At 42.2% G+C, this 144,179-nt stretch overlaps 3 protein-coding genes across 7 annotated transcripts; 2 read left to right on the forward strand and 1 right to left on the reverse strand.

Annotated features, from left to right (window-relative positions):
• The first annotated feature begins 14,889 nt into the window (after positions 1-14,889).
• Positions 14,890-41,189, forward strand: ddhd1a (DDHD domain containing 1a). Of its 2 annotated transcripts, XM_034111091.1 has the most exons (14): positions 14,890-16,155; positions 18,052-18,228; positions 23,091-23,192; positions 26,170-26,298; positions 28,093-28,240; positions 30,719-30,828; positions 31,405-31,511; positions 31,602-31,864; positions 34,344-34,419; positions 34,866-35,015; positions 36,385-36,449; positions 36,551-36,723; positions 37,627-37,824; positions 37,908-41,189. In XM_034111091.1, the coding sequence occupies exons 1-14, from the start codon at positions 15,375-15,377 to the stop codon at positions 38,093-38,095; spliced, it is 2,667 nt and encodes an 888-aa protein (XP_033966982.1). In that variant the 5' UTR covers positions 14,890-15,374; the 3' UTR covers positions 38,096-41,189. The 2 variants fall into 2 exon arrangements, with proteins under 2 accessions (XP_033966982.1, XP_033966983.1); XM_034111092.1 differs by lacking the exon at positions 23,091-23,192.
• A 3,065-nt stretch (positions 41,190-44,254) lies between these two features.
• fermt2 (FERM domain containing kindlin 2) lies at positions 44,255-86,881 on the forward strand. 4 transcript variants are annotated; one of them, XM_034110882.2, is made up of 17 exons: positions 44,255-44,534; positions 46,075-46,232; positions 62,512-62,745; positions 69,917-70,045; positions 72,406-72,438; positions 74,085-74,310; positions 74,449-74,551; positions 74,820-74,927; positions 77,462-77,596; positions 78,188-78,237; positions 78,804-78,928; positions 79,033-79,139; positions 79,229-79,447; positions 82,030-82,050; positions 83,430-83,554; positions 83,675-83,816; positions 84,552-86,881. In XM_034110882.2, exons 2-17 carry the CDS (start codon positions 46,076-46,078, stop codon positions 84,723-84,725), a joined length of 2,088 nt encoding a protein of 695 aa, XP_033966773.1. In that variant the 5' UTR covers positions 44,255-44,534; position 46,075; the 3' UTR covers positions 84,726-86,881. The 4 variants fall into 4 exon arrangements, with proteins under 4 accessions (XP_033966773.1, XP_033966774.1, XP_033966775.1 ...); XM_034110883.2 differs by lacking the exon at positions 82,030-82,050; XM_034110884.2 differs by lacking the exon at positions 72,406-72,438 and having other exon boundaries at positions 44,256-44,534.
• Positions 86,882-99,350: 12,469 nt separating this feature from the next.
• Positions 99,351-100,518, reverse strand: LOC117467998 (zygote arrest protein 1.S-like). The gene has a single exon (XM_034111948.2). The coding sequence runs from the start codon at positions 100,516-100,518 to the stop codon at positions 99,367-99,369; it is 1,152 nt and encodes a 383-aa protein (XP_033967839.1). The 3' UTR covers positions 99,351-99,366.
• Positions 100,519-144,179: the final 43,661 nt, after the last annotated feature.

Below are 144,179 nucleotides of genomic sequence, written 5' to 3' on the forward strand. Positions count from 1 at the left end.
TTTTTTTGTCTTTCTTCTTCTCTTTTCTTCCTCTCCTCCCTCCTCCTCACACCCTTCTTCCAAGACAAAAGCAGCTGTGAGAGAGGTCGAACTTGTGGAGGTTGGAGAGTGCAGCTCTTGCAGTTAATCCTGCTGTGAATATGGCCATGAGGACGGCATTCCTTCCTCTTTCTCCACTACTGCCAGACCACTCTTATTAAACCTTTAGTATTAACATCCATAGAAGTCTATGCAGAGACCTGATCTACAGCGGCTTCCTGTGGCTTCTGCTAGAAATGAAGAGGGGGTCCCACATGCTGAGCACTGGTGGAACGGGGTGTCTGAGAATTCACTCCCAAATGCACACCTGTAACACCTGCAAAAAGACTCATGGACATATGAGCCAACATGAAAACACAGACATAGTTTGTATTCCCAAAGTGAAAGTCAGCATCCTGTAGGTATCATGCTCCTGATGGGGTCCTCGCAAATCTTCCTCATCACCCGCCTACAGACAACTGCCCTCCGTTGCTACTGTCAGCTGTGATGGAGAGAGACAACATCGTCTGCAGGTGTGAGGCCGTTAAAACCAGACCAAAGAAGTTCCCAACAACGACATAAAATGCACGTGGAGGCGGAGGGGTTTTAAAAAGGAGGTTTTGCTGTGGTCCTGGGGGAGAGAAATGAGCAGCACAGTGTGTGAGTGGGGCAGCAGGGAGGAGAACATGAGCTAAACAAGGTGGATGGAGAAAGAGAGGGCAGGCTGTGAGCTGCACAAGATAAAAGGAGGAAAAGTGGCAGAAAAATAGGGTGAAAGGAGGGGAAGGGGAAGCAGGGCGAGCTACTACGCAGGGAGGGAGAGAGAGAGGAGGGCCTCTTTGTGGATCATTGACAGATAATGGGCTCATTAGGCCAAACGTAGCTTAAAAAGGCTGTGGCTCTCTAAACAAACAGAACAGGCGCTGAGGAGACGGACTTAAGGGCCCGACATGGATAGAGATATAATGAGGCCCTCCGCCCCCGCCCGGCAGAGCAAAGGGAACCAACTGCCCGCCCGCTCAAATTCCCCAACCATCAGCCAACCTGCCTCAACCCCAGTTGCCCTCAGCTCCCTCACAAATGAACCTCTATGATTCTCTGTTACGCTTTTTCTCTATGCCTCTAGTTTTTTTCTTATTCTTTTTATTCATGACAATTAGAGTAAGTAGAAATATTTTCTTTCAAGTAAACATTTAAAAAATGCAAACTTTTGTCTCACAGTTTGGCACTCTTTCCACATTTAGCTTTTGAAATATCTCCAAAGTAAATCTTTGCGAAAACGCACCCTTGCTCTCGTGGTTTGGGTAAGGCCTTTGGTTCGTTTAGAGTTGCATTGCAGAGATAACTGGTTAAGCACCACAGAAAATACCTTGTCGGTTTTAGAGTAAAATGTAGCCTCAAGGAAGAGGAATACAGAAATCTATTGGGAAAACATATTTTACATTTTTAACTCCACTCTTGTGTCATCAATTATTCTACACTTGAATATGCCTCTGTATTTGTGATTAATAGCTTCACAATAATAGAGCTTTGATGCGATTTTATCAAAGCAGTGCACAAAATACTTTTCACCTGCTTAACAGCTATTGAGCCGCATCCAACATACTCTTTTTTTTACACCAAATAAATTATTCAAGTGGAACAAAATCAACCTTTTTTACCCGTTGTTTTTGATATTGGGGTGGATTTTCCATATAACCTGGAAACACTATTGTGGATTTGAGTTTGTTTTGACACACAAAATATGTTTTTGGGTAAAGCCTGCTCAGTGTGGACAACGTCATGATCTCACACAAACAAAACTACACTTCTCAACTCCCCTTGCTCCACTTAATGGGCTTGCCCACACATCAGCCACCCAAGTCTTACTCACTGCGAGCAAGCTTGTTTGTTGACTGCAGTGGGATACTCATTTTGACTCATGCATTAGATGGGTCCTTCTTTAGAAAACACCTGGCGTTGTTTATTTTCCATCACCTTGTAAAAAGCAGCAGTCAACATCATACAGTTTGCCATTGTGCTGTATTATTCACTCATTAGTCTAAGCAACCCAGCACTGTCCTCATCCCCAGCTCTCCCAGAGGAGCAATATTGCAGGGAAAGCCTCTCAGCTCATGCAAAGAAAATGTTACTGTGAAGGCAGAAGAAATGTGAGCCGCAGTATTAAACGCTTGTGGTAAAAGGATGCTGCTCCAACAAAGAAGTTTGTGGGAAACTTGAATTCCCATTAAGCAATTTGGATGTGATTTGCCAAGCCAGAAGGGAATTGGCCTTCAGTTGTGTTCACTCAGAAGCCATTACTGTAAAGAATAATCTCTACGCAGCAATAGTTTTGGTGAATAACAAATTCCTTTAGAGATCCAAATTGATATTGTATGACAGCGCATGCGATTGAAGTGCTCGACTGTAGCATACTATAAGGTATGATGACTGTAAGCAATAACAGAGCCGCTTGCCTTGAACTCCTTTGTAATCAACTCAGGGAAACGTTAACACAGTGCATGGTCATCCAACCATTGAAACTGCCACGAGATTTATAGTGAGAAAAAGTTAAGAGGCTGCAGTCTCCAGGAAACAAAAACATCTTCCTCTCTTCTCCCATTACAGAATGTTTGCCTTGGTTTCCCTTTATTAATACGAATATATTACACTGGGAAAAGCAGGAGAGCATTACTTAAAAAGGACAGAAGGAAAAAATGGAGGTATTGTAAAGGAGGCCGGGGCCGTTTCTGTTAATCTCCAGCTGCTTCCCTGCTCATCACGCTGAGAACTAACATGAAACACACTCACGCTACGGCCTCCTCTCACACACATCTGACATCCATTAAGGATACTGATGGAGGACCAAGCCTCTGAGGGGACTTGCGGTCCCATCTCCCAGCTCCTCTCCTAGAAAATAAATGATAGGGAGAGGAAAGAGATTGAAAAAGGGGATATATCTATACATTGATCCAAATAGGCTATATAAATCATTTTTTTTTCAATTGTTCTGGAAACCAGAATGTTCAGAAGTATATATGAGCATACACTTTCCATGCAAAACACCACATTTTACCATGAGTACATCCATTTGTGTTTGACTCCCAGGGAGATTGAAGGAATACTATCACAGTCAATCAATTTAACAAAACACAGCTAAGTGTCCACTACACAGGAGGAAGCATTACCAGGAAAGGTTGTGAAAAAGAAATATGTACAGATGGGGCCCTAGAAGAGCAACATAAAATGACTTAAGTGCCACAGGGTTTTGTGGTATGTCTTTCTTCTTTACCAGCCATTACGGTATATAACCAAACACCACCGAGGCCCCTACTCTACTTGGGAAAAAAAGTTAAAAATATGAAATGGTCATTAAAACAAATAGATTCATAGAAAATAAAAAGTAATTGCAATTCCGACAGTACTTACACAACAGACAAGAAGATATGAATATGTCTTGCTCTACTTACCACAGAGGCAGTTTTGCAGAGTATACCCGTCTTTAAGGGTCCCCGCGCTGTTCTGTAAAAACATTCCAAAGCTGTCTGTGGGATAAGTCTATTCCCTGGGAACTTTTCCCCACTCAGATAAGTCAACCCTGACAGTGTGAAACATCATCTGAAAACATTGAGAATTGGCCGAACACATGTAGGTCTCCATGCAGGGCCACAGGGGTCCTGAGGGCAGAACACTCACCTTGTAAATGACAGGCAGATCTAAAAGAGAAGAAGTTCTCAGGGACAATGGAATAGACATTATCCTTCTGCTTATATAGGGATTATAAATCTGTACTAGAAGAAAGGCTAAAAGGCAGAAGTTCTGAAAGCAGTGCAGCAAACACTTTCTTGCAAGAGAGAATGGAAAACAATGTTTGTTTTTTTGCTGATCTGTCTGTTAAATTACTTGACTTACTGGAAGCAGTTAGCCAGTAACCAAACCCACATACAATCTCTAAAGCTCATCGATTAACATCTCATCTCATTTGCTTAATCCCTACCAGTCCCTATCTTCAGACAGATCCATGCTAGTGTTCCCCTGATTCCAAGTGTTATGCTAAGCTAAACTACCAGCCTATTTTCTGTAGCCCTTCCATTAATAGACATATTATAGGCTATACAGTATGTGAGATTGGCCTCTCATCAAGAAAGCAAAGTTCTGCTGGGAAAAACGAATGATGAATACCAAGTGTGTACATTAAAGTGGCTAGCATTGGGATAAAATGAGCTGGAGAAGGTGTCTGTCCAAACAAGCCAACACTAGCTCCCTGTTTGATGTGTATAGAGCTGAGTGAGAGGAACGTCACCTTGCTGTCTACTTTACTTGTTTACCTCAGCATGTTACCCAATCGGGCCACCCCACATGGACCCCCACACATGGACCCACAGCCCACACAGGCAAACAGAGGGATAAAGAGAGGGATGGTGTGAAAGAGAGGAAAGACACACCTCATTAATCTTCCTGGGTCTTTCCACTCCACGGCTGTCTGTTTCCCCAGCAAGTTTACTTTTACATGGAGGTGAAAGTGACTGATACCCGAACAGCCGACTTAAAAGGCTAAATGTTCAACGTCACCCACAAGTCATCATTTACACAGTCTGTCATTTGAACGCTGTGCTATTTTCTGAACTCGTTCATGCTTTCTGCACTGCTCATCTCTTAACATGGAATTCCAAAATATGTTTTGACAAATACTTTCTTCTCCTGCCTGGCATGTTAAGAAGTGGGGCTGCTCTATTATGACAGGTCGAAGAGAGCACATCAAAACTTACATGTACAGTTAATGAGTTCTCCTGATAAGGTTTATGGTCTAAAGATGGCCCTCGTGAAGTGCTCTGATTCACTCACACCAAGTTTTTTTACTCAAGTGAAAGACTTCTGCCTGCCGACAGAAACCAGGCAGGCAGACTTGTCCACCTTTTGAAACATTGCAGCATCCTTTTGTTCTATTAAAGCAGTCAACAATACATTTATCACGGAAGCAGTGCAGGTAAGACGAGAAGTTCACAGTGACCCTTTCTTGTCTTCACTGTGAGGCCGAGGTAACCATCGGAAACTGCAGGAAATCACTGTTTCTGGCCAACAAATACTCTGGAACCTAACACTGAAACCAAAATATGTAATTTTCAAACTTTGTTTTTTCAATGGAATGAATGATGAAAATGCAGCATGATAGCGAAGTTTAAAGGTGAAGTGGACTTGGAAAAGCCAAGCTAGCTGTTTCCATTAGTTGCAAGTCTTAATGCTAAGCTAAGCTAATGATCTCCTGGACCCAACTTCAAATTAAATACTCAAATTTGACAGTGGTATCAATCCTCTCATTTAAATGTACAAAAATGCAAATACAGGTATTTTCCAAAATGTCCCACTATTTATTAAGGTTACTTGAATGCTTGAACTGTAACCTGTTTGAGATTAACCTTTTTTAGTTTTTCAGGTCAAAAAGCAAAAGAGACAGCAACACACACAACCCTAACCCCAATAACAAACAATAGACTCCATTATTAGGTCTCACCCATTGTAATGAAAAACCACCACATATAAAGACTTGTTATTGTTGTCAAACTCAAATTCTCTCACACAAACAAACATGGGGAAAGCAGTCAGGCAGCCCATCCCAGGCCAGGCTCCAGCGCGGAGGGACACTTGTGAATTAGAGCAGGGAGTCTGAATGACAATGGGTCTGGGAGCCCTGGAGGAGATCGTTACGGGCAACAGGACCAGGCAGCTGAAGTCAACAGCCCCAATCACCCACCTGGAACCTGGAGCCCAGACAGCCGGGGGGAGGTGGAGCCGCTGGCCTGACCCCGGCTACAGGCTGCAGGGACAGAGGAGCCCCAGCCCAGACTGATCAACCACGACTGTGACGTCTCTCTGCTCTTAGTCCCGCCCTGTTGGTGACCTGCATGCGCCCCTCCCTTCCATTATGTTTGCCCAAAACCAGCCTTGTTAAATTCCCCTCCATTTCCCTACCTCTTCTATGACCACACCCAGCTATCCCCACCTAAAACTGCTGTGCTACAGTTTAATCACCTCTGGATGTGGGTGGAGGTGGCTGGTGGGGGCTTTGGGGGGGTGGAGGCGAAAACCACACATTACATCATGTATTTACTTATCCAGGGTTGCTAGCAAGTGACATGGAGAGTGGAGCTGGGGGTGAAAGGTGAAGGATTCGGGAGTAAATGAGTCATGACCAAAACCAAAGGGTCGGATCCTGAGGGCAAGGTTGCTTAAACACCAAAAGGTACACAACACCTCCACAAAGACACTCACATATCTGTGGTTGGAGCGTAAAAGTCCTTAAACCTTCACATGAACACCTGGGGTTCGTGTGATTGCTACAGACAAATGTCCAACCTAATCCTCAGAGGCTTCCCAGATGTACATGTCTTGAACATAACACCATAATGTTTCCCAGCATACCGAGTAAGCACTTTGAGATTATTTGCTATTGATGAAAAACAATTAGGGGCTCAGGCTTTTGGTAGCCTGCCAACTACTGTTTCAACAATTTTCCTTCCTTGAAAGTGGAATTTGAACTCCCTAAATTGCTTCCCTTTAGTAACAATGCCGTAAACACCCTCCAATCCCCTCTCAAGCATCTGCCCATGGTCAACATCACCTCGGTAACTGCTAGTGACATGTGCCGCAGATCGGCCTTGTAGTGCGTCCAACCACCCAACCTTAGCGAGGTGGTGCAGCTCAGAGAGACCAAACAGACCCAGGGAAGTCAATCAGCAGACTGTTCCATTTACTGTGAGTGTGGGATTTCTTTATTTCAATTCAGGGATCCTCCACCCTGAGAAAATGGACCACTGAGAGGGTGAAACAGAGGTAAAAAGCATGATAGAGGAGGTAAGGAAGAAAAGGAAAGCAAAAGAAAACAGAATAAGGGTGTTGGATGGACTTCCACTAATTCATCTCCCGTCCCAGAAACCCCTTGCCTGTCTGTTGGAGCGGCAATGGCCCGCGCGGAGACATCAAGCGCATTCCAAGAGTCGGCCCAATTACGGGCAGATGAGGGGCAGTTCTCTTTGTTTAAGAACAAAGCCAGAAGTGACACAACTGGTCTTTAAAGGGAGCTCTCACAGCCGTGGCTGAGGAGAGGGGGGCCCAGTGGGTGGGGGAGGTGACCAGCTGGTTATAAATATCTATTTGGTCAGTTACTGGAAGGAAAATGTGCAGTTTGTTTGTCATCCACTCATCCAGGTGGTGGGCCTATTGGTTGCAAAACATCAGAGCAGAGAGAGAGAAGCCAACCTGTTTCAGTTTGACTGCCAGAGATGAGGAATTTGACTAATTCTTATATGAAAGCCACATGTCATTCTCCTGTGTAAACCTGCAGTGAGAGAAAGCTCCCATTGCATTTAACCCAGTAATTATTCTGGCCATTCAAATGAGATATTACAGCAATATGAATTAGTCTTGAACTCATAATTATGCAACGCTTCAGCATGTTTGAATGACATCTGGAAAATACCAATATTGGAACGTCTGTGTTGAGTTGAGTGGGATTGCGGAACACTCTTGGTTAGGCAATTTATAACTAATCAGGGAAAAACAAGTGCTGCTTCTTTTTTTCAGGTTTTGTCTTCAGTGTTTTGTACTAAAACTATGACATGCTGTTATAGGACTCTGTCTGCTATGGACACAGGCAGATTGTCTCAATATGTCCTGTTCTAATCATTGAACATTACAAACTAAATCCCCATTGGCTAGAAAGGTGCCTGTAAAAAGTTTCTATGTTGATGATGGTTGTTTTCAAAAGTATTCAAGGATGGCAAAAACTCAGAAGCTGTGTTTTACTACAACCTTCAAAGCCAATAGGGGTGTGAATTTCATACTAAAAAGCCTTATCTTTGATGGGGAAACACTTTGATTATGCACATTGTGCAAGTGGTTGTTTATGGCCAGGAGCATGCAGGACTGGACTGCAGAGGGGCGGGATTAGTTTAAAGTTTAATTCCCACTCTTCAGTAAATTAGAACACAGCAGGGTAATGTCTGTTTATCCCAAATACAGCTGCCTGGGCCTCTCTGCTATCCCTCTCCTTCTCTCCCCACAGACCACACCACGGCCCCAGGATCACCTGGACAGGCAGAACACACACAAATGGCGCTACACAAAACACACATTATGCAAACATATGCACTTGCATAAACAAACAAACCAGCACATGCATGCATGCACACAGATACAAACACAGGCTCACACTGTACTCATGCAAGCACACACAGAGATGTAAACATGTTGGTGCTCTATAACAGATACATTACAAATAGATTTTGGAGTTCAATGACACCAGTGGCTAGTGGACTGAACCTTATTACTTTGTGACTACATGCCTTTTTATTTTGATTATTGATTTGAATTTGAAATGTTGTGGCTGCTGCAAAGTTTGCAGTGATTTTATTTTGTACAACCACGTCATTGCAAACCCGACAAACGTGGTAGTTTATAATTATGTTTAAAGGGAGTCAAATGCACTGTAATCCTTCCAAAAGTGCAGGACTGATGCGATTTGCTTTATTATGAGTAGGTATTTGCTTCTCTCTAGTGGAAGGTTAAGTCATTGCATGTTGTAAGCCATACATTCAGACTAAACAAACATTACTGGGCGTTTGTCTCCATCTAGTGGGCCATTTTTAATATTGCATGTCGTGAAAAAGGATAACAAGAGTTATATTGGTAGCATATTAAATTAGTTGTGTCTTTAAGTTTTCCATCCATCAAAAAATTGAAAAGGATATTAGCAGGATAAATGGGGCACTGGTAGAAATATAAAATTAAAATTAAAATGTAGGGTTCTCTGGCCAATTGTCCCTCGAAGTCCACAATAAAATCATTATTAAATGGGTAAAATAGTTGTTTAAGTATATTATAGAGAAACAGCTTAGGCATTGGTGTGGTAACTTGTCACCTCATAAGACCCTGAAAGCAAAGGAGTGGGACTAAATATGTGTCCCCGGTGTGTCGGGGAGCTCACACAGCGTCAGAAAATAAAACCCTCTCTCTTTTCCTCCGTACCCAAATCTCTAAAAACGGGGCTACAACGGAGCTGATCCAGATTTGTGTCCGATATGACGTAATATCGGAAATGTAGTCTGGCTTTACACCCACGGCCCTATCAGAAACGTTGCGATCAGAAACAATGCCAGACTGTTTTGGACGTAATATGGTCAGTGCATGTTTACATTAGCATCGCTAACACTTAGAGCTAACCTGTACTGGAGAGCATGTGTGTGAAGAAGCAGGAAATAAAAAGGAACTCACCTTGTGGTATAACCGGCAAGAGAGAAAGCCTTTGAGCTCCATACTGTTTCAGAAATAATCCTTGATAATCCATGATATGGCGTTTCATCACCGCAGTATCTGCCGGTAGAATCTCCCGCATGAGCTCAACCCCCTTTCTTTTGAAAATTATGTATTGAAGTCAATGGAGAGAGAAAACGTATCTTTCGATCCCGTTTGAATTGTGCCGTGAATTACACATATGATGTTTGTGACTTTTTTGACTTGGAAATGATTTTTTTAAGATTGACAGTTTGTCTTAAAACTGTTGAAATAAAATGCGCCACGCTGCGACCTCCTCCTGCGACCTAACACACCAGGTGCGTTTCAAAACGTTGCGGAAGCGGAGGGTCGTGTGTGCAGCCTCGCAGTTGTTGTTGATTTTGGAATATTTCCTGGACATTTGTACTTCTACAAGTAGTAGGCTACGTAGTTAAATGGTTTATGTTTGTGTCTGTTTAAATCGTGTTTATTGTTGTTATTTCCTATGTTGTTGTGTTGTAGACTACAGACACAGTTAATAATAATTGTAATATTCCAGTTATAAACGACATGAATCAAAGATGTGTTGCTGTATTTTAGTGGTAAAAAAATATGCATTCATCATCATAATTTTTGTATATATATATAATTTACAGTGCCTGTAAACCGGAGGAGAACGCTGGCATGTATTCTCCTACTTGAAAGACGGTGGTGGGGGGGAGGAGAAGGAGCCGGTTTTGGGTGCACCCCCTCAACCAGCAAAGCAGACAACAAGGTTATTTTCATCACTTCCTGCCTGCGCCGCGCTGCGCCGCGTCAAAAATAGGATTCATCCTATATTTTAGAAATTCCTTGCGGCGAGGAGCTTCTGGGACGCTTCGAGCCGCGGCGCGGCGGAATAGCACCCATTGACTATAGAGTGGCCGCGATCTTTGCGAACGCCGCGGCCGTAACGCAGCGCAGACACTCCTGGTGCGTTTAGGGGGTTGTGTATTTTGCTCCGCTCAACGGTCCGTCACAGTGGACAGAGCTGTGATCATGCAGAGCTGCTTGTTCTCCTCAGCAGCAGCTGATCTGCGCTCTCTCTCTCTCTCTCTCTCTCTCTCTCTCTCTCTCTCTCTCTCTCTCTCTCTCTCTCTCTCTCTCTCTCTCTCTCTCTCTCTCTCTCTCTCTCTCTCTCTCTCTCTCTCTCTCTCTCTCTCTCTCTCTCTCTCTCTCTCTCTGCGCTGATCAAGGGGTACTTGGCTGAATTTTTTTTCAAAGGGGGTACATTATTGAAAAAAGTTTGAGAACCACTGCTTTAGAGAATCCGAATGCACTTTATCCGACGTGTTTATGATGGCGCCAGCGGACGTCATGAATGTGCGTCTGCTGCTGTGGGGAAACTATGGAAACTACAGTTTTCTATACAGCGGACTACAACATGGATGTATATAAGAACGAGGGACTACTGTAAACTCATCTAGAGACTCTGCACCGTGCTCTGATGCTGTTGTTTTATGAACGTGGACAACAGAGAAACATATTCTTCATTACCAAAGTTGGAATTGAAATAAAAAGGAAAGTGAAACTTATGCTCTTCACCCTCTCCCTCTGGTCCACATTAATACAAATGATCCCAATACGTATTATTGTAGATCTTAAAATCAATACAAATGTATTTATTATAAACGTTAGTCCTTAACATCTATCACAGTGGATATCACCATTCAAACATCTTTTAAAAGTTGAACAAACCCCACACAGCTCAGTAAACACTGTGAAATGCTGACTTTATTTGATCATTTCAGTCAAAACTAACGTTCATATTTCTCTTTTTGATTATAATACTGATGAACGTTCAGAACAAAGCACTTTGGCAACTTACCACATACGTTTATGCTTAATAAGCCTCGTAACTTTCATGATATAATTTCTCGGTCATAATCGGTTGTTTCCGTGAACGGCCGACTGTTGAGTGACGGCAAATGCTGCGGCTACAATGCATTGTGGGCCAGCATTTTCTCCTCTCCTTTCGTCAAGGGAGGTCCAGTGGTTCCTAAGCTAAAGGAGGTTATAAAGGAAGTTTGAAACCTCCTTTCCTTTCATTTAGAGAATTGGAACGGCACTTAACATGGCTGCCACTGACATACTTCCGGGTCATTTCACTTGGTTAGGAAGGTTCCTAAGCTAAATGGACTATTGGAACGCAACCCTGGTGTGGGTCTCCGCATATTTGAGTAGAGGGCAACAGCCGCGTAGCTGTGGGTGGGCCCGGGTGGGCCTGGGCCCACCCACATGCACGTCTGGCCCACCCACAGCCAATCAGCGCTTCATAGCGCAGAACCGGGAAGCCCAGAAGGAAGTGCCACAAACTGCAGTTCATCTAGTGGCCGACAGGGGATGGATGCAAAAAGGAGCAATTCCCATAGACCCCCATGTTAAAATGCCCAACTTTACAGCAGAAATAAACATGTTTCTAGCCTGGATCCAATAAAACTTATTCTGGATATAGTTAGATTCCACCTTCATGACAATGGAATAGGGAGTGCATTTTTTTACCGTGACTTTTTATAGTAAGTAAAGTAACTTTTGCCGTGAGTGAATGAAAGTATTATTTCTTCTTGAGGTCTGCAGTTTAGCGTGTACACATTTGCTGAATATGAAAACACTCAGTGTGTGCCCACTGTGCGACTGTCAAGGATAAACAACCTGTGCCCCCGATATATGTTGTATGTATTATTGCTACAAACATTACATTGCAGTTTAAGTGTCGCCAACTCCGTTTAAGAGATCTATCCCCCGTCTGTGTGCGAGGGGGCGGGGCAGTTTACACACACGCAGCTGCTACATGCAGCAACACACACACACGGAGGAGATGGCAGAGAGAACGCGCTCCGAGGTGTGGTTAAACTATAGCCGTGTCGATGTGGACAATACTCGTTACCAAAAGTGGAATAAGAGTTTAGCATGTGAGGGCGGTAACACGAGCAATGTGTCTAAACATTTAGCCAAAGTGCTCCACATCCAGACGGAGGAATGCACCGGGTTGGACTGTCTTTCTAGCAGCTCTGTAGCTCCATCCACGACTTCCAGTCTTTGGCGTTGCAGTCTCTCGACCAGATGGAGATGCCGCTGGTCAGCACGCTCTCTATGGTTCCTCTGTAGAACGTGGTGAGGATGGGAGGGGGGAGCTGTGCAGGAAGTGTAGGCGCTGCTGTGCCTTCTTAAATAGTGATGTAGTGTGAGTGGACCAGGGGCCTATACTACGAACCTGGTTCAACCTAACCTGGATATGTTTGAGTTAGCCGGTTGGCCTAATCCAAAACATACGCGCTCTCGCTAAACTGTACTACGACGCTGGTTATCAAGTGGATCGCTCAAGCCAGCCGTGTCCTATCTAGTTAGGTGCGCGTTCACATGAAAGGGGTGGTATTTGGAGCATTCGACCAATCACAAACATGGAGAAGCGTACTGACAGCACAGCGTCATACTTCCTGAATGAAAAGTGAACTTTAATACTAGTCAAAAATGAAGAAGTTAAACTTTAAACATCCATGACTTTATCCAGGATAAAAGCCACATAGCTGCACCTGCAAGGTGAATACAGCTGGCAAAAGAAAAAGTGTTTGAATGTGTACATTAACAGGTTTATGATATCACTGCCCCTTCTAAAACACGATCTGACTTCAATTACATTTGTCTCGAGTGTTTCGTCAACTTAATGTGTTGCTTAAAATAATACTTCTGCATACAGTATGTGACACTGTGAGTGTTGCACGGCCAGATACGGCTCAGCTGACTCAGATAAGGAGATATATGATACCTTATGAAGTGATATGCCGCGGACTGTAGGCTAATGTACTCTGATCCGGTTACTTATGTTGTGGCCGATATTTAAGTAAGCTTTCTTAACGCTAATGTTATAATAGTCAGATTGCTCTGAAAATGGGAGGTGATATTCTATTGATGTTCACGTTCACACAGTCGGTGATTTTTGCCGGCCGTCTTTCCTGCGACGGCAGTTTTTCTGTATTTCCTTTCTCCTGTAATATGACTTGATCGCTTTAAACTCCGCACACTGAGCTCTGATTGGTCAGCAGGCGGTGCTTTCACTGAGTTGAGCTCTTAGCCTGCAACCTAACCTGGTCCCGACCAGGTTAGCTGCTTAGCATATATTACCATGGAGATCTAGCCTGCTAAAAAGAGAACCAGCTTCGGATGACCGGAAAGCCGGAGTTTTCCCTGAATTTAGCCGGCTAAGCGAAAATCCTGCTTCGCAGTATACCCCCCTGGTTAGCTGCTTAGCATATATTACCATGGAGATCTAGCCTGCTAAAAAGAGAACCAGCTTCGGATGACCGGAAAGCCGGAGTTTTCCCTGAATTTAGCCGGCTAAGCGAAAATCCTGCTTTGCAGTATACCCCCCAGGTCAGACTGCTTGTGATGTGCACCCCCAGGAACTTGGTGCTGGCTGTAGTCTTCACTGCTGTGCCGTTGATGTGGAGTGGTGGGTGACAGTGCTTTTTGTTCCTGAAGTCGACAATAATCTCTTTTGTTGTATCGACATTCAGCATCAGGTTGTTGGTGTTACACCAGTCTGTCAGATGTTTCACCTCCTCCCTGTAGGCCTGTTCGTTGTTGTCCCTGATGAGTCCCACCACTGCTGTATCGTCAGCGTACTTTATGATGTGGTTGGTACTGAACCTGGAGCATAAGCATAAGCGCCATCGATAAAAGTAGTAGTACCGTTAAAGCCTTAACGATACCCATCCCTATGTGGATGTCAGTTCTACACACATTCTGAGGCCGCCGTGCCTATGTTTTTTGTTTTCACTGCTAATGTATGCTTATGTTCTATTAGTGCATTAAAAAAAATCATTAATGAAGTTTCAGCTCAGACCCCATGCTTAATATGTCTCCCCCTGGCCCACCTACATTTCTCCAGGCCCACCCACACAATAATTCCTGGCTACGCCACTGGAGGGCAATAACGGTCCCTGGTGGGGCGGCTAAGGGCATAATGCAGGTTAGTGCAGAGGACCAGGTCCCATTTAGCTGGAGGTAGGGTTGCAGCATTATCACTGAAGGACTGAGTGATCAATAGCAGGATGCAGACAGATGAGGAAGAGTGTTGCAAACCACTCAACCATCAGTGAACCTTGCATTAGGGAACACCCATGAGATAAAATGCACTTTATTTGAGTGGGAGATGACAATTGTGAACCTGGAGTCTGTACAATATGTCCCCAAACATTTAGCACTATATAGCAATGCAGTGGAAGAGATTATTAGGCTATATTCATAGTTCTATGAAGTAGACAAGTAACCTAAGTAAACACACTGGGACTAAATAGGCTACATGTTTACCTTAGATCACTACTTGGCGACTAGATGTCTCACCAAAAAAAAGCGAGAGCTAGGAGAATACTAACATTCTTCAATAGCACATTATTTAAATCGCAAGCCATAATGTCAGAGGATAAAAACGGCAAGTTTTTTTCGAAGCCAATAGGAGGCAACATTGCACCGAAATCAAAATGGGCCAGAGAGGAGAAGAAGAAGAAGAAAGATGTCGTCATGTTCGCGCAGCTTCTACGTGCGCGTTCACGATGGAATCCTGTGATCTATGCGTCAGCTGTCAAGCTATACGCACGCATACTACAGTTCTGTCTCTATGCAAGGTTTGTTTGGACAACGAATGAATCAGAAATACCACAGAGACGGGAACACACTCAAAGTACGGTGACTGCACTATTCCGCCTATCAAGTTGGACTAAAACGACCCGTTGACAGGAAAGTGGTTTCATAGGGGATTATTTTAGTTACGAGGAGGAGAAAAAGAGTGAACAGGTTTTCCGGTTGCAACGTTGCAGGCATGCTAATAAGCTAGCATCGGAGTTCTAAAACCGGCTTCTTTAGCTTAGCTTGCTAATTTAGCAGGCTAAAGCTTCGGGGCATTCAGGGAAATGCGTCGAGAGCTTGTCTGGAGGTCTTTGGTTTTGTTTCGAAATGTAATTGTAACACTGTCCAGTATGACATATTGCGATAGCTGTTGTCAAGTAAAAGTGAGAGCTTCGTTGGTGTGAAGTGGCAGACTGGGGGGTAGTTTGGTTGCTCAGGTAGTTATGAGCAGTTTTAACATTACAACCAAAACATCCGCTTTTAGCTCCGACGGTAAGGGCTTGCCGGGCAGCGTCGACCCCACCAACAACAACAACAACAAGGAGTGGGATTTGGGGAGCGATGTGTTTTCGTACTGTCATGCGATGAGTCCCATGGGCGACACGATGCAGGCGGGGATGTCTTCAGTGCAGTCGGGACTGGACGGACACCTGCCGCTCCTGCACGCCAGGCACCACGGCTCCCAGGACCGGTTGTTGTTGGACCTGAGCTCCCCGACAGCCTTCCTCGACACCAGCTCTCTGGACTACAGCGACAACGATGGGAGCAACGTGGGTCCGTTGTTCGAGAGGAGGAAGAGGTCTCGGTCCAACAGCTCCAGACACCGCTTCAATGAGGTGGTCACGGAGCTCGGTCCCGAGGAGGTGCGCTGGTTTTACAAGGAGGACAAGAAAACGTGGAAGCCCTTTGTCGGGCATGACTCGCTTAACATTGAGTTAAGGTATCGGAAGTACTGTGAACTGAACCCCGTTGCTGCATGCTCCCAGGGCAGCGGTGGGGAGGAAGAGTGCGGGAATAACGGTGTGGAGAGCAGGGGACTGAACGGTGCTGTAACGGGGGAGACGAGGACCAGCAGTGTGCACTTAGGCCGGGTGTCCCTGGACACATCCACCGTGTCCTCTGAGGAGAGGGACCCTGTCAGCAATGAATTCAACGTCTGTGTCCGGGGAGGGCTCTATGAGGTGGATGTTAAGGAGAGGGAATGCAATCCAGTTTATTGGAAGCGTGAGTATCATAACAAATCATCCCTGATAAAACTGTAACATCATATTTTTGCATCAGACCCACAATGTAGTATTTTCTGGCGGCAGGTTTTTCAAACGCATCACTGATTGCATCTCTATAGGCACTAATTCATGTTGTGTTCCTATACCTCATATATACTTGATATATTCTGCAGTATACTGGCTGACAACTTGAAGATTAACGACTCACATCCACTCATAAGTCTGATGCTTATCAGAGACACATTGCAGCATCCATTGCTGCTCCTTTTAAAAGACACAAACTAGCATTTGATCATCCATTCATTTTAGTTACCGAGTCCTGCATTGTTGTGCCGTTCTCTTTTCACTGTGCTCAGTAATTACTAAGCCCTGTTGGGACAGTTGAGCAACTCAGGAAGGAAGTCAGTCTATGCTAACTAATTCATGGATATTTCCAGGAAAAGGCGGTAACTGTAAAGCCTCTGCAAAACTGACCCCAATGAAAGGGTTCATGGGTAGCTGGTTCTTTTTGAAGGTTTACTCCAAGTGACTTTTAGAGAATCAGTTATTTTTGCTCAATGTTCATGCTGTGGTCCTTTTGTACTTATCTCAGATTCTCGCTGTGCGTGTTCAGCTTGTCCTGGCCATACACCACTGCAAACACAGTGTCATGTTAACATTAAAGCACCCCGTGCACTACATGTGAGATGGATGTAAGAGGGGATTATTTAAGAAGTGATCAAAAGCTTATGAGTTAGGTTAAGAGACCACAGGTCATGTAATCAGACGTTGAGAAAAGGGGAAGTTCATCTAATGTAATCCAATAAATAAAACCTCCAGAAAATAATTAAGACTTTTGCAATAGTTTGTTCCATCAAGGTCACTTAAATGGAAGCCTCAAGTTATGTGAGGCGTGAAGTCTTATCTTATCTAACCAGACATAAACCACCTTAACATATAAGTGAAAATGTATACTGATAAAGGCTCTCTACTATGAGCCTCAGTATGTATTTTTGTAGTCAGTACATTTGAGTATGCTCACTTGTTTTTAAATGTGTCCACATTAGCAGTCTATCTCTGTACAGATATGCTCCTTTCTATTGCTAAGAAGCCTACATTCAGAACTTTGTTTACAGTCTTATTCACCACCAGAGGATTCGTTAATAATGTCACTGTAGACTGTAATCAAAACTGGCCTCGCTCCACACGCCACTGAGACTTGGCCCTCCTGGATTTCGCCAGACTTGTTGAGTGAAATGGAAATCAGTTTACGTCATCCAAAACACCCACTGTCATGCACACAGTTACTTAAAAGAGACTATGGTTAGGTATTTTAAACCAGTGTTGTTTGCAGTTCTGCTTACTCTATTGCAGTTGTCCTCCTCCCTGCCTTTGTAGACACAATCACCTTTAGATTAGCACCTGTGATTTATAGTGCGAAACCTTTGGCAGTAGGGCTGCTCGATTATGGCAAAAATCATAATCTCGATTATTTGGGTCAATAATTGTAATTGCGATTATTAAATGCGATTATTCATTGACTTTGAAAACATCCATTTATTGGAGAAAAAAAATGTGAACAGTATGTTTTTAACAGTTTATTACCCTGAACTTTAAGTATAACTCAACTGAAAAACCCAAAAAAAAAAAGAAAGAAGAAAGAAAGAAAAAGTAATAATAATAAAAAATAATCGTTTTATTTTGATTACGTTGTTTTCGTAATTGTTGCAAGCCATAATCGTAATCGCGATTAAAATATGATTAATTGAGCAGCCCTAGCAGGAGGTGTCATTCACACACGGCGCCATAAAAAGCAAAACAAAATGTTAAAAGATTTGTTAACAGATTTGCTGGCTCCCAAATGTCTATCCCTTTCTTTTGTCTCTAAATCCACGCTATATTTACTGTCCTACAGAGCAAGATCATATTCCAGTCATGAGAGGTCAGTGGTTTATTGATGGCACCTGGTTACCGTTGGAGGAAGAGGAAAGTGATCTCATGGAACACGAGCACCTGAACCATTTCCGCGGGCAACAAATGCAGGACACCTTCGAGACGGACTTGGTGGTCAGGACCGTCGACAGCAAAGATGGTGAGCGAACAGGAGGGTGTATAGTAGAAGAATAATGATAATGTTGTATGATTTAAGGAATATGTGGGAGAGGCCCCTACATCTAAAAAGCTTCTTTTCTTTTTGCACTGAATCATCCTTTCTGGTAATGAAAGTCTGAATGAAATGGAGCTAGATTTGAGAGAGAATGCTGTAGAGAGTCAGCATGTGGTTTGGGAGTAGCAACATAAGGTCAAAACACATTATTGCTCACTCACCATTACTCTGCTGCTGCATTCACCAACCCTGCAGTATTTTGTATTCCAGGCAGGCAGGTAGGCAGGCAGTATCTCATACAAAAACCTATGTAGAGCTTAGTTGAGGACAGTGAATTAATGTAATGCTATCTTAAGAAAAAGTCATCCTTTTTACCAATAAAACCAGCATAAAAGCATTGTGAGTCATCCATAGTGAGTGATGTGACAGGCCTGCTGTAGCATTGTCTCACAGTCAGGAGAACTGAATGGAGCTAGTGCTTCCATTGAAGGGAGTGTAGGTCTAGTCATGTCACACTCCCAATGCAAATCAGGTGCAGCTCAAACTTTCTGGCACGTCTCTCCTCCCTGACTGAGGAGTGCTTTAGCTGCGAGAGGCAATAAGAAAGAGGTTCTTTGATTCAGCAGTCTCCTTACGGCAGCCAGATCTACAGGACCCTCACTGGTGATTAATGCGGGGGTGTGTGAATGTGGCCGATAAATAGAGAGAAGCAGACAGAGCAAAACTGCAGCCACTATTAAAGCGAGAGTGAACATGTTAAATGTGCAGCATTAAAACTGTGTGAGACATCACAAATGTAATCTGGGATATTAATGCTAATCCTTTACCCTCAACTAATTAATAGCAGTTAATCATCAAATGACCCCTTATTTCCTGTAACCTTGCTTATATTTGAATAACAACTGCATAATGACTCTGTGAAATTGCAATTAATCATGCAAAACCTCAGTAATTTATTCTTGGCTTTTTTGTTTCTTACCCACTGCACTGCACTGGAGCTGGCCTGTCGAGATATTGTCACTCTCCCCTACTCAGAATACATTAAGGGCTATAAATAAAGATATCAACCGAGCAGAAGAAAGTGACTTCAATAGGTCGCCCGCCGTTTTGCACAGTCACTCTTCGTGACTGACTTCGTGCTCGTAGCAACTCGTAGCAACTCGTAGCAACTGGCACAATCCTGAGCTGAATCACAGACGTTTTTTAATCAGAACTAGAAGGTCACTCCTGGTCCACAACTATTCGTACAAACCGACACTAACAGATCTGTACGAGGAAACCGGCATATCAGATTATCAGCAAGCCAGGTGTGTGAAATATAAAGGAAGGGCACACTCGTCATTGCACATCACGCAGATCATATGACCTTAGCTTATCTAGTGGGTGATCTACTGCAAGGGTGAACGAGGCAGTACAACTATAATCACCTTTTAATATAGTGTAAAAATAACTACACACCGTTATAGAATTAATGTTGTTAAACTCAATGCTGGCTGTTTTCCTACATGTTATATCATTTCACAGTGAGCATCTGTTTGAAACCCCCCTGCTGCCTTTGTTGGCAGATTGTGTCCCACTCCTATATTTAGCTGAGTGTGAAAGCAAAGTGAGTGATGGATAATTCACCTGTTTGGGTCTTTATTACAGGGAGCCTTTACAGTACAGTCTTCCATCTAGAAACTAATAATCTCAAGCACTTGGAGTCGTAAGCGGGCTACCTTGAACTGCAGTGCAATTGATAAATGGACCATAAAGCCAGAGAGCGGACATAACTGCAGCACATACATTCCCCCGGCTATCTCTCGCCTCCCTGTCTCCACTCTCTCTTCCCTTCTTTGGTCTCTCTGTGTCTGAGTCGCTAGCTGAGACTAAAGGTTAGTAAAGCAGAAGAGATATGGTAGACATACCAGCGTGCGATGCTGGCATAACATCATAATGTGTGCAGGGCTACTGCTAGGTACAAACAGTGCTTGAATGTCCTGAGCCCACATGATATAAATGTACTTTCCCCTGCTTCATGGGTAAAGGAGGAAGACAGAATCAGAGACAGAATCAGAGACAGAATCAGAGACAGAATCAGAGACAGCGCTGTCTGAGTGCAGAGAGAAGCGGACAGTTGACTGAAAATGGCAACAAGGGTATTACAGTTGATGGATTCTTTTAATGTTCGATTTCCATTGGCTAACTTTGATGACCATCTTTTCAATGTTATTTTACTAACCTTATTTAGCTAAATGTTATTTGTGTTTGCCAGAGAACTGAATATAAACCGAATGACGATAAAGAAAATATTGAATTAGAACAGGATCCCATCCATTAGCTTGAAGCTATATGGGTGTAGAGGAAGAGTTATCTATTGTGGAAACTACAGGGTGTGTCCCAGTCTGTCGGGCCTCTCCGACGTCAAAGGGCTGAGCATAATGCTTCTGCTATGTTTAAGGAAAGAACAGCCCACACGTCCATTGTGTTCACCACATATCAGCTACTGTAGCACACGCCACAAGATAGCTGACAGACACATGCTTAACATATTTGGAACTTGCTCATGTAATAACAAGCACCTGGGCATTATAAAATGTTTTATCTATTTACGTATTATTGGAAGTCGGTTTAGATTTGGTCTTCATTTGTGTTTAAATATGTTTGAAATCATCAGTTGGCAACTGTTCTTTTTCCTTTTAATGAAAAAGGAGTTAATCTACAGTGCCTTTTACCCAAAAGGAATATAGTGTGGTATACATCTAAAGGACAAACACTGCAAACTACCACAGAATTCAAATGTTCTTATTGCATCCATATGAGGATTCCACATATAGTAGATATTCCTGTCTTTAGGAAACACCTTATTATTGATGGATCCATCAGTGCTGTAATGCCCACATGGACTTCACTGATCGCTTTTACAGCAAACTAGCTTCCTGTGCACTCAGCAGGTCTCTCCTCTTCCTCCTCAGCCTTTCACCTCTGTACAGGGAGACACTGCTGACATGTGCAAGTCTAATGTCTGTGTTATCACGGGAGGACCGATTTAGTCAGATGTGACTTTCGTAGACATGCTGATTTGATTAACAAATGCAGAGAAGGTCTTTTTTAAATGTCAGATCACGAAATCTGATTACAAGCAATTCCGGGATGAATGAACACAGAGCAGCAGTACCATCCACTCTTACAGATCTATTTGTATGTATGTTATCAGTATGAATTCAACATCAATTCCTTAAAAATGCAACATATTCAATATTAACATACTATTTGTTGTCCTAAGTGGAAAACTCAGTACTCCCAGAGTCCTGTACTACGAAGCCGGTTCAACCTAACCTGGATATGTTTGAATTACCCGGCTTACCTAATCCAAAACAAACGCGCTCTCGCTAAACTGTCCTACAATGCTGGTTATCAACTCGTTAACGCAAGCCAGCTTTGCCCTATTTAGGTGCACGTTCACATAAAAGGGGGTGGTATTTGGAGCATTCGACCAATCACAAACATGGACAAGCGTACTGACAGCGCAGCGTGTCATACTTCCTGAATGAAAAGTCAACTATAATTAGACAAATATGAAGACGTTAAACTTTAAACATCCATGACTTAAACACTTTATCCAGGATCAAAGCCACATAGCTGCACCTACAAGGTGAATACAGCTGGAAAAAGAAAGTGTTTGAATGCGTACATTAACAGGTTTATGATATCACGGCCTGTCTAAGACACGATCTGACTTTAATTACATTTGTCTCGAGTGTTTCGTCAACTTAATGTGTTGCTTAAAATAATACTTCTGCATACAGTATGTGACACTGAGTGTTGCACGGCCAGATACGGCTCAAGAAGCTGACTCAGGAAATATGATACATTATGATGTGATATGAATGATAATGGGACACACACATCGACGTCTGCACTCACTGTGCCGCGGACTGTACGTTACTCTGATCCGGTTACTTATGTTGTGGCAGATATTTAAGTAAGCTATCTGAACGCTTATATTAGTCAGATTGCTCTGAAGATGGGAGGTGATATTCTATTAATGTTCACGTTCACACAGTCAGTTGATTTTTGCCGGCCGTCTTTCCTGCAATGGCAGTTTTTCTGTATTTCCTTTCTCCTGTAATATGACTTGATCACTTTAAACTCCGCACACTGAGCTCTGATTGGTCAGCAGGCAGTGCTTTCACTGAGTTGATTTCTTATCCTGGAACCTAACCTGCTCTGGACCAGGCTAGCCGTTCAGCATAAGTTGCCATGGAGATCTAGCCCGCTAAGAAGTGAACCAGCGTCGTGGGACCGGAAACCCAGAGTTTTCCCTGAAGTTATTCCGCTAAGCGAAAATCCGGCTTCGTAGTACAGGCCTCAGGTGCTGTCTGGAACATTTAATGATTTGTGTTTATTTTTTGTGTTTCCCTACTTTGCAAAAAAGGTCTTGAAATGTTATCTAATTTGTGGTCATTGTGCAGTTAATATACAATATAGTTGTTTTAGTCATGTTTTGTTTACATAAGGAACTCCACATATTATGTTAAAAACGTTTTCCATTAAACTGCCTTTTTTAGTCAAGTAGCTGTGTCATACACTACACAAAAGTATTTGTAACCTTAATGACATGTCGATGACAGTGAAGGCAGCAGGTGGTCTGTATTGAGTGTAAAACAGATACTACCTCAGTCATCTTGGCCAGTATGTCAAACAGCGCTGCTACCACTATTACTAAGGCTCAATGTCCAGGGCCTTAAGGTGCTAACCTGATAGCAGCGCTCCTTGATAGATTGGCCTGTTAAAGAGTGATGACGGCTGTAGCCTGTGACTGACACCAGGGTAACGGCCATTATTCACTCTCTTTTGGTTGTTAGTTTTCTCCCACCTGCCCCCTTTCTACCTCCCTTTTCTGTTCAAATGGAGTGGATATCAGACGAGTGCTAAAACTACATGTCACAAGCGCAAACGCTGCCAAGGTACTGTAACATGCCAAGTTCTTTTTGTTTTTGTTACCTCTGCTGTGTTAGATCTGCTAGCTTGTTTCCTCTCTCCTAGTCAATCCTAGGACCTAGTTTCTCATTTATGTTGTGGTTCAGACCTGTTTAATCAAATTGTTAGAACTAGACCTAGGCTCAGTTATAAATGGTTGTTTTAAAATGGACTTTTGCTGCTCTCATAGTTCTCCATTGCAGCCTTAACTGGGCCTAGTTGCTAGAACTTCTCCCTTTGTGCTGTGACCCAACGTTTGGTAGCACTGCTGTTGCTGCTTTTTGAGGAACCTTTTGTATCTGTCCCTCAGCTTATTGCTTTGATAGTAAGTAGGCAGCATGGTTCACTCAACTGCTAGGGCAAGTCCCCTTAAACCAGTGGATGTTAAATAAATGATCTGGTCCTCAAAAAGCCACCCTTCTTTACCCTTCTTTATCTCTCCAGCCCCTCTCCCCATTCTCATCACTTTCCTGCTCTCATCCCTTCTGGCAGTGAAACTGTCATTAATGAACCACCAGCTCTCGCTCTGAGAGCAAAGGACACACAAGTGATGAGCTGAACAGTGCCATTGTGGCTCTTTACTATAGACCCTCTTAGAGGTCCATCCCTGTCCTAGGTCTGGGTGTATTGACCCTCAAAAAAATGCTTAACAGGGGTTTGGGGGTCTGACTCCTCATTTTGTAGTAATTCTAAGTGACCATTGACCTGCGATTTGACAACATAACTCCTCCTAGGATGAGAGGTTATTAAAGCACTGCAGTAAGTAAATGTTTTACTAACATTAAATACATATTCTTTAACAATAAATGGTCTATACAAGAGGTGATAAAACCTCATTGGGTGAAAGTAGCTAGAAGAAAAGTTGCAACTGATATATTCCCACGATGTCCCAGTCCAGCATCATAGTATATTTTACAAGTGATTAGTTTGAGAAGCATTCCCGAACAGTGTGCTTCCTGCAGATTTCACAAACTCTCCCTTACAAAATGTCCCTGTCTCTTTTATTTCAACACTTTACCCAGTTCCTCACATTCTCTGGCCCTCATTTCTTCCGTTTGAACCTCCCCCCCCATCCTGTGTCCCTCAGTAACTCCCCTCAGCAGCGTTGGAGAACTCCCTCAATTAACCCTTTTAACCTTTCTTGGTTGACCGACAGTTTCTCTGAACACGTTGATCCCCTGCCTTTCCATTCCTTTCGCAATACATAACCTTTCCTTGTAAAACAGGATGTAACGTTGTACAACCCCAAAGTAAATGTTTTGAATTGATAGTCACTTAGCTGGAGAAGGTTACTATACAGTAATTTATATGATATAGACTAATACCTCCTGTTTTACAGTGGACTCAGCTGCCAATACTGCTTAACGGTCTGGAGTGGCTTGACCCACCCTAACCGTGTGTAGGTCTCATGACAACTGCCCCGTCCTTTTTCTATGTTGACCTAGCTTATGTGTCCATGAGGTAAATAAGGGAAGAAAGCCACTCTAAATTGTTTGGGATGAAGCCAAGCCAAATGGTGAAACGTTCTCTATACTGCTGCTGCCATAGAGTGGTTTAGCTATCTTCTGTGTGGGGGTGCAGGTTAAGCTTTGCTGTTGAGTGGTTTTATTTGACAATTTGCAAAGATAAATGGAAACGTGTGACAGAGGAAACTGTATTTCTCGCCTCTGGTTCCTTAGGACATGAGTTTTATAGTTGTATCTGGCTAGGAAAAGCAATTACCTATCTTTTTGTTATTATACATGTCATAGCGTCAACACTTCTGTTGCTTGTGGTAAACTCCTTTTTTATTCCTTTCTTGTCCTTCTCCCTTAGAGGCAGCCATTCCTTTTAACACTGTTTGCCCTCAGAGTAAACAACAAAGGTGCAATAACTGTTTGGCCTTGCATTACCCACCAGTCCCCACCAGTCATGCTTGTCCAATGAAGAAATTAGCCTTCCTGGCTACTGAGGCCTAGCTTTACTCCATCATGAGACTCACAAACACATAGGCTCTGTTTATATACAGTGTATCTTGTTGCTTGTCACATGATCATATTTAACCATTCCTGGGCAAGGAATTATGAATAAATATGGAATGATTGAGAAAGAAAACACTATGGAAAGGCTACTCAGATCTGAAACATGGCCAAGTCATTTTTTTGGTCATTTTCTTACTTGAATGGTAAAAGACATCCAGTTAGTTTTCAGTGTGCTTCTTGAAACTTCATATCATTATAACTTGTGGGACTATACTGTTAAAAGTGTGTTAGTACTTTACCACTTCCTTAATGGTTTCAATCCTCAGATTGACTTCTGTACAAAGAGCCACGACTCTGCACTGGACTTACGCCAAACTATTCCACCAATTTCATCCAGATGAACTTGACTTCTCAGGACATTTAAAGGACATGCTGCAGAGACATAAATAACTCAAGTCAACCAATTTCATTTATAGCTCTGAGCTTCTCTAGCAAATGGTGTCTCCTCCCGAGCCATACCTCTGCTCTTACTTGCACTTGTCACTGCATTACAGTTTGAAGCATCAACACGGAGAGGAATTAAAATCAACTGAAATTAAATTCGATATTTCATCAAAAATATATCATATCATATCTTCAGTCTGATGACGCTAAAGCAGGACAGTCAAGCAAGAGCTGGAGTATGCAATCATGGTGTGTGGTAGTTTGATGTGTTTTTATTTCCTGCATTTGATTGAGCTGTGTGATTAGATCAATCCTAGACTTCTGCTTGTTGTAACTGCATTTAAGAAAATTGCAACTTGGGGGAAGTTCTTACAATGTCTTCAATCTCTGTCCCTTGAAATCTGTAATCACAATCCTTTGTGTCGGTGAACCTTTTTTCCTGCACCCTTCTGCCCTGATTTTTGCCTATACGCTTTGCCCAATTTACCACACCATAAACCAATATGTTTCTCTCTGTCCATTCATTTACTCACTCGTCTCTCACTGCCCCCCCCTACAGCCATCCACAGCCTGCAGCTGAGTCGGACACATGTGGATTGGCACAGCGTAGATGAGGTTTACCTCTACAGCGATGCCACTACTTCCAAAATTGCACGCACCGTCACCCAGAAACTGGGCTTCTCAAAAGGTCTGTATTGTACACTCTTTATATCTCCATATAATAATGTATAGAAACGATTCCCTATCTGTCCATACTTATATTTTTACTCAATTGATTTGAACCCCCCTGTTAATGAACCATTACCTACCGAAGCTAGCCACTATATATTAGATGTAAGTAGATCATAGCAATATTTACACATATGACCTAAAAAATATAGATGATGCAACCTGAAATAGTACATTATATAATACAAAATGACGGAGTATTAAAGAAAAAAAGATTGGACCAAATTCCTGCCACACATTTGGAAATATAAACTGTGTATTTGTCTTTCTATAATGTTGACAAAGGCTGTGTTCCAAATCAAATACTTCATTTTTAAATGTAGTATACACTCATAGCTGCATTCACACTGCTGCCATTTTCTATTATTCAACAGCTGTTAATACATGGCTGGGTACAGTTCAGTCTCTTAACTGGATTAGCCCAGAAAATCTCGCAGTGTCCATCTGCTAATCCCAGGGGCTCGGTTTGATCAAATGGCCCAAGTGTCACTGAAAAGAGGGCAACTGCTGTTTGACCCTTTGTCCGCTGTTTGATCTGGTTGCACGAATGTAATCTGATCTACAGTTCTCTCAGCTCTACGGTGCATTTCATCTCCTGATGGCAGATAATGAAAGCAGGAGTTGGCTCTGGTCATGTCAATCTCCTCTGACACGCAAATGCTCAGTAATGACAAATCTCCTTAGTGCTATCTAGATAGCAGGAAATTCCATTGGCTTTGCCGCACCGCACATGACTGGAGTACACTCTAGGATTTAACTGAGAACACACACTCTACGCGCTTTACACACGCTGGCACAGAGTCTTGGGCCACTGTCACAGCAGACTTTTGTGTCTCACCTACTGGCCTCTCTGAGCTCAGGAAGCACGACTTAATTACCATCACTATGATATTTATAGCCTCTGTACACAGTTGCATGGGAATGTTTGTGTTTAGCAATAGTGGTGCAGGGATGACGTATTTACCCGGAAGTAAACTGCGCATGGGTTCCCTCAACAACAAAGCAATGGGATTTCTCCATAGGATTTGGAAAATAGCTCGAAATAAGGTCTGTGGAAAACGAACCTGTTTGATGAATGCAAGTTTTGTTCAGCCGGATAGTATCCACATGTCTGCCCTACTTTTATAATTTTCTAATCATAAATCTAACTGCCAGAAGCAAAAGGCCAACGTTATGCTATAAAGGAACTACTGCCAAGGACAGCAGAGTCGCACGACTTCGAAGTCACGCGAACTTAAGATCCATATTCAAAAATACTGATTCAAAATTGTACAAGTTGAAGTGTTTGTTTGAACAGTTTGCAGGAGGCAGGTACTTGCTTTTCAAGCAGAACAGGGGCAAACAATCTTAGTGGGAGTGTTTACATGTTCGGCGTCATGACGTACAGCGTCCTTGACGACTTCTGTAGTCGTATTCAGCCACTTGTTAACAACCATCATTTTTCAGACATGTCAACTCTTCAAAAATCACCAGTGATGGATTTAATGTCGTACAACAAAACGTGATCCGTGTCTTAAATGTGTGTTAACCACAGACATTATTTCCAGCTATTTTCACAAATCCTATGGAGAAATCCCATTGGCTCTGAGACGAGGGAACCGGTAGTGGTAAAATGCTAACTCACTTCTGGGTTTTAGGACTCGTCACTGCACCACTCTCTACAGAACAGAAAATACTGTAGAAATGTTTTGCTTTTCTCAAGTGTACTAAAATCAAAAGCAATCAATAATAGTCCGTCTCTGTCCTCATCCAGCCTCCAGCAGCGGCACACGGCTGCATCGGGGTTGGGTTGAGGAGGCGTCACCTGAGGACAGACCCCCCCAGACTACACACATTGTCTTTGTGGTTCATGGGATTGGACAGAAGATGGACCAGGGACGCATTATTAAAAACACTGGGATGTGAGTGATTACAAACATAATTCTATTACGTTTTTTCTTATGCACATGTTGATTAATGTCAGATTCTCAAACTGTAGCCAAATGTATTTGCACACAAATCAAATCCAGTTAAAAAAAAAAGGTTGATGTTTTTATTGCTGTTCCCTTTGTCTTCTTTGTCTATCCCTTAAACTTCTCTTACTGTCATCGATTAACACATCTCACTTCTTCTTTCTTTAAACTTTGCATCTCTGTGCGTGAGGAATTATTAACTATTAACTGATGAAGAACCTGTCTGGCAGGTTCATGTGACATCAGATCACTTTTGTGTATAGATTGCACAACAGAAAAATGTGTGCACTGCTCATGAGATGTTGAGAGCTGTTGTTTAAGCATTTGAAAAAAAGTGGTATAACTATTGCAACTAGACTCAATTATATTGGAGAGGCCATACTTACATGCAATTTTCGGCTTACAGAATATATTATGATATATATATATTATAACTGTTACATACCACCGCCACCACCATAGGTTCTCCAAAAGTCTTAACAATTTACATATCCCAATCAAACGAGAACATTGATTCAGTGTTAACCTACATGTTTACATTTATCACTGCACATCAATAATAACAATTTCTTCACTCTGCTGATAAATGTTGGTTAAAAAAATTACCAAAAATATGTGCTATAGTTAGGGGGCCAGAGGGGGGTCTAGGCTTAATATAACAGGGGCAATGACCCCCTCCTTGGAACCATTGTCTGCTTTGTTAATCCATGGCCACCCTTAGTGGGAGTTATTTCAAGCATTTCCTTTTGATAACACAGCAGCAGCAGCAGCTTGTGTTATTGGTCCCCCCACTCTTCTCATCTGTTTCACCCCCTTTGTCTTTTTCTGCTGTTCTCAAACTTTGTGCCTAGTATTCCAAGAGTGCCTTTGGAACTGTGGCCAAGAAAGCACAATGCATCGGAACTGGAGAAAATACAAAGGAGCAGGGAAAGATTTTAGACAATGCATGTCATGAGGCTCTGCAGCAAGATACAGAAGCAGCCAACACAACAATAGAGACATATTTGATGGGAAACATAATGTTTGTTCACATCTTAATTTTGTGCAAAAATCTAAATAAATTGTATGTATAATCCGGGGACTAAATGATATTAAAATGATGTTCATGCTTAGGGCATCATATATTCAATTTCTTTCCATGTTATTGGTGTTCTGGGAAAATATGGATATCCTACAACCTTTGCTCTTTGAACCAAAATGATCAGAATGGCCTGACACTGCTAGATCATCCAGAAAACCGGCCTACAGGGTTCTTTCCTCTTTCAAATGCATAATGTTTAAATGAGGAATTCTGTAGACAGTAGATATGTGCGTAGAGGCCACTGTGTGGAAGTTACAATAATGACTTTAGCCTCAGGAGACCTGATGGAGGAAATGATAGCTGTGTTTTTCCTTTTTAAGTGTCTTCTGCAGCTCATTAGCATATAGGCTCTTGATCAGTTTTGAAAAGCTCACTTAAGTTAGCTACAACCCTGTGTCTTTGTGTGATGAACTGTACAAGGACACATCTCTGCCCCTAAACTATGAGCATTACAGGCAGTAGTACAGAATGTGTTGACTAGAGCAATGTGTGTCTCTGTGCCGCTAAGTTACGCTGGGCCCCTGGCTGCAGCTTAGGCCAGGTAAGCAGGTAAGTAGACCAAGTCAAGCTGCAGAGCACTCTAAGCTTCATTCCCAGCTCCCTGTGGATTACAGCATACACACTTTCCTCACCCAAGAGGAAAGATCAACCCGACACATCTTGCCAGTTCTTTTTTATTTTTCAAACTAAACTAATTTCAGCTCTGTGCCTCTGAGTGTCATCGGCAGAAGTGAATTTAGGGTATTATTATGTTCTAAAACTGTATTTCAAATCTATTTTAGATTAAAAGGACTCTGTCAAATCTCACTGTCCAATCTAAAAGCTAGGGAGTCATTGTGGGTGCAGCTCGGTAATGCAGTGCTGTGCTTTTAAGATCCCCTGCAGACGGTCCTGTCAAAACCTGCATTAGGTTCACAGAGCAGTCACGTAATAGCCTCTCTCAGACTCCATTAACCCATGCAAACAACTTACCTCACCCTTTTTCTCCATCTCTGTGTATTTAGAGCTTCCTGTGAGCTAATGTTGCCCCATATAGGACTAGGAGCATTGCAGCCATTGTTTGTGTGTGCTGTATCAGGGAGAAGCAAAATGAGCCTCTTTCTTCGCTTGCCGACATTCATTAAAGTCGAGAACAAGTGCAAACACAGACTCCATCTTCAGTCTGTCGCAGGGCCAGATATACATTGCTGCCACCGTGACAATCTGATCATCACTTTTTTCAAGCAATCTTCTGCTTTTTGTATTTGAAAAAAACACTCCACACAATCCCAAATGCAATGACTACAGATCTCAGTGTGCGATGTCCTCATGTGCCCTATGCTCTTTGTTGTAATGTCTCTATTCAGGCTGAGGGAGGGGGTGAGGAAGATGGAGGAGAAGCACTTTTCAGACCAAAATGACGAGCATGTGGAGTTCTTGCCTGTCGAGTGGCGCTCTAAACTTGCACTGGATGGAGGTTTGTGTGTGTTTTGAGACTGTGCATGCCTGTATGCATATGTTTGTGTATTCTGGTAGTGTGAGCGGTTTAACTGTGTTTTTGTTAACTCTTGGTGTATTTTACTGGTACATTTGTTGTATCCTAATGAGAAAGGGTTATGAAGCAAAGCTGTACTCATCCCTTAAGTGTTTTGACAGCAGGACACATTCACCATTACTGCTATAACCATTGTCCCTGTGCAAATGCAGGCTGTATGTTGCATACTTTACTTAATGGGTATGAAGGAGGGTGCTGAGATCAGATAACATGAGCACTTACCTGAATAAATAAAAAGTTTTTTTTTTAATTGTATTGTATTCTCCAGATACACTCAGTAGTCACGTAATTGATTTAATGTAGTCCAGTAAAACACAAGCTAAAACCTCTATAACAAACATATACTATAGTTGACTTAATACCCCTCTGACCGAAAACATCATTATCTTTCTGAAGGCAGAATTGATGGATGAGCTGATGTATACGATAGCATTAGCGTGCATGAATTCAGGCTCCATTGTGTTGCATTAAAGCCAATATAATGGTTATTTTCTGTAGATACGGTAGACTCGATCACACCAGACAAAGTGAGAGGACTGAGAGACCTTCTCAACAGCAGTGCCATGGACATCATGTACTACAACAGCCCCCTTTACCGGGATGAGGTGAGAGTCGCACACATCCAGAAGCGTAAATCACAAGTCTCTTTGACCTAGTGTTTCTACTCCAAACTTCTCCCCTCCGTGTTTCTCCAGATTACAAAGGGCCTAACACAGGAGCTAAACAGACTGTACACTCTTTTCTGCTCCCGGAACCCTGAGTTTGAGGAGCGGGGGGGCAAAGTGTCCATTGTGTCGCACTCCCTCGGCTGCGTCATCACCTACGACATCATGACGGGGTGGGATCCTGTGCGCTTCTGTCAGCAGGAGCATCACGGCGTGGAGGAGGAGCTGGACCTGCGCTGGATCTCCTGCGAGGAGAAGCATGTTGTGGAGCAGCTACGGCTCACCAGGAACAGGTACAGCTTGATAATGTAGATAATTGCATGGGTCGTGGATCTGTTACCTTAACACCAAGAACAATAGAATATAACACAGTAGAAACACAGACACACTGGTGATTTAATTTAAAGATTATGATGTATGATTATAAGAGACGCCATACTTGCGTAAAGTCAGTATGTTTCGGAAAGCTGAGTATGTGTTTAAAGACTTAGAGCAGCGGTTCCCAACCTGTGGGCCGCGGCCCGAACTCATTGCAAGTGGGCCGCCAAATAATTTGCATAATATTCTGATATGTGTGGAAACATTTCATTATTAAGATTTATTTTTTATTTTTAACCTCTTTTCCTTTCTCCGTCTTGATCCTCCTTAGCAACGGTCATTACAGTCCTTGACAGCCGTCTGTTCTACTGGATTAACAACGTGTCACATTCTAAGTGGACCAATCAGAACTTTATTTAGCCTCCGTATTGTTTATGGTTGAATGTGGGGCGTGACATTTTATTTGATTGAATGAGTTGAAAAATGTTGGGAACCGCTGCCTTAGAGAATATTACAGGTTTTATATATATATATATACACTCTTACACAAAGTACACATTCACATTTGGCACTGGACATTTGGACCATCAATGGTTACATTTTTTAATGATTAATTTAGCCTTTATTTATACAGGTGTAACATCTTTAGAGGCAACACTAAAATACAACACGTAAAAAAGTAGTCATTGAAATCCATATACAGTAGTCAGATATAGCAGGTGCAAACACCCACAGATGATTTATCCAGCTTTTTTTAAATTAGTTTAAAATCCGTGATGGGTATCAAACTGGTCAGCTTAAGTTCCTGCTGAAGTGTGTTCCAGGTCGAGGGGGGAGAGTATGATATGGCTTTTTTCCCAAGCACCGTGCGTACTGAGGGGACGGACAGAGTGATGTGTACAGCTGTACTGTTTGTGTGATATGTAAGTGGACAGAGGGGCAGCAGTCCAAGCATAGCGGTATAGATGAGTTTGTGCAGTGTGCGAGGGGTTTGCAGTTGGTTATGAACCTCAGAGCCCCATGGTAGACGGCGTCCAGCAGATGAAGGGAGTGAGCTGAGGCGTTCATGTACACAACATCCCCGTAGTCCAAGAGCGGCAAACATGTGGCAGCTACAAGCCGTTTCCTCGCACTTGTGGAGAAGCAGGCCTTATTTCTAAAAATGAATCCCAGTTTTAATTTCAATTTCCTTCAGAGATTGTCAATATGTGGTTTGAAGCAGAGATGTTCATCTATAGTGATGCCTAAGTATCTATAGGTGTTAATAGCTTCAATGGGGTTATGCTGTGCAGACATGATGCAGGGAAGATCAGTTGGTAACTTTTTCTTATTGGAAAACAACATCTTATCTGAATTTAACACCACCCTAAGGTGGAACAGATGTGACTGAAAAGTGTCAAAAGCAGACGTTCAAATGCAAGGGCAACAGTGCTAGCACAACAGTACACAACAGTATCATCTGCATATAGATGTACACAGGCATCAACACTTTGACCCACATCATTTATATAAATAGTAAAAAGGGTAGGTCCCAAGACCGAACCTTGAGGAACGCCTCTGGGCACGTTAAGAAAGCTTGAGGAGAGACCGCTGAATTTTACACATTGCTTGCGATTTGAAAGATAGTTTGCAAACCAACCAACAGCTTGGTCAGACAGGCCTATATGAGATAACTTCTGGCATAGAATGCCATGGTCCACACTCCACAGTATCACGTCATTCTTCTGTGTAAATGTACTAAATGCTGCTCATGTGTGGTCAAGTTGGTGAAGATATTTGCATGTTTTGGCTCATTTATGTGTTTTCATAATCCTTTAGGGAAGTATTAAATGCTTAGCAGCAAAATCCCAAACAATTAACAACTTGGAGGTGTAGCTTGGACTTTATTCTGAAAATTATTTCTAATTTATCTTCAGCTCCCTAATTATTACAACACAAACTATTCATTGCAGGTCTCCCTTGAAAAAGAGATCTATGATCTCAATGGGACCAATCTGGTTAAATAAAGGTTTGAAATTAAATCTCTTTCAAACCATTCTTTACTCCAAATTCAATATCCAATCTAGCATTTGTCTTTTAGTGTGCTGCTCATCAAATCTCCTTCTTCAGTGGCATGTTGTTGTTTCTTGTTGTTGTTCGTGCAGCAGCAGGGTATTGTGACAACTCATGATCAAATGGAAGGGAAGAGGCTTTTAATATATCTGCTCTGCACCACCATCGCCCTGTGTGTACAATGTCAGTTAGAGTGCGCACCATTACCTCAGTGAAACGAGAAGCCTCTGGGAAATAATGTTGCTTTTTGGGAGAATCAGTATGTGTGTGCCAGGGTAGCTCGAGGTGATAATAATGCACACATGGATCTAAGGAGTGTATTGAGAGTGATTTCAAGCGACAGAAACATGTCTTGTTTATCTTCTGGTTTATGACAATGTGTCACTTTTCTGTTTCCAACAGGTTAGAAGAGCTGGAGAATCAACTCTTCACACTGGAGGCATCAAAACCCCCAGCCCGTCCTTCTCTCAAATTTAATGTAAAATATGAATTTATTATTTGTACGCTTTAAAAACATGATTGCTATTACAGACTAATAATACAACTAATGTTATTATTTGTAAAACCTTTTGAATGCATGTCATTTAAGACAAACCTAAAATCATCATATCAGCAGCATTGAACAATTGCTATTTGTGTAAATACCAGAGACTTCCTTTTTTAAATGTATTATTTATTCTACGATTTCAACACTTTAGATAGTTTATACATCTAAAACACAAACAAAATTAGTAGAAGCAGGAGGGCAGAAAGCATAGCTCATACAGAAGTAGCCCTCCCGTTAGTCATCCTGTTGCACGGTAAAGTAAATAAAAGATAATTCTGTAATTAAATACTCACACAGATAAACAGAATTCTATATATATGTACACATATACATACCTTCATTACATTGATAACATCTCTGCACCTTTTGTCTCTCAGGTGGAGAACTTCTTCTGCATGGGCTCTCCTCTGGCGGTGTTCTTGGCTCTGAGGGGGATCCGCCCTGGGACCAGCTGCCACCAGGACCACATCCTGCCCACCTCCATCTGCAGCCGGCTCTTCAACGTCTTCCATCCCACAGACCCTGTGGTCAGTTTCCATGGAATCCCCAACCTAATACACACACACTCTCTCTCTCTCTCTCTCTCTCTCTCTCTCTCAACAAACCCTGATTAAGAGAGAGAGCGTCTGTATATGAGTGTGTATATATATATATATATATATATATATGGAGTCAATATTTCCGTTTCTTCATTATTTTTGACTCCACCCACACACATTTATGGCGTGATTAAGTATTAGTTTAGTTTATTTGTTTATAGTCCCCTTTGATCAACTGTCACACAAAACAGTAAATGGGGCAGCTTTAGCCAACATTGTTAATTTCCAGCTGTTGTCCCCGGCCAGATGATAATGGACACTGTTACGTCCCAACTAGGGGAAGAGGAATGCAACACACACCAGTATGTAATTGGTAATAATTATAAATGGTTGTATTATAACAGGGTGAAACAAAATGGCAGGCAGGCAGCCTGAAACAAACAAAGTGGCCAAAAAGGCACAGGTTGACAAATAACCTAACAAAAGGAGGACTCTAAAAAAGGAGTCTAGTGGCATACAGAAGAAATAAATACTAATATATAAAGAACGAAACAAAACCTCACTTTAAAAAGTGGTACAACTAAATAAAGGAAGCTGTAAAAAAAATACAGCTGAGGCAAAGTACAACAATCACAAACTAACCAAACAATACTAACCTAATCGAGACACAACTACTCACAATAACACTGTTCCACACGGACCACACAAGTTAACCACTGGTTACACATTTGCACACAAACGAGAGCAACAAGCGAGAGGCCTCTGCTCACACAGCAGAGCCTCCAGAGTGATGATTGTCCCCCAGGCTCCAGTAGGAGTGCGTCGGGCCCGGCGTGCTCCAATCGCAATCTTCAGGGGCGGACCAGAAGATGGCAGCCAATGACGAGAGGGCAACCGCACAGCTCATTTACATAGAACACACACGCACAACAGAATTAATAGCACCAGGAAAACAGCAGCCGTAACAGACACCCTTAAAATCACAATACATCAACAGCATTAGTTATAAAGAAAGGCTGAAAGACAATGCTCAGACAACGCTCAGGACTGTGAAGACTGGGTGATGAGTCTTTAATTTAAAAAGTAAGACTAGGACAGCACTTAATAGCCAGGATGCACGTTGTAGAACGGTGTTTTGCCCATAAGGTCCCTGTGGCAATATTAAAAAGCCAAATTAGAGTATGTCCTTGTTATTACTTTTGTGTGACTCATAACTAATATTTGCTGTGTTTTTTTGATTGGTTTTCAAGGTCTGTTTTACTCTACTCGCAACACTAAAACCAACATTTTACAACTTGAAATAGTTACGGCGTTTCTCTGTACTTCAAGCTAACTGAAGTTGTGTTTCTCTGTTCAGGCCTACAGACTGGAGCCTCTCATCCTAAAACATTTCAGCAACGTTTCACCTGTTCAGATACACTGGTAAGAGCTTTAGTCATGTATCTTATATCACTCCTTATTCCTTGTCTAACACAGGATGTTTCCAGTACGTATCTTCTGAGTTTTTGTATTTTCTTTTTTAGGTGCAGTGCCATTAGTCCCACACACTATGATGGGATCAGGCCAACCTACTTGAATCCAGTGAAAGACCCGGCGTCTGACACTGAGAGCCTCCCCAGCCCGAGCACCTCACCTGTTCTCGCCCGCAGACACTACGGAGAGTCCATCACCAACCTGGGCAAGGCCAGCATACTGGGTAAGACACTACCCTCGCTTCAAATTCTGCTCTAAAATGAGTTCTGATCACTTAAATTAAATCCTAAAAGGAGCATTTGTATATCAGGTACTCATCCTACATTACCTTGAATTCTTGAAACCACATTCCTCCACTTTGAACAAACAATCAAAAAACAGAAAGGTCTTGAAAGTAAATATAAGCCACGTTTTAAAAAATAGCAAAACTATATCAAAACATCTGTTTACAAACTTTCACCAACCTGTGCAATATAACCCAAGGCTGGTGTGCTCACTACTTCCCAAAAACATGAATTTACTCCAAATAAAACATCACATTTTAAGTTTTCTTCAAGAATTGAAAAGTAAATAAATAATACGCAAATAGTAACTTTGGTGGGTGAAGTATTATTTTAAAACAACCTTATGTAAAGGAAATCAGCTCTTAATATAATTAAGTTTGTTATCTAGATGATTAATGCCATATACTAAGCCAGAAGAGATGTAAAATGGTTGAATAAGACTACAATAAAACCATATTCAACTACTTAAATGTCTGAGGAGAGACAACTAGGAGCAAGCGCTCTGGGTGGAGAATAAAGAACAAACCATTTTTCTACAACTGGAATTAATAAATAATTTGAGTTCTGACAACACATTTAAATCCAGAGAAAAGTTGAGCAATTTAAATACAACATTTGAGGTTGACTACTTGTGTAATGTGAAAGGCTCAATGACTACATCAACAGTGCCATCTTGTGGGGAGATTGAGAATGTCTTAATAGACAAGGATTCCTCTATACTTCAAAATAAATTGAATTATAAGGAAGTAAGGCCTCACTACTATTATTTTCGTCTCGATCTAAACCACATTCCAACATGCATCTCTCTTTTTGTTTCTCTCTTTCTTCCATACATAACATAGGTGCGGCGAGCATAGGGAAGGGCATCGGAGGAATCCTCTTCTCACGTTTCTCCCGCTCCAACAGCCAGCCCTCGGTGTCTCTGGGACTGGAGGGGGGGGCGAACACTGAGGAAGAGGAGCAGAAGAGAACGGAAAGCCATTCGGCATACGGCCTCTCCACCTTGATCCGGCCCACCTCCCCCATTACTGACACATCATGTTAGTTCACAAACACACATAATATTTGTGTCTGGGTTGGGAAGGTTCAAATCCGTCCTAAAGTCTCTGTTTGTGTCTTTCAGTGGAGCTGGAGCGGCGCATCGACTTTGAGCTCCGGGAGGGCCTGGTGGAGAGTCGCTATTGGTCAGCGGTGACCTCACACACAGGTTACTGGTGCTCACATGACATAGCACTGTTCATGCTGACCTTCATATACAAGCAGAAGATAGCCCCCCCTGACCCAGCGGATGATAATCTGGAGCCAGACTGACACACGCACACATTATTGGTGTCTTATAACTCTGCAGGGGGTGTGTCACCTTCTCAACAAGGCATACAAATAAACCTCATTCTTTTATTTTTCATGCACACAAACTGCTCGATACACTAATTGTTCCTCTATCTCCGTCTGATCCAGCTCTGTAACACATTGGAGTCATTGCTGACGAACAGACTCTACTCCACGCTGTGCATTTTTGTCTCGTTTTGCGTAGTTTGTACACATTTGCGCACCCTACGGGTGACCATGTTGGACTAGGAACCCCCAAGGAGGTGCACCCTTTGCCAGTATGACCACGAGTTACATTAAACATGGAATAAGAGTCTAAGGAGATTGTTTTACTAAGAGGAAGAGAGTTCTTTCTTTTCTCACATCTTTAACCTTAAACAGCTGCAGTCTGTTGATAAAGTGTCCATATGTTTCCTGTCAATCAAAGCTTAAGTCCCGCCTCTGTCCCGCACTCATTCTCCAGCCTTGTCACAGACTTGCCTGACCCTCGGTCCCTTTGTGTTCTCCGTCTGTCCCTTTTTACCTTTTTTTTTGTTTACACCAAGATAAATATAATTTTCAAAAAATGTTTAGTTTTATCTTTGAAATAAACCTTTAGCTTCCTTCATCTCAAAAACGAAATGCCTTTCAAAATTAGCCAAATAATACTACTCGTGTAGAACAATATTGTTGAATTTTTCCTAATTTAACCTTAGGACACTATCCCTTTAAGAATGTTTTTAAAATATTAAGAAAGACATAACAATAATTATATATTGAAATGTTCCTTTATCTGATATCTTTTTTATGTTTTGCTTCTTTTAAAAAAATGTTGACTTTTGAAATCGATATGCACCAAAAAAACATAAACAAAGCGCCACTTTTTATAAAATCACACAAATAATAATTATCTTGTATGTTTTGTTTTCTGCAACAGTTGGAGTACTAGGGACAACATGTTACTTAACACAACAGATACAGCTGAACCTCGTGCAGGACGTCAGTAGATCCCATGTGCTGCACATATGGAGGTTTACAACCAATTGAGGCTTGTTTCATGGCATGAGTATCCATGCTCTTAAACAATGTATCATTATTTTCTTAAACTGAGTTTATTTTTCAAAATATCTCAATACAAAAGTCCAAAAACTCTCACAGCCATTCAAACCAATGCGTCTTTATGAATAAGTTATGAAGAGAAAAGTCAGAGGTATATCTTTATATTTAAATCCAGTGGCACTAGATGTATTTTTTCGTAAAAAATAAATATTTTTCCTAGTCATTTTCAGGCTCTCATCAAAATAGAATTCAAACTTATGGCCAAATAACATTACGTGTCTAGTGTGTTAGCCGCTTGGCGTTAGGAACTGTAAGGCATACTCATTGAAAACTGGCCTAGATTAAAAATAACTTATATTTTAGCTCAAGGCTTTTGTGATGAATTACAAACAAAAGTTAATTTTGCCTTTTTCTTGACCAATCTACACATTACTCTTCATCAATGGATTTGTCAGTTTGTCCTTTTATTTGTGTGAAAGAAGGATTTATTTAGCCTAAAAATGTTTGTCATTCACTAACTGACGATACAAAATGTAATTCAAGAAAATATAAAATGTGGACGCCTGGAAACTTCTGGTTTTCTAAAAACGACTTTTTCTACTTATCGTTACTCTTGCCTTAGGTTTGTCAGAGCAGCTTTGAAAAAAATGTCCCCATTAATGTTGGATCTGTCGAATGTGGTCCTTTGAAGAACACGCCCAATAATGATCATGCCGAAGTTCAAAAACATACTTACTTTGCATGGTGTCATGTTAATAGTTATTGGATGCTGGAAAAAGACAGTGCCAACACACATCTAACAAACTACATTGCATTCTTTAATAAGTAGAAAACAACTCATGATTGTTAATGGTCTTGTAATTAAATCATTTATAAGACATTTTCAATGGATGAAGAAATGGAATAACACTCAGATTGGAATTAGTGGTATGTGACAGACTTGATTATTGTCTCTCAAATGTTTAATTTGCTATGGTACAAGCTGCTGATTTACTGTTCCACACAATCAAGGGCTGACTGGTCCACCATTGAATGGCATTTTATTTGTTGGTTTTTAATGTCTGTTATTTATGCAAAGGCCTACTGACTGAAACCAGGCTGCCTCTCGTGACCAGTTCAGTAACAGAGAAGTAGTATAGAAGTAGAGACAAATAAGGGAGAGCGAAAGTGTCGAAAGTGTTTCTATATTTAATGAATTGCACAGAAATTATGTAGAAAAACAGCCTGTCGTTGTTTATTTTTTCCCTCGGCATGTGTTACATTGCAGCAGTGGTTGCAGAAAGCGATGTTAACACGTTACTCTGACAATAGGCTTCGATCACCTTGGAGACCTTAGACAGGTAACAAAAAACGAAGTCATTTCTATTGTTGCCTCTGTATCTGTAGGTCAGATTGTGGACTGGCCATCGTAAAAATGACGACAATGTTCCTGTCAGTGTTTCAAAGATGTTTGTGAACTTTGCACATTCTAGCAATTTCTGAATCAAGCACAGATTTTTAACTTTGTTCACACTACTTGCAAAAAGAAAAAGCATCCAAGCATTAGGAAAAAGCTATTTTGGAGGTACATTGACAATATGAGCATTTAATGCAGCATTTTGAATGTTCACAGCATTTGATTTTCTTGTTAAAGGCACCAAGCATCAGGGAAATGTCTACTGTTACATGTTTTGTCGATTCAACACTGCTGTTGACACCTGTTTGAAGCCATTATTAAGTACAACAATGAAGAGTGTTCACAGATGTGTTGTCTTTAAAATGTTCAGAGATAAAGAAGAAAGGGCCTGCACCATATGTAAACAGTCAGTGGGAGTGAAAGAGAAAAAAACACATTGGTATTTCTTGTTGGTAATCTGACTGAAATGTTTTAAATGTGTGTCGGCTACCACTGTCACTCTAACTTTGAACGGATGTCCTGAAAGTGTGTTTGTCTTTCCTTAGAGCTGTGCAATAACCCATGCCTGTAATGGATTCTAACTGCCATCCAAAGCACTGTATTTATTTCCTTTTATTAAAGCATTCCTTTTTTGGATACAAAGACTTCGTCTTCTCAATCTGTTATATCCCACAGATGATGGCACAGAAAACATTTTGCGTAGGAGGAGGAAGATGGTCGCTCATTTCCAGACGGACAATAGATCTGTTTGTTGGCCTGAAACTCAGATCAGATTCTTTCCAAGGCGACCCATGGTGTGAGTAACAAAGCTGACTGATCGTGAATGGGCTGCTTTGTATTTCACGAGCAGTCCTGGCTTCCACATGGGTTAATGCCGTTTAGAAACATCTGCAAAGGCTCACAGATGGGACTGTTTAGCAGAGATGATTCTCATAAATAATGCATGTGGCCCTGCTGTTCTGAGTTTGGCCAGAAGAGGTCAGTCATCTATAGGTAATACTGGAACAAAGACCGCCATTGACCATCTGTTGTCCAGCGACCCTTCTCCGTATACTTCAATGTATTGTCCTTAAATAATTGAGCTATTTCATCTGTTGTTAATGGTCTCAATATTGATTTTGTGGCTAAATAAATTACATCTTTAGGTTGGTAGGATGAAAATGTTGCATTGGCATACAATAAACACAAAGTTGTATCTACGGGAAATATCAATTAAAAATGTAAAGGCTATATTGATTTGTGCACAATAGCTAAAGGGCAATATTTGGCAATGTCAATTCGAATTCTCAGACTCCTGACCTTCAACAATGCAACACTATATCCATAATTAAAAAAAGAACAAGAGGCATCATGATGCAAAAAAAATTCAGGAATAAGAAAAGCATATACATACAAAATTAAACATAAGAAACCAAATGTAATATATAAATGTGGATCTGTAAATTAAACATGTCTAAGTCAAGATACTTTATCATTAACTACATCCAAATGCTTTGAAACCGTCATTGTTTTCCCCCCAACTGATGCAGAGAGTACACTTTTTGAAGCCCTCCCCTCACATCCCCTGCCTCTCCTTCCTCCTCGTCCTCACCTCCTCATCCACATCAGCCAAGCCATCTCTCCTCTCCATCTGACTCCCCTGCTCTGCATCGGACTGACTCAAATGTTTACTCTGCAATTAAAACACAGCCTATAAAAGGCAATGGGTCTGCTGCCAGACACTGACGAGGGGGTCCGAGCTGCAGGGAGAGACGTTATAAATCGCTTTGATGCAGACCGGGGTCTGAAGACCCAGATTCCTGAGCTGCAGGGCTGGAGCTGAGCGAGTTCACCGGGACGCCGAGCCAGAAACGATGATGATTCATGAGTGTTCACTGCAGACCACTTGGAGAGCGTGCGCTGGAGAGTGCATTGTGCTTTGGAAAGAAATGAGACGGGAGCCTTTCTGTATCCTCAATCCCCAGCTGATCATTTGCACTCATAAAACGCCATTATTCATCCGCTGCAGTTTATACGTGAGCAACAACATGCAGATGATCTTCAGTATTTGGCTTTTTAGGAAAGCTACACACTGATATGCTATTGTATTCTTTTGCAATAATCCCCATGATGACTTTACTCTTTTTAATTTGGTGCATAGGGAAAAGGAAACATTTAACATGTGATGTTGACCTGCATGCAAGATTATATTCTCATAGTAACAGGGCTATATTTGGGAGACTGCAGTTGGTTTTAGGTGTCTACAGTCTAGTAGCAAATCAAAAATAAACTCTTATAACATTTCAGTAATGTAATAACTTCCTAATACACTGTGATGACTCACCTTGTGTGAAAGTGAAATATGCAGGACACAAATAAACTGATATCAGGGGAAGTAACTTTATTTATAATAGAGTATACTAATGTACCTTCTATCTTTCAATTTTCTCATATCTTTCTGCTGTTGTATGTTCTTATTTCGCTCCAGAATAAACATTTGTGTTAGATTAAATAATGAATTGGGAACATATTTCTTTACCTTAACCGAAAGAGTTTAAGTAGTTTGACAGACCTCCACATGCCAGCTACTTAATGCTGATAATGTGTCAGGAATAAAAGCAGATATCTGTATGTCTTGGCTTATTTCTACACTTCACAGTCTTCCACTGCGGCTTTTAGTTTCAATAAATGAGTCCCTACTGGAAACCAACATTGAGAAACACTTAAAGAGAGACCTCGGAGAAACGTTTTAGTTATTAAAACTCTTAAAGGGACAAAGTCAACATGCCTTGTGTTGTGCTGTTACTCCCTGGGCTAAAGACCCAAAGGTCCCTGGATGCTGCTGCAGGCTCAGCAGCATTATTGCCATAAAAGGCAGCTTGAGGTCTTCACTGCATGTCCATTATCCACGCAGCGTTGAATGTTGTACTGCAGAGGGCTGCAGTTTGACAGAATATGTAAAAACAAAATACAAACACAAACCTGACTTATTCTGTTCACATTAACATACTGTATTGCTGATATTTATTTTATTTGTATTTTGAAAGACACTCTTTGTGTGATATTGATACTAAAACTCACATGAATACTTGATTTTTGGCAGATAGTTTCAAAAGTATGCCATTATTATATGTCAAAAGTGAAATATTGTTTGTATTACTTGCCAGCACCTGTAGCCTATAACACCAGTTAAGGGGAAGAATATTCACAGATTAAAGATAAATATTAACTTCAATTATGAAATATTAATGGTTCCTTTCTTTAATAGTTCAAACCCTTCTTCAGCAAGTGAAGTACAAGAACAGGAAAGTGCATTTAAATGACATAAAGAAATAGTAATTCAATTCACATGATTTTTTCCCCAGTGAATTAGTTTACTGAAGGGGAACATTATGTCAGATTTTGCTTGACTGTTATAACATGTGTAAAAGGTGAATATCAGACCAAACTGATGGTCAAACATTATCATACAAAGCATGACTTGTATTTCTACAAAGTGTGAACAAAAGTAACCCACATTACACACTCACGGGTCCTGTACAATTCCTGTGTGTGTGTGTGTGTGTGTGTGTGTGTGTGTGTGTGTGTGTGTGTGTGTGTGTGTGTGTGTGTGTGTGTGTGTGTGTGTGTGTGTGTGTGTGTGTGTGTGTGTGTGTGTGTGTGTGTGTGTGTGTGTGTGTGTGTGTGTGTGTGTGTGTGTGTGAGAGAGAGGTGACAGGGGGCCAGTAGGCGACCAGGACAGCTCCCAGTATGAAAGGAAAAGTGGGATTGGAGCAGTGACGTTATCCGCTGCTGGAAAGAGGGAGGGGAAAGAGGGACGGCTGGACTCCATTAAGCCGAAGCCTGCAGGAAAACTGTTTGGGATACTTCACTTCTCCAGCGACTTCTTCGGGGATTCTTTCTGTTTTTATTGTCTTAAAAACCCTCCATACATGATTTAAAGAGGGGGAACTTGTTTTGCACCGTTTAGTCGACTGTTTTAGTCTCTTTTTTTCCGTCTTTGTGAAGGTGAGTGCCCAGATTTAATGTTCGTCCTCAAAGCTCTGCTCGTTGCCGCTATGAAATATGTTTTTTCGTTGACGTGGTTTACCGCTTATGTTACACTACTGCGCTTCAAGTAATAACTCTTTTGCTAATGTTAGCACTTTGTATGCGTTAAAACACACTTTCTTCTTAATTTACTGCCTTAAAACCAGCCTGACTGACTCAGTAAGTGTGCATGTAGCCGCGGAGCTGTGGTAGGCTACAGACTGTGCTTACATAATTACCCTCTGCTATTTGAGAGAGCCTTTACCGTTATTTTTAACAGGTGAACCGCCACTTTTGCGGGGATAATAGCTGCTAAAGGTCCTTATTGAACTTGTAGCTGCGGGTCTTTAGCCTTTGTTCTGCGGTGTATATCGATTAGACGGCTGTTTTGATCGCCAGGCCACTCTCTACTGGACAACCTCACATCAAAGAATGATAGATAGGCTATAATATTACTTTCTGGCAGTGACTTCATACAACAGGGCGAGTCTGATCTCAGTGATGATTTGTTCACCTTCATCACTTTCTAATTCATCCTGTAGGCTCAAATGAGTGTGAGCTAAAATACCTGCTATCATTATAGTTTTTCTTATTCTAACGTTGGGAGAAGATACTTTATGAAGTGTGTATAAATATAAGTATTCAATGGTTTACTGAACTATAGAAAGTTAAAGTGCTCAAAATGAAGATGAACCCTGTTAGAGGAGGGTTATATGAAAGCCTATATCACAGACAGTATATGCAAATTAATATTCTGATTTGTATCTATATCAATTTAAAAGCAATTGAAACACTTTATTTAAAAAGGTATTAAGATGAAAATGTCTGATTCTTAAATCCAATGTTTTGCATTCTGACAAATCGAGAAATGTTATAATTTTGATGAAACAATGACTATTAACAATAGCCTACCATTTTTAGTTTTGTACTTTGTCTGAGAAATGCTTACATTCTTCCAATTCCAATTTCCAGTGTGGATCGTAGGCTTTTTATTATAAATCTGTAATCCCAGTTCAAGATGACATACTGTACAGAAACCCTGATGACATCACTATGACTTCATCAGGGAAACTTTTTCCAGACTTAATACAACTGTTGTTAATGGATGAGTAGTGCCAAGCTAGATATCACTGGAGGCCCCTTTTTAAAAAAAATTGCCTATCATGCTATAATATTATGGTATGTCAACATCTCCAATGGTATACACATTTTGTCCACCCTTAGACCCTGTCATAGTGTTGGAAAGTGTTGTTGCTGTTCCGAGTTAACGATAATTGAATGGCAAAGAAAGTCCAGGTGATAGCCAATAAGTAACATGCTACTGCACAAGTGCACATACTCAGAAATATCAGCCTTGTATGTTTGAACATATCTAGCAGGGAAAGGTTATTTCTCAAGACCTTTTTATGTATGGGCTTTGCACCAGATTTACTCCTCTCCAAAGGGTCAAAAGGTTTATTTTCCCTCCAGTGTGACAGAACCTTAGCTGGATCTTCTCCCTTGCTTGTTTGTTTGGCAGGATGGCGCTGGACGGGATCCGGATGCCCGATGGCCACTACGCCGACGGGACGTGGGAACTGAAGATGCATGTCACCGACCTCAAGAGGGACGTGTCGCTAAGGGTGACTGGAGAAATCCACATCGGCGGAGTCATGCTCAAACTCGTGGAGAAACTAGGTATGCACGCTGCTGTCATGCAGGGCAGTTTACTGTGGCTTTCCAAAGCAGTTTTTCTAAAGTGTAATCAACAGGCTTAAGCTTAGTTTCAATTGACTCCATTTGACATGATAAAAATGATTAAATGATAAAATGACAGTGTATATTGTTGGTGGTTCTGAACGCCCTTTCTTTTCTCCTCTGACCCTGTACCAACATGCCAAAGCAAAACCTCTGTTTGCGTCTATGGCTGACTTCTTATTTGTTGGGCAATAAATACCTCATCTTTTAAAAATAGTTGCCATTCGGAGAATTGAGATTCTACTTGGTGAACCCTAATGTTCTATACAAATTGTTTCTCAATACTGGCCAAAGATAAAAACTGAAATTTTCCAACAAGACTGGGAACTTAAACGTATGCTTTCTGCCAATAACTCTGAGATGAAATCTGAAGTTGGGAACAAGCTACACTATTGTATTTGTAGATAAAACTGAACTTTTTGTTTGAAAAAAAATCTTATTGTGCTGGCTATTTTTTAGGGATGCACGATATAGATTTTTTGAAACCGATACCGATAACTTCCTGCTTCTCAAGACCGATACCGATAACCGATAATAATATAATATATATATATTAAATGTACCTGTAGTTTTTGCACACCTAGTGGTAAAAAAAAGACTAGTAGTGAGCAAATGACATGAGCATTACTACTATGAACAAAACTAACCCTGGGGTCGTCTCTGGCAAACTTCTTGCCTTTTTCAAAAGCCTCGTCGATAGGTAAAAGCCCCGGTGCCTTTGCAGCTGGCTTTGGATTCGCTGCTAGTTTAGCAGCGCAGGTGTCTTCGTACGCTTTTAACACACCATCGTAGCGATGGCGATGTTTCAGGTGACTAATCAGGTTGGAAGTATTATAGTTGCCTTTTTCCCTCCTCGTGGAACTTCTTCATTGCATTTGTTAATACAAATAGCAAGCGAACTATCTAACTCTGAAACTTTGAAATAGTCCCATACTACCGACGACATGTTTGTTTACTGTCCTGGCTTCACGGCCGCACACCATTTACGTCACAGCCAGGCATGAGTTAGGGAGCGCTGGATTTGTGAAAAACTCCCCTCTTCCTAAACCACTAATACCACAGTACTGGCAAAACGGGAGGAGCCGAGGGAAAAACAAGCGCCCCTCATCCCAATCCACCCACACCGCAGGATTTTTTTCTTTTTTTTACCCAAAAAATATATTGTATATTATCGGGGCTATTAATACTTTTATCGGGTTTATCGGGATGACGTCATAATTCCTATTATCGTACCGATAATTATCGGCCCGATAATTATCGGTACGATATTAGGAATTATGACGTCACCACTAGTATTTTTGCATAGTGTATGGAGATGTATCTGTCTTTGACCTTTTGTTGGATGAAGTTCAAATGCCTCTTTCAAGATAGTGAACGTGCCTTTCATGGGTTAATATTCCTCTTTGTCACCCCGCTTTATATATGGGTCAGTAACCCAAGGTATAAAGAAACCATACAGAGCTTTCCTCCCCCAGCTGTATCATGCACTGTTCTGTAACTGCAGTCACGCACAAGTTTGGGTGTAAGTAAGCATAAGAGTCCTCTGTTCCAGACACTTGAACACTGCCCTGTTTCATGCCGGCTGGAGAAAGTTCAGTGACGGTGGCAGCAGGGTTTGGGAGTGACAGTGTGTTGTGTGTTGATGGGGCTCGAACGCTCAGCATTCCTGCAGCACTCCAAGGTTTTTTACTCCCTGCCTATGGTCCCATTTTTAGCTCTCCTGTTAGAGCTCCACATAATTGAGGTCTTTGTTCTCTGTGGTCGTCTGTTCTAAGCAGCATCTATGCTAGGCGAGTGCAGTGTGGCTGCTGCGTGTGGGACGACATGAATTCATTGGTCCGCCACTCAAGTCCCGGCATTATCCGTTGTTTGAGTTGTGTTTGCACTTTTTGTCAAGGTCAGGGTGAAGGGTAGTATGACCTTACTCAATGTGACAGCTTTCTGAAGTGTTGTGTGGGGAAGGTCCCACACAACACTTTGTAATAGATATTGTAATAGATATTCTGTCTTTCCTTTTTTAAAGGATATAGCTATTTCACTGTCCTATTTGTATCTGTTGAGGATACTGGTGGTTGAAGACCTTGAGCTCTAGAGTTGACAATAGTTTTGATTTGTTGACTTTTGATTTGGTTGGTTATTGGTTGATGGTGAGCCTGTAAAATAATAGAAGGTGGGATTGCATCGCTGTTCGACTGTCTTATAACAAAAGTACCATCTTTCCAGCTATGGTTACTTTTCTCAAACATCCCCTTCATATTATTCTACTATTACAACCATTACTGCAGTTAAAAAAGCTTACTGTAGTTTGCTTAAAGGTAATATACCCTCTTTCAGTATCACTGAAAATGTACTGCTGTGTGTTTCGGTCTATTTGTACTCCTCGACTGGTTTCACAAAGTGAGTTTGGGGACATTTGATTTGGCTACTATCTCCCTCCTACCCTGAGTCAACAGGTTGTTTTCCATTGTAATCATTAACCTGCCAACCACATGGTTTTCCACATGGCCACACACTGCAGGAAACTGAGTACTATTTATGTTTGGAACAGGCAATGTAGCTACGCTTTGGTATCCATGAAAATATACATTGTCTTAATGATCATTTGGGGCAGTTTGTACATGTTCTTGATTTAAAAAGGTTCTTAAATTTGAGTGGAGTGGAAACAATCGGTGCAAGTTAATAAGTAATGAAATCAAGGAATTAGTAAGCAAAATGTTATTCTGTGACATCCGACTGTGGGAAAGATCTTCAGGTCTTTCTTTTGTCACCAACCTACCTCAGTGCTGCACAGTCTTTACTGAACACCTCTGAAGTGCTGCCACATACCCACTTTTGGATTTGATGATTGCTTGGTTGTGGTGGTTAAACATAGACACTGTACATGTGAACATGCACATACGCCTAGCCTGACTCGTAGATAGCACATCACTTTGGCAGCTATTGCATCACTCTTACATTGCAAGGACATCTTAGTCCAATGACAAATCCCTCTGTCCTTCCCTGCTCTTGCTCAGTCTCTCTCTCTGACAATCCAAAATAAAGGACATCTTGTGATTCTGTAATTGCTGACCATCCTGCTCTGGTTTATTTTTCACCGCAAACATTTGTAATGCAAAAATGTCACGTCAGCTATCTTCTGTATCAGTGGTTCCCAACCTGGGGGGCGCGCCCCCCTTGGATCGCAGGGGGGGCGCCAGGCCTCAGATGATTTGAGGCCAAATATCATATTTATACTTTTTATTTATTTATTTTTTTAATTTTTTTACATATAATTGTAAAGCAATACATGATTGTCACTAAAAGCCTTGTCTCTACATTACAATAAAATATAAAAAATAATTGATTGATTAATTAATTTCAATAACAATTCAAGTTAGTAGCTAAAGGTATAAAAAGACAGAAATGTATAATTCTTTCTTTAATAGAAATGTTTCTTCTGCGCGTAAAGTGTCCAAACCAGGCTTTTCTGGATAAGCGCATTTTTAAAGCATAGTCATTGTCCATGCCGGTTTCAGTTGGATTATTTGTCACAGTTGCTCCGATCAGATCGGTCTCCTCCATTTTGTAGATTATTTACGACTTTTGAATCCACATAAACACATCGGCAAAATCCGGCTTACTTTGAGCATGTGTTTTAAACAGTTTAATCCCTTTTTGTGAATTGTTTCCACTTCCGCGCCGTCCTTTAATTTCTTCATACAGCGGGAATCCAAATGAATCCTGAGTCCAATAACCATCAACGTCACTCCAATAGTGCTCCTTAATTACGCTTTCATCCTCCTTTAACAAACTACTTCACATTCATCTAGTTTGTGACAGTAGTTGTAGCATTTTTGAGACTTTTAAACTTTAATTACCACTGTTGCGCCCCCCCCCCCTGTGTGTGTGTGTGTGTGTGTGTGTGTGGGGGGGGCGCAACTTCCAACAGGAGTCATTTGGGGGGGCTCTTGGGGAAAAAAGGTTGGGAACCACTGTTCTGTATGATGGCCAGTGTTCTCATTAGTAGTATTTGTGCGGGGTTATTCCACACGGGAGCAGGATTGCGGGGGTGTGTCTCGCTCACATGTATCCTGCATCCATCTATCACCCACTGTGAGCTGAGGGTCTTATGCCACATGGCTCAAATGGCCTTCGATAATGGATTAAATAGACAAATGCCAGGAAGGCACTTAGCTATTGATCACAGTAGCACAACGCTGCTTCCATTTCCCCTGCAGCCCTCCAGGACAGCAGTATTTAAAGCCAGCTGATTCACCACCCCCTGGTCCCCCCCCACTACAAATCCTTTCATCCCCCCCTTGCTTACCATCACCGCTGCTTTCTCCGACTTTGTTGATGTTCTCCAAAAGTGGAGCCCTCCTCTCTAAAAGCTAATATTGCAATTTAGAGAGGAAAGCAAACATCACACAAACAACATTAGCAGGCGGCAGATGTATTGGATTTAAAGGGATTGTTCCCCAGATACATTGCTTTCAACCCTTAAAAAACGTACAGTAAGTGCTTAAGCTATCAGTGTTTTACACAAATGCATTGCTGTTTTGCACAGGCTTGAGGTGGAAAGGCTATTTTCTTGTGATAATGGTTCTTCCTTGTCTCTCGAGTCAGACAGTTGAGTTTGCTGTTATAAAAGAAAGACACATTTAAGCTTTGTCATGCAAACTCTTGAAAAATAAAGTATTGGAATGAGCAGCTTGAGTAGCTAGCAAATGATTTGTTAGAATGTTGTTGCACTCTTAGATGTTACCAGTTGCATTTGCTCTGCTTAGCCTCACAAAAGACAGCTGAGGGTAGAGGATTCGAAGGAAAAGAAAATGGGAGGGAAGAAGGGAGTGAGCTTTTTCTCTCTCCCTCTGGCTCTCCTTCTCGTTGTGACGTTAGCCATGCTGCTAGAATTCCATAAAAGTCTTCGATGAAGCAGGAAATGACTCCCGGAGTTTGGCATGTTGTTCTCTGGTCGCTGCCGTCATTTCTAGATTCTCTTCTGTCTTCTTCATCCTGCCTACTTCAAGATTTCCCTTCTTTCTGTTTCACACCCCCCCCCCCCCCCCCCCCTCTGTAACTCCCTTTTTCATCCAAATATAATCTGTGGAAAATATTTGTATTATATCATCTTACTTTTTTAAAAGTATTGGCATCCACTTCTTGACTTCTGACACCACCCACTCCTCCAGCCACGTAGCAAGGCTTTGAGAGAAGAGAAGAACCCATTGAAGCACACATTGTTCACTTTCTAATGGTTCATGTACGCTGAGTGTTCAAAGTTCCATAAATAGAACTTGAACAAACTAATTGGTGTAGTGTGACTCCGATAGTGCTGTCGTTGTTTCCAGTGAGAGGCCTGCAGTTTTTTCCGGCTGCTGAGCCAGCAAACTTCCCGGGTGTCAAAGAAAATGTGTGTTTTGTATTTGCCGTGACCTACATTCACATCAATAGGGAATTGGGGAAATGTCGTCATCCCACATTCGCTAGAAAGTCATCTACCCCTCTATTTGGATTATACAGTTCAATTAGAATTGACTTAGAAGTATGAACAACTTTTAATCTTTGAGTTGCTCAGCTGTTTGAGTTGTGTGTCCTTTCTGTGATAATGCAGGCTGTGGTGACCAGAGGGAGATGGCTTCGGTTTGACAATGGGCTGCAGGTTTCATTAGGAAACAGACGTGATTTAACACAGGATGCTGAACTTCCTCTGGGCTTTTTTTGTGCTCCTTCTCCCACGTGCCTTCCTTGCATTCCTGCCTTTTCTGCCCTCTCATTTTTTTTGAGGATTGGGTAAGGGGAAATAAGGGATCCTGCGAAGGGTGAGATGAAGTGTTTGGATACCATAGTCATATCTCTCCTGATGATTAGAGCTGTGAATACGTCTTTACATTTGATATTGCACACCAGGAGAGTGGGAGATTTCTTTGAGAGATGGCTACAACCACTCTCCCTCTCCTCGTATCAGCTTGCCGTGACACCGGTTCAGATATATCACTATGTGTAATGAGACTTATTGAATGCGATGTTGGAGCCATCCTAAACGTCTGGCGTTACGAAGTGAGAAATGGCCTGGCAGCCTGTGGGATCATCCTGCTCTCTAATCTCTCTGACAGGAAGTAGTTAGCCTAAGTAGCGGTCCTGCCCAGGCCAGAGCTTTCCTGTTTCACCAGCAAGATGCTACAGTGATTGTGCTGTTCTGTGCTCAGACTTGGGCATGTGCTCACACATCTGGCCTATTGTATACACACGTTTTCCATATTTAGATTACTATTAGCAGGACACACGGAGTATAACGATTTAAAAAAAAAAAAAAAAAAATTGTTATTATTATCTCTTGTCAATTTACGCTTGGCAGTGCAGAGAGGAATGAAGGTTAAATCATGTGCTACCCTGTGAATTGGGAAAAATGACTCGCCCTATGAGCAGTCCTTGACTAATGCTTTCCTTATATGATAGAGGACTTAAATGACCAAACAAGCTGTAGTAAACATGGGCTATTTATTCAAGATTCAAAGGTTGTTATTTTCATATGCACAAAGCTATAGTGTGGAAATGGCAATGTAATTCTTCTGACCCGGGCTCCTCCAACAATGCAACAAGACCGTACCAGCAAAGGTTTCCGATAAGAGTGATAAACTTAACCTAAAGAAATGTGACTTTGACAGCTGTTAGGTTTGATGAAGTCTCTTGACGAAAGGTCATGTGGAAACAGTATCAGCGGCTTAATGTTCCAAATATCACACGATGCATTAATTTGAACACAATCCACTTTTCAACTCAATTGGCCGTATTAAATATCAATTGTTTTATGATCATTCTTTGTTTACGGCCATGGAAGGACTGCTGTGCTTGTTAAGGATGATCTAATTAGTTATGTTTGGAATCTCAAACATGCAGCTGAACAGCCTTTCATGGTTCCTCTGGGAATCTGAAGCCTGTTGCTTTTTGTCCCTCTCACCTTCCTGTAGAGGCAGTAGATCAACTGGAAGGAAATGTTAGAGTGGCACATTGTTGTTGTAACACCACCCACCTGTGTGTGAATAGAGTAAACCGATATGGAGGTTTTGTCCTGGTTCTCAGACCACATTTCATTCAATTAAACCTGTTCCCGCCTCACAGGCTGCTCTCTCCCTTTTACAGAGAAAAAGATAGAGGTGTTTGCTTTAATAACTAGGGCATGAGGCTTTATTCAAGTAATTATGACGGAGCACAATTCTTTTTAAATTATTTACTACTATAGTTTATACATGAATAACATGGCAGCTAATTGTCAAGTCGAACCCCTTTCTTTTCTTATTTGCTCCACAGCAGGTGCTTTTGCTTGAAAAAAAACATTAAAAAAGTAAGCATTCAGGTTGATTATGTTGCCTTACCAACAGTCACACACTAAATATACAATGCATGATCAAATAAAAGGGGAAAAGGCATACATTTCACAATTTAATAGCTGTACCTAGAATCATTTTTGTATTTGTACTAGAAAGGGATTAATTTATTATCAGAGTAGGCTGTTCTTTAATGAACACATCAGCTTTTGTTTTAGTGCCCTTGTGGATATTTTACAAATATTCAACCGGGAAACAATTGTGGTTGGCAGCCTGAAGTATTCACAGGCGGTACTTCAATATTTTAGTTCTCCTCAGAGCCGAGGGAGCTTCATGTTCATCTGAGCTCACATGGGCATCAGTGGGGGGGGGGGGCTCATCCCCGTCCTGAGGGGCCGTCTGGCAGGATGCATAAATGGATAGGACAGATGAATATTGCATATTAACTGCTGCATTGATCTTTGTCCCAGTTTCTTTGTAATGTTATTATTCCACCGGGTCCCTGGACATCTAATTGTATAAAGCTGTGTCAGGGCGGGGGGGGGAGTGGGGGGAGTAACCCCACTGTTTTGTTGTGTTTGTATTATGACACAAATGGATACAAACTATCTGTCTCTAAGGAGGTTTCCTCTAATAGCCATTCGGCCTCTCCTAATGCATCAAAGCCAATTCTGTTGCACTCTCTTCTTATTCTCACTGGTTGGACGCTCCCAGATTTCCTGTTAAGATTTTGGGCTCACGACATTCACTTTTACGGAGTGTTGGCGCTGGGTTTGTCCTCCTCCACTTCACCTGGAGACCTCAGTTCTAGCAAATCAGCTTACTCTCATCTTCTGGAGATGTCTGAGACCTGAACCGTGATGCACCGAAGGTTGGTTACCATCCAATCTAAGATGGAAAGCATTACTGTTCCCAGCGCTTGGCAGGGCTCCTCCTGAAGCATAGCCATGGTTTATCCTGTATCCTTTAGGCCCCAAAGCTATAGAGCGGGGGTGTCCAAACTACGGCCCGGAGGCCAAATGGGGCCCGCGGACCATTTTGAATCGGCCCTCAGCAAATGAAAAAAGTATAATGGAATATGGCCCACAAATGAAACTTGTGCTTGTCTTATATTGTACTTCTTAAATAAAAATGTATTACGCAGTATAGTATTCATGTGTTAATAAGACCACTTTTCAAATAAATGCAGTCAATTAAAGTTGGAAACATTTTCTAACATATCTTAGTTGATAAGAAAAGCCCAATGACTTATTTACGTAACAAGCTTGAAATACACCTACATTTTGTTTGATTTAGCTAATTTATAACTGAATGTATGGGGCAATATACCTCTAGTAAGTGGCCCAGGCCCTTTGTATATCTTTCTGTATGTAGCCCTCAGTGAAAAAAGTTTGGACACCCCTGCTATAGAGAGATGAGCACGTTTTGGATTGTTGTGTGCCTGTTGTCTATTTCTAGTTATCCACATTTTGACCGGTGTGTATGTGATGAAGCAGTAGTGGCAGTACAACACTATGTAATCAATATCTGCCACTGTGTCTCCTGTCTGCATTTAGGCAGCCATAACCTTGAAGGATCTCTCACTTGTGAGCTGACTATCACTGACACAGGGCCCAAAATCGATGAACTCTTTGTTTTTTATTTCTGCAGCCTAAAAAGCTTTAATGGCACCACTAAGTGTTCCCTGTCTCAATGCTTTGTCAGGTGAACTTTGACAGTTTGAAAGGTTTTAGGCATGTTTTGCATATTTAATGACTTTGATAAATGGCTTGCATTGGCAGGAGGCTGAGCTGTATTTTAAGAACGGTCTGAAATAAGCTGCAGCTAAACTGGTTGAACTCAGGTTGTCAATGGAAAGCGCTTAAGTTTCTCTGCTATTGATTATTGAATACCCAAAGGACACAGCTTGAATAGATCCAAATAGTAACCACCAGCGATGTCACCTTGCCGGTGTCAGAGTAATGATGTGTTGCCAATATACACACACTCTTGGTTGTGTACCAGATAGAACAGATGCATCAAGAGTAAGGTTTCTGGGTTCACCTTACTCTCTGTTAGAGATGATCCGATCACGTGATCGGGGATCGGAGACGATCACGTGATTTTCAAAAGATTGGAATCGGGAGAAAAAAATCGGGGATCGGGAATTATAATTTTCTTTAATATAAAATATTTTTATTATTTTATTTAATGTTGCAAAACAAAAATGACCATGTTCACGTCTTAAAGTCATCCTGAGGCCTTAGTTTTGGTTTAAAATTACACAACATTATGTATGTGTTGCTTCTTTTGTGCTTGTTTTCATAGACCTGTTATTTCTCTCAAATCTGGCAACAAAGTGGGCGCAGTGTCTAATAGTAGCAGTAAGCTAACAAGAGGCTACGTTCAGCTGGTGACTCGGGAGTCGGGACAGAGAAAATGTCAGGAGTTTGGAAGTATTACAAAATTGAAAGCGAAGGCAGTGTAACAGCCAGGTGCAATGCGGAGGTTCCGCGTGGTGGAAAGAACAGAGCTACGTTCAACACGACCAATCTAACACGCCACCTGAGAAACAAACACCAACAACAACGTAACGGCACTGAAAACAACCGACACTTTCAGAGACTTTTAAAAGGAAAGAGAAACTGCCCCAGAACAGTGAAAAGGCTAAAAAAATAACAGCCAAGATGGCTGAATTCATCGCGTTGGATCACCAGCCGTTATCTGTTACCTTTTTCTCTTAATGCATTGCATAAAGATCGGATCGGGAAAAAACGGTATCGGCAGATTGTCAAAATCAAATGATCGGAATCGGATCGAGAGCAAAAAAAGGTGATCGGGACATCCCTCTGTTGATCGTTCGTCACAAATCCAGAAACACGTTTGTCTGCTCGTCTGTCTCTGACGCATGCTGATAATCTGCTGTTGTTCTCCCGTGTGACGCCTGTCTACTCTCATGTCTGCCATACATATATATTGTCACCACCTGTCTCTATCAACCTTGTTGTATACATGTTGGGTATCTAATGTTGATACTATCTTGCACAAGCGAGTGAGTGCCGAAAGGTCATTTACAGCCGATCTAATTCAAGGACAGCGCTGGACAGCTGCTTCCTGTATCTTTGCTTGTCAATACCGACCTTCACCCTGCCTCAGATGTGGAATATCTTTAGAAGGAGAGTGGCTTTTACATTGTAAAAGGGGATAAAGTGTGTAGGAGAGAGACTGTGTCTTTGTTGTGTATAGAAACAAGTTGTCTCCTCATCCACTGCCGCAGCGGCGTCAGTGAGGAGTCGCCAAGGAGACGGCATGACCTGCCTCGCACAGTGTGGCCATGGTTATTACTGATGGCTTACTGCTCGGCACTGACGGATAGAAATGAGCCTGCATTTTCATTAGGCGTCAACCTGCTCTGTTTTGCTAGTAGGAGCAAAAGACAAAGTAAATATGAGTTAATATGCAACAGCAAGGATATTTTGTTTTCTTTCTCTAAAGCCCAGTGTCAAACAGAGTCTTAACTAAATAACATTCATTATAAGTGTTTAAATGAATTGGAATCAACCCACAAGTTAGTGGGTTAGTGGGTATGGTACCCAATTGTGTTTAGTTACACATTATCATCTAATGAAAAGCAAAATAAATGTATAAAAGATAATCAACTGGCAAAATAAAATAAACCATCAAATATAAACAAGTATAGTTTAAAGAACCATAAACCTACAATTCTATGTAATAGCTGTACATGCATAGTGTGTTGGCAACAAGTAAATGCAGTAGTGTTACAATTTCATTCATTATGTTGGAGATGCAATTTGCATGTTAAGCAGTTCCGACTCTTAAACTTTAATTGTGACTTTTCTCTTGTCCTCACATTTGCTCTGTCTGATAATGCTGTGTCCCCACGTAGAGCTCCTCCCTTGTCCTCTGCTCATCCGCCCCATCTCTCCTTCTCATGCCCTTTCTACTGTTGCTTCTTTCTCATCCTCTCCCCCCCCCCCCCCCCCCCCTCCATAAACATAGCTCCCCCTTAATGTAAACACTACATATACTCTGACTAGCAGAGGACGGATGGGAAGGAGGGAATAGTGTCCTGTATCATTCTGATAAAAGCCCTTGCCAATATGTATATGTATATTGCAATATCCGTCTATATATATTGCAATATATATATATATATATTGCAATATCCGTCTTTGCTCGTTGCATTATTCCTGAATTGCTTTGTAGAACACTTACTGTATCTTTAAATCTCACTTTGGTATCTGGGGCACAGAGGAAGTGCTCTCGTTTTGGAGCTGCTGTGGTGAGGATGGTGAATGAAAATAAATCAGTTTGACATAATTTATGGATTAATTTAGCTTGTTAATGCACACACATGCACCAACACGCAGAGCTAATGTAGTTAATGGATGGATAAGAACACACGCCCCCCCCTTTTGACAAAAAAGACATGCGCATACACGCAATCTGTATCATCTTTCACATCCTGCAGAGGTCATAAAACATGGTTTTCTCATTTGGTTTCTCCTTGTCTTTCAAGCCCTCCTTGTACACACACACACACACACGCACACACACATCACTCTACGGAGGGGTTGTGGGTCCACATTGAATGCACCCAATTACTTAGGCCCCCGCTCCTCTGGCTGCTGCATTACGTCAGGCTTGGCAGGCTGTATTTTTAGCTTGGAGATGCCATTGGCCCTCCCTCCCTCTCTCTCAGTGGATTGAGTTACCACCTTGTTGCTGAAAGAACCCAATGGACGCTTGTGGGAGCTGCCCTCGTCCAATCACAACACATCGAACCACTGCGTAATGACACAAGCGAGCAGAAGGAAAAGCTATGTCCATTAAAGTTTTGGCTGTGGGCGGGGACAAGGAAACAGTGGAGCAGGGGCCATTGAGGGAAAGTGAGCCCAGCAGCCACCGTGCAGGTGGGCACGCACGCTGAGTCTGAAGACGTTTCTATAGAACATGGGCCCCGTCTCAGGTCGGTTAAATGAAATCCTTGCTTCCCTCACTTGCGTCGTTTCCCTGCATCTAGTCCCTCCCACCAGGGAAGCATGGAGGGACGCAAGGAAACCACAAGAAGCAGGGAAATGAGTTTTAAGAGCAATGGGACGTCCTGTCCTCCGGAGCGTCACGTGAAGCGACGTCCGTTTGTGATGACGCCGCACATCTGTTCGTCTGACAGCAGCTCTGTCCCCGTTATTTTCACAAAATAAAATAAAATAAGAACTCATTCTCAAAAAAGATAAACGCCATTCTTAAAATATATAAACGAACAATAGTTTGATTAATTGGAGTGCACAATAGAAATTAAAATAATTGAGAGAAGAAAAAGAGATGTTATCTATCAAAACCCAGTTAGATTAACATTCATTGGATTGCACACTTTGTGTGTTTGTGTGGATATGTTGCACATTAACATTTTAATAGCACTTAATGACTGAATGGAAATTACAATAAATGAAAATGTAAAACGAAAAAAGCGATCATGAAATTTTTTCCAATAAATGAATGTTCAGATATATCACATATTTGTAACTAAATGATACATTAATTGAAACAAAACAGTTTAAACTGAGGAGTGACTCCCGTGAGTTTCATTTATTTTCTTCACTCCGCTGGGAAACTGCTCTCATGTCAAGAAGCATGAGATCAGTGCATGCACTGCATCGTCCAATCAGTGAGCGATACACACTAAGGGGGCGAGTGTCTGAGGATTTCATCGGAGGATGGTCTGGTGGTTCCTCCATTATCGCTCCTCCATTATCGCTCCTCGATCCTTGGTCCTCCGGCAGAAATAAGAGCCATGGGACGCTACTCAAGATGGTGCAGACAAATCAACTTCCGGTGAGACCGAGACCGAGGAGCGAGGAAATGAAAATAGTCGACCTGAGACAGGGCCATGGTCTGTGGTGCAGGCCTGAGAGCCAAATGTTAATGCTAGCAGTTTTGCATTTCTCCCAGACACCAGAAATGACCGGGTTGTAAGAGGAAAATCTGTGTGCAGAGTTATGAAAATATATTCCGGTCTATTTTCAATGTTCCTCTCCTCGCTCCCTCTCATTATTTCGGCCTTTAATAGCTGCAGAGCACTTAAGGGAGCCGTTTCTCTGATGGTAGCAATGAAGCTGTGTACTGCACAGCTGAGGCATCAGAAGGCAGCGATGACAGCTAGACCCCCCCCCCCCCCCCGCTGCCCACACAGGGTCTCAGAAAGAAATCTTGGAATGTTTTCTCTCAAGTACCAAGTGTTGTTTATCCCCCAACACTTGGGGGATAAACAGTAAAAAAAAACAACAGCTTGACAAACAACTCCTCCCGAATCAATTCACGCACTCCTGGGCCTCCACAATGGCATCTGCATTAAGATGCTGGGGGCCTCTCTTCTCCTTTAAACTTCCCCCCGTCCTAATCACCAGTGTAATCTCTTCCTCATCCCAGTTTGCTTTCCTCACATCACAGCAGTCTTGTTTCCTGGTTCCAAGCAACCAATCTCATCCACTAATCCCTTCATTCAGTTTGAGACGGGATCAGCGGGAGAGTGTCAACAATGCACATGGAGCCCCTAAGCAAAGATAAGGTCAGGGAAAACAATGGCAGCACAAAAAAAAACGAAAACCGGAGGGTCACTCAAGCTTTAGGTTACCATGGTGCCAAGCTGGTTGACAGATGGAGGAGGTCCACGTTGGCTTTTACGTTTTTTGACATTGTTACCATCAGAATGAGAAGAAGCAATATGCATCAACCGCCATGTTGGTGTTGCATTCCTATAACAGCCGTGTATCAGAAAGTGATTGTTGTCCATTAGTTGCTTTGACCATGCTCGCTCATGTGACCCATGAATGTAATGTGTCGGAGGTGCATTTAGATAATGTGCAAAGTAGATTTGTTTTTAATGAGACCCTTGGCCTGTGTTAAACCTCAGCAACGCTCGGCATACATTTAAACTTAATCAATTATTTGTAGCCCTAAGCCATGGATATTTCTGTCATAAATTGGAAGATTGCCAAAAAGTTTGATAAATCGAGTACGGTAATTATTTATTGTATTATCTGGTTTAAGCCGCTCAAACATGAATGCTGTTTTCTCAGTTTGTCACAGTATATGAAATATTTTTAGGTTTTGGATGGTTGGTCAATATTGTCTTGTCATTTTGAGTGCTCAAAACATGTGATGGGTGTATTGCACTAATTCCTTTTCTAGCCCGACAGCAAAGTCCTAGGGTTGTTGACCTAATGCATTTGAAGTATGAAGTCATGCCGAGATATAGCATTGAACTACTCAATACAGGCACATGTATACAACTTGCCTAAAGTTTGTAGTGGCTAACCCAGAAATATCATGTGCTACAGTATATATGGCATACAATGCGTTAAGTACATACAGTGTATATATACTATTATTGTCATTAGCTCAATGCTAATGTTAACCTTTTATTCTAAATCAGATGAAATGCCTTTAAAGACTCGTGCTGACACGGCAAAATACACGTAGGTTGAAACAGTTCAGATCGAGTGCTTTTGTCTAAAGAATGACCGAGCAAACTGACATCTGGGCGCAGCGAGAGACCCAGATTGAGACGGAGGGCAGGCTGGAGAAGCGATGAAGGGGTATGTGGGAGGAGGAAATGAGACACCGCTTTGGGAAGTGCCTTCCGAGACTAATGCCGGAGTAAGGACGTCACTGCTCAGGGGGGCATCTGAAAGTATAATGGGCTAATAACTCAACTATTATAGACTGCCAATGCCCATTACAATTGTAAACAGTATGGGGTTACAACAACAAGATTTATATTCCTAACACAATCTCAAAAATCAAGAGTCAAGTCTTTCAGCTGCTATTCATTTTGACCTGATTCAATATTTGGCTAGTTTTGAAATGTATGATACAGTACATACATAAGAAGTACGTGCTAAGGACATCTCTCTTAAGTGTGTGAGATGCTCCCTTTAAACTTTTGCTTTTGAAGGTATTGGCTTCTCTGCATTGCTCTTGTGATCTGGTGATCTGCAGAAACAGCTGCTTCTTGTTCCCTTAAATCCCTGTGGTTTTCACCTTCCCCTTGAAGTCAGACACACACACCATGAGACCACAGGTCCGTCCCCATTGTTTCTGAGCCCTGTGGGTCGAGAGCCTTGGAGCTATGTGGGGTTTTGGGTGGCTTGTGTCTGCTTTAGAGGGATCACAGTAAGACTTTTGAACAAAGAGGGAGGTATGAACCTGATATCCCCAGAGTGTCACACAAACAGCCACGTCTTTCACACACACTGTCGTCTCCTCCCGCTCACTTTGACTTCACCGCCCCTGTGCAAACCTTTTTTGTCCCTCCCTAGCACCCCTTCACCCCAAATGTGACCCTTTGCCCTAGAGGGACAGGTTTAGTGACCTCAGGTCAGTACAGTGTGATGGATACAGACTGAGTGCTCGAGTTACATTGGCCACAATATCTTCACCTTGCTGTAAATAGATACAGATTGTTACTAATATGGCAAAGGTTTAAAGGCGTTGTCATATGCACAGTAACTACAATGTAGTCCCAGGTTCTTCCAATAATGCCACACGAATATATATGACATAAAAACAATAAAACTAAATGTAAAAACAATAAAAGTAGTGCAAGAGAGAATAATAAAATGTTGCAAGACCATTTTGCAAGTTATGCAGAAGTAATAAACTGTATACATGTCAAAAAAGCTATGATAAGCTGAATGTTGTCAGTGACCAAGTAAATGCAGTATATACATGTAAATATAATAAGATCAACAAGAACATAATGAACTACTGTACAGTCAAATGAAATACTGTTGCTAATGTAGTTATCCAATATAATGTAAGTAAAACACTGCTTTGTTATTTTCTGTCTTTCTATTTGAGACTTTGCATTTCCATACTCATCCGCTCCACTCTTTTCTTCCCCTGTGTAGACGTGAAGAAGGACTGGTCAGACCATGCTTTGTGGTGGGAGAAGAAGAAGACATGGCTGTTGAAAACCCACTGGACGTTGGACAAGTACGGCATCCAGGCCGACGCCAGGCTGCTTTTCACGCCGCAGCACAAGCTTCTGCGCCTCCAGCTGCCCAACATGAAGCACATGAAGGTCAAGGTCAACTTCTCCGACCGCGTCTTCAAGGCCGTGTCCGACATCTGCAAAACCTTCAGTAAGTGGAACGACTGACACATTCACAGGACATCTGGCGAGTAACTTTAATAACTTTAGCTGAGATGTGGAAAACAGTCATGAAGTCAATGAGAGATGAGGTGTGACGGACTGGCAAAAGGTTATGGGAAAGAGTGTAGAATAAGTGTTCAGTTTACTAGGCGCTACTGAAGGTGCCCACCCTGCTCAACCAAAAACATCTCCTGCAAGACTACTTTTGGAAATGTTCTCCATCAAACATGGCTAATCATGTCCTTCCCCTCACTTTGTTTTTATCCCTGGCAATTTGCTGTTTATTAAACACTGAGCTCAGCAGGCTGGAGTCACGTCTCCTGGCTGGCAGTCCTCTGTTAGGAGTCGTGTTCTTTGGACCTGGGCTCCATCAGTCTTACAGTAGTGTTTAGTAAACAGAGATTATCAATCTGTCTCAGATTTACAACAAAAGCAGACTCCAAAATACAACTTGATGTGTATGTAAATAATATGGGCTATCTTCACAATGCAAGCCCTAGTTCTCAATTCTATCTATTGCTTGGATCCAAACAGAACCTGAACTGACCCTCCTGTGCAAAACGGCAATAACACAGATGCCACAGCCACGCTACCCTTTGGATTGTCAGTGCTTACGGTTTCAGTTGTATTTGATGTGCAGTAGAAGTCAGTGTATTTGTGAGCAGATGTTGACAAGGATGAGGAAAAAGTGCCTTTTTTGTAAGGGACCGTGTGGATACAGAGTCAGAGCCAGGATTGGTTGGACCTTACTTATTCAGGATGTCAAGGGCTACTCTTACTGCATTGGTCTGTGTCTCACAGAGGTGGCGCTAGACTTTTACGCTGTCCGTCCTTTTGACGGACAGGATCGTAACATTTCCGTCAAAATCCATTATTACCCGTTGGTCTGTACACAACTCTGACGGGGGCTTGTGAACTGTCAACGGAGAGAGGGGGGGTGCACACGCTCGTGAACTGTTAGCGCCGTGTTATGCATGCCCACTGCACCTCGCGGGAGCCCGCACAGCGTAAAGCAAAAACTCAGACATTTCAATGATTCGTACGGGAAAGTACGGTTTGGAAACGATATAATTTCCTTTTTGGCGGGCATGCATAACACGGCATAACACCGGAGCCTCGCTGCGGGGAAACTTTGGCGCTGTTCCGAGTTTGTTCTAATCTGTCAAAATGAAGGACTGCTTTCAGATTTTTCCGTCACTGTTCGGTTAACGCGACCACTGGTGCCTTATCACAAGAGACTCCCGCCAGCAGTCAACAATTGTAACAGATCTTGAGTTAAAATACATAAAAGTAACATTAATTCCAACATGACTGGTCAAACTGAGGTTGCATTGCAAAAAATGTAACCTGTATCTGATTTAAATCATTTGAAAATATCAGATTTACACATCATGCTGCGTTTTTTGGCTAACTTTTGCCTGCAGGCTCTACATAGTTATACTCTTTGCTCAGTGTCTTGCTTACCCAGCATCTCTCCACTAATAACACGTCCAAATGTAACTGTCCCCTAATGTGTAAGTAGGGTGACATACACACCATCGATACCTACCATCACTGGCACCACGAAGCCCAGTCGACGTGTCAGGTCACACACCGTGACCTCTGAACTCTTCCTCTGCTCAGACTGTGACCCTTGCCCTGCCTTCACTGTCTCCAGTAGAGTTGGCAGATTTGGAGAAGCGACACCAATATAAATCCCTGCAGGGTCATAGCACACCTGTTGTCTTTTTCACTGGTCTGGGTTCAGCAGGCAGGACCAGAAGCTCCAGTGGTTTTCATTTCTCCAAAAGACTAAATTATATGAAATAAAAAGAACAAATAGCACATTTAATTTAGTATAAATATACAAAGAGACTGTTTTTGAAATCTAAGACGGGGAGGTGAGGGAGAAATTGGCATGCAGTCTTTCATTCCTTGTTAGGAATGTGTCTGATTCTTCTGGAATAAATCAATTTTTAATCTTTGTAGAAATTCAGGACAAATTGCTTTTAGCTGACATGGCACGTGCACAGAAGTTGTGAGATGTACGGTGGCAGTAAATGACCCATTAGTTTGACATGCTTTAACTGTTGTGTTTATATCACTGTGCACTAATGCATGCCTAAAGCAGAACTGGAAAGTTCTTTACTGTAACTGTTCGTATGACAGCTGACATATAGCCGCTCTGGCATGGAAGCATTCATCGTTATCTGGGAAACTTTGAGTTGTACAATTGCCTGTGCATTTTTCTTCTGCCGAATCCCTGAGAGCTGCACTGCATAGAAAATCAGACGGGACAGGAAGAGACGAGGCCTGTCACCCTGGCCTTTGCTACAGACAGCAGAAAGGGATGGGCGGAGATACTGAGAGATAGGAACAGAAAGAGAATGTCAGTGGCCATATTGTTTTTGTTTTTAGTGACGTGCAACTCACCTTTGGCCCAGTCTTTTTCCCATACTAATTTATTTGGATGTATTTTTAATTTTGCTGTGGCGTGTCCGGTCTGATAGTAACACAGAAGCTATTTCCTGTTCCAAGTTTAGTTCTCATTATAGTTTATAGCTGTCTTTGTCCTCACCCCTGCATAGATAAGAATGATAGCCTTTAAACATCTCTCTGCTCTTTTTTATATTACAGTATGCTTTTCCTTTTCTACTTTGTCTGCTTTTCTGTCTCTTTAGCACAACTCCAACCCTTGACAGTACATACAGTACAGTGGAAAAGCATAGAAAATTAACATAACACCCCAAGTTAAAAGTATAAAACCGATTATCTCCGCTGTACTTCTCCCATGTCCACGGCAGCTGTGTCCTGACACAGACTCAGTCCATCAGGCTGGGAACCGAGAGGACTCAGCAAAAGGCCGTTGTACTGAATGGAAATCACTCAGTTTCACTCCTGTTATGACCCTTGAGTACATTTGGCAGCTCATACATCCTGTGCTGCACTGCTCATTTGATAGTGAAGCAAAAGCATTTGGGATTTTTCCACTTTTAGTTGCAAGAAAACCTTTTTAACTGCGTCAACAACTCTCTGAACACCAGTATTGTAGTTCCTTTCTTTGTGTTAAGGATGTATCAACTATAGTGACGAAATGTGTTTTGTAGTGAAGCGGCAATTAACAACACAGTTTTTTCGCAGTATGCTTTAGGGCTACAAGTGATTATTTTCCTTTTAACGATTAGGCTTTGTCAGAAAATTATGAAAAATGCCTGTTAAATGATCTTTTAATGGCTGGCTATCCAACCGACAGTTGAAAGCCCAAATAAATTAAGTTCCAGACATAAGCTTGTCCCGTCTAGACAACCTGGACTCACTTCCAACACATTAAACACACTCGAACACCTCCTCCCTCTGTTTCTGTTTTACTCTTCTTGCAAAGCCAGCACACAAAATGTACTTTTCACAAGTGACTAACACATGATCGTGGGACTGGGGGCCTGAGGTGGGACAAAAAGTAGGATGCAGCACTTCAGGGTAACCAGAGTCAGGCTGAGCCACTGTGGTTTTTTTAGTAAGCACTCCTTTGCTACCATGTGTGGGAGTCCAACATTCTCTGGAATATGCAGCAATGTAACTGTTGCCATTTGTTAGCACCGAAAACCTAGAATGAGTGGAATACATAACTAATGCCCAGACAGGAAAGGAAAGTGGCTGAGAGGATGTATGTCAATAAGGCGGGACATAAGTAAGTACAACTTTATTTATAGCACCCTTCTCAACACGGATGTACAAAGTGCTTTACAGTACAGTACACAATTCAAAGTACAACTATACAATGTAGAATAAAAGGCATAAAACAGCAGCAGGTAATACATAGGATAAAACATACGATAAAACACCAATAAAAGACACCTCCCCCGACAACCCAAAGGCCTGTCGGAAAAGGTGGGTCTTTAACTGCCCCTAAAAATCTCTATTGAGGCAGAGGTTTTTATTATCTGGGGGAGTTTGTTCTAAAACCTTGGGGCCACCACCTCAAAGGCACGGTCCCCCTTAGTCTTTAGCCTGGTTCCGGGCACCCTTAGGAGGCCTTGCTCAGAGGACCTCAGGGCCCGGTTTGTGATGTGAATCAGGTCATCGATGTAGGCTTGGCCATGGACAGCTCTATATGTGAAGACCAATACTTTGAATTGGGTTCTGAGATGGACAGGGAGCCAGTGCAGAAAGAATCAGAGTGATGTGGCATGTTTCTTTGGACCGAGTGAGTAATCTGGCTGCAGCATTTTGGACCTGTTGTAACCGGTTTATTGATGTTTTGTTGAGGCAGGAGAACAGAGCATTACAATAATCAAGCCGGGATGAAATAAAGGCATGGATAGCCATCTCCATTTCTGCGTTGGATAGAACCCCCTTGAGCTTGGCAATATACACACAGAACTCAGGGGTTTGCTGACGGTTGAGAAAGCCTATCGCAGAGACATGTTTTGTCTTTGTTCTCGAGAACGATTTTCCGATTTGTGTGGGACTGTTTCTTCATCATTTTGGTCCAGCAGAGTTATGGCACATCAACCTGTGGTCTGCCTGGCTGGCCCCGAGTGAGCTGGCCCCTGTTGTCATAACACATGAGGAGTCTCTGCCTCAGCGCCAACCCTTCAATTGAAGCACAACTTTTACCTTTTTGACTATCTACTTTTTTGAAGGCAACAAATCAAACTCATCTCTCAAATAAAATGTCATAAAGCGCAAAATATCCACACCATGTACTCCACTTGATGAAACACAGATATAACTGTTTTTAAATGTTTGTTTTACTTTTATGTATGCACCACAACATCAAGTCAGATTCCTCGTACCTGGTAATGAACCTGTTATTATTATTATTTGTTTCCCATCAGACTGAGAGTGAGTTACCGCTTGTTTTAATTAGTCCGAACAAGCACTTGATTTATTGCTCTTGACTATTGATCCGTCTGCCTCACTAGGGCTATTCATCACATTTAAGAAAAATGCAGCGGGACACTGAAGGTGAAATCCTTCATCTTTCATTTGTTTTGTCCATGTAGGGTCTCAAAGTGTTTGTACGGTGAACTTTAGCGCTGTAAAATTAGACTGTGACGGTGTTTGTGATTCTTCTGCGGCTGGCCTTACTCACTGCAGTGAATCATGTGTTCCAAGGAGTGGATCTGGAGCCCAGCTGGCTCCCAGTCAACACCTCTCCTCTGGCTCCGCTCCTGGATCCTGCCACATGTCTGCAGGATGGAGGATTGGGGTCTTTTTGTCTAAGGTGTCATTTATAATGAAAATAAACCAGGATTGTGTAAGCACTCCATCCATCACTCACCCTTCCTCCTCCCCCTCCCCCCTGACACCGGCCACAAGTATGTGGTGAGTGGAGGAGCAGTCCCTCCCACCAGATCATGATTCTCAAATGATCACCATAAACATCCACTTCAACACTCAATTCAAGCATGTTAGTATAAATTGACTTTAACACTTTTCCATCTGAAAAATACTGGTGGAGCATTTTTTTTTGTATTTCCCCTTAGCCTGATTTCTTCACACTTATCTCAATATGTTTGCTGGTATTCATACTTTAGCAGACATGGAATCTCTATCATATTGACTACACCTCTACTCCCTTCATAGGAATGATACAAAACACATATCAGTCAACTCATTAAAGCCACCAGCCCTTTTCCCACGCCTCTGCTTTCCAGGCAATTCAGTAGAGGAAAAAATGCTACCTTTTTAACGAGAAAAATTCCCTCTAATGTATCAGAACGTAGCTTTTTACCTTATTGAATTGTGGTGTCATGGAGATTTTGTGACAAACCATTGTCTTTTGCGCCAAAAGGGTTTTATACATTATTCGTAGATATTGAAGCAGAAAAGTGCCTTTTGTAGTTAAGCGCCACATGCCTCTACAATACTTCACCCAAAGGCACAGTGTGACAGTTTGATACTCACTCTCTGTGTGTATTGGCCTCCTCTCGCAGCTCAGTGGGGTTAACGCTCGGCAGCACGCCTGCTACTCACATGGCTGTATAAGGGCACAGGGATTGCGCCTCACCGCTGCAGCAGAGCGAGAACGAAGTAAAACGGAGGCAGGCAGAGGGAGAGTGAAGGAGAGAGGGTGAGCTCCCATCTGGTAGTTCTTAAAACTCCTGGAATGCTTTTGCTTTAGTTACACAAACCAAACAAGCTTTCTCACCAAGCGAGTACGTTCTCCCCCCCCCCCCCGAGAGTGCTTGTGCTCCCCTCAACACCATCAGCTACCTCTTCAATCAGTCTGCAACACCTTTCATATCCTTCATCTTTAAAATGATTTAATGCAGGGGATATGAATAAATGAAAAAAGTAATGTCAGCAGATGTGCTCGAAACAAAGTGAGATTAATATATAAAAAAAAAGGCCTTCAAATATAATTTAGCTTAATTGATTTATGTAGAATCTGCATAGCTGGATTGAAAACCGTATCCAGCTGAGGATCCAGATGTGCTTCCAGACCGATCCCATCCATTGTGCTCCCGTCCGACACATCCTGGCCGTCTCACCGCTACGTCAGAACCATCCCAAGCCCATCTTAAAACATCAGTGCTGCCGAGTGATGGTTCCCTGGCCTCCGAGCCCCAGGGATGGAGGGGAGAGAGCCGCTCTGCTTTACTCATTATATCCACTGTACTGTATCTTACTGTCTGATTGGGACCTTGCTCACGGCACACACAATGTTAGGGAGTGGTTCTTTATTTCATTTACAGTAGCATTATCTTCACTTTTGGTGTTTTTGTGAGAGCTGTGCAATCCTAATGCGCGCCAGAAGCAGCTGAAAAGTGTTTTTATGTGGGAGAGGAATGGTAGGAGGGAGGCGGGTGAGATGGAGATAGAGGTAATGTCTGCCCTGTCTCGGTTTGGGATTACAGTTAAAGCAAGATTTGTTGGGGCCCTGAGAAAAGGGATCTGCAATGTTCCACCACTCGTGTGCACAGCTGTCTACAATTCATTTCTGACACATCTCCTCAGTCCATTTGCTTTTCCTCCCCCTTTTCCATGAAGTCACTTTATCGGCTTATATTCTACGCATCATCTGTGAGGTTTTATTGGAATTCTATAGTTGAAACGACACAAATTACTGTATGTTTTCGGTGTGTTAGTGTTGTCCTTAGCGGCTTGGCTTTGTTGTGAGGCAAGCTTATGTTTATCTGACATCAAACAAACCTTCTTGCTCTCCTTCCCTCCAGATATCCGCCACCCAGAGGAGCTATCTCTACTGCGTAAGCCCCGTGATCCCAAGAAGAAGAAGAAAAAGTTGGAGGAGGCAGAGGAGGACGATCTGGAGCTGGAGGGTCCGCTGTTAACCCCTGGATCAGGTGAGCAGTGACTCTTACATGGTCTCATAATCTTTGTTGAAATATAAAAGATTTAACCAAGGAGTTGAAATTCTGCAAACTAAAGTCAGTTCCTTTTAGGTTAAAGGTGAACTTTGGAGTAGCTATGGAGCACTGGGTTTTATTTGTATACATTGTCAAAAGCAATAATTTAGTTTCCCTCAAGCAGCAGGTTGACAACAGGTTCTTCTGGCTGCTATGGAGCGTCCTCCAGTCTTTTTTCTTCATGTCTAATTGCGCCGGTGGTTTAGAAAAACCCACTAGGATAACTCCAGTTTGCTGCACCCTGCCTGAAGTGACCAAATATGAATGTGTGAGTTTACACGCCTGCTTGGGATCCACAGCCCTGGCTTCCAATTCCTTGGCAGGGAGGACGAAGAATGGTTGAGATTCCACACATAGTTGGTCACGCTGCCATTTCAAACCCAAACCAGGCAACACGACTACAGTTAGAGCAGCCCTCCTCCCTCCTCTCTCCCCCACAGATGGGAGAGCCATGTGAGCAGGGAGGAACAGAACAGGCTGTGCTCCTGTCACACAGTTAGCATTACCCAAAAACTGCTAACGCGAAGAGACGGGGTGAATGGGACCCATTGTGTGGATCGAGTCTCTTCTGCCCCGGCCTCTGTCTGTCCGTCCACTGGCTCCTTAGACTCCGGTCAACATGCGTATACACACTGATGTGAGTGGAAAGAAAGCAGAACATCGTTGTGAAGCGTTCTCACAACAAAGAAAGTGTAAATCTGCTCATTTGCTTCACTGTGTATCTAACATCAGATGATGTATTCGCCGTATTTGTCGTGACAAACACACCCAAAGTTGCATCATCACATTTCAAGGGCGTGCCACATTACCGCCTCCCGTACAGATGTGTTTTGTATTCAGCGGGTCACACTGTTGTGCAGAGAAACGGTTTCAACAGGAATGTGCAGAATCTGTTGACTGTCACCAGTCTCTCGTGTGTCTCCCTTGTGAGTAAGTGCACGCACACACACTTACTTCCTGTATCCTCCCTATCGGATCAGATCACATGCTACAGTCAGAGAGGATACTTCATGGCCAAGCTGTAAGACGTTATTCCGTCCCATGTGGGGAAGGGCTGCTGGGTCATCTCTCCTGATAGGAATCACAAGGTTTTCAGAGAGGAAGCGATGCAATCAGAATCAAAGCGTTCTCATGTGCAGCTAACTGAGAGGGGAGGAGTCACTACATCTCACCATGGTCTAATGAGTTATTTTGATAATTGTTGAGGTTACTTTTATAAGCACATATTGGCCAAACTTTTCCCGAATCGAGATTTTCAAATGAGAATAAGATTCAACACCTTTAGTGTGATAGTAAACTCAATCTCAGTTGTTGGTGAGATTAGTGATTTGAAAACATCCGCTTAGATATTACAATCCGCTAATATTGTATTGAGTATATAGTTAGTAGATTATTCCATCAGGAAAAGAATAGTCAGCGGTTTACCTCAGCTTTTAAGGGGCCTTTTGCATTTGCGACACCATCTTTGGAATAACTTTTGTAATTGATAATACTTTTAAAATACATTTAAAACGTATTCCTTGTATAGTAGCTTAGACACACGCAGTATGTATTCTCTACTGTCAGGTCCACACTGACCTCAGAAGCAAATAACATGGCGAACACCAAGGTTATACGAGTACATGACGACCAATTATTTTTATTTAAAGGCTGACAATCTTTTTCCAAAACCTCAACCTCTATCTTTAAATATATCATTTAGGAAACTCCACGTCCCCTGTCTGTCGGGACATATATGAAAAGTGCCTCACAAAGTTGCTCATTTAATCCTTTACTGCTGTCATGACAAGCCATGGTGATGCCAGTCCACGAGTCCCCTCGGGGCCCGCCACAAGTTGAAGTGCATGCTGTATCTAATTATGCGTCCTGTCCACGTGGAGAACATACCTCAGAGAGCCAGTACTTTAAGATATGTGCTGCAGACTATACATGCATGGCTGGGTCACGTTGACCCGCGCCTTGCCTGGGTTTTCAATCAGTCATGCTGTGTCAGAAGGCTATGAATAGGATGGAAACGACTGAACCTCGCTAGTCATTTCAGGGTGATCCACTCTGCAAAGAGGGTAAACTGAGTCATCCGCTCTGTGGCTAACAGCTGGCAGTAACCATGGAAATGCCCCGGATCTCCCCAGTTTTGAATATCTTTACTTTTGTCTTTTCTTTTCTGTTTCCTCCTGTCCTTGTTTGGTTTTAACTATCTTAAATCTGTCCACTTTATGTTGTTTGTTCCCATTCCACTTCTTCCCTCTACCTCTTTCCTGTCTTTCTTCCTCTTACTATTTTTCTTTTCATCCTAGCCTCTGAGGTAATATACATCGGACCTGTCAAAGGTAAGCTTTCCTCTTCCTCTGTCCTTTACTCTTCAGCACCGCTCAAACTCACCCTCGCCTTCCACTTCCTCTTTACCCCCCACGGCTGGAGTGTTGAGGCCACATGAGATCTGTAACCTTTTGAACCAGCAACCAAGTCACCTGACTGCTCTTCCAGAGGGAGTCAGCTGATTTGTGCAGTCACATGATCAAGGCTTTGCCTCATTAGAAATTAGCTCAAAGCTCACTTTTTATTTCAGCTTCCCCAGGCCTGCTCACACTGTGTCTGCCGACTGTTTTTAATAGCAGTATTGCTGATCACTTTTAGCTCTTTAATGAGATAGTCATGAGTTATATAATATGATATTATTTGTAGTGTTTTTTTGTTCTTTTTCAAAATCAGAACAGTGATGATTATTGGTCAATGATAAAACATACATGCCACAACCTACAGCCCACACAGAAACTTTGTGTAAGTATCAAATCCACAAGAGACATTTTTATTTATTGACAAACCTCTTTTGGTCTACTTCAAGTCTTAACAGCCCATGGTGGTCCAGCTCCATCTATATAAGCCCTATGAATCCCTGGTGTGGGAGCATTAGGGAGTACAGCCATGTTAACATTCGTCGTGCCTTTCCGCCTGCGTTGGAGAGTCCGTAAACAGGATGGAGGAGACCTAGCTGTATTTTTAATGGGATGCCAGCTTTCACCTTATACATGGTCTCTCTGGATATTTGGGATTCCTCTGGAGACCCCTTGGGAGACGGAAGTACTCTCTCTGACCTGATGCACTCTGCATTATGGAAAAACCTTGAAAGAAGCCCTGAATAACCCCCTCCCCCACAAGGGATGCATGGCCATAGCCTGCACTCTGTTCTCATGACCTCAGCTCGCAAACACAAACATTCACGCGCACACTCACACACTTCCTGATTTCAGACGGGATTTAGTGGTTTAGCCAGTGTTGCTTCTTGACCTAGGCCCCACAGAAGGAGAGAGGGAATGCGAGGGTAAGGGGCCAAACATACTCCCACAAGGCCAGCTAACAGGAAATGCAAACAGCTTCACTCTGGAGCCAAAACTCAGACTAATTAAAGACTAATAGGAAAAATCCAAAATATACAAATATATTAACATTTCAATAATTGAGAGTGGAAAAGAAACAATGATGTGGCTCATTATTTTACAATCTTACATGTTTTTGTTATTATCCATGTATCCTCCCATATCTTAGCTTCCCCCTCTCCTCTCTGTGGTCAGTTGTGTAGTAGTTTGCTGTGTGCAGTGCATTCCTGCAAGTTTTTAAACTGTGAGTAAGTGGGTGACCCTGAACAAGTTCTGCGTCATCTGCATGCTGGTCCACATCAACCATCAATCAGCAGGAGAACATGGTTGAAGCCACTCATCTGCAGAGTGTGGGCTGGTAGTCACATGGTGTGTTGACCGCTAGCTGGCCTCGTTAGGCTGCAAGTGTGTGTGCTTTTTGAAAAGTGTTCACTCCTTTTCCATCTGATGCTTTTGTTGTTGATGTACAGTATTTGTGAATGTGCAATTTGTGCTTTGACATGGGAGTGTTCATTAGTGTCGGTGTGAGACAACAGTTTTATTAGATATATTTGACTGAAAATGTGCTATAAGGGACTAACTGATGACTGTGTTTTCAGGGAGCATCTACTCCAGCCCAGGCCTGTACAGTAAGACGATGACCCCCACCTATGACTCCAGAGACGGCAGCCCGCTGTCGCCCACCACCGCCTGGTTTGGGGACAGCCCCCTCTCTGAGGGAAACCCCAGCATCCTCGCTGTGAGCCAGCCCATCTCCTCACCAGACATCCTGGCCAAACTCTACAAGCACCAGTCTCTGCTGGACAAAGCCAAAATCAACCAGGGGTGAGAGGACTGTCTGTAGTGGTTGGGGGGCTTGGTTACATTTAATATAGTCAGAACTGCTATGTCGGCTCATGCAAATAGTCCAAAGCTGCTGCAGAGAGGGTTTTTGTCTAAAACAACATGTTTCACTCTGTATAGGTGGTTGGACTCATCCAGGTCTCTGATGGAGCAGGATGTAAAGGAGAATGAGGTGCTGCTGCTGAGGTTTAAATACCACAGTTTCTTTGACCTCAACCCTAAGGTACGTCCCAAAGACAATGAAGTACAATTTTACCTTATTGACAGAATCCCTGAGGACATTTAAAAAGGGCATGGTGTGCCAGAAAGATGATATCTTGTCTTGAGTGGAAAGCAGACATGTTCCCATTTACCACATACATTTTCTCTTTGGTTGGTTCACAAAAGTCCTGTTGTGTCCTGTGTGTATCAGAGAGTGAAAGAGCTTGCGAGTGTGTTTCCCTACTCTTAGTTTATATGCATGTTAACCTCTGTGACAAACCTCTCCACAGTATGATGCCATCCGAGTGAACCAGCTCTATGAACAGTCTAAGTGGGCCATCCTGCTGGAGGAAATTGAGTGCACAGAGGAGGAAATGATGATGTTTGCTGCCCTGCAGGTAAATAGGCTGTTTGTTTACATGTGTGTGTTTCTGTGTGTGTGCCTCATTTACATTTTCCCCGTTTCAGCATTTGTTGGAAAGGGTCTGAAATCTGAAGACCTGCAGTCCTCTTTTCATTGGGCAATGGGCACATTGCCTACTCAACCGCACGCTAATGAATTGCATGGGCTTCCACCCAAAGCTGAGACATATGGCTACCAGTTCTGCTGCACGCACACAAACACAGAATGAGTTCATGGGGGCCGTATCTTCACACATATTCCCACTGCGCTTCTCTGTATGCCTCAACAATACTAATTAATTCCCTTTATCAATGACTCATAGTTCATAAAGAACATTTAATTATTAGGCTTTGAACCCTCCTGTTGACCGGGAACACCAAAGTAAGGGGGGCAAAACAAACGCAACAGGAGGGTTGAACTAAAAAAATCTCTCGTGATAGGAAACTATAATTAACTTGAAAGACCTTAATGCATAACCCTTGCTTGACTTAACAGAATGAAATGGCACCTAGAAACAAGGTCAGGTGAGGAATGAAACAAAATGTGATTTTTAAATATCATATTTCTTTTTTTTTCAATGTTCATAAATGTTCTTGTCAATAAACAATCACCTAATGAAGCCCCACAAATATATTCTTCCAACACTGAATCTTCTCTCTCATACTAAGGGATTTCAAGCGTGTTTGTATTCTGGGCCAGCTTTATGTGACTGAGTAACTTCTGCAGACCTTGAGGCCACTTGCTGCAGCCTCTCACACAGAGCTATCGTGGCCTGGACTTTGGAGCCTCTGAAAGCCTCAGACTCACACTTATCACTCTTTTAAACGTGGATCAAGAGGAGGATAAATGTGGATCAGTGGGAGTGATATACAGATGTGAGCGTCCGGTATCCCCTGTAGTCTGGGGGTGGTGGCCCTGCTATTTCTGACCCTCATAAACTGTGTGTGCCGAGACCTGAGGACGCCACCCTGTCCTCACCCCCAGGGTAATTATAGAGCATCTTGGGCCACAGGACCCAGGCCCAGACCACCCACCCCCAGCAAGACACCACCTCATAGACCTGCTCACATTCCTCTAAACTCCGTGTTACACTGTGAGGTGTTAGGTGTGTCATCAGAACGGATATAATTACACTTAACTGGTTTCTTGTTACTCTTCCCGACAGAGATGCTAATCCGAGTTGGGTGTTTAGACTGGAAGCTCCTCTGTCGCTACCTGTCTGTTAGCACTACTATGTTTAAGCTGGGCAGCATGAGCTCAGGGCTTTTGGCTATGGTTTCACCGGGGAGAGTGGATAGACAGGGTCTAAAAAAGAGCAATGATTGTCCACATCCAGTATGTGACTGGCTTGTGTTAGCATGCCATCACCTGGACGTTTTGCTTTGGCCGTACTTAGAAATGACATCATCAGGAGTCAAGAACGGTAACAAACTTCAGAGTCACCAAATTTGGGCACAGGTTGTATTTTTTCCCTCAGCAGATAAACACGTACACTCGTCACACAAACCCGAAACAAGCTCCAAAGCGAAGCAGATTTTTAAAAAGGATGTCGGTGCGAAAGAGGAGAAGAAACAGAGTGTCATGGTGAGCACATTCTGTAACCTTAGCTCAGCTAAAGCCTCACATATCTCTCCCAAACTCTGCCTCTGTATCACCCACTCTCTCTGCAGCTGTTCATTCATATATTGGTGGGGGGTTGGTGATGGGTTGACATTATAAATACCATTTGTCAACAAGTTGTATTTAGTGTCTCTGACTCACACTGAGAGGTAAACATAGTCTGGTTTTCAGTAATGGCCCCATCCTGAAGAATTGGTGTTCCCAATGTTCTTTTGTCTTTATCGTCTCACATATGTTTCCTGTAAAACATTTGATTTGGCCAGTTTGCAGTTCAAAGACAGACTCAGAAACTATTGTACCAGCACAATAACCATTGTTTCTCTCAGTGACAAATCATCACGAACCACTTCATCTGTTTCTCATCCTGAAACTAGTCCCTTCATTTTCAACATGTTCAAAGAGAAAAGTCATTGTTTCATCCCCGGTGAACTCAATGGTGCATGCTGGCAGCACTTGCTAACATAAATGCCCGAGACTTCTTATAAAGAATGTATGTGGCTATTATCACAGTCCAATTCAATTTTATTAGACACAGTTGGAGGGTTTGTACACCAGTAGCACAACTGACGACGAAGTTGTTGGAGATAAACTTTGTAGGTGTTTGTTAATTCTTTATTTGACTTTATCTCTGTACTAGCTTTTGTTGACCGAAACTGCTGGGAAAGTCCATATCGTAAATGTGGGCCTAAAAGGAGGATGTCAATAAAAACATTTCTGCGCGAGGAAATCTAGGACAGTATTTGCTTATTTATAGACCCTGAAAGGTCTGAAGTTGAAGTTGGATATTAAAGGTCTGGATATATCATGTAAACTCCAATTATAAAATGCTTAGAAACCTTGGTTAACCCAGAAAATGAAGTGCTCCAAATGATTTTAAAAATGGTTCTACTTTCCCTGTCTTTTCCTCAGTACCACATCAACAAGCTGTCAATCCTGTCTTCAGACAACCACATGAATAACAGTGAGAAGGAGGTGGACGAGGTGGACGCAGCCCTGTCAGACCTGGAAATCACCTTGGAAGGAGGGAAGACGTCCAACATACTGGTATGACGACACTCTCACATCTTCACATTCGTTACAGGAAATGGCTTTTGTTTGTGGATTCCGTGTACTGGGCTTCAAACTCATTATGTGGATTTATTTTTCCAATTACAGAAGCTTGGCTCTGTGTTTGGTTTTGTCCTTTGTTTCTCTACTGTATTCTGAAAAAAGTGTCAGCCCTGTTAAACCGGAGCGGAACCCTACATCCAGTAGACTCTGCACACTGGCTGGGGGACGGGAAATGACAATTAATTTGACTGGAAGGGCTACATTTGGCAGTTTTTTTTATGAGCTCTGCTACTGAAAGATTTTACACTTGAACAAACCCAACAAAGGGTGTGTGTTAAATGGATATGAAACAAATATGTGTCTATTATTACAGCAGCCCTGCCTCAAGAATGTGTTACGTTTTTACAGCTTATCAGAGGAAACTGAACTTTGAGATGTTACATAAGAATCTACAGCATACTGTACCGAGCAATGACATTGGAACTGTACAAAGTTGAGCTTGAGGTCATTCTTTTGTTTACACATAATATTAAAATCTTCCAAGTTTATACTAACAATGTTTTTTCTTTTTTTACTTCTTCCTAGGGTGACATCACATCTATTCCTGAGCTAGCAGACTATGTCAAAGTCTTCAAGTAAGTACATATACAGAGCTGCCTGATCCCATAAGAACTCCTGCACTGTCACAAAATAAAATGGTGTATGAGTGGGTGCAGTGTCTCAGAGTGCCAGGAAATAACATTTTCTGGATAAATGAGAAAGCTGTTGTCTGTTTCCAATCAGCGTAATTGGTTGCATTGTTTGCCAAAGGACATTTACAAGCTGAGCTTTCAGTTTAGCTTTTCAAAGTGACTGCAGTTTGACCAAGCATACTTTTGAACCATATTCTCTTTTGGTTTTGAGCCTTTGCTGACAAGCAGGTGGCCCCTGGGATGCTTGTCTCATAAAATGTATAAACTATAAAGGGTGGGGTTTGGGGGAAGGGTGGGGATATCAAGAGGCATTTCTTCTTCTAATGGTTTTCCATTAATGCTCATGTCCAATGCTGGCTGTTTCCTATTCTTCCTGCTGACTTTGCCTTTTTTCCTCCTCTCTTTTTTGTACTCATTGTGTCCTCTCCTCCCCCACCCTGTTTCTTGAATAATAATAATAATAATAATAATAATAATAATAAATAAAATGGGTGTTTTTTATTTTCCAGGCCCAAGAAACTGACACTGAAGGGCTATAAGCAGTACTGGTGCACATTCAAGGATATCACCATTTCCTGTTACAAGAGTAAAGAGGAGTCACATGGGACACCTGCTCACCAAATGAATCTCCGAGGTAGACACACGAAAGATGTCATGCCTATGCAAGAATGCAATGCTTTATTTTTCTGTCTAATGAATGGGTGTGACCTTTGAACTCTTCTTCCGCTCCATGCTTAGGTTGTGAGGTAACTCCAGATGTTAACATCTCGAGTCAGAAATTCAACATCAAGCTGCTCATCCCTGTGGCGGATGGCATGAATGAGATCTGGCTTCGGTGCGACATGGTAAGACTAACTTGAACTCGCAATATCTGATCATTTCCTGTCTTCTTCAACACCGTTTTTAATCACCAGCTTGTGACTCTCTTCTCCAGGAGAAACAGTACGCCCACTGGATGGCTGCTTGTCGCTTGGCCTCCAAAGGAAAGACCATGGCCGACAGCTCTTACAACCTGGAGGTCCAGAACATTCTGTCCTTCCTCAAGATGCAACACATGAACCCTGACCCTCAGTTAATCGAGCCAATCACCACAGATATCAACCCAGAATGCCTGGTGTCCCCGCGCTATCTCAAGAAGTACAAGAACAAGCAGGTAAGCCAAGCAGTCTGTGGAGCTTAAACTCACAACCTCTGAAGTGATGAAGGTAGTTACAAAGAGACAGACATACAGAAGTCTACTATCTGCTCTAATGTGTGTTATTCGCGAGGTTGTTTACTTGTTTGGATGCTTCCCAGATGGGCGCCTCCTGGCATCAGGCTCGTCTCGCACTGGAATGTATCCTCCCTTTACTCCCCCTCCTAAACTCTCCTCCTCTTCCCTCCGCTCCGTCTCCCCCCCTCCCCCTTCTGTCCGAGGGGAAACCAGGATAGCAGACGTCCAAGCCACTCGACGTGTGTTACAGTAAAGATGCTCATGTCCGACTGTAATGGAGAATTTCTCTGCTCTTGTGGACAAAAGTCTCGAGATCTCAGCAGCTGGAGTGCTTAATTAATCGGGCTATAAAACACGGTCGCTTCTAAACGTTATTATCGGCAAACATCTTATAACCAGGTGGGGAATGTACACACTAATAAGGATTGGACTATCTTCTAAGCGTTAGGGAAATGTTACAATGTGCCCAGCAGATTTGCATGTAAGCAACAGGCTGGTGTGTGTACATGGGACCAGCTGGGTACACGGCTGCCATGGCTGTGTTAATGGGGATTGGTGAGGAGGGTGAGGGGTTGGAGATGCTTCCTATTGCTTACTCACTCAGTCTGGATTTGTTTAAGTTGTAGCAGAAAAGTGGGGCGTTGATACGGTAAGTGATGACTCAGAAATGGTCTGGAATAACCTGGGTGTCTAAGGAGAGAGGTAGAGGGACAGATGCACACTTGTGCTTCATTTATTGTATACTTCTGTTATCCAGGAAACATGAGTATGACACCATTCTACTGAGCTCATGTTTAAACCATTCCCATGGGAGTGCTGTTTCAGGTTAATCTGAAGTCCACTTCCTAGAACATAACTGCAAAAAATAAAGATGAACCCAAAGTTACACAAGTATCAAATAAAGTTTCACTTCTCTTTCTCATATTTCAAATGTTCTCTCTTTTATAGTAGTCAGGAAATCCCTTGTATAGTTTGGTCAATAACATCAAATGAATTCAACATCCGTTACAAATGAGTGACCAATCCACGTTCAAGTGGCCATGAAACCAGGTCATGATGATGCACATCGAATCATTCAGACCAGCCAAGCCGTAGATTATTTTGGTGTGTTTTGGTCCTTGTTAACTTCTTACTGAGCTTCTGTTGCATTAGTCTTTGGGTTTTTAATAAACCTCACTTTGAGATATAAGTTGTATTTTATCTGGACAACTCATAATACTAATGTTTCCTTACCGTATTCTACTCTAAAAGACAGTGATCCTATAGCAGCTCATTAATGAAATCAAGATGAAAGAATAGGTATTTGCATGTAAGAACTGCTGCTGCCATGAACCACAGGCTTGCTATGAAAACCTCATGGGAGGTGTAGTTCACATAATAACTGTTGTTTTATCTTTTCTAAATCATGAGCTTTTAGAATTTCACTGACCCATTTTCTTTAAATGTGGCCGGACAGACATTTTTTAGAACATAGGCAGATCATGTTTGTTTTTTGTTTCAAAATATCTCCATGGCTGGATTTGAGGCTCGCTCAGACAGAGAGCAGCAGGGTGTGTGTCCATCGGGGGGCCGGGGGTCTTTCTGCTCCGGCTCCAGTCTCACCCTTAATCCCAGTCCGATATGGGGTATCCCCAGGCACACAACATGAAAGAGCAGTGTTACATTTACAGTGTGTGTATGTACACACACACACACACACACACACACACACACACACACACACACACACACACACACACACACACACACACACACACACACACACACACACACACACACGGGTACTACTGTAGTGGGCGTGGGGCATCAGGAAATGAGCCGTGCCTGGGAATGCTGCGCGGGAAAACTGTCTGGGAAAAGCCCAGTTTGCTCTCAGTCAGCTGCTATAAACTTGACTTCCTGTTGCGAGACTGAACCCCGGAGACTTCCGTGCTGAAGCTCCCAGCGGATACACTTAGGAATCTTTAGAGTACATATCTATACAGTTACACAAATAAACAGAGGATTAAAGACACAATTATAAACTCCTGGAATATGGAGATGTGGTAGTTTTACATTTTGGTGATTCTATTGTTCCTGCTTGGTGCATATCGCCATCCTGTGGATTAAAGGGGAGTTACAGAGAAGATGTGGTATTGTTTTATTAAACTATTCTGAAAATATGTTCCTAAAAAAAAAAACAGCCATTCTGAAATGTACTGTTTCAACGGCTACTTCCCTGATGTCGAAACACACATGTTGTGTTCTCTCCTTTTTTCTCCTTTAAAATAAAAAAATCAACTGCTGCTGTTCTCTCTCCATCTTGTGGCTGAATTCTGCATGACCTCCACAGCCCACCTCTTTACTTTATTGCTTTTATTACAATTACAGCCTCAGACTTTATTGTTTTTGGATCTTTCCTCCCTGACATTGATCTTACTTGCTTGTTCTCTTTGTCTTATTTTTTTCTTTCTTTTCTCTCTCCTTGTATGCTTCTCCTTCGTTCCTCTTTGCCTTCTCCCACCCCCTCCTGCCATCTCCAGCCAGGCTCTATCAGGGACTTGGTAAGTTGAGCTGTGTGTCCACTGGGTGCCTTTGAGCTGTAGATACCTGTATGTGCATGTTTTGTAGAAGCTGAACACTTTTGTGTCCGGGTTTCCTCACCTAACCAAAACTAGTGCTGCTGTCCAACATGTCTTAGTGGCTGGTACTTACAGTAGAATAGTTATAACCCATAAAACAAGGAAATAAATAACAAATTGATATAATATATTTTGTATCAATCTGCATCCATGCATCTGAATTGTTTCCATCTTTCTCTAAATTACCAGTGAGTGATGTTAAAAAAAACATGAGATTCAGTCAAATAAATGGCTTTTGCATGTTTTAGCCCATTTAACACCAGTGTTGTATAGCTAATATCCACCATTTATCAAAACAGGTCATTTCTATATTAAGGGAAGCTTTACAGTTTTGTGGGTAATGCGTTTCGCTCCATCTGTAAAATGTGGATACCAGAAACTTGCTAAGTTCATTTATTTAGCATTTAATGCAGTTGAAGTGGGACTGCTAAATGAAAGTTGCTTCTGAACACAAACAAAAAGATTCACCTCATCAATAATTCCTGTCATTCAGGAAATCTATAGTTTGTTCTTCCAACTTTACATTTGTCTAATGAAGCTCAACAGCATCATGGTAATCAGCAGATGACTGTAACAGGAGGGCGGTTCACTTTGATTGATTTAGGGCTGCACCAATTACTGCACTAATAGATTAGCTGAATGAAAATGCTGTACTTTTCATAAGATGTCTTTCTTTTCTCCTTTTTATTTCATATGAAATAAATACCTTCGGGTTTGGACTGACAAAACAAGACATCAACACATCGCCTTGGGCTTTGCAAAATCAAGATGGACATTTAGCTTCTTTCTTACATTTAATTTTAAATGTATAGACCAAACAATTAATAGATTAATCTAGATAACGATCGATAGGTGCAGCCCTAGCTTGATGAACTATTACTTGCTCTTGATTCACTGTTACACTTCTGTTCCAGTTGAATTTGTTGATCAAAGGCTGCAGCCCTGACACTGATGTAGGGACAGTAGGGGAATACACACATGCATGCACACACACACACACACACACACACACACACACACACACACACACACATTAACCTCAGCCTGGCTCCTCAGGGGGCTTGTTTTGTTTGTCTGTCATCTTGTAGCTGTGTGAAGTTCATTTTACTGTGACAGACCTCTTCTGATTGGCTGACACTGTGTGTGCTGCTGGCTTCATGGAATGAGCCACAGCTTGTTTACGCACTGGGTGTTAGAGGATGTGGTTTAAGTGCAGTGATGGGATGCATTTGGCTGCTAAAATGGTGAGCTAGCTGAACTGTCTTGTGTGTGACGTGTGTGTGTGATTGTCTATTTTTCAGATTTCCACCCGGATCCTTGAAGCCCACCAGAACGTAGCCCAGATGAGTCTCATCGAGGCCAAGATGCGCTTCATCCAGGCGTGGCAGTCCCTTCCTGAGTTTGGAATGACTCATTTCCTTGCCAAGTAAGCTGACACCTAAATCTCCGTCCCCCCCTCTCTGTTTTATTAGCTGACAGTGACTCGTATTGTCATTTGATCTACACACTTTGATTTCACCGTGTTATCTCTCCTTCTTCTCTGCAGGTTCCAGGGGGGGAAGCGGGAGGAGCTGATCGGCATCACTTATAACCGTCTGATCCGCATGGATGCTAGCACCGGAGATGCTATTAAGACCTGGCGCTTCAGTAACATGAAGCAGTGGAACGTCAACTGGGAGATCAAGATGGTAGGAAACACATTGAATATGACCGGTTTATTGTAATGGGTTATTTTCACTGTTATTTGCAGCCGGTTCTCACTCAGTGTTGGCAGTAAATGTTTTCTCTAACGGGAAAAAGACAATATGTTCATTCATTTACTGTACATCATATTCACGCCAACCTAGGTCTATTATGTTTCAGCTCTGTCAGTCTGTACCATTAGCATCAAGGTCAACTCTCAGGAAGCTCTGGAGGAAATACAAAAAACAAACAATGGGACTTGGACCCAAGGGTGAACGACGTCTTAAAGTATTTCTGATTCTATTTTCGTGGCCAAAGTCACCGTGAGCCTCAACTCAAGAATTCAAATGTCAATTAGGACAATTTTAGACTAATGTTTAATAGGATCTTGAGTGGTTCCTGGTGACATTATTTTATGTTGTAGTCTAGAATCTTAACATTTTGGACTGTTGGTGAAGCAAATAAGATATTTTAATTAAACCTAAAAGTGGCCAAAGTCACTGTAACCTCACAAAACGCTACATTAGCCACAACTCAATAATTCAAATGTCAATTATGACAACTTTTGAGAAATGTTTAATTCGATAAAATGAGAAAATCATAACATTTGGAGATAAATACATGTAAACTACAACTTGAGTGGTTGCTGGAGGGACTACTTTTTAAGGTTTTGGACTGTTGCTGAAGTAGTTTTGCATGTTTTCATTGTAGCCTGACTGATGTGTTTGCTCTGTGCTCAGGTGACGGTGGAGTTTGCAGACGAGCCCAGTCTGTCCTTCATCTGCGCCGAGGTGGACTGCAAGGTGGTGCACGAGTTCATCGGGGGCTACATCTTCCTGTCCACACGCGCCAAGGACCAGAACGAGTCTCTAGACGAGGAGATGTTCTATAAGCTGACCAGCGGCTGGGTCTGAGCGGCCCCCAACCACCAGGCCAGGGGCCAACCATTGTAGGTCAGAGGCCAGGAGGGGAGTGGCTGGGGGGGAACCACAGTGTATGGGGTTTATTTTAATTCTAACTATTTCTCAGTCTGTTTGAATGTTTGGAGCTGTGCTGGAGAGTCCAGAACAGCGCCAACATTGCCACGGCTGATTTTATTGTTATAGTGTTTCTTTGCATAAACGCTGACCAGGGCTTTGTTACAACACTAACTCTCTGGTGAACGCAGGCCAGATTATAAACGTTTGAAGGTAACCTCCAGTGGTTGAGCGGCAGCCTTACACACACCTGAAGCAGGAAGTGTTCTCCTCTCCTCCTGGACTGACGGCCATCAACATTACGTCCATGACAACCCTTTAAAGCCAATCAAACGCCACATTGAATCCCAAAGATGTTTTTTTCTCTTCACTTTTTCTCTCCCTGCCTTTTCTCCTAATAACTGAGCTAAAGAAGCTGACATCAGACTGTCATTAAAACATTTGTAATCCTAGTGCCACAGATAGCTACAGTTATATCGAATTATTTATCCTAAAAGACGGACTTCTTCTAAGTCCGAACAAAAGGCACTACATGTCCATCCTATCACTCTACGAAGGGTTAATCTCTTTAAGTCACATTTAAGCACTTCTACAGTATACAGTCCTGTTCATGAATAAGCTGTTGTTGAATTTCTTTTTGCTTTTGATGTCCTTGTGTTTGTTTTTGAACTCGCCCAGAGGGTCGAGTCTCTGTAATGAATTCTTGTTGTATTAGCTGACAGGTGTGACATTGAGAGGTTTGTTTTGTATTTAATAAACTGCTAATAGTGAGCATGTCTGGAGACACACTACAGTACAGCGCACTGGGATGAGGGTCCTGTGGGTTTAGAAATCTTTAAAGAGATGTAAATGTCCTAAAATTCATTCACTTTAGTGTTCAGTAAATCTAAAAGTTTTCTGAAAACAAGCTTTTAAAAAAATGTGTTAGTCGGTATGTTGAGCTAAGGTAGATTACTAAATGTTGTGTATTTCAAATGTGTCTCTTCCTCATATTTTAAAAAATATTGGAAGGCTCAACATGAAGCTACATGACCTGAAGATATTAATGATCATTTAAGGCAGACCCCTTTTTTTAAATTAAGAAGTTTTCTTATGACCTGGCATGAAAAAAACCAATATGGCGTCTACATTTTGCCATATCTCAACATCCTGTTTTGAATTGCATCCAGATTTCTAAACCCCTGGCATCTCATCACGTGCACTACACAACAGGAGGAATCATAACTCCCTTTACCACCTTTTACCGTATTGCCATTTTGTCTCTCACACCATATAGTATTATTATCATTTGTCATTACACACCAGCAACAGGTCACAGAGTTTGAAGAGTGAATATGCAACGCTTTCTTTTCTTCTGTCCTCAGTATGAAGGATCAGTAAATGAAGTATTATTTTTTTGTAACTAATGTAAAAACACAAACATTTTATAGAATTGTACAGTTTGTTTCTGCTGTGGGGGGTTTGGAAGTCTTTCCTTTCAGAGATGAGGGGGAAAGCCGCCCGTCAACATGTGTAGTATTCAGAATTGTGCCTACTTACGTTGTGTCCTTACGGAGTATCCAGATGAAGATAAATATGAATATATATGAAGATAACACTAGTCTCAAACTCCAGGTTTGATTAAGATATTTGTCAAGTACATATTATAATTTTTTTTTAAACAAATATGTATGCCTTTTCAATGTGCTCTTCATTGCTTGCATTTCTGCTTCATTTGTATTGATTTTCTGCTTTTCGTTTCTGTCCATTTGCAGCCCTGGGTTGTGTTTTTAGCTCATTCTTTAGACTAACCGTTATATCGTGCAAATTAAGTTTTCTCAGCGCCTTTTTAAAACACTTCACTTATTCGTCTGTTTTCGTCACAACTGAAGTGTGCCATTTAATAATGTCCATATGAAGGAGACCCTGGAGTTTGAGACAAATCAGCATAAGTGAACAGAGGTAAGAGAAAAGCAAGCCGAGTCTGTTTTTATTTTCTCTGATGTTGTTTTAGTTTGCCTCCAGTGTCGGGAGCAGCGGTGCATGTCCTGCTGCTCTGTTTTCTGACTGTAAAAAATGCATTTATTTTAAAAAATAAAGTAATTTTTATTTAATTAGTGTTTCTACTTTTCATTTACCCTTACAAATTTCATTTCATTTCAAACCTATATTTATACAGATAAAATCCCATTGAGATCATTGATCTCTTTTCCAAGGGAGACCTGTTCAAGTAGTTCCACATGAAACATAAAAGCATAAACAGAACAACAAAAGGACATCATCCAGCATCATTTACATAATTATCCACATAAACAGGTACCAATAGCTTCTGATTGACTAGCATCCAACCGAGCTTTAAAAACATTTAGTGGCACCAGATTGTTCAGTTTCCATTTAATTTGCAGACTATTCCAAGACAGAGGAGCTGCGCATCTAAAAGCTGTCTTCCCTAAGACAGTCCTAGCAGTTGGCACATTTAATAAAACCACAGCATTCGATCTCAGGCAGTAGCCACTTACAATTTTCCGTGAGATCAGGGAGCAGATATAAGATGGAAGTTTCCCTAGCATGGCTTTGTATATAAAAATGTACCAGTGACTGAGCCTCCGTGCAGTTAGTGAAAGCAAACCAGCCCTTGCATACAGAGTACAGTGATGGGTTAATGCTTTACAGTTTGTCACAAATCTCAGTGCGCTGTGATACGCAGCATCTAACTTGACCAGGCAATTGGCAGGTGCATTCATATAGACCAGATCCCCATAGTCCAGCACAGGTAAAAAGGTCACAGTGACTAGCCTTTTCCTGGCCTCAAGCGAGAAACAGGACTTGTTTCTGAAAAAGAACCCGAGCCTAACCCTCAGTTTTTTTTTAGCAGGTTATTGACATGAAGTTTAAAAGAGAGACAATCATCAAGCCAGATACCAAGGTATTTGTAACAGGCAACAACTTCAAGTTTTGTTCCTTGCGTAGTTACAATATCTAAAACAGGCTCCGGTGTCTTTTTTGCTTTTGAAAAGAGCATTACCTTGGTTTTATCCACATTTAAAAGAAGCTTTAATTCAGAGAATTGAGTCTGAATAGTGTTAAAAACAGCCTGTAATTTAACAACAGCCTCCTTAATGGTGGGACCTGCACAATACATCACAGTATCATCCGCATAAAAATGTAAAGTAGCTTCATCCACATTATCACCTACGCTGTTAATATATATGGAGAATAAAAGTGGTCCTAAAACAGAACCTTGTGGTACACCATTAGAAATGTTTAACCACTCAGAAGACAGTCCATCAAAATGAACACATTGGGACCTTTCAGAGAGGTAGTTCACAAACCACCCCACTGCAAGGCTGGATAGGCCAATACTGAGTAGCCTCTGCTTTAAGATGAGATGATCAACGGTGTCAAACGCTTTGGAAAGGTCAATAAACAGAGCTGCACAACTCTGCTTATTATCTAAAATACTCGCCACATCATTCACCACTTTCATCGTGGCAGTGATAGTGCTGTGTTTCTTTCTGAAGCCTGACTGATGTTTAGACAGGATGTCATTTGTACATAAAAACTCCTTTACCTGTTCACTCACTAGGCGTTCAAGAACCTTAGCCAGAACTGACAATTTAGAGATTGGCCTATAGTTATTTAAAATAGTTGCCTCCCCTCCTTTCAGTAAAGGCAAGACATAAGCAGACTTCCATACTTTTGGAATTGTATTTGTGCTGAGGGAGAGGTTAAAAAGAGAAGTAAGAGGTGGAGCAATAAAGTCTGCAGATATCTTTAAAAAGAAAGGTTCTAAGTTGTCCGGGCCAGCCGGTTTCCTAGGATCTAACTTAGATAAGGCTTCATGAACAACATCAACAGTAAAAGGGGTAAAACTGAAAGGGTTTTCCAGACCACGTTGTTCAGAGTCACAGACTGTGGTGTTTACAGAAGCAGAGTTATTGACAGAATCAAATAGAGAACCACAGGACACAAAATATTCATTAAAGCAATTTAGCATAGTAGCCCTGTCCGATATAGTGCCAGATGCTGTGGTAAGGCACGGAGGTAGCTCATTACGGATCTCACCGGTTGATATCGATTTTATTGCTTTCCAAAATTGCCTAGGATTATTTAGGTTTTCTATGGTAACTGACAAATAGTACTTCGACTTTGCACTTTTGACATTTGAAGTGAAGCTATTCCTTAGCTGCCTAAAACGCAGCCATTCTATCTCTGAGCCTGATTTCCTAGCCTTTGCCCAGGCCTTGTTTCTCTCATGAAGGAGACTAGACAGCTCAGCAGAAAACCAAGGATTGTCTCCTCCCTTTACTCTAAATTTACGCAGGGGTGCATGTCTATCAATGATCTCCATAAAACCAAGATAAAAATAAGACCATGCGGTTTCCACATCAGCACACAGATCAATTTTACCCCAATCAAAATCAAACAGATCATGCACAAAACCCTGCTCCACAAAATGTTTTATGTCTCTCTTAATGATAATGCGAGGTTTAACCTTTTGGACCTTAGTGTCCCTAATTGTGGCTACAACACAGTGATCGCTCAGATCATTTGCAAATACTCCCACAGAAGAATATTTATGGGGAACATTAGTTAAAATGAGATCAATTAGGGTGGATTTATTAGGGGACTTAATATGTGGGCGAGTAGGACTGTCCACAATCTGAGTAACATTTAATGAGATACAAAGGTTTTTAAAATCCTCTGACACTGCAGTTCACCAGTCCCAGTTAAAATCTCCAAGTAGCACTATTTCCTTGTAGTCTAGTTGTGATAAAAGATTTGCTAGTGAAGACAAGGAGTCTTTGACAGCTGAGGGGGGTCTGTAGCAGCCCACCACCATGACCTGTTGACCCTTTGCCACTTCTATATTTAAGGCTAAAAATTCAAATTGCTTACTGATCGATTTGGAAATTAATGTGGTTACACTGAACTTATTCTTAACATAAATTGCAACGCCACCATCTTTATTAGGCCGGTCGGTACGATACACATTAAAACCATTTAAGGCAATGTCAGAGGCCAAAATAGATTTATTTAGCCATGTTTCAGATAAGACAATGACGTCAGCGTCAGTCGATTTTGCCCAGATACGGACAAAATCTAGTTTACCTAACAGACTGCGCACATTCAAGTGGATGAAACCCAACCCAGACCTAGCTTTAAAATCAGCAGGAGTAGCGATCTGACTACTACTGGGCGGACCAGGGTTAGGTTGTACATTTCCTGACAGTAATAACAACAACAAAACCAGGCATCTTTTCCTCTTAAATGACACACATACATTGTCATCTAATTTAGAAACACCGGAAAATTCTGCGAGAGTGTGATTAGAGCTTAAGAAGCAGTCCTGAAGAACCATCATCGCAGGAAAATAAAAAAGACAAACATATTTTGTCGAGCAGATTGTCTGTGACAAGGCAACCGGTAATTGTTTGTGTAACACATCCGAACCTTTGCAGGGGATGCCCACTGCAGGTGGCAGAACAGACCTGAATCCAGTAGTCTTCAAAGAACAACGTGTCAGTGTTGTGACACCCAAACGCATTCCCAGTAAATCCTGAAAAAGGCGGGTCTTTATATATACAGTCTATGGTCAAACCTCTTTGTTTTTAAGGCTTGGTCATTTCTTTAAAGGAATAGGCAAATGTTACTGTTACATTTGTTGTGGTGTATTTTTGCCTCGATACATATTTGGTGTGCTAGTGAGTTATGGCAGTAGGGTGAGTGTGGGTGTCCATAAAGGGACAACCAGAGCAACGCAGGGTTTTTTTTGGGACACAGTTTAAAGTAATTTGTGGGATCACTTTATTGTTGGATTTGGTATTTTCATGGGTTTTGTTAGCCTCTTCTTCAAGCTCATGGTTTATTAGGAGGAAGTGTAATGTGACTCAACACCTTGGTCTCGAAGGCCTCTTCAGTGTGGAGGAAATGAGAAGCCTGTGGAAAAAGTGCTCATATCTCCTAAGGGTCCTTAGTGCTCTTTTGAGATTTTGAAATGCGTCATCAGATCTACCACAGTAAAACTCTCAGAAGTGTAGTAACTGCACTGAATCTGATACTAAACAAGAAGCTAACACATTTACAAACAAATGAACACTTATGCTACAGATTTACCTTGTATGATTATTCAGCCTTACATTAAGTCTGCATATGGTAGCAATGTAGGCTAAAATCAAGAATGGTTAGAGATTCATAACATACAGTAATGACAAACAACTATTAACCAGCAGGCTGATAGGTTTGTAATGTTTACACAAATTAAAAGACCTTACCAAAGGAAAATAAATGAAGTGTTTGAATGTGCACTGGTTCTGCTTCCCCACTAGAGGGCAGTGCCCAACCACCTGTCCTCGCTAACTCTCCACCACAGTCGCCTGCTCAGTGCATCACAAACTTTTCAAAGATGTTTCCATTCCCAAATATGACAAGTTTACCCAGCATCCCAGCAGAAAACCGAGTGGCAGACTGATGAGGAGATTAGATGAGAGAACGCCTGCAGAAAGTCTGTTGTTTTCTTCTGGAGACACGTCCATCTGTCACCTGCCGAGCAGCTGGGGGACGGAGGTGTTGGTGGCCATGATGACAGCTTTGGAGCTGCTCACACCACCTGATGTCCACAGTATTCACCAGGAGGGAGGCAATGAGAAGATGATGATAGTGAGCACAGACCATAAGGTGACAGTTTAAAGGTCCCCTATTATAATGTTTTTTATCAATATATTATAGGTCTCAGAAAAAAACATGTCTGTGAAGTCTTTGGCTCGAAATACCAAACAGATCATGCATTGCAGCATCCCATAAACCCCTCTGTTTCAGCCCTGTTTCAAAAGTGCTGATTCTCTGTCTGTAGCTTTAGATGAAAATAAGGAGCCCCTCCCCACGCCCCTCTGAGAGCTATTTGGTTAAAAATAACACAATGGTGCTCTCGAGGAGATTCAGGTGATAAGGTGGTGGGGTGGGGGGCACCTTGGTTGGTGATTGGCTAATGGTTACACAAGCCAAAAAATCGTGATGACATCATAAAGTGGCCAAAATCTGATCATCTTATTTTCAGACAGGTTTTTAGATAAATGGATCAGGAAAAACAATGAGCGAATCTTTTATTCCTGAAACGTTCCAAATCTCTTTACACAGAGGGGACACATGTTTATGTATAAAAGACATGAAAAAGTGGATTTTGCACAATAGGTGACCTTTAAAGGTGGGACAAATGCTTGATGAGGTAAGAAACAAAGCAACTATAAGACATAATCAAACAGTTTTTCATTGCAATCGAAATCTAATGTAGTGCAATACAATCATCTCGTCTCTGGTTGGTGCGATAAAAACCTTCAGACCCTCCGGCTTTGATGATATATTCTTTAAATCGGAAATCTCTATCTAATAATTCAGCTTTACAGTAGACCTCTATAGCAATCAACCCTGAAGTATCGTAGCATTAGTCTGACGCTGCATTTCAGCAGCCCATGAGCCTGAATCCACCCTCAAGTCAGATGAGGTGTGCAGCATGCAGTGGGAACAATGAATCAAATCCTGCTAGGACATCCTGTTCTGGTACATTATCGCCACAATCCAATGCTTATCTTACAGTTTTAAATGCACTAACTTCCACAAAAGCTTCTGAAGCACTCACATGATCATGTAGATGGGTTTCAAACATGGAAGCATACCCTTATATAACTATTCTAATGCGGCCTCTGATGTTCCCCATATAGCTCATATCCAAGAGGGATCTGGGCTATTGTGTTCGATGTGAGTATGGGAAGTAATTACGTCTAAAAGCTCCACTTAGTGATGTGGAATTCCTCCGAACCCTTGGGAGGATGAGTTGGATGACTTTAAGATGACATTTATAGATTGTGCTTCAAGCAAACAATTGATATAAAGGAAGTGTAAACTTAAAAGAAGTAGCGCAATGGAAATGTGAGGAGTTGCACCTGTTGCCATTCAACACGGCAGCTTCCTGCTTGAGACAGCAAAGTTCAGTTTAAAGGGAGGACTGCTCTGCTTTCCTCATTCTTGAAGTTCACAGCTGGTAAAAGTCATTGTTAATGTCATTGGGATCTCTTTAAAGGAGAGTGGTTCTGACATTCACACCCATCGCCTGCGGTAGGCGCTACAGAGAATGTCAGCCATGACAGCACAGGTGTTGATAAGCTGTTTTCAGGTATGCCTTGAAATATTCTTGAAGGAAACTCTTTGTTCTCTTCAGGCCTGTGTGTTGACCTTGTCTAGATCCATTGTGTTTTCTCTTTTTCTAAATGCTGAGGACAGCTGTCAAGAGGTAATTGTCATGGTGAGTGTATATCATGGTGGCTGGAGGTTAAACTACTTTCTGCCAAGATGATAGAAAGTGAGGAGTTTCGCAGGCCATGCCATGAATGGTTATTCTGTGTCACAAGAAGATAAATGATACTGACTTTTCCTTTCCCCTGACTTTTAATCCAACGCAATACACAGATCGGCATGTCCCGACAACTATTTTGAGTTTTTTCCAGTGGACTTTGAGTTTTCATCTAGTGCCATCAGCATCAGGACTGAGTTTTCCTGTATCCAGTGAAATATCTCATTTTACGTACATGTGCCCCCGATGATAAATCCTCATAATGTTGGTAAACCCCTGACCTTACCTCCTACGGCACCATTCGATTTTTTGTGAAAACAGGATTGGATGGATAATGATGACATTTAGTACCCCTCCCAAACTAAGATCACAATAGCATTTCATTGTTAACATGTTGACATTTAGTTCAAGGCCCAATACTGGGCTTATATAAAGCCTCACAGAGCAGTTAGCATGGCTCTGAACGTGTAGTCTTGAAAAACATGTTCATAATATATTCTCGTATTTTTTAATCAAAGCCATACATTAACTTTGCATAATTGAGAGCCTTGAATATTTGGGATGTAAATCAACAAAATATGGCTTAATCTTTAATCACTAAGCAGTCTGATGTGTTTCCACTGTGTGTGCTGCATTCCCTTCTGCGATTTATACAAGCCAAACCATTTTATAAACTCACACAACACTATTTTCCCTCTTTGCTCAGCATAATGAAAAGTACTTCTCCTTAAAAAGAAGAAGAGATGCAAACAATGTATAATTCATATATGTTTCATTTCTCCTTTTCATAAATGTATACTATGCAAAACAACACAGAAGTGGCCTTTATTGGTTTATATGCTTTTGGATTCACATATTAAAACATGAAATCCCCCCTAAAAAGAACTCACATGTTATTCCCATTACCTGGAACGATTCAGTCTACATACGTTTCCATGGAAAAGGCCCGGTCTGAGCTAAACACTGAAGTGCCAAGTCTTTTATCTTGATGTCATCAATTACACTCTGCTAAACTCAGTTTAAAGGCTCTAGAACAGGGGTGTCAAACTCAAATACACAGTGGGCCAAAATTATAAAATGGTTACTAGTCGAGGGCCGGACTGGTTCAATGTTTATTGCAAAACGTATTGAAATGAACTTATTGCACATATTAAACCTGGAACTAAGAAAGCTTAAATTATTGCCTATAAAAACAACATTAAACATTAACGGGACGGGTGGCACAGTGGTCTGTGCATCTGATCATCAGATCAAGGGGGGTGCTGGGGAACTCCAGTTCGAAACCCGCTCCTGCCGCCACTGCGTCAGGCCGTTGTGTCCTTGGGCAAGACACTTCACCCGGATTTGCTCCTGTGGGTATTGTCCACAGTACATGTATAATATCAATGTGTACTTGTAAAAGCGCCTCGATGACCTCGAGGTGTGAAGATGGATGGTGTGGCGCAGTGCGCTGTGCAATGATCATCAGATCAAGGGGCAAGACACTTCACCTGAACTTGCTCCTGTGGGTATTGTCCACAGTGACCATTGCATGTATAACAAATATGTGTAATGTGTGTCTGTAAAGCGCTTTGAGCACTGGAAAAGCGCTATAATAAATGTAAGGAATTATTATTATTATTATTAAATAATCAGTTGGTTGACTACAGAGTCCTTTCTTATGACTACATTTTTCCACAGGCCAACAACAGCTTCAAAAAAACTATTCCCCTCAAAGAAAAACCCAAACATGCCCTGTTGTTGTGAGAGAAAAAGTGCAGAAGGAAACATCCATGTAAACTCAGTGTGCTGCTCTGTGATGCCAGCTCAAGCCAGATACTTGGCATCTCATCTTGGCTACAAGTTCATCAATGTTTGGGGTCAGGCTCTGAGCTGAGGAAACCCTCAGTGAAGGTGTGCGTGCAATATACCGGCGGGCCAGATCTGATAGTAATTAGAATTTATCCTGCGGGACGAAATTAACTCCACCCCGGCCTTGAGTTTGACACATGTGCTCTAGAAAAACACATGTTGTAGTCAGAGCGGTTTGTGGTTCAAAGGTTAAAACATCAAATCAAAGGACTGTCGGATTCAGATTGGATTCTTGCTGTTAACAGATTGAACACGACATCCAGATACCTCGGGGTGTTCTATCTTAGGGAGTTTTTATGGAAAGAAGTGTTTATATATTGGTGATTTTTGTGAAGTCATACACTAGAAGTTGTCTGATTTATTGCTAAAAAAACAGATTATCAATGTTCTGTTCTTCCTTAATGAATACATGGTAACAGCCTTTTCCACAAACAACATTTGACACCGCTGTATCTCATCTGTTGGCCTCAGGTCATCCACCTTGTTAGTCTTGCTTTGAAGTCCAGGACATCATGCAGGCAGTTGTAGAAATGATAAGCATGCCATTAGAGTCTCAGAGTGGATCCGGAGGGTGTCCTCTCAGCGCATGAGGTCATGTCACATGGTGTTTAAAGAGATGAGATGAGGCTGTTTTGAGCCAAGGCGCTTGCATCATCACTTTCTGAAGCACGCAATACGTTTATGGTCATACATACATCACACAAGTATACATAATTTAAGGGCAACAAATTACAACTATTTGCTACAGATCTTGTGTATTCCAGCTGAGGAAACATTCCAAGTTTAATGTGTTCCCGGGCAATTTGCTGTAGGAGTCTTTTTTCTAAAGTAATACACTTTTGGCGGCACTAGTGCACACAATTGGCTAATTTGCATCGCCTCACTCACTGAAACATGTTTTGTTTGGGCTAAATCTTGTTTTAATGCAAGGGGCTGTTGTTAGGGATTACGTTTGGGACCAACAGACAAGTATCGGATTCCCCTTTTTAATGCTAATGGCAGAACCTGTCTTTGCCTGGGGCATGATGGGAGTGTTCCTCTGCTGACAAGGAAGAAGCAGAGGTTTCCTAGGAGCAATTTTGTCAAAAATCATAACAGTGCAAGAATCAATAGGACACCTGCATTGGAAAGAACAAGCCAAAGTATAGGAGGTCAATAGAGAGGCACAAATGGAAAACGAAGGTCATTTTTTTCTTTAATACAGGCAGGCATTTAATGAACTTGGCCTCAAAGCAACATCATGAGATCATTCAGGTGTTTTGAAATCAATCCCCGTGAATCGATAGTATTAAAATTGACCATCACTCGCTCTCACTCATCATCTTCTCGGACCTCACACCAATTTCATCCCCTTTTTATTACCTTTATGCTAGGATATAATATGAAAGAGGTCAGTCAGTGCGCTGTGTATCTCCATCATTATCTCACAGCGGTGTCACGGCCATGACAGCGTCTCCAAGGAGCAACTGCCAACCATAAAGACTAAATTGAACTTGCAAAATGAAATTGGATCCTTGGCTCTCCGTGTTACCCAGCGGGCTTTGTTTATTGATCGGCTAAATTAGCTGCTTTTAACTGAATAGGATGTGGCACAGACAGAGGAGAGACGACTCAGACAAGCAGATACTTGTGGATATGACAGACTGAATGAAACCATAAACTACAAAAACCTGTCTCAATAAAATAATTTCCAAGATACGAGACATAAGGGATTATACTGAAAGACTTCTTCAATATTGTGTAGTTAAGGAGACTCCAATAAGGCTTCCAGGTGCCGAAATTGTTCTAATGTAAGAGGTGACTTGGAGTTTTGAAGAGCACCACTCGCTCTCTACACATCTATCATTCAATTGTCTGCCTGCCATGATGGAGATGGATGTGTTTGTGGTGTTTAATGGTGCGTGGCTCCATTGCAGAGTCTCTTGCCCAGTGACTTGATCAGAAATCTGGCTTCAGCACACACGGGAGTATACACTTTGGTTCAGGATGCATTTTCCTTCTGGAAATCCTGTTTTCACTCCTGAGTTAAGCTGCTGCCTCCGGGCAAAGTGAGATGAAATGTTTCTCCAGTGTTGGCACGATGCACGATTGCAGGCAAGGGAAAACAGACTCTGACAGAAACAAATCTCACAGTTGAATTGAGTTACGGTGTTTTGCATTTCACATTGTACTCCCTTTGTGTTGAGAATTAGCAAAACAATCAACAATTTGTATGTGATTTTAAATGCGTATACACTGCTTTTCATATTGTAAAGCAAATCTGAAATAATTGCAAATCACATCGGATCTGTTCTAGTATTAAGAAAGTGAAATCCTGTGTGACCAATTCTGTGATGTGAATTATTATAAGACCTTTTTTTCTCTCCTGAATCAACAGTCGGAATTTAATTAGAAATGGATTTTTCTTATATTAAAACTAAATATGTCATTGATTGGACAGCCAGCTTATTATTAGTAATGCAGAATTCAGAACAGGGACTCATTATCTTTTATGTTTTATAAAGCATGCTATGATTGATCGGAGCATGAAAGTCATTACTTGCGGCTAGTCAGGGCATTCAGATGATGACATCTAATTAAAGTGGCTGTCTTTGGCAAAGTTTGTGCTTAAAAAGGCAAAAACGGTGTCAAAAATGACATCACTGTGAGCAGTTGTAAGAATAAGTGTTTGGATCATTTTAAATAAGTGCCAGGTCTGTCTGGCCTGTCGGGCCAAATGGATCAGTCCTCTAATCTGACAGATGTTCTAGACAAATCAGAAGAACAATCTTGACAACCATTGCCCTGGAATGACTCTCTGTAAAACAAAGACAGATATGCCTCTAGAAGTGAAGATTGCCATGAAAGTGGTTCTGCTCAACAGAGTTATTTATGAAAGCAGAAAGACTAAACAACAATGCATACAAATGTTTTAAAAGCAACATTGAATTCAGGTTCTTTCGTATCTAATGTGATTGATTAGCGGCAGGCACAAGAAAGTAAAATCAATACCAAAAGCAAGATCTAATATTTTTCTTATTTCACACCTAAAGATTAGAAAAGCTGATTGTGCACTTGACCTGATTTGATGTTTTGAAATGTGCTCATGCAGGGCACTCACTTACTGTATACACATACTGATTCAGACGCCCCTCCTTACACACACACAGTCCAACTCCCTGAATGTGGCCAGTTCCACAAAGTTACCAAGAAGCACGTAAACAACTGAGATGAAAGAAGTGAAACATGTCCTCCTGTATGTCTCCGTTTAAAACATACACATTCAGTGAAAGCATGCAACAACTCACACACTCTGCATGCAAGCTCACACTTTTTGAAGTAATGAATGCATGTGAGTTCGACATGTTTTTCTCTCTAGTGAGTGCTCATGCAGCTCTGTAACCAGTTTCTGATGCCGCACACTGAAGAGAAAACAACAAACCACATGAATTCAGTGTCTGATTAGTGCAGCAGCAAGACTGAGGCTGCGTTTCACTTCTCTTATTTTTCATTTCCTCGCTCCTCCATCTCGGTCTCCCCGGAAGTTGATTTGTCTGCGCCATCTTGAGTAGCGTCCCAATGGCCTTATTTTTGCCGGAGGACCGAGGAGCGATCATGGAGGAGCTATAATCGAGGAACCACCAGACCTGGGCCCCGTCTCAGGTCGGTTAAATGAAATCCTTGCTTCCCTCACTTGCGTTTTTTCCTTGTGTTTAGTCCCTCCCTCCAGGGAAGCATGGAGAGATGCAAGGAAACCACGAGAAACAGGGAAATTAGTTTTAAGAGCAATGGGACGTCCTTTCCTCCGGAGTGTCACGTGAAGCGACGTCCGTTTGTGATGACGCCGCACAGCTGTTCTGACAGCAGCTCTGTCCCCGTTGTTTTCACAAACACCCCCGCCACACATTTACTGACACAAACATTTGTAACTGTCATCTGTTGCAGACCCCAATAAATAAAATCAAATAAGAACTCATTCTCAAAAAAGATAAAAGCCATTCTTAAAATGTATAAAAGATTAATATTGATTTGAGTGCACAATAGAAATAAAATAATTGAGAGAAGAAAAAGAGATATGTTATCTGTTACAAGCTGGCTCTGCTTGTAACATAAGGACAACAGTTCCACACCGGAGTTGCCCAAAACAATCATTTATTTTATCCAACACAGTGGTTACAACCAACAATAAAACAGAACAGAGGAGCGGTGTCCTGCTGCACCGAGCAGGGCAGCTGAGAGAGAGCGAGAGCCTGTGCTCCAGGATAATTAGGGCAAACAAAGATTTGTTGAGATTGCTTCAAATAAACCACCAAAAGATCTCCATCTACTCGCTGGTAGGAGAATATATGAATACATGTAGCATGTACTGAATGTCTGCTGAGGAATGTGAGCTTCCAAACCCGAGCGAACATGCAGGGCAGCTCAGACGAGGTATTTGAAGCTGTAGGTGGCGTCGCAGGTTAACCTTGAGCCCTTTCGGCGACAACACAGGTCCTGGCGGTGAGGCCTCTTCATGTTAATGTGCCGCAGCTTCTTCTCACAGTTGCAGGTAGTCTGAGAGCAGTCCTTGCAGAGGATGGGCTCCACCCTGTAGGGGTTAAACCCAACCTGACACTTCCGGCAGAGCTGCTTGTAGTACACCTTACTGGTTCCAGAGATGCACCAAACATATGCACTCTCCCACCGGATGTTGCATTTCTTGCAGTGGAAAAAGCCATACCTCTGCTCCAGGAACTGAAAGCTGGACCCCTTTGTAGACCTGTGGAAAGTTGTTTTGAAGTCCTTCCCGGTGTCCTCTTCGCCACTGTCACCCTTCTCACATTCATGCCCTGACTCAACGTGATCCACGGATTCGTTTGCTTCTCCTTCACTTTCATCCGCATAGCTGAGTTTCTTCCTGGAGATCCTGCGGTCAAACACGGGGGAGTAGATTGACACAGGCCGCAGGAAGCGCATGTGGCTCACCGGTGTAGTGCAGTACGGGGCCTTCCCCTCTGCTTTAACCAGCCCCGGGCTCTTGGGGGACTTTGACAGGGGCACTCCCTCTGAGCAGAACAGCGTTTTAGGACCCAGCGAGCACTGCACGGTTTTATCCACTTTGACATTCACCTGCACGCCACACTCTTTGGTGATGACTTTCCTCAGTGGGACTGGTAAACTGGGGTGAACCTGGGACAAAAGCTCCTGCAAAGTTGGATCCTCCTGCTGCTGCTTTGACAATTCACTACGAGAGACAGACAATGGAACAACAGGTAGCGCCAAAACAATATTCTCAGAAATGACTTTTTTATCTTGTGCTTTATAGGTCTGGGCTTGTGTTACTGCACAAGCTGGAACTACCTTTGTCAGCTTCTTCTCAGGGTCAGCAAGCTCGCCCCTCACTGGCTTAGAGGACACCACTGGTGAAAGAGGCACATCAGGCCACACTCTGCCGCCAGCCAAATCATTTGCGAGGATGACTGCCACTCCCGGAACAGGCAAAGATGGCCGGACTCCCATGGCAACCTCACCCTGCCGTAAATCACAGGACAACACCAACCGATGCTTTGGAGCAGACATCAACTGCATCCCCATTCCCTTGAACAATACACCACTTCCAGTGTCAGTTACCGAGGAAAATGGAAGAACACCCTCAGTTATGTATGAATCGATAGCACCCGTGTCTCTTAGTATCTTAACAAGGAATTTGTTTTCACTTCCTTGCAAAGACACATAACCCTCTCGTATGAAAGGGGCATACCCTGGATCAATTTCATCTGCCAACTGGGAGGGGCGAGGCTTCACCTCTTGCAGGGCTGGTCCGTAGTTAAAAACCGCAGCAGCAACTGGTTGCGGGGTAGTATAGAGTTTAACCGCAGCTATAGCCTCATCCCTAGCAAACCTTGTGGGGAAAAGCTCCAAGGGCAACAGGCCTGGGAAACTGAACATTTTGGAGTCCCTTGGTTTTTGCAAGTACTGGGCATTCCTTTTTCTGGTGTCCTTTACCCAAACAAAAGTAGCAAGTACTTAGATCTACTTTACATCTGGGGTCGCCAGACCAGTTATTTCTGCTCCCCAGTCAAATCTCTCCCCTGAATGAATCTTGTGTGTTAACGTGTATTCATCAGCTAACACCCCGGCGTCTGTTACATTTTTAACCTTATGCTCATTCAGGTACGTGGCAACGCGTTCTGGAAGGATATCTTTGAATTGTTCAAGAAGGAACAATTCCCTCAAATCATTAAGATTTACTACTTCGGAAGCCGTGACCCACCGATTAAATTTCATCGTCAGCTCCCGAACAAGTTCCACATAGGTCTGTCCTTCTGACTTCCTTAGCTTCCTGAACTGCTGACGGTAGGCCTCAGGCACCAACTCATAAGCTTTTAGCACTGCAGTCTTTACCCTTAAGTAATCTTCACTGTCAGCCATACTTAATGCAGAGAATGCTTCTTGAGCCCTACCAGTTAACACACACTGTAACAGCAATGTTTTCTCTGAATCAGACCACTGTCGTCTTTGGCTAAGTCACTCAAAAAGTCCAAAAAAAGAATCTACAGTCTTCTCCTCGAATTTCGGTAACAACCTCAAGTTATAAGCTATATCAAAAGTAGCTGGGGACACCCCAGAAGAAAGCTTACCCTCTTGGATGAGGTCCAACTTGTAACGCTCTTGTTGCAATTCAGCTTCCCGCACCACTGTAGTTAACCTTAAACGCTCCATCTGTTTCCTGTTCACAAGCTCTAGCCCGGTCCTCACGAGCACTTGCTCGTTCCTCACGTTCACTGTCTTGTTGGTACTGCAGCAGCATTATTTCCTTTCTCTGTTCAAATGTCATTTCACCAAAGTCAAACAAAGAAAAACCTGCACTTCTCTGCCGCTCTGGATTTATAGCTGCCTTCGCCAACTCCTCCTCGGAGCCATCATCGACAGCCCCTGCTGGCAAAACTTCTTGCAGTATCAATTGGGCCTGTAACATAGTCACTATGGTGTCTTTACGACCCTGGTTTGGAACGTCTACCTCAAAATGTTCTGCAATTTTTAACAGTTGGTCTTTAGTACATTTTTCCAGTAGTTCCACACTGGGACACTTCACAAAATCTGTCAATGTAGCCATGATTATGTAAACTCCCTTGAACCCGGTATTTCTTTGTTTCACTCTGGAATACCTCTCTCCTAGCTAACTGCCTACCCAATACTAGCTATCTTGTCTCACCCTAGTCTTCAAGCATGCCACGACAGGTGTTATTACCCAATGACCCGGTAAAGACCCAGCGAAGCTGTTACTCACCAAGACAGCCACGGACGTGTACCCATGACAAAAAAATGTCGAATCATGTTTATGCACAAAAATAACAAACAAAAATAACCAACCACCAAGCTCCCCTGAAGGAGATGTTGCTTATGCCTATCAGGAAAGGTAATTCCAAAGCTACTCCTTAATGCCCCACACCAGGAACAAACTGTCTACACAATCAAGGCAAACAAATCAAGTAAACAACTATCACCTGGTTCTTTATCCCAGACGAGACCCCATATGTTACAAGCTGGCTCTGCTTGTAACATAAGGACAACAGTTCCACACCGGAGTTGCCCAAAACAATCATTTATTTTATCCAACACAGTGGTTACAACCAACAATAACACAGAACAGAGGAGCTGTGTCCTGCTGCACCGAGCAGGGCAGCTGAGAGAGAGCGAGAGCCTGTTCTGCAGCCCTCTTATCTACTGGAATCAAGTGCCACAGGTGGGTCCCATCACTGCTGATTACAAGAAACACAGGTTACAGCAGCACCAACTGGTGGACAATCACAGGGTTGGATCTTGTGTGTGAGCGATACACAGTAAGGGGGCGGGGCGATTATCTGAGGATTTCATCGGAGGATGGACTGGTGGTTCCTCGATTATCGCTCCTCGATCCTCCGGCAGAAATAAGATCCATGGGACGGTACTCAAGATGGCGCAGACAAATCAACTTCCGGTAAGACCGAGGACCGAGGAGCGAGGAAATGAAAATAGTCGACCTGAGACAGGGCCCATCCTTTGATGAAATCCTCAGACACTTGCCCCGCCCCCTTACTGTGTATCGCTCACTGCTTGGACGATGCAGTGCATGCACTGATCTGATGCTTCTTGACATGAGAGCAGTTTCCCAGCGGAGTGAAGAAAATACATGAACCTCACAGGAGTCACTCCTCAGTTTATACCGTGTTTTGTTTCAATTAATGTATCATTTAGTTACAAATATGTGATATATCTGAACAACAAAGTGGTCAAAAATCATTTTATTCATTTTTTGGAAACATTTTCATGATCGCTTTTTTCGTTTTACATTTTCATTTATTGTCATTTCCATTCAGTCAGTCATTAAGTGCTATTTAAAATGTTAATGTACTACATATCCAAACAAACAAAGTGTGCAGTCCAATGAATGTTAATCTAACTGGGTTTTGATAGATAACATATCTCTTTTTCTTCTCTCAATTATTTTATTTCTATTGTGCACTCTAATCAATATTAATCAAACTATTGTTCGTTTATACATTTTAAGAATGACGTTTATCTTTTTTGAGAATGAGTTCTTATTTGATTTGATTTATTTGGGTCTACAACAGATGATACAAATGTTTGGGGTGTTTGGTCAAAAATCATTTTCTTCATTTATTGGAAACATTTTCATGATCGCTTTTTTCGTTTATACATTTTAAGAATGGCGTTTATCTTTTTTGAGAATTAGTTCTTATTTTATTTAATGTATTTGGGTCTACAACAGATGATACAAATGTTTGTGTCAGTAAATGTGTACTAACAGAGTCGGGGGGGTGTGTGGAAATAATGGGGACAGAGCTGCTGTCAGACGATCAGCTGTGCAGCGTCATCACAAACGGATGTCGCTTCACGTCACGCTCCGGAGGAAAGGACATCCCATTGCTCTTAAAACTCATTTCCCTGCTTCTCGTGGTTTCCTTGCGTCTCTCCATGCTTCCCTGGTGGGAGGGACTAGTCACAGGGAAACGACGCAAGTCAGGGACGCAAGGAATCCATTTAACCGAAGTGAGAAGGACCCCCTGCCTCTCGTGGTTTCCTTGCGTCCCTCCATGCTTCCCTGGTGGGAGGGACTAAATGCAGGGAAACGAAGCAAGTGAGGGAAGCAAGGATTTAATTTAACCGACCTGAGACGGGGCCCTTGCGTCTCTCCATGCTTCCCTGGTGGGAGGGACTAGTCGCAGGGAAATAACGCAAGGAATCCATTTAACCGAAGTGAAACGCAGCCAGAGTATGAAGGTAGATATGGTGCAAAATGTGAGAGCGTGTAAAACCTGATGTGAGCACTTGAAGAAAAGAAATCTGAGTTCTCATTCATAACACTCAGTTCGATGTCTCACTATGGGATGCGCCTCATTGCGGAGCAAACAGAAGCATCAATCTCATTACGCCAATCCTGATTGGCTGGTGATCTTGACGTCAGCGTCAGGGGAAATCACCCCCTATAAGTAGCTTGCGCCACAACGCATGCGTCATTCAAACACCTCTTCTCGCTTCAGAGCACATCTCACAGTAGCCGGGCAAGCTTCACTGTCCACAGACTGAACCCAAATACCCATTTCGGTCGACGGGCGCTCGCCGGCTACTCCTTCTGCTTCGCAGGAAGACGGTAGTACTAACGCCAGTTAGTATTAAAATCGACCTTGCCCTTCTCTTCCCCGGAAAGTAAGGTAGGTCCGATTTTTTTAAGCTAGCAGCACACCTGTTGCTAGCTCGCTCCCTCTCTACCGACACCACGGTAGCGAGGACGTTTTTTCTTTTCTCTCCTCCACGGAGGGGAAAAGGATTAAAAAGGAGCATACTGCCACACCAGTCAGTATTCTCCGGGAATAAAAGACCCACACTGTCCTTTTCTCCGGATTAAGGACAAGGTGGTTTTATCTTTTCTCCCGTCCCACCTGTCAAGAGCGGGCCCTCTCCACGCCACGAGGCGGCCAAGATGGACGCCCCTCTCCCTCACACCAGAGGAGTCAGGGACTCGGTGGATCGACTCTGCGGCTGCGGGTTGAAGATATCGGGCACAGATACACACCAGGTCTGTTCGTCCTGCCTCGGGCTGGAACACGCCCGAGGCGCTATCAACAACCCCGGCTCATGCGGACATTGCGTCCGCTTCACTGTTAAGAGCCTCCGCTGACGGTTAGCTCGACAAGCTAGCCTGTCGGAACAGGACCCCCCCATGTCCACGGACCCGCCGACCGGCAGTCAGGACACGGGGGTGTCCGCCACAGAGAGTGAGCCCCTCTCCGTGTCGGTCTGGGGCTCACTATCTGCTATGGCTATAGAACCGGAATCCCCCGCCCTGGCAGGCCGGGACCCGGTGACGGCAAGACACGCGGGAACGGTTTCCCGCGCTCCACCAAGCTGGGGCTCCCGGTTAGACCTCACCATGGTCTCACCCGCCGAGGATGTCCTCGGGCCTGACTACGAGGAGGACGAAGAGGAGGACGCCCTGGCGTTCCTCCTGTCCGAATCGGATGAACAGGAAGAGGACACCTTCATGTCACCGGCTCAGGCTGCAAAGCCTGAGGCAAGTGCTGTTCTCCCGGGCGATAGCACACCAGCTTCGCCCGGTCTGAGCATGGACCTGCAGGCCGTGTGTAAACGCGCTGCGGCCAGACTCAACGTCCCGTGGCCCGAAATGGCCAAGGAGACCTCCAGGTCCCGCTACGAGGGAAAACATCTTCCCCAAGCAGCGGGGAAAAAGAGACAACTCCTTCCAGTCTTCCCGGAGATGTTGGATGAGGTGTCGGTCTCGTGGAGAGACCGGCCCTTCAGCAACAAGGTCCCAATCCAGGGTGCCTCCTCCCTAGACTGTGACGGAATGGAGAAGCTCGGCCTGCTCTGCATGCCGCCCATGGAACCGCTGGTAGCGGCTCACCTTCTACCAAAGGTGGGCCCGTCACCAAGCAGGAACCCCACGCTGCCAGCAAAGTCGGACCGTTTTCAGTCAGCAATGACTGAAAAGGCCTACAAAGCGGCAGCGTTGTCCGCCAGGGCCCTGAATGTGTCCTCGCTGTTAACCGCCTACCAAGCGGAGCTCTGCGAGGACCTGTCGGGTAACCCCCGGGGGCAGCCACTCTGGACGAGATGGCAGCGGTCACGGACATTTGTCTCTGTGTCCAACGCTGCGCCGTCCAGGCCACGTGGGCAAGGCAATTGGGATCATGGTGGTGCAGGAAAGAGCGAGATGGCTCAACCTCAACACTCTCCCAGACCGGGAAAAGGAGGATGTGCTGGATATGCCCATCGTTCCCAAGGGAATTTTTGGCTCCGCTCTCGCCTCCATGCAAAGGAGGTGTGAGACGAAGAAGAGGGAGGACGAGGCACTCCACCTCTGCCTCCCTCGAAGGGTCCAGCCGCTGCTCTCGCAGCAGCAGTCCTCTGCCCTCGAAGCAGCAGTCCTCTGCCCAAGCTGCCTCGAACTCTGCTCGGTTTAAAACACCGAAGATGCAGAGGTCGTAGCCCAAATCTCCGGTTCCGGCTGCAGCTCAGGCTCAGCCAACCCAGAATTTCGGCCAGCAGTCGAGGAAGAAGAAGCGAGCGGTGTGACAGCCCCTCCTTCTCCCCTCCGTGAATATGTTCCCGCCGCCTCGAGAGATGCCTAAACACCATCCTCAAGTCCGCACAAACACATGTCACATGCTGATTGATTCCTCTGTCATAAAACATTTGCCGCTGATGCATCCAGGCTTCAGGCCGAGGGCGCAGCTCAAAAATATGAAAAGAAAATCAATAAAACCAATAAACAGCCCGCCAATTCTTCCCCTTTTGAGAGCAGCTACGGCATCTCTCAAAAGGCGGATTATTGACGGGTCTGTGAAGGCACCACCGCCACGCGCACGCGCAGTGCCGGCTGGGGCTTTAAGGGCACCACCGTCACGCGCATGCGCAGTGCCGGCTGGGGTCGTAAGGGCACCACCGGCACGCGCAGTGCCAGCTGGAGCTGTGAAGGCACCACCGTCACACGCATGCGCAGTGCCGGCTGGAGCCGTAAGCGTGACATCTCAGCTGGCTCTAAGGAGCATACAGCAGGATATACTCACGACATCTGCTTGGGCTTCTCAAAACAGTTATACTTTATCTGTTTTCACAAGCCCAGAGAGAGTCAGCATATTCTGGAGAGAGAGGCCCTCTCTCTCCTAGAAAGAAGGGTTTTATCTATAATGCCCGCCGAGCAGAGTCAGATTACGCAGACAAATGTCCTCGTAAAGCACCTGCTCAACATGGGGCTCATAATAAAACTAAACCCCGCGCGCCACGGCGTGCGGAGAGTATTGGTTATTACGTAATGCGTAGTGGCACTACACCCGACTTTTCTAGTGCGGGACGTGCCTACGGGTGCTGTCCTTTCACGGAAGGTGGTCACCACGGACGCATGTCAGACAGGCTGATAGCGTATTTACGAAGGTCGCCCGGTGAGAGGTCTCTAGAGCAGAGACCTCCAGCGGGCACACGTAAATTACCCAGAGCTTTTAGCGGTGTTCCCCACCCTAAAACGCTTCCTGCCTTCTCTCAGAGGACACCATGTCCTCGTGAGGACAGACAACACGATATCGTGTATGAACCGCCAAGGGAGGTTGCGTGATCCCCAGTCACACACACTGGCACACAAACTGATCCCTTGGAGCGGCAGACGTCTCCTCTCTCTGAGAGCGACACAGGTACCGGGGGTGATGCACCTCGGGACAGAACTACTGTCCAGAGGTGCACCACTCTATGCCGACTGGACTCCACATCCAAGGATCGTGAGTCCGCTGTGGGTGCGTTACGGCGGAGCCGCGTTAAATCTGTTCGCATAAAGAAAAAATGCTCAAACAATGACAGCTGTTCTCTTTAATGCACGATTTAAACGCACTGTTAGGCGGGGACGCACTCGTACACGATTGACCTCCGGGTCCTCTGTACGCGTTCCCACCCCTGGCTCTGTTACCAACACACTCTCACTCCCTAAGTGTCCAATAGCGACGTTTGGTCAGTGTCCGTGGCGTCCAATTGTGACGCTCCTAGGCTCCTTCAGCGTCATAAAGGGACGCAAATAGCTTTCAACTGATTGCAATGTTTTCCCATCTGCATCGGGATTTGACGCTCATGGAAGCACGGCATTCGTTTGTGTCGGCTGCCCTTAAAGGTAATGTGAGCGTCCATTCCCATTGGATAACGGAGAATTGTACACCCGGAAGTAAGTATTGCTCTTACTGTCGATTGATTTTACAGTGATATCTGCACTACTCATCGACTAAAAAACACCAGATTATCCTTGTTAATTACACAACATTGATTGGTTTAAATTGTGTGCAATGCTTTTGTATTTTTCCCATTCGATTCGGAGAAACAAATATTTTTTCTGAGTAAAGGATGGCAGAAGACACTACACTACCCAGAATCCCCAGCTATCGTTTGGACTACACCATGTGCTCTGTTTGACAAACCCTGTGATAGTCCTCAAGCTCTGTGATTGGAGAGTGTGCTCCGAGGGTTAAGCTGATTCTCGAACAGCATGTCACATGATCTTCAAATTTCTCCCTGCAGAAAAAGAAAACATGGCCGAACTTCGTTTTATTCTCGGTGGAAAATGCCTATTTTAAAGTTAGCTTGGCCATTAAAATGCGTTTTGATGTCATTTGATGCGAGAAATATGAGTTGTTATTTCAGATTATGTGTGCAGTGGATGTACATGATCTTTAGTTTGCTAGTTATTACGAAGATTACTTCAGGAAATCGCGACGTTTTCATTGTTACCAAGGTGGTTGCTAGGGACGCTGCTAACGATATTATTTCTGTTATGTTGTGTAACTGTTTAATGGTGTTATCTTTATTGCTACCCCCTTCCGCGTCAATGTATAGTGTTGGTCCACAGCGCAAACATATTAGTTTAACAAAATCCGCATCTAAAGATAGCCTACGTTATTTTCCCCTGTGCAATTCCAGGCTCACATCTCACAGCACATCGTCATTAACAAATACCGGAAACAGACCGAAAACATTTAAAAAAAAAAATAATAATACTTTATTCCGAGTGTGCTTGCTTTTCTCTTTGAAAGTCATCACATAACGGCATTGTAATACACGGTTCGGCTGCATTACATATTACATATCCGCCGTAGTTCTGTATTTATAGAGCCCTGATGAGAAGACCTCTAGACAAACATGAGGAACTGAAAACGTGACGTGGATCATAAATATATCAACCATTAAACAACATCTTACATTTATTTTCACACAATACGTCTCCTTGCAGTATCAACACTAATTCGGCTCACTTTTATATTTGATCCAATTGGGAGATAGGCTGTATTTACACCATAAAGGTGCACAGCTGATATAAAGGGACACCTGGTGGTTAAAGCATGTTATTGAATTTAATTATTTTTATTTTTAGATATTAATACGATCCCTATAAAGTATATTCATTACTCGTTATTCTCTACTAATAGTTCATTAAAGACTGTATATAATGACTATTTTCCACATCCCTTTCAAGATTTTCTAAGGTTTATTGACATATCATATAGGCCTACACAACTGTGGTGTAGTTCTGCACTGAATGAAAAACTTGGGTTGCAGGTTCCTCAATAGTGCATTACAAGACATCTATCAATATTTGTGCATACCTCCAGCAATGTTAACTATGTTGAAGCACTTATTTTAACTGATATTATACATAATGTATTATACTCTTATAAGATGTATGTAGATATTTCATCTCCGGCCTTGTCAGGTATTGAACAATCAATAAATAAAGAACAAAGGATTGTTGAATATAAAACACAGAATTTGTGTGATTATACTAAATGATTTTCAAATAAACACAACTGCATATTTAACTGTTACACATGCTGATGTAACGCAAATGTTCCAACTTGGGATCAATAAAGTATATCTTAATCTTAAGCTGATTGATGGCTACTGCCATATTTTCAAAATGTGCCTCTGAACCCTGACAAGTGCATGTTTCAGACTTATCAATTAATGTAATGTTATCACAGGGGTCACACACATAAGACCAGCTGTTAAATAAAGCTCTTCTGACCTTAGCTGGCATGTGGGTATATATATTAATACTGCCCATTATGGGCACAAGCAATTTTCACCCATTTATTAATTATATGTTTTAAATGTGAGTGTTTCCTGTCCCCTAAACCTCCAGGGATGTACACAGTTTAATACTGACAACTTCTTATTATGGGAAATACGAAAACGTCTTTTAAAACTACAACTCCCAGTAGAGACGTGCCATAGAGAACATTTTGCGAAACAGAATAGCCAGCATGTGTAGTTCTGGGGACGGGGTGGGGGAGGGGGGACGCGGTGGACCCGTTCAAATCCAGTTTTGGACAGTCTGCCGTGGTTCCATCCCATTTCAAGTGCTGTTCGAGAATCAGCTTAACCCTCGGAGCACACTCTCCAATCACAGAGCTTGAGGACTATCACAGGGTTTGTCAAACAGAGCACATGGTGTAGTCCAAACGATAGCTGGGGATTCTGGGTAGTGTAGTGTCTTCTGCCATCCTTTACTCAGAACAAATATTTGTTTCTCCGAATCGAAGGGGAAAAATACAAAAGCATTGCACACAATTTAAGCCAATCAATGTTGTGTAATTAACAAGGATAATCTGGTGTTTTGTAGTCGATGAGTAGTGCAGATATCACTGTAAAATCAATCGACAGTAAGAGGAATACTTACATCCGGGTTTACAATTCTCCGTTATCCAATGGGAATGGACGCTCACATTACCTTTAAGGGCAGCCGACACAAACGAATGCCGTGCTTCCATGAGCGTCAAATCCCGACGCAGATGGGAATACATTGCAATCAGTTGAAAGCTATTTGCGTCCCTTTATGACGCTGAAGGAGCCTAGGAGCGTCACAATTGGACGCCACGGACACTGACCAAACGTCGCTATTGGACGCTTAGGGAGTGAGAGTGTGTTGCTGTTACCCCCAACTCTGGCCAGAGTGAAGGAGCAACGCCACACACTTACTCTGATGTTTCCGCCCTAGCCCGCAACGTACGGGCTGGCGGAGATATATCAGCTGTTGTGCGGGCAGCCATGGCAGCCCCCACCACACAGGGACAGATTGTCTCAGGCGGGGGGGGGGGGGGGGGGGGCGATCCTTCACCCACGCCCAGAGCGCGGGGCACTATGGGCCTGACCCGTGAGTGGTACAATCTGAATACAGTGGGACTCCCTCAGAAGGTGATAAACACTATTCAGAGTGCGAGAGCTTCCTCCACCAGGTCTCTTTACGACTGTAAGTGGAGGGTGTTTGAGGAGTGGTGCCTTCAAGAAGGACACATCTCTTTTCAATGTCCTGTCGGGGTGATTTTAGTATTCCTACAGGACTTGATCGATAAACACAGGGCTTTCTCCACGATCAAGGTGTACCTGGCTGCTATTGCTGCATGCCATGTGGGTTTTGAGGGTAAGACGGCTAGCCAACATATTTTGGTTTGCCGTTTTATGAAAGGGGCTCGCAGGCTCCTCCCTGTCTCCAGGTCGCTGGTGCCCTTATGGGACCTGGCAGTGGTTTTAAATGGGCTCAGAATGACCCCATTTGAACCCCTGGAAGGAGCTGACATGAAACATCTGTCACTCAAGACAGTGCTGTTACTGGCCCTGGCATCCGCCAAGCGGGTCAGCGATATTCATGCACTGTCTGTGTACATCCCTCATGCACTCAGTTCGTCCCAGGGCAAACGAGAGTGTTGTTGAAACCCAACCCTGCCTTTACACCAAAGGTGGTTGTTCGTGTACCCCAATTGACATTGAGGCATTTCCTCCGCCGCTGGTTTCCTCCGGGGAGCAGCAGCAGGATCTGTTGTGTCCAGTCCGGGCTTTACACACATATATGGACAGATCAAAAGAGCTTCGTCTTAATGACCAACTCTTCGTGTCCTGGGCTAACCCTCACAAGGGTAAGCCTGTTACTAAGCAACGGCTCTCCCACTGGATTGTGGAGGCAATTGCTTTGGCCTATACGAGTCAGAATTTGCAAGCACCTTCGGGCCTGCGGGCTCACTCGACTTGGGGCCTGGCTCCATCCTGGGCTTTGTTCAAGGGTGTTTCCATCCAAGACATCTGTGCAGCGGCGAGCTGGTCCTCGCCGCTCACTTTTGTCCGCTTTTACAGGCTAGACGTCTCCGCTCCAAGCGTGGCCCGAGCACCTTGTTGAGTCGGGACTCTACCTGTTAAATTCTGGTTGATCGGTGATTTTCGAGATAAGCTCGTCTGGCAATACGGGAGCTACAATATCCCATAGTGAGACATCGAACGGAGTGTTATGAATGAGAACTATAGGTTACTTACGTAACCCCAGTCCTCAGAGTAACATGAAGTGAGATGTCTCACCAGACGGCCCTCCTTGCTATGGTGAAGCGAGAAGAGGTGCTTATTTTGAATGACGCATGTGTTGTGGCGCAAGCTACTTATAGGGGGTGATTTCCCCTGACGCTGACGTCAAGATCACCAGTCAATCAGGATTGGCGTAATGAGATTGATGCTTCTGTTTGCTCCGCGATGAGGCGCATCCCATAGTGAGACATCTCACTTCATGTTACTCTGAGACTGGGGTTACATAAGTAACCTATAGTTTGTGTGCATACATTTACACTTGTATAAAATATCCACGTAACTGTGAACCAAATTTGAAGTCACAGAAAAAAAAAAAAAGTGTTGTAGCTTGTAGAAAAAAATTAACTTAGTAATGAAATGTTCACTTGCAGAAAAATACATATTTTTAAAATATATTTTCCATTCTCTCGCGTCATGTCAGCGGACTGGGAGCAACACGAACCGTTAGCCCCGCAGTCTCCAGTCACCCGAGCCTCGTCGTTCTGATAGCTCTGCCCGTTTGCTCCAACCCCCCTCCCTCCCCCCACATCTACAGGTGAAAATTACTTTTGCGACACATTTATCGCAAGAAGTGTAGCAAAAGTCAAGACCGCAGATTCGTCGATTTATACTGCCACAGAGCAGATTCGTCAAGTTGTAATGACTGATTTGTAATAACCAAGTTGCAGTTGTAATGGAAAATATATTTAAAAAATATGTATTATTCTGCAAGTGAATCAATCAATCAATCAATCAATCAATGTTTATTTATATAGCCCAATATCACAAATGTTACATTTGTCTCAGTGGTCTTCACAGTGTGTACAGAATATCAGTATGACAATACGACACCCTCTGTCCTTAGACCCTCACATCGTACAAGGAAAAACTTCCAAAGAAAACCCAGTTTAAAGGGAAAAATGGGAGAAACCTCAGGGAGAGCAACAGAGGAGGGATCCCTCTCCCAGGACGGACAGACGTACAATAGATGCCGTGTGTAAATTGAAAAGATAATACATTTGCAACATAGGTAGTCCAAATGTTTGGAAATGCATGTGTGTATATAATAGGAAGATGAATCCACGAGGATATCCATCCAGGACCTATGATCCAGGACCACAGCCACGACTCAAGATCCAGCGCTCGCGATCCAGGACACAGGACCGCAGGATCATCCATGACTCCGGATCCCAGCGTATATAGACACCAAAAAGAAAGACATTTGGGGAAGCTGGGTTAATCGGAACATGAGTGTACACGGGTATAGACAGAGAGAAGGAAGAAGTAAGATGTCCCCCGACAAACTAAGCCTATATCAGCAAAACTAGGGGCTGAATCTAATCAGCCCTAACTATAAGCTTTATCAAAAAGGAAGGTCTTAAGCGCACTCTTAAAAATGGATAGGGTGTCTGCCGCCCGAACACAAACTGGAAGCTGATTCCACAAATGTGGAGCTTGATAAGAAAAGGCTCTGGCTCCCATTGTACTTTTAGAGATTCTAGGAACAACCAACAACCCTGCATTCTTGGAACGCAATGCCCTAGTAGGACAGTAGGGTATAATGAGTTCTTTAAGGTAAGATGGCGCCTGCCCATTAAGGGCTTTGTAGGCGAGAAGAAGAATTTTAAATTCTATCCTGTGTTCTATAGGGAGCCAGTGTAAGGCAGCCAGAACCGGAGTAATGTGGTCCCTTTTCCTAACTCTGGTTAGTACACGAGCCGCAGCATTTTGAATCAGCTGAAGCGACTTGATTGACTTCTTGGTACTCCCTGATAATAAAGAGTTACAATAATCCAGCCTAGAAGTAACAAATGCATGGACTAGTTTCTCTGCATCGTTTTGAGGCAAGATATGCCTGATCTTTGCAATGTTACGTAGATGGAAGTAGGCGGTCCTTGAAATTGATTTTATGTAGGCGTTAAAGGATAAATCCTGATCAAATATCACACCAAGATTCCTTACAGTCTCACTGGAGGCCAAATTAATGCCATCCATAGTTAGTATGTCTTTAGATAATTTGTTTCGTAGATTCTTCGGGCCAAGTACAATAACTTCAGTTTGGTCGTGTTTAACATCAAAAAGTTTAAGGTCATCCACGTTTTTAAGTCCTTAAGGCAGTCTTGAATTTTATTTAGATGATTAATTTCATCAGGCTTGATTGATAAATATAGTTGAGTATCATCCGCATAACAATGAAAGTTTACAGAATGATTCCTTATAATATTGCCTAACGGAAGCATATATAATGTGAACAAAATAGGTCCGAGCACTGAGCCCTGTGGCACTCCATAGCTAACTTTGGTTTGCGTGGAAGATTCATCGTTAACACGTACAAACTGAGAGCGTTCAGATAGATAGGACCTAAACCAGCCTAAAGCAGTTCCCTGTATGCCAACTAAGTGCTCTAGTCTTTGCAATAGGATATCATGGTCGATAGTATCAAATGCAGCACTGAGATCGAGCAAAACAAGAATAGAGACAAGTCCCTTGTCTGAGGCTATTAGAATATCATTTGTGACTTTAACCAGAGCTGTCTCTGTGCTATGATGTGTTCTAAAGCCAGACTGAAAATCTGTGAACATTTCATCATTAAGTTTATTTTTTTTCTACAAGCTACAAAACTTTTTTTTTCTTTGTGACTTCAATTTTGGTTCATAGTTACATGGATATTTTATACAAGTGTACATTTGGTTCACAGTTACGTGGATATTTTTATACAAGTGTAAATGTATGCACACAAACTCAGATTTCTTTTCTGCAAGTGCTCAGGTTTTACACGCTCTCGCATTTTGCACCATATACTTCATACAGAGAGTGGATAAAAATAATTCAGACTGCATTAGAGAGTGTATTGGGGAGTGTGTGAGTTTATAGCAGCCATCTGGTCGTGTGTGGAGATGAGATGCAGGTGGAGGGTCGGAGCAGAGGGTCTTTCTCATTCCTCTACCGTCAGATCTCCATGTTTACCCTCCGCACCACGTGGACTGAGGCACCCCATTCTCCGTAATCCAGCCAGCCTGCACAGATCCTTGTCTAACGTCACATGCAGGGAAGGATGTTTATGTTTTCCAGGGTTTTTCGGATGAGGGATGTAGGGAGTGTAGAAAGAGGGTCGAGGGAGAAGGAGTGCCAGGTAGAGCTCTGGCTGTAGCTCCTTCCCTCCTGTGGGAGTGCTTTTGATGGAAATGTATTCATTCAAGGAGTCACTCAAGCCCACACAATCTCTTCACAAATTCTAATGTTTTTAATCAAAGCAATTACTTAGGTAAGTTTGAGAAACCGGCTCGAGATACACTTTTTGTTATATTCCATGGAATGCTCTTTACATCCCAATAGCAATGAATATCTTAAGTGCTTTGACAAAAAATCCATAACATCCCGGCTAAAATAACTGGATGGCCTACCTGCCTGTCAGCCTTCCATCGGGGCACAAACTTATCTCGTACCCTCATTGGTCATGTGCGCGTTCGTGTGTGTTGGAGGAGGGGCTCTGTAAGGAAGTGGCAGATTTTCTCCGGTTGTGTATTTTCAAATTCTAGCGATCTCGAGCCGGTTTCTCAAATGTACCTACCCCACCTTTAATACAGAATTAAAAAGATAAAAGGTGTCAAATTATGCAGAAGGTATCAAGGATACAGCTGTGAGTGTGGGATATGCCAGCCTGCTAAAATACAAGTAGTACAAGTAATGCATTTGAGCCAAAGATTGTAATTTAAATTAGATAATTGTTCCTATAGGGATTTGATTAAAGGTGGGGTAGGTAAGTTTCAGAAATAGGCTCGAGAAACACTTTTTGTTATATTCCATGGAATGCTCTTAACATCCCGATAGCAATGAATATCTTAAGTGCTTTGACAAAAAATCCATAAAAAAATTTCATCTGTAGAAGCCGTAATACTGTAAAAAGTACAATCAATCGATTGGATGGCCTACCTGCCTGTCAGCCTTCCATCAGGGGCACAAACTTATCTCATACCCTCATTGGTCATGTGCGCGTTCGTGTGTGTTGGAGGAGGGGCTCTTTAAGGAAGTGGCAGATTTTCTCCGGTTGTGTATTTTCAAATTCTAGCGATCTCGAGCCGGTTTCTCAAACTTACCTACCCCACCTTTAACCACTTAAAATAACTAATCTGTAATGCTACTTCATGGTAGTTTCTAACTGGTTAAACTGCAGTCAGGTCAGTGAAGCCCAGCTGCTTAAGAAGATGACTCACGTAAAGTAAACAATTAATTCCTTGTAAATTCCCTCAGTAGGCTATGAGTACTGCGTACGATATTAAAGCAAATTCACCAGAGGAACTGTGACCTCTTCCTATTCCACCTCTTTTAGCTTTCCACAGATTATAGTCCCATAAAACATTGCGGAAATGTAGGGGCCACGTAAGCAAAACCTAAACCATGTTCCAGCCTCTGTGGTGTGTCATGCATCCAAAAGCTAACCTCAGCTTTGAATTGAGCAACAAGCAGTATCAATATTGCAACATGTTTTTTGGGCAATCATTCTTCAGACTGTTATTGAGACTGGTAGAGCCAAATAGTTCTCAACTTTAATTTGTTTCCGTGTTTTGCTTCTTTCATCAGAGCAATCACCTGCCATGTCCAGGGACCTAGCTGTCTAAATTCCCTAACTAACTAACAGGAAACAGCTAATGCCCTTTTAGCCCTCTCGGCTTGTGTGCACCATATGTGTATATGCGCTATTTTTTCCCCTTTTGGCCACTGCCCGTTTGCCTCAACCTGGAAGAAATGACTCATTCCAGTGAAAGTTTTTGCTCGTGTGGGGGAGCACAGAGGTATAGCTCAGTATTTCTATAGTGACGTCCAATACTTTCTCGTTGCTGTCTTGTTGCCACAGCAGTAAACAACTCCATATCCAAATTGACACTAAAAGATGGATTGTTTGAAGGCAAGTGTAAAGAAACTGTCTTAGAAGACTCATCCAACATTTACCATTTAAAATTCATGAATGCACTTTTTCCACATGTTCTACCAGATGGTTGGTGTTGCGTGGAAATCACAAAGACAGACTAACTGTCAAATTATCCAGAGGAAGCTTCAAGGGCTGGAGGAATATGGAAACAATCAATTTGATCATTGGGTGGCCAAGTGTGATTTGATTTGTGGTTGCACAGATTAGGGAATAGTTTGTCCAGGAGCTTTAGTTGGTAAATGGATTTCTTTCATAGGTGAAAAACTGAATGGTATATGCTTGTCTAACTGTGTTTTTAAATGACTTCTGTGTTGTAGCATATAACTGTAGCACAGAAATTCAAAACTAGACAAACTCCAGCTAAGTGTAGGCAGTGACATTTTGAAGATAATCAGAAACAAACCACATCATGCGTTCAATATTACAGCGTTGTCAATTGGCTCACAGGCATCTGCTGCAGTACAACCAGTTTAGCAACTGCTTATCATGACAAATAAATATGGCCTAAACGATGATGGCTCTGCAACATGTTAGCGATCAGCTGCCGAGACCCAGAGGCAAAGAAACAGGAGCACATAAAACATGAACTATCTCAAATGAGGCAGCATTGTTCAAGTCTGAACTGAAGAAAGAGCTTATGAAAAAAAAAAATCCACCAGGAGAGGATTTAGAGAGGGAAAATTGGATGACTCGCAACCAGCCAAGCAAAACATTAGACATACACAGTTCCAGGGCCTCCAAGTGTGTGAATTTCCAGGGAACACATTTCTGTTGGCATGGCTGGAGTAACAAAAGATTGTAGTAAACCTCTGTTGGCAGTTTACAGCAGACTTGAACATTGACACCTCCCACACATCCACAGGAGAGTTATAGGGAAAAATGCCGCTAGTGTATGCTTGTTTAAACAGGCAATTTGAAAGAAGTTAAGCTACATTTTGGTGCTCACCCTGGGGAAGACCCTACTCTTTCCCACTCATGATGTAATCAGATGTATTACAATTTGATTCACAGAGACAGGCTGATTACAACTATAAGATATTACATTTATAGTCCTAGTATAGTAGGGGGGAGCGCCCCCCAGGTTGGGAACCACTGGTGTAGTCTACTGTACAACCAAGGTATTGAAATAGTTATGTTTCTTAGATTTTTATATTGTGAGCCCAAGAAGGACCCAATAGGTAAAACATTTTAATAAAAAACATAGGCTATTGCAACACACTCTCACTCCATAATCGTCCAGGAGCGACGTTTGGTCAGTGTCCGTGGCGTGCAGTTGTGACGCTCCTAGGCTCCTTCAGCTTCATAAAGGGACGCAAATAGCTTTCAACTGATTGCAATGTATTCCCATCTGCGGCGGGATTTGACGCTCATGGAAGCACGGCATTCGTTTGTGTCGGCTGCCCTTAAAGGCAATGTGAGCGTCCATTCTCATTGGATAACGGAGAATTGTAAACCCGGAAGTAAGTATTCCCCTTACTGTCGATTGATTTTACAGTGATATCTGCACTACTCATCGACTAAAAAACACCAGATTATCCTTGTTAATTACACAACATTGATTGGTTTAAATTGTGTGCAATGCTTTTGTATTTTTCCCATTCGATTCGATATTTTTTCGGAGTAAAGGATGGCAGAAGACACTACACTACCCAGAATCCCCAGCTATCGTTTGGACTACACCATGTGCTCCGTTTGACAAACCCCGTTTTTTTTCACCATTGCTGGCATCTATGTCACGTGATCTTCAAATTTCTCCCTGCAGAAATAAAAAACATGGCCGAACTTCGTTTTATTCTCGGTGGAAAATGCCTATTTTAAAGTTAGTTTGTCCATTAAAATGCATTTTGATGTCATTTGATGCGAGAAATATGAGTTGTTATTTCAGATTGTGTGCAGTGGATGTACATGATCTTTAGTTTGCTAGTTATTACGAAGATTACTTCAGGAAATTGCGTCCATTCAACGTTTTCATTGTTACCAAGGTGGTTGCTAGGGACGCTGCTATCGGTATTATTTCTGTTATGTTGTGTAACTGTTTAATGGTGTTATCTTTATTGCTACCCCCTTCCCCGTCAATGTATAGTGTTGGTCCACAGCGCAAACATATTAGTTTAACAAAATCCGCATCTTGGTGCGGATTTTGGGCGGTGGTGGCGAAGTCGATAGGGACTTGGCTTGGGAACTGGAAGGTCACCAGTTCAAGTCCCCGAAAGACCAAGTGCTACCGAGGTGTCCCTGAGCAAGGCACCATTCCCCACATTGCTCCCCGGGCGCCGTTCAAAATGGCAGCACACTGCTCCTAACACTAGGATGGGTCAAATGCAGAGAAATAATTTCCCCATGAGGGATTAATAAAAGTTCATCTTAATCTTAATCTAAAGATAGCCTACGTTATTTTCCCCTGTGCAATTCCAGGCTCACATCTCACATCACATCGTCATTAACAGACCGAAAACAGACCGACAACATTTAAAAAAATAAAAATAATACTTTATTCCGACTGTGCTTGCTTTTCTCTTTGAAAGTCATCACATAACGGCATTGTAATACACGGTTCGGCTGCATTAAATATTACATATCTGCCGTAGTTCTGTATTTATAGAGCCCTGATGAGAAGACTTCTAGACAAACATGAGGAACTGAAAACGTGACGTGGATCATAAATATATCAGCCATTAAACAACATCTGTCTTTTCACACAATACGTCTCCTTGCAGTATCAACACTAATTCGGCTGACTTTTATATTTGATCCAATTGGTAGATAGGCTGTATTTACACCATAAAGGTGCACAGCTGATATAAAGGGACACCTAGTGGTTAAAGCATGTTATTGAATTTCATTATTTTTATTTTTAGATATTAATAGGATCCCTATAAAGTATATTCATTACTCGTTATTCTCTACTAATAGTTAATTAAAGACTGTGACTATTTTGCACATCCCTTTCAAGATTTCAAGATTTTCTAAGGTTTATTGACATATCATATAGACCTACACAACTATGGTGTAGTTATGCATTGAATGAAAAACTTGGGTCGCAGGTTCCTCAATAGTGCATTACAAGACATCTATCAATATTTGTGCATACCTCCAGCAATGTTAACAATGTTGAAGCACTTATTTTAACTGATATTATACATAATGTATTATACTCTTATAAGATGTATGTAGATATTTCATCTCCGGCCTTGTCAGGTATTGAACAATCAATAAATAAAGAACACAGAATTGTTAAATATAAAACACAGAATTTGTGTGATTATACTAAATGATTTACAAATAAACACAACTGCATATTTAACTGTTACACATGCTGATGTAACGCAAATGTTCCAACTTGGGAGCAATAAAGTATATCTTATCTTAAGCTGATCGATGGCTACTGCCATATTTGCAAAAAAAGTGCATGTTTCAGGCTTATCAATTAATGTAATGTAATGTTATCAATTAACAACAGGAGGGGTCACAAACATAAGACCAGCTGTTAAATAAAGTTCTTCTGACCTTAGCTGGCATGTGTGTATATATATTAATGCTGCCCATTAGGCCTATGGGCACAAGCAATGTTCACCCATTTATTAATTATATGTTTTAAATGTGTGTTTCTTATCTCCTAAACCTCCAGGGATGTACACAGTTTAATACTGGCAACTTCTTATTATGGGAAATACGAAAACGTCTTTTAAAACTACAACTCCCGGTAGAGACGTGCCATAGATAGAGAACATGTTGCGAAACAGAATAGTCAACATGTGTAGTTCTGGGGACGGGGTGGGGGAGGGGGGGACGCGGTGGACCCGTTCAAATCCAGTTTTGGACAGTCTGCTGTGGTTCCATCCCATTTCAAGTGCTGTTCGAGGCTCGGCATAACCCTCGGAGCACACTCTCCAATCACAGAGCTTGAGGACTATCACGGGGTTTGTCAAACAGAGCACATGGTGTAGTCCAAACGATAGCTGGGGATTCTGGGTAGTGTAGTGTCTTCTGCCATCCTTTACTCCGAAAAAATATCTGTTTCTCCGAATCGAAGGGGAAAAATACAAAAGCATTGCACACAATTTAAACCAATCAATGTTGTGTAATTAACAAGGATCATCTGGTGTTTTTTAGTCGATGAGTAGTGCAGATATCACTGTAAAGTCAATCGACAGTAAGGGGAATACTTACTTCCGGGTGTACAATTCTCCGTTATCCAATGGGAATGGACGCTCACATTGCCTTTAAGGCAGTGGTTCTCAAACTTTTTCTGTCATTCCCCACTTTGAACAGGTGGGCCTTTTCAAGCCCCACCTGTTCCTCGCCGCTCCAATAAAATGGTAGGCCAAGCTTAAAATGGTCAAATGTATCGTTCTATAACATGGGTCTCCAACCTTTTTTAGGATGAGAGCTACTTTCAAAAAAATTAAACGAGTTGTGAGCTACTTTTACTCCTCTTTTTCAGTTTTTTTGCAGTGTATATATTTAGCACATTTTAACATTATTATATGCTTACCTTTAACCTTTGTGTGCCGTTTGGGTCTGTGGAACCCGTTTTCAGTGAAAAGAAAATGTATGATTTTTTTTTAAATGTTGAAGTTAAATGCATCAATCTGGTGGACTTTGAGCACAAAATTAATGTATGGATACATCTCTCAACACTCTATGAAAGGGAGCTGTATACTTTTCAATAATCCAAACATCTTTAGAATATGATCAAGATAACAAATCATTTAAACTTGTGTATTCTTATCTTATGTTACCTAGTTAGCATTCTTTCTTTTTATTTATGCATTACTAATCACTCCCCTTTTAAACTGTTTACTGTCCTATAGTAGCCTACACATTGCAATGATTTCTTACTTTATTTTGTACTAGGCTATATTAAATAGATAAAGCTGTGTTTTCTCTCTCTCTCTCGGTCTCTGTGTCTCACTCGCTCACAGAGGCTGTGTGCTCCTCCGTGGCGATGATGGCTTGCGTTAAAAGATAATAATAAACATAGGCCTATTTGTAAAGCGGGGGGACACAAACGGGATTTCGAAAAGTGTCACGGTTAAACTCCTTATGAAGTGGTGAGGTGCCGCTCCACATTGCTTTTCTTCCTGACTGCAACACTGTTGTGTGTGTGTGTGTGTGTGTGTGTGTGTGTGTGTGTGTGTGTGAGAGCGTTTCACATGTGTGTATGAGAGATTTTTACATATGTCTGCAAATGAGTATGGTTTCAGTTGTGTGTGTGTGAGCAGGCTCGGATTGGCCATCAGGAGATTCGGGACTTTTCCCGTTGGGCCGCTGTCGTTGGTGGGCCGCTGGCTCTGGCATAGGTGGGCCGTGGACTTTCACTGCGCCGCTGCGCCAGTACCGCATCCGCCGCCGCAAACACCCGCCGTTGCGAGGCTCTGGCGGCTCCGGCAGGTCCGGTGCAGCGGTGCTATGAAAGTCCACCACCGTTGCGAGGCTCCGGCTGTAATAATCCACTACCGCCCGTGACGACCCAGGTTCGATTCCGGCCTGAGGTCCAAAACACCTATCACATCTCTGCGCCCCACACTTTGAGAAACGCTGCTTTAAGGGCAGCCGACACAAACGAATGCCGTGCTTCCATGAGCGTCAAATCCCGCCGCAGATGGGAATACATTGCAATCAGTTGAAAGCTATTTGCATCCCTTTATGAAGCTAGGAGCCTACACCCATGTAGTTAATTTTAACACTATGAAAGAGTTTATATTGAAACCACCAGCAAAGTGTTAAATTAACACTTTCCAAAGTGTTGACAATATAACACTATCACAGTGTTACTATACCAACACTAAGAGTGTAAGATGTGAACACCAACACTGAACACCAACGCCGATAACAACACTAACAGTGTTGGCTGCATATTCAATTCAACACTGTTCTGGTGTAGAGTAACACTACAGTAGTGATACATCTTCTTCCATCTAACACCTTTAAGAGTTAAACATGTACACTAATAGTGTTGCAATTCAACACTGTTCTGGTGTAGAGTAACACTACAGTAGTGATACATCTTCTCCCATCTAACACCTTTAAGAGTTAATCATGTATACTAATAGTGTTGCAATTCAACACTGTCCTGGGGCCTATACTACGAAGCTGGTTCAACCTAACCTGGATATGTTTGAGTTAGCCGGTTGGCCTAATCCAAAACATACGCGCTGTCGCTAAACTGTACTACGATGCGGGTTATCAAGTGGATCGCTCAAGCCAGCCGTGTCCTATCTAGTTAGGTGCGCGTTCACATGAAAGGGGTGGTATTTGGAGCATTCGACCAATCACAAACATGGAGAAGCGCACTGACAGCGCAGCGTCATACTTCCTGAATGAAAAGTGAACTTTAATACTAGTCAAATATGAAGAAGTTAAACTTTAAACATCCATGACTTAAACACTTGATCCAGGATCAAAGCCACAGAGCTGCACTTGCAAGGTGAATACAGCTGGAAAAAGAAAAAGTGTTTGAATGCGAACATTAACAGGTTTATGATATCACTGTCCCGTCTAAAACACGATCTGACTTTAATTACATTTGTCTCGAGTGTTTCGTCAACTTAATGTGTTGCTTAAAATAATACTTCTGCATACAGTATGTGACACTGTAAGTGTTGCACGGCCAGATACGGCTCAAGAAGCTGACTCAGATAAGGAGATATATGATACATTATGAAGTGATATGAATGTGATATGGGACGTCTGCACTCAGTGTACTTATGTTGTGGCAGCTATTTAACTGCTTTCTTAACGCTAATGTTATAATAGTCAGATTGCTCTGAAGATGGGAGGTGATATTCTATTCATTTTCACGTTCACAGTCGGTGATTTTTGCCGGCCGTCTTTCCTGCAACGGCAGCTTTTCTGTATTTCCTTTCTCGTGTAATATGACTTGATCGCTTTAAACTCCACACACTGAGCTCTGATTGGTCAGCAGGCGGTGCTTTCACTGAGTTGAGCTCTTAGCCTGCAACCTAACTTGGTCCCGACCAGGTTAGCCGCTAAGCATAAGTTACCATGGAGATCTAGACTGCTAAAAAGAGAACCAGCTTCGTAGGACCGGAAAGCCGGAGTTTTCCCTGAATTTAGCTGGCTCAACGAAAATCCTGCTTCGTAGTATACCCCCCTGGTGTAGAGTAACACTACAGTAGTGATACATCTTCTCCCATTTAACACCTTTAAGAGTTAAACATGTACACTGAGCTAGTGTTGAATGCACATTATACTGGTGTTGCATTTTGCATTAGCCTCAACACCTCTGGGAGTTCAAAATGAACACTAATCTAGTGTCAATGTTGTGTATTGGTATTATGATGTACAACAAACTGGTGTTAAACGTTACAATGACCAATAAATCATTCCAGATAACATATATGCCAAGTGCTTTATTTGAATGGTGGCATGTCTCTTAAGACTGACAAATATTCACAATGCACAAATTCTCACAATATGCAATTCAACAAATAAAAAAATAACCCTCTTTGACAGTGGATGTCCGAAAAGGTTGTTTGTTGCCTGCCGTGCCAGGCAACAAACGACCTTTTTGGACCTCACACACCCATGGGGTGGAGGGATAAATAAAAATTACAGCACATAGCTGTCCAAGACAACATAAAAAAGGGTGTAATTGGCACTTGCAGACATTTGCAGATCAAAAGGCTTATGAAATTGCAGTGCATCAGGTTTGATGACTGAAAGACTATCCTGCTTAACAACATTAAAGGCATGAAAATGCTCAACAAATAAACTTTCCATGTCTCTTAAGACTGACAAATTCTCACAATATGCAATTCAACCAACATTCAATATTGTTCAACAGCAAAAATGTATATGTACAAAAATAAAAAATAACCCTCTATGGCAGTGGAGGTCCGAAAAGGTTGTTTGTTGCCTGCCGTGCCAGGCAACAAACGACCTTTTTTGACCTCACACACCCATGGGGTGGAGGGATAAATAAAAATTACAGCACATAGCTGTCTAAGACAACATAAAAAAGGGTGTAATTGTCACTTTCAGACATTTGCAGATCAAAAGGCTTATTAAATTGCAGTGCATCAGGTTTGATGACTGAAAGACTATCCTGCTTAACAACATTAAAGGCATGAAGATGCTCAACAAATATACTTTCCATGTCTAATACCAAAAAATGAATTTCAGCTTTCATCAGAAAAATACAAACAATCTGCCCAAACACTGGTATCTCATCCATCAAGTCTAAGCAGACAACAAGACCGGTACGCTACTCAATACCTTGACATTTGACCCAAGGTGTGACACTTACTTCACTAGACAGATCAAGCTGGAAATGTTTTGAAATAATTTCACCATTTCGAAGATCAGTCAACATTTCTGTTTTAACTGGCCCAGACTCTATGCCTTTGATGGCAAGGGATTCCCAGTGATATGCAATAGCTATTTGGTGTTTCTTGGCAAGGGATTTGGTTATGTTCTTAAAGTTTTTTATGCTGGACTTAAAAAACTTGTGTTTGGCTTCATATCTCATAGTCCACACATGTACTAATGGACCAATTTGGCGAATGCATTCAGGATAGTGGATCATAAAGTGATGCTTTGGAATGAGATTCTTTAGAGGATACAGCTCTTTGAATAAACCATGATGCTCTGCTATAAGATGTTTCAAAAATATTGTCATTCCCTCAGTAATGCTGGGCGAAAATAAAATATTGATGATATGCAACAGCAACAATAGTAAATACCAGTGTCTGTTACCTTCTGGGACTACATCACCAAACATGAGCGGAATGTTCCTAATAAGACACAGTGTTTGACTGGCATTGAGCCCAATTCCGTTGCCAGATTGTTCAAGGTTTATCCTTGTAGGACGGTTCTTTTTGTCCAAATAGCCAAAGTTGAATGCATAGACTCTTTGGAGAATGCCCTCACGAGAAATGAAATTGGCACCTAAATAGAAAAACAGCAGCTTGACTTCATATTGTGCTACACCTTCTAAGATGTCATGCATTATGTCAAACACAAAGTTATCACATATGTTGAATAGGGGTGTAACGGTACACGTACCGAAATTATTCGGTACGGGCCCTTCGGTTCGGTACACGTGTGTACCGAAGTGTACCGAAGGAATATAACGTTAAACGTAAAAAATTGAGAACGTGAACAACTTCTTGAAAGTAATCTCAGGTGCTGCGTCGCAGCATTCAGAGTAATTTGCTCCCATTGTGTTCAACGCGTCATAGAGCGAGCAAGTCAATTCATTGGACGAGCTGGTCAGAGGGATGCGTTCAAATGTAGTCAGTAATTTGAGGAACTGTCGAAATGGCGAACGCAGATAAAGTTGAGCTCGAAAATCCTCCAGCATCATTGAAGTCTCCGGTTTGGGAACATTTTGGTTTCGCAGTTACGTACAAGGATGACGGACAAAGACAGGTGGACCGAACCAAAGCTGTTTGTCGGCATTGTTCAACTAAATTTGGTTACGCGGCTGGCAATACATCAAACTTGCACACTCATTTGAAAAGGCATCACCCGAACGTGAATATCACCGGTACCAAAAGACTGAAGTGCAAACCCAACTCCCGCTAGCATTTAAGCCTCCACCACTTTCAAAAACTTCAGACCGAGCCAAAGCTATTACAAACGGCAAATATCCTTATGTTGCCATGTTAGCAAAGCGCTACTTGGCTGTATCTGCTACCTCTGTCCCTAGCGAGAGGGTGTTCTCCACAGCAGGAGACATTGCTAGTGCCAGCAGATCTGCCCTTTCGGCAAGCAATGTGGACAGGACAAGTACATTTTTCTTTAAAAAAACATGAAAATACAATGACAAGCAAGTCATAATGTCAAGCTGGCTGCTTAGGTACTAGTACGGGAGTGGCTATATACAGGACGGTCCTGTATATAAGGTCTCTGAAATGGCTATATACAGGACGGTCCTGTACCCAATGCCAAATGGCTATATACAGGACGGTCTTTATCGGCGGGCAGAAAAATCGAGTCACTTTTTATGTAGTCTACAGAAATATGGATATAATTGGTGTACAATTAACGTTTACAGCAGGATAAATTACAAAAATGTACAGCATACTACATACAATTCAAAAGACGGTTTCTCCGATTTCTAAAATAAAAATGCCGGCGTAGCCGATAAATGATTTGTGTTGCTTTCAATGCAAAATCACTACACGTCAACGAAATGTCGGCGTATTCTTTAAAAAAAAACCTTCAGTTTTAAACTTTTAATAAAACCGAGTAGTCTTTAAAGTATGCAGTGATATCCTTTACAAGTAAAACATTGTGCATTGGAAAATATAAAGTAGAAAATGATTGAAACAACATAAAAAGATAAGCCAAAAAAAAGACTGAAACCAGCATAAAAAGCTAAGCAATTGGCATGGAAAGAGATTTAATTGCCACAATTTTATAATGAGGGGAAACTCATTGAAAATAATGTTGTCGTGAGAATATTTATCTGTGAATCCTATCCCTACATTACCACCCGCGAAACTTGCTTAAGCATGCTATAATAGCCCGGTCTGTATATAGTCATTTGACGTTAGCTGCAGGACGGTCCTGTATATAGCCATTTCAGATATCTTATCCACAGGACCGTCCTGTATATAGCCATTTCAGAGACCTTATATACAGGACCGTCCTGTATATAGCCATTTCAGGGCTTCTGTGCAGGACCGTCCTGTATATAGCCATTTCAGAGAGCTGTGTACAGGACGGTCCTGTATATGGGGCATTCTACCGAATTTGTGCAAAGTGTGGTCCCACAACAAGAAAAACTATTTAACAAAACAATTAAGTATTCAGACATAGATATTTACTAAGAATATGTTATGTTCTATTAAACACAAGGCATTAAATTAGATAGTGATAAGCTTAATATATACAAAAACATCATTTATAGGGTACTTTCTATTGGGAAGTAGCTGTCCCCAAACCTGACATCTAAATGTCATGTTCTGTAAATAACACTTCAAACATTTTTTTTTATTTTGTTCAATGGTGTATTTAGAAGATCTTTATGATTACATTAAAACAGAAGTCGGAATATTTAGATTTATTGTGGGTTTAATTTTTTAATAAAAAAACTATACTCAAAAAATCATGTCCCCAGTTTTCATGTCACTACCGAAACACAAGGGGTTTTAGTCCAATGGCTGAGCCTGGTTTTTAGCCACACCCCTGCATTTTTGACAAGGCAGTGACACTGCATCCCTGTCCCTCATGGCTGAATGGTAAGTAGCTCGATCCCATACTTTTGATATAAATCTGTTCCAAAATCTGAAAATCGGTGTGTAACCTTAAGAATTGTCACTACCGAACACATATTCTCTTCTATTAAGCAAACTTTTTGGGGGTTTTATGCAAAGTATTAGGTTTTTATGTGTGTAAACCTCTTCAAAAATGTGTATTCTAGCCATGTAGTTGCTAGCATTCTTTAGTTATGCTCAAATGTAGCTAGAATCGTCACTACCGAAACATATGGTTACGTTTCTCAAAAATGAATGGTAAGCAGGTTATTGTGAAATAAATGTTTTAAAGTTCTCCTATTATAGTATTTTTAAGCATATATTATAGGTCTTGGATATATAAAAAACAAGTCTATGAAGTGTTTTGCTCAAAATACTAAGCAGATTACCCATTCTAACCTCATCCCCCTCTATTTCAGCCCTGTTACTAAAGTGCTAGCTAGGGCTACATACCTAAGTAGTGTGACCACATTTTAGTCTATGTCTTCTGATGTAAGTAACTATGTAGGCTCACATTAGTTAGGCTATGTTTTGTGGACTAAAGTTTAAACATGTAGATAATGATAATTTCTGTCTGAAATTGTTCAGGGAGAGAGAATCATAAGACACCAACATGCCAAAAGGAATTAGAAAAAGTGGATCAGAGAGGCTGAGAGAATACAGACAAAGAGTGAGGGATGACCCACTGAAACACGAAGAATATGTAAGAAAGGAAAGAGAAAGGAAAAGACCTTTTTGGATTGTTGCCCCAAACATCAACAACAGGGAGACGTGTGTCTGTAAACTGCATGACAATGCCCAAATGAAGGCAGACAGGCTCAAGCACCTTGGTATTATTAAGTCACCGAGCTTGAGCAAAGTCGCAGAGGAGTTGTGCTGTGACACTCTCCTGAAAGAGAACCATGCAAGGATCGAAAAGCTCTTCTTCATCAGCGATGGGCCGACCATGCAATATAGAGGAAAGAAGAACTTCTTTCTCTTGAGCACCATTCCTTTCCGGATGGGATTTACCGCAGTAAACTGGAGTTTCCTGGAAGCTAGTCACGGGAAAGGGCCTGCCGATGGCGTTGGAGCCACCATGAAGAGAACTGCGGATTCACAGGTAGCCAGGGGTACTGACATACCCACAGCAAAAGCCCTCTATGACACACTATTTCCTCTCACAAAAGTCAAGCTCTTCTACGTGGAGGAAGACGAGATAAACAGAGTGAGCACACTCCTTCCAAAAGAGCTGACCACCATCAAAGGTACACTGAGCATTCATCAGGTTATCTGCACTACGCCTGGCACGATCCACGATAGAGTGATGAGCTGCTTCTGCAACAGAGAGGCCATCTGTCCCTGTTTCCACCCATTGTCCACCAACATTGCACCTCAAGTACAACCTGGAAGAGATGTGAGAACATCTGAACCAACAATGGAAGCCATTCCACCCCAAGCTCTGCGTATGAAGGGACTCTCTGTCCAGTTGATGACATCACTAAAGACCTTCTTGGAAAGTGGTGTGTCATCACATATGACGATAACCCATATCCGGGAATCATTGCAGACATAGCAGAATCTTTTATTTTTTGTCTCACATTTCAACATTTAGCTACATTGCATGATATTTCTCTCTTTCAATTTATTCTCACTTGGCCATCTTCTATTCTCATATTCCCATTCCCTTTTAATCAAACTTAACTGCATAGTATTATAAGATTGCAATACAAGCAACACTTATCATGTCTTGCTCAATGTCCTTTTTTGTCCGTTATCTGTCTGCAGGTGGCCTTGAGGTCAAAGTCATGCACTACATTGGGCGAAACCATTTTTTTGGCCGCGACTAGAGGACAAGATCTGGTACACAGTGGACAAGGTTGTCACCTTAATCCCTCCACCAGAAAACGTAACACAGAGGCATGTCCAGATCAGCCCAAGAGTGTTCGCCGCAGTATGTAAAAAACTTGCGCGTGCAAGTGGTGAAATGTGTGTTCATGATCAGTTCAGATTCTAGTGCATTTTTCTTTTAGATGTTGAATCTATTCGTTACAAACCGTTCAGGGATAAGTTGGTTAGCGTGCAGAAGCCTGACAGCAACAGCATAATATCAATTGTGTCAATGTTTTCTTCTGAACCCACCTGGGTAATTATTTTCTGTGTACTTTAAGTGGTTATGGATGAACAATTGTTACGTCTTCAAAAATAAAATGATTCTATTGACCCCAAAACATTTGTGTTTGTAATATTTCCAACATAAGGCAGTAATGACTTAAGATTAAGCAATAAGGTTGAGGGAATATGATACAACCTTGAGAACAAAATACTGTGGTCACTACCGAAACAGTGCAGTCACTACCGAAACAGTGCAGTCACTACCGAAACACTGGATGTTTTGTAAAAAATAAAGTATATTGAGTTATCAACTAAAATGATATGATACTGATTGGTTTAATGTATGTTCAATTTCAACAATCATCAACTCTGGAATCAATATGATCAGTATTATGAATTTTACAAAGAAAGATTGCATTAAGATTTTTATGAATTGTATAAATTGAACTTTGAAATTTGATTAAAAATTCACTTTTATTGATTTAATTATGAAAACCTTCAATAAATATTTGTTAAAATACTATTTAGAGAAGGGAAGGTAAAACAATCTTAACAGGTTCATATAATACCTTTTTACTACAGTGTATGTACTATGTTTCGGTAGTGACCATTTTTGGGAGAGGAAGAACATTCCAATACAGTCTGAAAATACGATATAAACATGTACTGTTCTTTTACTAGATATGTGTAATTTAGATATGGGACAAAATATATATGGAAAAAGTTTTGGGAAAAAAACATACAAAATGTCAAAAATATTTCCAACCATACTTTGGTCCAATTCGGTAGAATGGCCCATATAGCCATTTGGCGTTGTGTACAGGACCGTCCTGTATATAGCCTCGGCCTACTAGTACAGTAAAGTTCAAATACAGATTATTTCAGTTCATCGAAAAGCTGCACTTTAATGTTTATTTTATTATATTTTATATTTATTTGAGTGAATACTCATAGTTTAATAATAATTAAAAACCCAAAACTAATAGTTTATGTTTTGTGAGTACTAGTACAGTAAAGTTCAAATACAGATTATTTCAGTTCATCGAAATGCTGCACCTTAATGTTTATTTTATTATATTTTGCATTTATTTGAGTGAATACATTATTCACAGTTTAATAATAATTAAAAAAAAAAATGTTATGTTTTGTGATAATTTTTTCTGCTGTACCGAAAACGTACCGATCCGAACCGTGACCTAAAAACCGAGGTACGTACCGAACCGAAATGTTTGTGAACCGTTACACCCCTAATGTTGAAGTATGTCAAGGTATTGAGTATGCTGTTACGTTTGATACCATAACAATGGCCTTCACCTGGGTTCTGAATGAGATGACTAATGTTCCTCATTTAACAGTTTTGTGCGCAAAATCACCCGCGGGTTATCCTGAGTGAACACAGTCTGAGCTGATGTTTTGTCAGTGTGACACATCCTACAATAATGGTTTGCACTGAAAGATTCCACATATCCAAGAAGGCCATTTAAGCCTAGATTGTCACCTGTAATCTGTGTAATGGTACCATAGATTGGTTGCTCAGCAAACAAAACTTTCATTCCCTGTTCCAGTACTTTTATGTCCTCAACCAATGGACTAAGTATTCTGTCAATGCCATACTTTTTCCCATCCTGAGAGTGAAACAATGAAATGAGGTGGATATTCATTAGAGAAGAATTCAGGCGTGGTGGCAAGTTACGAAGAGTGAAATATAAACATCCAAGTTTATGAATGCCTTGTTTAGACCCTAATGGGTTTGCCGTTTCAAAATCGTCGTAATAAACTTGAATTTGAAGTGCATTACTGTACTTGGAATACAAAGGATGTTTTTTATAATACTGTCCATCAGAAAAGTCCTGATACATGTCACTGTGTCTGGTGTCATGAATGTGTTGACATACTTCCTCATTCTTGAAAATAAACTCCCAAGGTCTTCAAGATGGGTACATAAATCAAAGTGTCGTTGACTGGTACCTGTTCATATATTCCAGATATTTTGTTTCTCTTTGAATCGAACACCCAAGTGCACTTCGACTGGTTCGACAACCCCCCCATTTGTCACCGACATATTTCCTCTATTTACTGTCTGTAAGAATGATGTACATTTTTGAAAACTTCCTCAACTGCGATGCGACAGGCATTATCAGGAGGCACTACACTCAACACTTGTTCCTTCAGATTTGTGTGAACTTCATCAACATACTCTTCCATGCTTTCAACAACGGACAATATAACACTATTGGCAACACCACTGCCCTGTAATTTGGCTATAATAGATGCACACATTTCTTTCGACTGATCTTTAGAGATAGAAGATCCAGACCCACTGGCCTGCTGATTCGGCAAATCTTGATCCATGTCAGAATCACCAACATGTAAAATGTCTTCCCTGAGAATAACAGCTTGTTGGACTGGTGATGAAGGATTATTGCTTGAAACGACCACATCCTTATCATGGTATTTCTTCAAGTGTTTTTTAAAACCTAAAAAACGTTTGAACTGCAATGAGCAGCCATCCTGAGCGCATATCAAATTAAAATGTTTTCCTGGATACAAGCCATGAACAAGCTTAAGGTGCCGAGTTAAGGATCCAGGCGTATCAAGCAATAATCTGCATATGTAACACTTATACATTACTCACAATCTTAGGTGTCAGTTCCTTGACCTTGGGGCTCTCACTGGTGGTGTCAACGTCTATGTTATAGACAGTTGTTTGCAGAAATGTGTACATGCTTTTGAGTGCTGGATCATAGCTAGTGCCTAAGACAAAGTGAAGCTTAAAAAGTTCATCAATTGCTGCTAAGGAAGTGGTTGCCTCACAGGGGATGAGCTTCTTGTCGATCAGAATGAAGAAGTTGCCGACAGCCTCCTGGCTGGTCCCTGAAGCAAGAAGATATGGCTGGCTTGTGTCCATATGGCTCTGAAGGTGCTCATCCAGACTCCTACAGGACAAGGCAAGCAACGTTTTAATTTTACATGGCTAACTATGCGCATGTGTGTGTTTTTAGGAATAGTTTATATTTGCACTAGCCTAGTCCTACTTTATCATAGTGACAGCTCTCTGTAGTAGTTCTGGTGGCTAGATCTAACATTCTTAAACCTGCCACATACCTTGTGAAATACGACCAGATGGTCAATGGCCTGAGTTACACTGATCTTCTGGGTAGGGGTGGGCGATATTGAAAAATATGTTATCACGATATTTTCAAGCAGTATCACGATAGACGATATATATCACGATATTTTTTCATGTCGGTTATTTATCAAGTTACTTAACAGTACAAGCACCTACAAGGTAACAGAAACTAAAACAAAAACGAGTAACAGACCAAAATAGCATTTCAAGCTGGTTTTATTTCAGAATTGAATCCCTGAATGAACAAGTGAGCAGTGACCATCAATAAACATGAAAAGGAGGGTAAAACATAACTAAGTAAAACATAAAACATCAATGAGGAAAAGTGCCAAACAATTAAAATGTAAACTTTAGAGTAGACTTGAAGTGTAATAAAAGACTTTAGCATAACTGAAGGGAAAAACATAAAACGCCACCGCGTCAGTTATGTCTTTCCACCGTTTGCTAGTCTTTTCATAAGGAGCCCCTTTATGAAATGACTGCCCTATGGTAGTTTGTTTTGGTGCAGTCGCTGCGGTAGATTGTGCATTCACACGCGGGGGACCTTGCACTCTTACAGTCTCTGCATGTGCTTTCTGTCGCTTTGAAATGTCTTTTTTTGCACATTTTGCAAATTACATTTGTTTGCTGTGGTCAGAGTTGTCAGAGTTGTTTGTTGTGTTATATCCAAAATATTTCCATACCACAGACGTAGAGTTCTTTTTGGGGACTAAATCTAATTCTTCTACATCTGAATCTGACTCTCCGTCCATTATTGCTGTGTGTGCAGACTGCCAACAGTGTATTTTCCCTCGCTGCAAAGAAAGGGGGCGGGGACTTTGGGAGCGTGTCAAACAACTCTGACTGAACGAAAGCTGAGGTGCCCTGACATTGTGAAATCGATCGGGCTTGATATATGATGAAATTAAAATCAGTAGGTGAGGCTGGGGGAGCGGGAGGGGAAGAGGCTCTCCGTCCGCTGTCATAGCCCCCTGCGCCGCGCACGGAGAGCCTCTTCCCCTCCCGCATTTTTTTTTTTTTTTTATCACGATAGGACGATATCTCATCTAATATCGTCACGACGATATATATCGTCATATTGCCCACCTCTACTTCTGGGTTTTCTTCCTTCCCGCAGGCTGGGGTGACAGGAGGTGCAGAAGGAGGAGGATGGATGCCATATCACTGTCCCACTCTGTAAGAAAAGAGAACAATGATCAACTTCTTTTTTTTTTTTACCAATCTGTATAATGTCCAACAGTTCATAGTACATGTACAAGCAAAATACAAGACATGAAGTCTCACAACACAATAAAGTATGGAAAAAGTGAAGTGGCCTGAATACTTTCCAAACCCACTGTACCCTGGCATTCTCCAACTGTGTGGTCATACACTCCCTCCAGCCTCACATAGACAATTTACAATAGGCAATATGACATGATATGACAATGCAGTTCCTTAAACCATACCTGGTGATTCCAGTGATGGTTCATCAGCCCTTTGGTTCTTGGCAGACAACAACAAGCGCTTCAGCAAGGGTGTGGAAGTCAGCATTTCTGCCTGTTGGATGACCTTTGCTTTGAAGGAGGTTGGCCACTGTTCCAGTAGTTTGGATCGAGTTTCTGACCCAAAGAGGAGACTGAAGTCTTGGAGAATCTAAAACACATATAAAGCACAAACGCAAGAACCACCATCAGGTTTTCAATTTACTACTAATGCCAATTTCACAGATGTAGATCATCTCCATTTAACTGAAGGTTGCTTAAAACATCTATCAAAATAATATTCATAATAAGCAAAAGTCGGAGTAATAAAATAGTACCAATCCTTTAGTGTCCAGCAGGCGCGGGAATACTGAAAGGACAGTGGACAAGGCGCTGTCTATATTCCAGTGTGTCTCTCATCTTCTTCATGATGACTTCTCTGTCGTTTGTATGATTCATCACAGATATGAGCTCTTGAAATCTCTGCTCATCTGGATGATCATCACAGTGGCCTATCTCTCTCCTTAGCATGGGTTCTCCATTCTCTTCTATTCTGTAATCCTTGGACCTCACAGGAAGTCGCGTTGCTCTCTGAACGGACTTCAGTCGCCACGCTAGAAACCCACCGCCTTTCTGCCCGTCATAGAAATGCTCCTGACCGAAAAAACCAAAATTGACAATTCACCCATTGACAAACATTCACATAACCAATGGCGGCAGCTGCCATGCAAGGTGCAGGCCTGCTCATTGGGAGCAATTCGGGGTTCAGTGTCTTGCCTAACGACACTTTGACATGTGGACAGGAGGAGCCGGGATTTGAACCACCAACCCTGCAGTCATTGGACTATGCGCTACCTCCTGATCCACAGCCGCCCAAATGAATTAAACTACCCTACAGTATGTATACAACTACAGGAATTCTTAAATGCAGTAGCATGTTATAGAAATCCCACAGCATTCAAGGAACCATGTAAGCCAGGGGTGTATTATATATTACATTATTGCCTCTGCATTGGATTATTATCAGATAGGGCAGTGTGAGAAAAAGTGTTTAGAGAGTACTTGTCCATGGACAAGTGAGTTTGGCAATTTACTTGTCCGAATACATTTTTCACTTGTCCAGAATGGACACAAATTGTGGCCACTGGAATCTTCTTCTTCGTCATCGTATTTTACGGTTTTTACAACCCCGCTAACGTAAGTGAGCGGTAAGATTTTACTGCATCACACATAGGGTTGGGTATCGTTTGGATTTTAACGATTCCGGTTCTGCTTTTCGATTCCGGTTATTTTCGGTTCTCGATTCCGGTTTTTTTGAGAGGGTAAAAATAAGTCCCATGACAAACTGGGAGAAAAATATATTTATGAAAACATTAAGTCAAATCTGTATTCCTATTTACAAATCACTTCATACTGTTTAATTTCTTACGGTTATTGAATACAAAAATAATCTCTGCATTGTTTAGTTAGTTCCAAGTGGTGCAGTTTGAGAATGTACAAAGACTCCAGCTCATTGAAAACTCTGCAGCTAAACTACTAACACATACCAAAAGGAGGGAACACATTAGTCCTGTCTTAGCTACTCTACACTGGCTTCCTGTAACTTTTAGAATTGATTTGAAGGTGCTTCTCCTCACATACAAAGCTCTAAGTGGACAAGGACCCAGCTACATTGCTGACTCTCTAATGAACACCTGCCAGAACACTGCGATCATCAGATGCAGGTCTGTTAGAGGTCACCAGCTTAAAACCTTAAAATCTCTTTACCAAAGCATTTTTACTGATTTTACACTATTATACTGCACTGTGATTGACATTGCTCTATTTCTCTATGTTTTATTCCCCATGTTTTTATTTTTTATTATTTTATCCCACGTTATGCTTTGCTCTTGCTGCTTGTTTTACACTGATTTGATGTCTTATTTTTTACTGATGTAAAGCACTTTGAACTGCAATCCCCTGTATGAAAGGTGCTATACAAATAAAGTTATTATTATATTTATAGCCTATAGGCCTAGCGCTTTTCTACAACTCAAAGAGCTTGCACGCTTACACATGTCCTGCAATAGTATTGCAGCTGCCCAGCTGCTCACTGTTTGTAAAAGTAAATAAATAGTATAAATAGCATTTCAATAATGTACTTTCTATACCCTGCTTCATAAACAATACTAACATGACATCCCTGTGCTCCTCCGAGTCTGGGGGTCCGGGGATGTGAGGACAGCGCGAGGACACAGACAGGGAGGCTGCTTCACTTCATAAAGGAAATGGTGGTCAATATTAACAACACAGGAGCTAAAACGCTTAATAACCTTCATTACGTGTTAGAGAAAGAACATGAGAAAGTTTGACAAAGATGAGGCTGTTAAACGGGCAGCGGATCCGCTGTGTGTAGAAAGAGAGAGAGAGAGAGAAAGAGAGAGAGACGCTGAGCTGCGCCGTGCAGCTGATACGGAGCATATGAGAGAGCTGCAGTCCGCGGGGATCGGCCTCCTGTCCTCACAACTCTTAATCCCGGGACCGGACAATTGTTATTTGTTCCTACTCGGAACCGAGTGTTGCTTCCCAACCCTGCCACTGTGCTACACTTCCCGCCCCGCCCCGCCCCGCCTCCGTCTAACTGTACAGAAAGCAGCGAGATGCATTTCCTTATGAATCGACTTGCAGAACCGAAAGTTAACTAACATTTCTAAACGAACAATGGCGGACACGGACAATTTGCGAATGAGTTCTGCCTTTTGTAAACTGAATGTATCAATAAATCGGGGAGAAAACCGTCACTTGTCCGCCGGACAAGTCAATTGAAAGATCTACTTGTCCGATATTGTAAATAACACGTCCCGGATGGTGGGACGTGTACTTTTTCGCACACTGTAGGGTAATAACTTCAGAATAAACTACGTCTGAATGTAGAAGTTTAGGGCAAATAATTGCAAATCTCTTCAATGAGAATGTCACAAAATAATTTTAAAAGAAAAACCAAATTCTGGAAAAAAAGTCAAAATCAAAAAAAAGAAGTGACATTTAAAAAAAAAAAAGGAGGTGAGATCAAAAAAGAAACATTTAAAAAAAGTCAAACTCTGAAAAAAAAGGGTCAAATTTGAGATGCATTATGGGACATGTAGTTTATGGGCAACGTGCTTCTGTAAATCATCATGTAACCATATAATACAATTCTTTGCAAGCTCTTTGCTGGGGCCACAGAAAATGAAGTCACCGTCCGGATTTGGCCCCCGAGCCTTGAGTTTGATACCCCTGATATAAACCATCTAAAACAGTCTACTTTTATCATAATCAAGAATAACTCACATATCCTGTCTTCCCATGTGGCTCTTGGAGCGAGGGAAACAGGGTAACAATCCCCAGTGCATACTTCTCTTTGGTCAGTCGCTGAGGGATTCTCCTGTAGAGCAAAAACAGTCATTTTCAACATTTCATTCATTTAAGTCTAAGAGACTCAGTTTAAGAACATATAAACTTAATGAACAAAATTTATGTAGAAATACAATTGCACCAACTTCATCCACACTTAGCCTATACATACACAGGGTTGGGAGGGTTACTTTGTAAATGTAATCAGTTACGGATTACTGATTACATGGCTCTGAAAGTAATCCGAATACAGTTACGTGTCTTTAAAAAGTAACGTAATCAGATTACTTTTAGATTACTTTCTTTTTCCTTCACAGATGGGTATGTTTTGGTGAACAGGAGACACAAAAAGCAAAAGGAAACTGAACGTGTTTTTACTGTTTTAATGGCTTATCAAGAGCACAACTGAAACATCACATCTGAAACGATGCAACAACATAATACACTTTTTGGACCCGCGATTTTTTTTCAAACGCTTTTTTGGTCCATCTGCGGCGGTAATAGGTTTTGTGGACTGTGATGATTCGGCAGTACGTACTAGTAATGAATATTAAATGTTGAGAGGAAATCTTTCCACCAATAATTCCAATAAGTAATCCAAAAATGTATTCACTTCAGGTTTACGAAAGTAACTGTAATCTGATTACTCGTTTTTCAAATGTAACGCGAGCTGAATACAGTTACTTGATTTTTGTATTCCGATTACGTAACGCCGTTACATGTATTCCGTTACAACCCAACCCTGTACATACATGACACTTTCATGCAAAGCTATAACACATTTGAATCTTACCCCTCACTCTGCACCATGTCTGCAACTAGAATGTTCACCATCACTTTTCTTGTGGCAGGACTAATTGTTCCTTTTTCCTCATACTCCTTCAGCACATCACTTCCTCCTGGTTTGGTCAGCAGAACCTGTTTTATCAGCTTAAAACAAAACAAAAATGACACCCGTTAAGCAATTTCGGGGCCGATCGCCGGAATCAGTATCGGCCGATCCGATCGAGTGGGCGGGGCCTAAATGGAAGATTTAAACATCACTTTAAATCTTCCATTTAAAGTGATGTTTAAAACTCAGTTGATGGGTCTCATTCACTGGAGCTTCCACAAACAACAATCAACTTAATTATTACTAGAGATGTCCCGATCCGATCACGTGATCGGGGATCGGAGCCGATCACTTGATTTTCAAAAGATCGTAAGACAAAAAATTGGGGATCGGATTTTCTTTTTTTTTATAAAATATTTTGTTTTCATTTAATGTTACAAAACAAAAATGACCATGTTCACGTCTTAAAGTCATCCTGAGGACTTAGTTTTGGTTTAAAATTACACAACATCATGTATGTGTTGCTTTCTTTGGGCTTGTTTTCAGACCTGGTTGCTTATTTCTCTCAAAGCTGGCAACAGAGTGGGCGCAGTGTCTAATAGTAGCAGTAAGCTAACGAGAGGCTACGTTCAGCTGGTGACTCGGGACAGAGAAAATGTCAGGAGTTTGGAAGTATTACAAAATTGAAAGTGAAGGCAGTGTAACAGCCAGATGCAATGTTTGCAAGGCGGAGGTTCCGCGTGGTGGAAAGAACAGAGCTACGTTCAACACGACCAATCTAATACGCTACCTGAGAAACAAACAGCAACAACAACACGACGAGTACACAGCGGCCACTCAGGTAACGGCACAGAAACAACCGACACTTTTAAAAGGAAAGAGAAACTGCTCCAGAACAGTGAAAAGGCCAAAAAAATAACAGCCAAGATAGCTGAGTTCATCGTGTTGGATGACCAGCCGTTATCTGTTGCCTTTTTTTTCTCTTAATGCATTGCATAAAGATCGGAAAAAATCGGTATCGGCAGATTGTCAAAATCAAATGATCGGAAGCAAAAAAAGGTGATCGGGACATCCCTAATTATTACATTCAAATGATGTACATTATTCAAGTTTACATTCACTTTGGATAATAACACGGGAGAAATGAGCGGAAGCAGTCTTTTCCTCTCTCCCTCTCCCCCCTCTCTCTCTCTCCTGACAGGCTGTCAGTATCTCATGCAGCTCACTGATCTAGTAATGAGTGACCCGACAGTGAAGAATAAATATATTTATAATAACTAGTTTAGCTTGTTCCAGAGGTAGATAAAATAGCTAAGTGTGTTACTGTATGTCTAACTCTTAGTGTGTGTTTTGCTCCGCTTACCGGTCCGGCGGGCGGAGCTGCAGGATTTCTGCTTCACACACGTTGCATACCGCTATTTTACTGTCTTTTTCGGACACCTTAAAATAATGCCAGACCGGTGAAGCCATTTTGGCGAGCTTGTTTTGCCGCACAGAGAAAAGTGTCATGTATTTTACGTCATGCGATCGGCTCCCGCGATCGGCATGTTTAGAGAGCACCGATCGATCGGTAGAGTGAGTATCGGCCGATATCGATCGGTGACCGATCGATCGGAGCATCCCTAGAAAGCAGTATAGGTTTATGAGCAATCTACTGGTACAGACACACAGATGGACATACGTCACTAAAATGTAAAACAATGGTGTACATTAGGGGTCGACCGATTATCGGCCAGGCCGATTATCGGGGCCGATATTCATCATTTGACCGATTATCGGTATCGGCCTTTTTTTTATAAAAATTGCCGATAACACTTTGGCTCTGATGCGGCCGTTTCTCTGTCTGCAGTCACCACTCTCTGTACACGAGCAATGTCCCGCCCACAGCGCTATCCGATAGGCTATTACTGAAGTGTCAATCAACACTGAAGATTTTCCGGGCGGGAGCCAGCCATAGAGGCGGGACCTTCTCAGATTACAGGCAGGTGCGAAGAACGCAGACACAGACAGAGGCAAGCAGCAGCGCTGAGCGGCAGAGCCATACATGTGTTTCGAAGGTAAATCAGTTGAAAGCCGAAGTTCAATAAACATCCCAATCCCCTATGCTGAAGTTGCAAAAACAGCACGATCTATTGATCCAATTCTATCCGCTACCCAGTTACACAGGGACGCGGGAAGTCAGTCAGCGTGCAGCGGCTCACAGCGGAACTGTGGTGCGGACTGCGGAGGGGGGGCTGTGAGTGAAGCCTCGCAGTTTTTCAGGCTGATATGTGAAGCTTATTAGCTAGCCAACATGTATTTAGCAAATGTTTAGCAAAATATTAGAAGTGAGGCTACTAGTCTAACGTTAGGTCTACTGCAATAGCCTCACTTTTAATAGTTTGCAAAACATTAGCTAGCATAGTGTTTTGCAGTTGCTAGCAGCTTATTGGGATTTTATGCTAGACAGACAGGCATTGGTTTGATATAATAAATTAAGCATTATTGTTAGTTAAACATGTCAGCCTGCTGCCCCACTTCTTGTCTCTCTAACTCATTGCAGATGGCTGCACTAAATAAAAGGGCACAGAGAGGAAACCAGTTGTAAGATGTTTTAAAAGTTCATTAAACATAATATAGGCTATGCTTAAATGCATTTCAAAGAAGTTGTGTTGGAGTTTGTGTTATTCTACATTTTAACACCAAGATTTTCTGATTTTACTGCAAATGTATATCGGTTCCAAATATCGGTTATCGGTCTCCTTGATTACTAATAATCGGTATCGGTCTTGAAAAAGCCATATCGGTCGATCCCTAGTGTACATGACATATTGAACATGCACTCACATTTTTGGCTTGTGGACCCTGCAAAGCCTCCTCCTCTTTTCTGAAGCGTTTCAGAGTGCCACTTTAGAAATCGTTTTCACTGCTGCTTTTCGAAGTGACTGAAATATTATCTGTGCCTGAAGCGGGGGATGAGGATGGCTCTGGAAAATAATGTCATCACACAAGAGATATTAAATATGAATATTGAAATTATATGGTCTTCCTTTGTCATGTCTTTATGTAATCTACTGGTGAAGTGTTCTCAAAAATACAACAAACCCACTGAAAACCTCCATTGCAAGTATGAGTCCCAAAGTCCTTGTCCACAAGAGCGCACTCTACTTGGGACCAATACTTAAGACAGCAATGGTGTTTTTTAGTCTAGCAAAAGCTTAAGAACAAGGCTTTCAACAAGAACCCCAAGTAAGTACAAAATTATGTATTTTCATCAAATCAGTGGAGTATGCACATTTGATTCCTATAAACAATACTTTACCTTTTAAGATAGTATTGTTTATAGCAATGTGGTGTGCTTGACACTTGCATGGGGATAATTAGCATACAATACAATTGAGAAATGTAAAATCAACCCTTTTCTCAGCAGCCATGTTGACATGCAGCATAAACAGAGATGTCATTTAGGATGTAGGCAGGCCAGGGCCCTGATAATGTGCTGTCTCACTGGAATGGCTGTGACACACTAAATAGATCGGGCCAACATTTATTTTATCTATTACACCTGTGTTTACCCTGCTATGACGTCAACATAGCTGCTGAGAAAAGGGTTTATTGTCGTCACTCACCACCACTGTCATTCAGTTCATCTTTGATGACAAAGCATATTCCACTGGTAGTGAGTAGATCTGGAAATGCGTAGTCGTCCACTTCCAGGGTATATGCAGGAATCCTGAAGTCAAATTTAATACCTTTTAAGACCTTTTTTAAGACCCTTTCCATACATTTTAAGACCTCACCGCAACTTCGAGTTCTAACCGGTTACATTGGCGACACACTTTACCTCACATTTACTATATTGATTGTAAGATAGCACAACTAAACAGAGTGCAGACAGACAACTGAAGCCTCCTCTCCACATGAACTTCCACCTCTCTGTGAAAGTCAGGTTTAATGCAGCATGCTGCTTCTGTACTCTGTGCTCTTTCATTCCATTCAGAAACCATTAGAAACCAGTATTTTACCAATAAACAAAACAATTGACAAAACTTTGAAATATGAAATATATTAAACTTTGGTGAGCTTCAGTGGGGTAATGCCATATAGGAGCTCCCTCACAAATACCCAGTGGTTAAATTGGGCTGGGGCTGTCCAGGGCTAAGCCCGGCACATAGGACGATGCTCTGACGTCATCACCCTCACACATTTGTCATATGTTTACAAAAAACAATATATATGTTAAGACTTTTCTCGTTCTTAATATAGACTATATTTAGGGTAGATATGTGTTGACCTTACTTTAAAATAGCAGATCTCTGTGACCGGATATAGTTTGGCTTAGACCCCGGCCCCACGAGGAGCCTCATACAGTAAAACGCAAATGCAAAAAAGTCTTCCGTTCACACGCATTCGATTCATTAACGTGTCCGTTCACACTAGACCGCTGGAAATGCTGGAGTACATATGCCAGGCCTGTAAGTGGCGCTGCTGCCGCCACAAAATACACCAAAAGCAGCGAAGAAGACCCCGGAGCATGGTTGTCATGGTCGCCCTTCTGTTTATTCTCCGCGGTGGACGTCGTGTTCTCCTGCTGTAAATCTCTCAGGTAGTCCACCAGCAGATAAACCGCCCCCCCCCCCCTACAGAGCGGAGCAAGACAACGAAACAAAACTTAAAATAAGAAGCAGCATTTTATGGCACGCTATGCATGGGGCCGCCTTGAGGGGGTTTCCCGACATGTTGTTTCAGTAAATTAAAGGGTGTTTCATGTTGTCGTTGCTGTGGACCTTCTTAATACCTTGGAAAATGCCGTTTAATACTATTTAATAGCCTTAATTTTCGCTAA

This window comes from Pseudochaenichthys georgianus, chromosome 22 (genome assembly GCF_902827115.2).
Source record: "Pseudochaenichthys georgianus chromosome 22, fPseGeo1.2, whole genome shotgun sequence".
NCBI classification, from domain to species: Eukaryota; Metazoa; Chordata; class Actinopteri; order Perciformes; family Channichthyidae; genus Pseudochaenichthys; species Pseudochaenichthys georgianus.

What these genes read in the sequence shown, in the direction of transcription:
- ddhd1a (XM_034111091.1), top strand. Translation starts at nt 15,375, where the DNA reads ATGAGCAGTTTTAACATTACAACCAAAACATCCGCTTTTAGCTCCGAC. An exon ending in CAATCCAGTTTATTGGAAGC is followed by an intron (nt 16,156 to 18,051) that starts GTGAGTATCATA and finishes ACTGTCCTACAG; the next exon opens with AGCAAGATCATATTCCAGTC. An exon ending in GAAACTGGGCTTCTCAAAAG is followed by an intron (nt 26,299 to 28,092) that starts GTCTGTATTGTA and finishes GTCCTCATCCAG; the next exon opens with CCTCCAGCAGCGGCACACGG.
- fermt2 (XM_034110882.2), top strand. Translation starts at nt 46,076, where the DNA reads ATGGCGCTGGACGGGATCCGGATGCCCGATGGCCACTACGCCGACGGG. An exon ending in GGAAGACGTCCAACATACTG is followed by an intron (nt 77,597 to 78,187) that starts GTATGACGACAC and finishes ACTTCTTCCTAG; the next exon opens with GGTGACATCACATCTATTCC. An exon ending in CAGGCTCTATCAGGGACTTG is followed by an intron (nt 82,051 to 83,429) that starts GTAAGTTGAGCT and finishes TCTATTTTTCAG; the next exon opens with ATTTCCACCCGGATCCTTGA.
- LOC117467998 (XM_034111948.2), bottom strand. Translation starts at nt 100,518, where the DNA reads ATGGGGATGCAGTTGATGTCTGCTCCAAAGCATCGGTTGGTGTTGTCC.